This window comes from Sceloporus occidentalis, unplaced genomic scaffold (genome assembly GCF_023333645.1).
Source record: "Sceloporus occidentalis isolate IW3139 unplaced genomic scaffold, rSceOcc1.0.p SCAF_50, whole genome shotgun sequence".
NCBI classification, from domain to species: domain Eukaryota; kingdom Metazoa; phylum Chordata; class Lepidosauria; order Squamata; family Phrynosomatidae; genus Sceloporus; species Sceloporus occidentalis.
In genome coordinates this window covers 5084052-5228230 of record NW_028317030.1, presented here as the reverse complement: position 1 = coordinate 5228230, position 144179 = coordinate 5084052, and the positions used below count along the sequence as shown (strand labels likewise).

Here is a 144179-nt window from a genome sequence, read left to right as displayed (position 1 = left end):
CGGTGTGGCAACGCCTGCTACCTCCGCCAATGTAGCCAGCTTACGCTAGGGCCTTGTGTCTGAGCTCTGGAAGTCCGCTCCCAAACGCCAAGGACTGACAGTGTTTGGATGCTTTGCTCTGGGGTGAAACAGGTGAGTGGGTCGCCAATTGCCCACTCATTCGCCTTTCCCAATTCTGCTGCTGCTGCTGCTGGTGGTGGTGCCAGTGTCTCTTCGATGCCAGTTCGCTTCCTGGCTAGTCATGAATCAAATGTCCCTAATGGTAAGGGCAGTTTCTCCCCCCTGGCTGCCTCTGTCTGCGGTGTGGCAACGCCTGCTACCTCCGCCGGAGTGGCCAGCTTACGCTAGGGCCTAGTGTCTGAGCTCTGGAAGTCTGCTGCCAAACGTCTAAGACTGACAGTGTTTGGGTGCTTTGCCCTGGGGTGAAACAGGTGAGTGGGTCGCCAATTGCCCACTCATTCGCCTTTCCCATTTTTCAATGCTGCTGCTGGTGGTGGTGGTGGTGCCAGCATCTCTTCTCTACCAGTTCGCTTCCTGGCTAGAGTCATGTTCAAAATGTCCCTAGTGGTAAGGGCAGTTTCTCCCCTCTGGCTGCGTCTGTTTGCGGTGTGGCAACGCCTGCTACCTCCGCCGGAGTGGCCAGCTTACGCTAGGGCCTTGTGTCTGAGCTCTGGAAGTCTGCTGCCAAACGTCTAAGACTGACAGTGTTTGGGTGCTTTGCCCTGGGGTGAAACAGGTGAGTGGGTCGCCAATTGCCCACTCATTCGCCTTTCCCAATTCTGCTGCTGCTGCTGGTGGTGGTGCCAGTGTCTCTTCGATGCCAGTTCGCTTCCTGGCTAGTGTCATGAATCAAATGTCCCTAATGGTAAGGGCAGTTTCTCCCCCCTGGCTGCCTCTGTCTGCGGTGTGGCAACGCCTGCTACCTCCGCCGGAGTGGCCAGCTTACGCTAGGGCCTTGTGTCTGAGCTCTGGAAGTCTGCTGCCAAACGTCTAAGACTGACAGTGTTTGGGTGCTTTGCCCTGGGGTGAAACAGGTGAGTGGGTCGCCAATTGCCCACTCATTCGCCTTTTCAATGCTGCTGCTGGTGGTGGTGCCAGCATCTCTTCTCTGCCAGTTCGCTTCCTGGCTAGAGTCATGCCCAAAATGTCCCTAATTGTAAGGGCAGTTTCTCCCCCCTGGCTGCCTCTGTCTGCGGTGTGGCAACGCCTGCTACCTCCGCCGGAGTGGCCAGCTTACGCTAGGGCCTTGTGTCTGAGCTCTGGAAGTCTGCTGCCAAACGTCTAAGACTGACAGTGTTTGGGTGCTTTGCCCTGGGGTGAAACAGGTGAGTGGGTCGCCAATTGCCCACTCATTCGCCTTTTCAATGCTGCTGCTGGTGGTGGTGCCAGCATCTCTTCTCTGCCAGTTCGCTTCCTGGCTAGAGTCATGCCCAAAATGTCCCTAATGGTAAGGGCAGTTTCTCCCCCCTGGCTGCCTCTGTTTGCGGTGTGGCAACGCCTGCTACCTCCGCCGGAGTGGCCAGCTTACGCTAGGGCCTTGTGTCTGAGCTCTGGAAGTCTGCTGCCAAACGTCTAAGACTGACAGTGTTTGGGTGCTTTGCCCTGGGGTGAAACAGGTGAGCGGGTCGCCAATTGCCCACTCATTTGCCTTTCCCATTTCCTTTTCCATTTCATTATTTTCCTTCTGATACACAACCAACCAAACATAACACACACAATAACACATATAACACATATAACACACAGTGACATCACACATAACACACATACACACACACTTACAATGCACAAAACACAAGGACCTTTTCCTTGTTATTTGCCCTGGCCTTCACTCACTAATAGCATTACATTAACACTATAACTCACACTTCACCCTATAACATTTTTCCATCCACATACCTGCCAACAGACCCAACTTTTTCAGGGACAGTCCTGCTTTTTTCCAGTCCTGTCCCATCTAATTTAGCTAAACTAGGTATGCAAAATGCAAATACACATAGGTAGTTATAGCTCGGTAGGTAACGCTACTATAAACATTTAATAAATATAATCAAGTACTAAATAATAAATCTAACTTTAAAATACATTTAAATAAACCCCTATTTTTTTTTTAAAAAAAACATTAAAATTAAATTATTATTATTTAGACATAATCCATCTTTAACCAAACCAGTGCACTGCTACTAATCTTAAACATAACCGTACATTAACCCTAAGCTATTTTTTAGTTCTTGTCCAACATTTTTCCATCAGCATACCTGCCAACACACCCAAGATTTTGGTGGACAGTCCTGCTATTTTCCAGTCCTGTCCAATAAGTAAGTTGGGTTGTTGCAAAGTATGCCATTGTAAATAGGTAGCAAATGTTAGGCATGTAAAGTGGTCCAAAATCAATTTAAAAATGTAAAATATTCCCTATTCTTTTATTAAACATCTATGGACAGTACACCTCGGTATGTGTGTGCAACTCTATTGGTCGTTTCGGCAGGGGGCTCGCCTGCCATCAACGAATGAAGTGCATTCTGCAGTTCTGCAATTCACTCGTTGATGCCAGACCAGCCCCCTGCCGAAACGACCAATAGAGCTGCACACACGTACCTTCACGGCAGCTGCTGCTGCTGTGATGTGTTATTAACCCCATATTAACCCCTGCTAGGCAACCAGGAGGAAAACGAAGATTAAACGAGCACGAAGAATGTCCGCGAATATTCGCCCGAAGAGAAGACAGGAACGGGCGAATATTCGCGGAATACGAAGATTTTTTTTTCCCCCGAAGACGAGCACGAAGACGAACACGAAGAGCCCCCTGGTGCCCAAGTCTAGTAATGACACACCTGTGTCGGAGATCTTCAGGGCCTCTGCTTGCCGTTGGAGCACAGGGGAACATCGCAACCTCTCCATTTCACAATCATCCTGATTGTGAGGCTTCGGGGTTTAAATGTCCACCACCTGTTCCTGACACAGGCTTCATACAAAAACAGGAGCCCACCTCACTCCTCAAATGTTCCATCCAGGGACCCACAGGTCAAGCATTTGATATATGAAATTGCTACTAGTATAGATAACAGTTTGGTAAATTACTACAATTACAGCTACATATTGCGAATGTATCTGTCTCCTATTTTACGCACAGCACTCTTGACCTCTTTGTTTCTCAGGCTATAGATAAGAGGATTAACCATCGGAATCACCGCTGCATAGAGAATGGCTAGAACTTTGTCCTGATCCATGGAATATTTCGATTTCGGCCTCATGTACATGCCAAGGACCGTTCCGTAGAAAAGAACGACGACCGTAAGATGTGAGGAGCACGTAGAGAATGTTTTGGACCTGCCCTCCCGAGATGGAATCTTCAAGATTGTTAAGATGATACAGGTGTAAGATACCAGGGTACACATTGAGAGAAGAAAGCCACTGAAAGAACCAAAACCAAGAATGATGCCCTCTATGGTTTTAGTGTCACTGCAAGAGAGCTTGATCAAAGGTTTGAGATCACAAAACAAGTGATTGATTTCATTGGATTTACAGAACGTACAGAGTGATATCAAGACAACATATAGAACACCTTCCAGCGCTCCTATACTCCAAGACGTAGATGCCATCGCCATACACACTCTGATGCTCATTAGATACGCGTAACGTAAAGGAACGCATATAGCCACGTAACGGTCATATGCCATAGCTGCCAAAATGAAGTATTCAGCCACTATAAGTATAACAAAGAAAAAAACCTGAACGATACAACCCGTGTAAGTGATTACATTGTGTCCAGTAAGACAGATGTCCAAAAACTTGGGCAGGACCATTGTGCTGAAGGAAAGATCTATGACGGACATGTTACATAGAAGGATATACATAGGGCTGTGCAAATGTGGGTCCAGGTATATCACAGCTAGAGTGAGAAGGTTTGAAACGATAGTCGCTGCGTAGATTATCATAAACGTCACGAATAAAACCAGTTGTGCTTCCGGAATCTCGTAGAATCCGAGCAGAATGAATTCTCTTACTGTTGAATTCGCCATCACTTGATCATTTAACGTTTATGGAGTCATAATTAATGTTATAAACGCAAAATATTCCCTCAATGCACAATATTTTCTTAAAAAATAGTTTTTCAAAGGTTTCATGAGGTTCCATTCTATGATTAATATAAAGAGATACAAAGACAGAGCATTAATACAACAGGATACAATGTATCAACAGTGAAAGAGATGTCGCTCTCCCTCTCTCTCTCTCGCTCCCCCTCTCCACATATCTTAACCAGTCGTTGGTCTGGTGTTAGATTCGTATGCATGTTGAACTGCTCTCACTGTATTAGCTTCTGCTGGTAGGCTGTTCCAGTTACCTACCACCCTCTGAGTAAAAGTTACTTACATTTTAAAGACGTTGCAATATGCTTATTCGATTTACCAAGAAGTCTTACATACGATTACATATATATCCCTTTTGGTAGAAGCAAAAAGAAACGTTCTTATTTACCTTGAGTCAGTGCCGGCTGTTCCGAGATGCACTCCTTAAGGATCGACATTTAAAGGTATCATAAATCCAGGGGGCGGTTAATACATGGAGGAATCAATGCCCATAAGCCCAAAGCGACTTCACAATCCTAAATTCTCCTTAGAATTTGTGCAAGTCAATAACAACTAAATCATATTAATTAGGAAACACGGCAACGAAAATAAAACCATCTCAGAAAACTTTGATCACAATGTTATTTGCTCATATTTATGTTAAGCAGGGAGAGTTTTGAAGGACATCAGTAGCTTCAGGGATACCTTCCTGGGCAGTGCTGTATTTATCTTCAGCTCTGCCCTAAATCTAACTTGGGGCAAAACACCACTGCCAGCCCTCCTGGCCATGGTCCCTTTTAACTGGCCTGTTAAATAGAGACACCATAGGGAGCCTGATAGCCCAAAACGATTTGCTAGGTTGACTCCTTGTTATGCTGCAGTGAGCCGCCCTTGACTTGCTGCCCTCGGTCAGGATGGTGGTGGTGACCACTTCTGGGCCATTTTACTATGGGTAGATCTCTCGTTTCAAGAAATCCAAATGCTTTGTGTAAACATACAATATCTTTTTTTAAATATTAGTGCTTTATAAAATGAATAAAAATCGGCTGGGGGATGTGGTTAGAGTATTTTTGACCATTTGGTCATTGACCCAGACATCTGTTCCTCAACATGGATTAGACCTTCTTGCTCCTGGGACATCGGTGAGCGAGGAACCATGCCGCATCCCAGCTTACAGGGGATACTCCAGCCATTATGTGCACTTTAATGGACGGAATCATCGGAATCTCTGTGGCCCTGCACTCCAACTCCAACTGGATATGCAGTATACCCGCCACCAGCCATTGCTTACATTCAGTACGAGTAGACGAGGGAGTGAGTGGAGATGGAATTCATTTTACGGTTCTACATGGTACATAAATTCAAACTACGTGCCAAGGCTGTATCACTAAATGTTTGATGCCAACCAGAATGGATTGCTGGCTTTCTTGGGTTGTGCTCGTATGCCGGTGTGCTCGGTGGTGGCAAGCAGTGGCATTTTGTGCATTCTTGGCTGGCAAGATATTATTATGTTCTATATACAGTAAGCTCAGGGACATTCAAACAAAGTCCCAGCTTTTGGTGATTTTTTTTTAAAGGCCCCTCACTTGCCCTTGAGGACGATGAGTTTGTGCAGCCCACCAAGTATAAATTTTTAAGCACAGGAGAACACAACTAACTCTAACTAACTTAAAAACTAACTAACCAAGTACTCTTTTTCAGCTACACTGCTTTAACAAGCTTGATGGCATGTGTGGGAAGATATCTAACACCTTTGTTCTGGACCACCGAGCCCCCTATTACGGAAGGGAGGTAGCCGGCTGGTGATGAGGCCTCAAACTATTCTGACCAAAGAACTTTAGTATACTCCAGTAATTAAAATAGAAGGAATATTTTCTAAGTCCCTTTCCAACAAAGAATTTTAACTTGAATATTAATAAGGTTGAAAAAAGAGTCCAAAGTTTTGTTGATGCTACCCAGGGGCGGGCTGGGCCGGGGGGCAATTGCCCCCCAGGCCGCCCGAAATATAATCTAAACGGCTGCTGGGTGCTGATGCCGCCGGCCGGCGCTACTTTAATACTTTTAAAAAAAATTTAATATGGCAAGCCGGATCGGCTATTAAATGAAAAAAAAAATAGTATTAAAGCAGCGCCGGCCGGCGGCATCAGCACCCAGCGGCCGTTTAGGTAAGTTTTCCAGCAGTCTGAAAGGTGAGGGGTGAAAGGTGAGTGCGAGGGGGCGGAGCCACTTCACGTGACTTGCCCCCCAGGCCTTAGGCTGCCAGCCCTCCCCTGATGCTACCAATAGCCTAAAATGTAAATGGATAAAGATAAAGAACCGATTCTCAATGACTGGAACACGCATGATTATCGATGAAGAGATGTTTATTTCAAAATATTACTGCAATTTATATAGCAGCTCACGTCCGCTCATTACATGAAAGACAACAAGGCCACGTTCCTTCCAGTCCTTATCTTGCATTCGTTTTTGCATCTTAAAAAAAGGGACAAAAATGTAAATTAGAATTCCGGTAGAATTTTCAGAATGTTAGAATACTAAAAATTAACTCTAAAAATGTAATGGTTAAATTTCACAAACTTGTGGCAAAAGATAAATGTTAAAGTACTAATTAAATCAATTTCATCTAATTCATTAACCCCCCATGTTCTGTATGCCCCCAACTCCATATAACTTTATACACTAAACCTTCCGCAAGGCTCTGGTGCATTTCTAGTCTTTCGATGTAAGGAACATTATTATTTGTAGTAAGATAATAGTAGACATGCAGAAATGTGTAAGCCTTACCCGAGCTGCAGGGAGAGTTGTATTCTGCGATTGCAAATTCCCCTTGGATGAAAAAAAAAAGACAAAGAATGGCATTTTTTTAATATTTCCTCAATGACCAAGGTGACACTTGATATGGTAACACATTTTATTGGTGGCCATTAGCACTGTTAGCATGTCAACTACCTGTTGACTGGTGGAGCGCCCATTTCATAAATCATCAAGGTTTTCCAGTCAATTCCATTGAGCAATTATTAAGTCTTCAATGTTATAGCTGATGAGAAATTCATCAGCACCCCAGCCAACCCCAAGAATTATCATGACAATGGGGTGTTCTTCCTCCGCTGTTGGTCTTCTTGTGCAGAGTGCCTGGCTATGACATCATATCCAGACATTCTACCTTCATGGTTTTAAAGGAGATATTTAATCTTCCCAACCAGCCCACTGTACATTGTGGTGCACTAGGAAGGCCAATTGCCCAATAGGGTATCTGCCCCTGGGAAAGATGCTCAGGGGCTGCTGCCTCCCTGGGCCTACTGCCCTAGGCATAATTACCCAGAATACACCATTGTTCTCCGGAGCTTCTTACCTGTCTCATAATAATCGTAGACCTTTACTGTGGCTGGTTTCAAGTTTTTCACCTCAATATCTTGCTCCACCATGAAGGAGAGATTAACAAGATCATGTCCCAGCTACAAGGGAGAAGAAATTAGAGATAAACTGACTTTAGTATAATATGCCCTTTGCATTAGTTGCGTAATGGGATGCTATTTCATCCTGTATGGTTAGCTTAATGTTGAACAAATGATGGGCATTATTGACCCTTTGTCACTCAAGAGTCAAGTCACTGGACCAGATTTGGCTTCAATCTAGAGATGTCAGCTATCCACTAAGAAAATAACACTACCAGTATATTTATACTCATATTTTCATGGAGGCATAGGCAATAATTAGAAGGGAATGGCTACAATGAATGTGCAGTACTTGGCGCAGTGTGACCAAGAAGATAAAATCCCCCCTGAATAGTGTTTTAGGGTATAATGTTTCAAACAAAATGACTTTATTGAGGTCCATGAGCAGGTTGTATAGAGATTTAATCAGACAACCAGGAAATTATAAAAACATAATAGCAAATGGTATAGAGTATAAAAACAGAAAGAAAAGTACAGATTTCCCTGACCTCATCCAAATACAGGGTCACCATGTCGGTCTGAATGTCGCTCCTCTGTACCAGTTTGCTCTTCTCCAGCTGTGAAGACAAACGCATGATGTTGCCATCAGGAAACATCGCTAGGTTCTCAGTCAAAGCCTGAAAGCCACTAAAGCGCATGTCTCAACATCCACGGATCTCGAGATGATCTAAAATCCCAGAGTCTATAACACTGCAAAGTATGGGTTGGACTCCTGGATCTTTCACCTCCACCCAAACGCATGTATCCCCCACCATACTCCACTAAAGGGTTGAGATTCAATGTCTTACCTCCCTTACTGAGCTCTTCACCGGGATAAAGCCAGACAGCATTTTAACCTCAATAATGGCCATGTTGGATTTCTCCCGAGATCCTGTATACCTAAAGGCATAAAACACATTTTTTCTGCTGTGAGCCCCATTCACCACTGAAGAGCAGATGAACACGTTAGTCAGTGACAGCAATGGTTACGTTTGACGTCTAAGTATAAACCAGGTTGGGAGAACACAAGAAAGGGTATTGGGCTCTCAGCTATTTATTTAGCTTAAGCATTGCCTTAGCCCGATCTTACCCAACTGCCCCCTCTGAGTCCACCATTAAGATATGGAGTGCCGGGGTATGATGGATTTGCTGCCCTAGGCCCTGGCATAGGACAGAATACGTCAACGCGGGATCTGCATACATAATAGAGTAATGGCTCTAAAGTGATACACATTAAGGACCAGGAGCAGATATTGGTATGTTCTGTATAGTATGAGTACAACGATGGAATAAAATAGACAACTTACTTAGCGCTTATACGCATATTGAACTTTTTCAATGGTTCTTCGGGACACTGATCTGGTTTTATTTCTACTTTGATTTCAAATGTTTCATCACTTTTACTTGGGGGAACATTGTATCTAAGAACAGTCTGGGGGAACGAAGACAAAAATGAAATCAGACAGCGAACATAAAAAAAGTGTCCACGAGGAGGTGACGTTGGGGTAACTATCTACTCACCTGCACAAACACACAGCCACTACCTGACGTGGACACGAAGTAATCCCCGGGGATCTCTGAGAGCGGGAATTTCAGCAGGAGGAGCCGGTGGTCATGATCCACGTGGATTTGCCTTACGCCAACATGCGATCGGATGATCACAGACACATCGCCTTTATCACTGAACGTGACCTCTGCGTACTTAGCCATAGCCTGAAGGGCTACAATGGTGTCCTGTGAATAGAAGAAGAAATGACGGTGAGTTCTACCTTCTAAAAATGTGTGCATTCTAACTAGATAAGGAAAAAAATTGCAAAAAAAACATAATAACATATAATATGCCATTACATACAGCAATGAGAAATGTGGTAAATATACACTTTCAACATGGAATAGGGGATGCTTCAGTCAAATGTAAAAAACAAAAATGTTGACGATTTGACGAGTTAAATATCGGGAAGATGGCGAGAGCGTTTTTTGGGTTGTAATAAAGTAAAACAATTGGCCATATTGGGAAAATAATAAGAGACTGGTTTGGCTGTAAAGCACGTAGCAGGTGAAAGTTTCCTATTGTTTTTAATATATTATGTATTAGATAAAAACATGTAAACCTGATATCCCTAGACTGTGAAGTCCTAGCTAGAGGAACATCAAATCTGCTGGCCTTTTTCTGCATTCTACCAGCAGACAATGCTGCAGTTTTGTTGCCCCCGCTTCTGTTACCTGCGTGGAGGAAAATCCCCCGTAAGGATTCTGCTGTTTGCTCAACCAGTTCACTATCTCAGAGGCTTTGCCCACGTCCTTTGTAGGTCCGGAGAGCAGAGCCAAGAGTACATAAGAGGTCATCTCCACCTCTGCCGATGGAGCCTGGTACCAGGATGGAACATCAGAGGAGGGAGCAGGTGGTTTCCTCTCCCAATGCAGCTGCCCATCTGCAAACAAAGAGATGTATGACGTAAAACAAAGAGATGTATAACGTACAACAAAGAGATGTATAACGTACAACAAAGAGATGTATAATGTACAACAAAGAGATGTATAACGTACAACAAAGAGATGTATAACGTACAACAAAGAGATGTATAACGTACAACAAAGAGATGTATAACGTACAACAAAGAGATGTATAATGTACAACAAAGAGATGTATAACGTACAACAAAGAGATGTATCATGTACAACAGAGTAGATGGTAAAGCTTACAATGATAGTTAGACATGTGCTGAAGACTTATGTCTACTGAGAATGCAAGAAAAAAAACAGACAGGGATATCAGCGAGAGGAACAAAAGTGAAACACATAATTCTATTACTGAATATTTATATAATTTGTAATTTCAATTCATGCAAAAATGCTATACTGTAAGACTAAAAAGGAATTGGGTTCTTCATTTGTGATGTGGTTATCTACCTGAACTAAAAAGAAAGATAAAAGAAACCACATTCCATTGTGGCTTCCATCGTTTCAGAAAGAACTTTTCTACTGACAACAAAATATTTCAGGTTGTGAACCAGAGAAAGGTTTAATCGCCCGATCTCTGTCTGGGTCCAGCATCGATTTTGTTTTACCGTAAGAGACCTTTAAAGTCTAGAGGTCAAAGGAAATAGAATTCGGAAACCTCTGCTCCACAAAAGAACAGAAGTAGGTGCTCGTAAGACATTATCGTATCTCTTACCGCTTCTCACAGCCTTTTCATATAGTTTTTCCAGCAGACTTTGTCTGAGATCTGTTTCTCCGGCCAGGGTGAAGGTGTAGGCCAGCAGAGCCTGCGTGTACACGCTGGTCACATCGGTGGCTGCCTTCCTCAGGCACAATAGAGCGTCTCTAACCAGAGGGTCCTACAAGGAATTGGGGTAAATGTAACGCTGCTAACAATCTCAGAGAAGAACGTTCTCAATTTCTTACACAACCAGTGATCAAGAGTATTGTGAATAATAAACAAATAGATGTCACAAATACATTATAATATCAACCTGTAGCATAGCTTTTTTGATAACATATATTACTTAAGTCTGATTTCTTTTATCTTGTTTTTGGCAATTGGTCTTCTTTTGTAGTGAAAGTACTTTGAATTTGTGAAAACATAAAATTTGTTTCGGCCATTTTTATTTCTGTGAAATCATATTTCTTCCATTGTGTGTTAAATATGCACCTAAGAATACTGGGGTAGAAGTTCCTTTTGTTTTAAGTGATACTTTTGATTAAAGGCACCCAACCCAAGTAGGAACGGAATTACTCACCTCTGGGGGTATACCTGACTCCAACAGGGCAACTGTTACATAGGCAGACAGGGAGATTTCATCGTCCACGCCGCCCTGTAGGACAATGGTCACAAGTGAAGGCATTAATTCCGGATACTGCTGAACCATCCCTAATTTAACTTTTCTTTTTATCACTGAATTATTGCCTGCCCCTTTCCCATCTTTCGTGATCTTCCTCTTCTGTTCCTTAAAAGTTGTATTATTGGTAAACTACGTGAAGTCTTAAGTTTGGTTACGGTACCTTCATGGCATTATTGAAGAGTTTGCCCACGCTCCTGAAGCAGCCATTATCTTGGCGGTTGTTTTTTAACCAAGTGAATGAGTGGTTTAGATGACTTTCGTCAATGAAGATGTAAGGGCGGGCGTTATTGAAGGACTTCACTACGAAGGCGGTCAACCTGTAGGAAGTTGATTGGAAAGGCAATTAATGGAGATAAAATACTTTCCCAGCAATAAAAAAAACACAGGGACATGTATTCTTAGTGAAAAAAGATACCTTCATGAAGTCATACTCTAGACCATCTTATGTATCTTAAGAAACTTACCATGTGTTACCCTCTTTGTCATTCTTTCCAAAGGCGCTGTATGATCCATCATCGTGTTTGTACGTCAACTGTCTTTGGTATCCTGAATGATATCAAGTAAATTAAATGGGTACCATAAATATCTATGCCTGGAAGTGTTAGGGCCAAGGTGAGCACAAATGATATAAAGGTTTGGGAAACCAGAATTCCAGAAAGGTGCATCAGAAAGTCCTAACGTCCATAAAGAGCAAACGTATGGGTGGAGATACAAAATAAAATGAATATTAGATTTAGGACTCCTCACCGCTCTCTAAGAACTTCTTGGCTTTGGTCTGGATCTCGTCATTCAGCTGGTGAGTCTTTTCCAGATACTGAAGGATGAAGATATTGGGGGAGAAGAGGACCATGTTTTGCTCCCCACAGCCGTACGGCATGGCCAGTAACCTGTCCAGGTTCTGCATGGCCGTTCCCATCAGATCTCCTATAGACAAACAGTACAGAAATGAAGGTCACCACATAGTCTGACTCAAAACAGTCAGATTGCTTTTGTAACACATGATAGTGACAGGAAGAATAATGTTGGCTAGATTTATATTTTGCATCTTGTATGTATGTAAGATACGTTTTCCGTCACCGAATTACATTGATTGAGACTTTCACAATGTCGCTCTTACCCAACACTGACATGTAAGCCCTTTCGGAATCCTTCAAAATGTTTTCCGGCACCTTCAGGGATATCTTCTCTGACTTAGACTCCCCTAGAATATAAGAATAGGATTAAATATGTGACTAGACCATCAAAAATGATTGAATTCACATACAAATAACTAGACTTTGTCTAGTCTAGTAGACTTTGTTCTAGGTCTACGATTAACTCTCTGTTGTTCAAAAGTGTCGAACCAGTTTTGTAGTTGAATGAAGAAGAAGAATGAATGGAGTTGTCATTTGATAAAAACATTTCATGTTGCTTTTTTTTCTAGGTGTTTCTTACTTAATTTCTTACCTTCACCTTTTTGAGGGCAGATAAGATAATTGTATGTTTTTTCCTCTAACACACCCCCGGGCTGAGGATACAAATGAAAGAGGATAGGTATCAAGAAAAAGGTCTAAATCCGTTGTATTAGATGAATTACTACAACTCAGTTCTGAATATAAGCCTCTCCAATGCTTTGTGTCAAAAATGTGATCAAAATATGGGCAAAAACTGACCTGCACAAGAAGCGGTTTAATCACGGTGTCAATCTGTCCATGTTTTGGGACGATAGGATGCTCGTTATTACACAGATCTTGGGTATCCAGAGCTTCTGTGCTCACAGTTATATTCACTTCACCTAGTGAGGCAAAACGCGACATATGGAAATCATAGGAAAAAGGCAAGTTACAAGCGTAAAGTACGTAATACGTGTAGCTTTAGAGCCTTCAGTTCAGATGTAGGTTAACTGACCCAGTTTGGAGGCTTTTAGATTCCAGTAGAAGGTTTTGCTCTCGTCTGAGCACACGCAGCTGGTATACTGGCAGTCGGCACACGGTTCCTCTTCCAGCTGCTCAGACAGCTTTAAGGTGGTTTTAACCTACGTAATAACATATATCATAAAGACCCTTTGAGTATTACATAGATGATCTCTTATGGCATCTATTCCAGAAAATGAGAAATTGTGGTATAAAGTTTTAAAGGTCGATGCTATCAACGGTGGCATATATTGTATATTTGGAAACCTTCATGAGCTAATTACCTTTATACACTCTTTAAGGTAGTTAAATACGGTGGCTTTGAGGATAAAGGTCTCTCCCCGGACCACGGAGTACGGCAGAGTGACATCCACAAAGAATGACTGGAAAGTTCGGAGGGAGGCCGGGGAGGAGAGGCCAAAGCCACTGGGTCCCATACAGAAGGCTCCTGCGTTCCAGTCCGTGATGGTATCCGGGGCTTTGTGATGGAGTTCTGTGCTACCTGATTGTCTGGGGAAAAGACCACAATAATTAGATGGACCAGCTACAAGCTGCCATAGGTCGTCTTTGTCAAGAACCAATTTTTGTTCTGCAAATGATGGCGAAGAACAGAATCTTCTCAAAGGAAAGTAACAATTTCAGCGCTGCTGGAGAGGTCCCATGCATCGGCAGTGGCCGCGGGGAAACTAAGCAAGCAATGTTTCCGAAAGACTCTAGCTTAACGCTAAGAAACAAATGTACGAAACAAACATAGTTTTATCTATCCCTGAAAACACTACTGACCCTTTAAACATTCATCCACCCCACATTCATCCACCCCACATCCCACATTCATCCACCCCATTTACCCCACAGCAGCCAGCTCAAAGATCCAGGTCTCAGGGAAGTCTTTTCGGACTGTCTCAACTTTTTGTGGAGCATCAGGAATCGCGTTGGCTGGCCCGCTGTCTAGCAGGACACTCCCTAAAGATAAATGCATCATTAGGACTTTAACAGGGACGAGAAGATGGCACCAAGGAGAAGAAAATGTTCCTCTTGTAGAACAATGAGTAACATTTGGAAATGACTCTAACCTCTTGCAACTGTAGGTATTCTTGCTTCTATCCCAGGAGAACCAGGAAGCCCAGGTGATGCTAGTGTAACATAATATCTGTCACATTTCAGAGGCTTCATAATATCAGCATCGGTCATTATTTTTAATTTTAAGCTCTGTAGTTAAAAAAAATAAAAATAATAATAATCTTTGGGTTAAAACACATATATTTAACATATGTTATGTTGTGGTCATGATTTAGTGTGCAGCGTTAGCTTTTCCTGCTGTAAAGACTCAAACCTTAATCAGTCGTTGGTCTCATCTTGAATTCAGGAGCCGTATCCTTGTCCCATGCGTGTTTAAATCCCCTCACTGTATTAACCTCTACCACCTCTCCTGGGAGGCTGTTCCACTTATCTACCACCCTCTCTGTAAAGTAAAACTTTCTGACATCACATCTAAGCCTCTCACCTGAGGTTTTTAAGAATGAACTGGATTGATTTTAGAGAAGAAAGGATGTTCAGGGGTATGTATAATAATAATTCCCATTGAGATTGTTAAAGAACGTGAAACCATGTATAAGCTATACACCAAGGGGAAGGACACGATAAGTACCTTAAATAAGCTGTAGACATCCACATGTTCATTTCTAAACCACGGGTGGATGATGCTCCTGGTTGATCGTTGAGTGAGCAATGGAACTCGAGGGAATGTAGGCCAACGGCCAGGGAAACAGTGAGGTTCATCCTCTTGGATCCGATAATCGTACCCTCCATAATCGTAAAAATGAAACAGAGAGTGAACCTTTTGGAAAAGAAATGAAAAGGATAATGGTTAGGTTCAAATAAAAGACAGAAAGATCATTTTGGATATCTTTACCTCTCTGATGTTGCTATAGTCACTATTTCATTATTAGATTACAAACAGATTACATCAGGTTTTAGATGTGCTATGAAGCCGTATAACTTCGACATTTCAGAAATTAATGAATTTCTGTAGCAAACCGAACCTGGATGGTAAAACATCAAGTTTTTGGACTTGGGAACCCAACTGAGCCAGTTACTACTAACTGGTACCATTCATGGTGCCATGATAGGAGTCATACTACTGGTACAATGGGCTAATGTTGGTATGGTCTAGTGAGTCCCCGAAATAATGTGCCCTCAGGAACATAGCGGAACATAGCGTATGCTAGAATATCTCACTTTGTCTGCAGTCAGCTCCTTTTCGGGTTTCATTAGCACCACGCTTTTATCCACAACCCTCAGGCCACAGAGGGATCCAGCATCTGCCCGAACCTGCAGAGAAACATCTGATCCGGGAAGAACTTCATCGGGAGTGAACCCAACGGATACCTGAGTAGGGAGATATAGATCGCTTTAAATGTATAGAATTGTTATGAATTTCAAGCTAATATGGTGCAAGTGATCTTTATTTTCTTATTGCCCATCACTTATATATGAAAAAAATTTACATTTACAGATTACAGGGCAGCTGTATGTAACTAGGAGGATCCACTTGGGATTACTCATGACATTCATGCCACCATATGCTTTGTAGGTACGTAACCCATTTGGAGTGGGTGTTTGAATGCAAAGACTATGATGATTGCACTTTATAAATAAAAGATAATAATAATAATAATAATATCCTCATCTGGTAGCATAGCCCCCGTGGACCAGAACAGCACTTTATTCTACTGAGTATACTACTATCCGTCTCTTCTGGATTCTAAAACAATTAAGAAGATACTCAAACTCGGATCTGAGTGCTGATCTCCTACTGAGGTCAGTGATGTATGTAGAAATCCCATAAAACCTCATTTGATAGAGTTTGTCTGTAAAATGATATTAAACGGGGCGAATATCCTCTTTCTCTCTCTCTCTCAAAACTCACTTTATTCTGGAAGCATCTAGTAACAGTGTATTTGGCGGAATCCGCGATGATCTCCCCGCCTGGCAGTAGAGTGAACACAATCACTTGCAGGTTTGGAGAGGCTTCCACACTCAGAGGGAGCTTGAAGTTGGAGCTACCGCTTAGATCTAAGGGGAGAAAGACACTGGGTTACATTCACGGAAACATGACTAATAAGATTACGCGATGCATTAACAACGTTACATGACCTATGTGGTTTATTTACGTATCCGTCAGAACGGCATGAAGCAGTATTTATTTAAGGCATTACGCCTACTAAAGGCACGTATGTAGGAAAGGAGTCTTTGGGTATTGTTGTTATTGGGCCAACGTAGGAAAATATGTAAAGTTACTCAGACGTCACTTCTTCAAATAGAAGAGACCTCTGAGGTCCTAAAAAACGTATGAGATTCGATTGGTTTTTCTATGATGGCCCAATAAAAGGTATCAACTAAAAAACATTTTGTCTTGGGGCAATACCGCTCTTTCCCCTTCCTTGCCGTTACATGTTTGAAGAAGTAACAAAAACAAGATATTACGATATTTGGAAACTACGTTTATTTTGAGTTAGGGACCCTTAAACCTTTGTATATGAACTCATATTTTGAAGTTATTTATCCTGTGTGAATATCCTTCTTTCTTTCCTTCCTTTCTTTCCTTCCTTCCTTCCTTCCTTCCTTCCTTCCGTCTTCCCTTCCTTCCTTCCTCCCTTCCTTCCTTCCTTCCTTCCTTCCTCCCTCTCTTTCCTTCCTTTCTTCCTTCCTTCCGTCTTTCCTTCCTTCCTCTCCTCTATTTCATTTCCTTCCTTCCTTTCCTTCCTTCCTTTTCCTTCTTTCCTTCCTTCTCTCCTTCCTTCCCTTTGCTCCTTTTCTTTTTATTCCAGTTCACAACATTATTGGTTTATTAATGAATGGTTATATTTTACTTTATTAGGGTTGTCACATTGTTTTCAGAATGTGGCTAAATACTCTAAGGCTTTATTTATCAAACACTGAGCAGATTACAGAATTCCTTGGTGTCCACAAATCCCTGATCTACAAAACTTAATGGACAAATTGGATGAAAACTGATTTGGAAGAATTACTATTAAACCTATTTAATTTTGAACGCAGGATGATTAAACTCATGCATATAAACAGATATTTATATTTCTCCCACCTTGATCAGCATTATTTATCGGAATTTCTATAGATCCAGAATCCAATATAGATCCTCTAGAAGTCATCTGGAGAGAAAAAATATGCAAAAATGAAAAATATTTAATTTAATTGCATTAAAAACGAATAATAATGTTAACAGAACAAACATATATAAAAAAATGCTGTTCTGGCCAATTCTCAGAGGGCATCCAGGATTTGTTATATTTTATAGATAACGCACAAGCTGTTGAAGCTGGCATTAGGTCGCAGTTCTTACCAGATAGTGTAAATCCAAGTGCTTGGCCTCTTTCTCCAGCTCTGTGTGTTGAATGATATATTCCACCTGGACTTCTTGTTGCCCCTCACATGGTAGAACATTCTGCAGGGAGTGCAGCTTCAGGAAACTCTTACTCTTGGAGTAAAACGGAGAAAGTGACAGGTGTGCGTAACCGTATAGTGGCTGAATAATGCCAGGTTTGTATGGAACGTCCTCCTTGTTTGTCTTGGCCTGTAAAAAGAAAACAGATTCGATGGTTATTACGTTATACATTTTGGAATGAGACAGCTATCTTATTTAACTGCCTGCCTGGCTCCTTCTACTAAATCCAGGAGGCCTACTTAAGTATATACTCTGTAGCACTTCCATCGTAGTCAATGGCGGCTGAGTCCCCATTTGTACCAATGGAAGTTTAAATGGAAGCTCAGCTCAAACACTTTAAATCAGTTTACATCATTTGTATAGATGAAAGAAAAAAACACAAACGTTTCTCTGATCATCGGGTTTACTGGTCTAGGGTAAGGTGTTGGACACCCATCTGAACTCTGAAGTCACCTATACCATATGTCCTGCACCCTAAGCATTTTGTTAAATATCACTGCCCTTACTATGAAGAAACCCATTCTCTTATATGGCACGTTGACCTGTTATATATTATATAGGTAAACATAGAAACATAGAATTTAATGGCAGATAGGAACCATTCAGACAATTTTTCTTGCTGTTGAGACTCGAAAAAACCTTAACCTGTCCTTGGTCTTGTCTATGCCTATCCCATGCATGTAGTTTGACTTGAAAGTGATATTGTATAAGCGTGTGCACACTAATGATGTTGCCCAAGATTGGCAATGAGATTCGTATGAATTACAATCCCACACACAAGGCATTGGTTAATGGTTACCGTTATGGTAGTATGGGCTTGCCAGTTGGTGGTGTTCTCCAGCTTGAAGACCGCTTGTCCATTCTTATCGGTTATTAAAGTCAGCTCTTCAGTATGGCCGTGGTTAGAGCAGGAGAGATAGACTTCCTTGTCTACAATTGGGTTTCCAATGGCATCTTCAACTTTCAGCTAGATGGAAGAAAGGGAGAAATATATCAGATGAGGTAGGCAACTTGGGATGACAGGTACTGATTGAGAAGCTGTGTGAAGCAGGTGGTAGGATATGTCGGATTGCTGTAAGAAACCTCATAAGATAGGTCCTCTTACCTTACCACTGTATGGGAGTCCTGCCTTGTAGCTGTTGTCAGCATCAATGAAAGATACTTTGTCAAAGGTATTTGATATAGAGGTTCCACTGGATGTTGATAGCTCAACTCCTGCATGGAGCATTAAAAATAAGATTGAGAGTTTGACAGATGATAATAAAACTCAGCTAGAACATGTGTCATATATAAAGATAAACTGCTTTTTTGTAGCATGTGTCCCGTAACATAACCCCTTGGAGCATTAAACCCAGTGCTGTATACAGTAATGTAGGTCGGCATTGAAAAAAGCCTGGTTTTCTCTCATTTTGTCCAAATGACCTGGAGACCGCCATTTTTGTCAGTCAGGGACATTCTTCTTTCCTACTTCAAAAAATCCATATTAAGGGACATTTCATAAACCATGATGACCTCACCTGTCCCATCCTCGGTGACCGAAGCTGTTCCTTCTAAATTCAGTTGGAATTCATTGCTGGTTAAGTTAAAGTTATCGGATTTCAATTCGGTTGTGGAACATCCAGATTTGTCCAACTGAGAAAAGAATACACATTTTTAACGGATTCATTCTTATTTTTAACAGTACTACTAGGAAATATGGAACGTTAGGTTAAACGCACAGGAAACGATGCGCATGTCAAAAAACTAGAGGAACCTGGAGGGAGAAACATTTTAAGAAAAATCATTCATTGCGATATTTAAATAAATATATTTAACCCTTGCTAGGAATAGACATTCAGTTTTGTAATTTCCTGAATCACTTGGCCGTCCTTCTCTTTCGCTTACCCTTCCAGTGATGTTCTTACACAGCTCTAAAGGCAAACCATGGTCCTGTCTCCAGGAGTAAGTATAACGTTTTCGGCAGACACTGCCACTATATACACCTTGGACTGGCTTCCCGTAGGTATACCTGAGAGACACGGACAAACAATATGACTATCAAATATGGAGCTGGTAACTTCACATTAGTCACACTGCTAATTGAATTAATTGCACCTTAGACGGGGCTTAAGAGACATCCGACTGTCCCTGGCATCCCCACTAAAAAGAATGCATATTACAGTACTCATTGAGTAACCCTCATCTGTGAGTACGTAGATAGGCATTTTTAAGAGGTACATACAAAAAAAATAAAGCACGTACCTAAAGTAGAAGCTGCAGCTCTGCAACTGCTTTCTCTGTAGTCCTATGATTCTTGCCACTGATTGGCTGCTTGAAGCAGCCAATCAGCGGCAGGAAAGTACATTCAAGGTATGTGCATGGAGGTCTGAGCTGAATGGCGGTAAGAATATCATGTGCAAATTTCTGGGGGTCAGGCAAAGGGGCAAATGAGTAGTAACTCAAAGACAATGCGAGACTGAGGGACCCTACTCACTCATGGAAAACATTTTGAGTTTGCACTCTAACTAGTGGTCTAATAGCTTTGTGCATATTGCAGTCTACTCCTAAATTTCTGGTCTCTTTAACGGACTCACCTGCTACATACTTTAACCGTGAAATGGTCACTGTTAAACATCACAACTTTAGGGAACTCCAGACTGACCTCGAATTTCGGCAGCACTGTGAATGTAGATAATCGGGTGTTAAAAAAGATGGGGAAACACTTTAATAACTAAACACAGCATTGGTTACATCATACCTGGTGATTTTGAATGCCCAAACCCTTCCCTGATATACCAACAATCAGTTTTAGAATATCCATTAGGCATGTTGTGCCTAGGAACCCGGGCCCCTGGTGCTTTCATGGATGATCTTCCGATGTGGTGCCAGCAGCCAAATAGTCGTGTAGCCTACTGTAGCAGGTGGGTGTTAAATGTGGTCACAGAAAATGACCCAAGCACTGAAGAGGTAAGGACGAGTGTGTGTATGTATGTGTAGATGTATGTTTGTGTATGCCTACGGGCCCCAGACAGTTTGAATCTGGAACCACAAGTTGTCATGTTACATCAGTACAAGCACTTATAGGTTGTTGCCATATGGGTATAAAAAAGTGTAAAAAAAAGTCGGAAAGGAAGATACGAGTGTTCCTCACCATATTCCTCCACAGAGAAGGTATGGACATGATCTTTCACCTTGATGGAATATTCCCCCATTACGGGCTCATCTGAGAGTGGGAAGGAGAACTCAGCAATTCCCTGATTTAAATTTACATTCAGCCATTGGCCGATCCGATTCTTGCCTGGATCCTAAAAAACACCAAACCCAAAACGTGTTATTTCATTCCCGAATAAGTAGGGGCATAACTTGCTTGGAGCAAGATGGCCAACCGGCCCCTGGCACTGCAAGGTGAGGGATGCACTTGAGCTACCCAGTGGCACCAGCCACCAAGAACCCTCGTTACGGCTCTGCCACCTAGCAATCCACTCATTCACTCCATTGACCCATAGAACCGTACATTTATCTCATTCATTATATTTACCAACCTGTAATTCGATGACAGAAATCTAAAAGAAATTAAAAAAAAACACATAATGAACAATTCAAATAAAAAAACAAAACAGTAGCACAACCCTGTGGTCTGTATTTAATCGCTAGAATTATTTTCATGTCTCTGTTCGGTAGTTTGGTTGCGCATGCTGAGAGACGCACATATGACCTTAAACCCATACACTGCACGCCATCCCAGTCTATGATCCCAATACTGTTTGTGATTCAAGTGATTTCTATGTTTCCAGAATGGCGATTATGTGAAACATGCATTGTGAGAGATAGCAGCCTACTCTACTTTAATGACTTTAATTCAATCGGAATTGGTATTTGTCAACTGAACTGGGGGTTTCCAAGCATTACACAAAAAACTTGCACTTCCACTTTAAAGCCAGGTTCCCAAATCCCTTTTCCATTACTTTTGCCCCAAATATTTCTTTAAAAAATCCTATTATGCAATTACCTGATGTGTCCTTGGCTGGAGATTTTCCTTGATGGAAAGGACTCGGAATTTCACTATTAAAGAAAGAAAACATTACAGAAAGAAATCACACATCACCACTCCGAAATGATACATAAATTGATGGTACTTTGGAATTTTGCCGGCTTTTTATGTACAAATAAATATAATTCTCATTGTTATAATCACTCCCAATGCATTTTTTGTATTCCTTCTAAAATCCAGCATTAAGCTACATTCTAATACATTTGAGAAACAAAACTCCCAATAGAGTTCAAAGTTTAGGGATTCTCCAACAAACTGTATATGTGTCGTGTTCATTTCAGGAACAAAAAATAATGAGTACGTTTAATATGATGTGGGTCATTAACCACTTAATGACAAAGCCCGTACATGTACAGGCTCAAAATGCATTGTTTTCAATGGGTTTAGGGACCGCCCATTGTCCTTAAGGGGTTAAAAACGTTTTGACTCCCTCCATCCCATTACCGGTTTGTCCAGGCTTGTAAATAGGTTTGTCTGTTTGGACCAGAATCCCGTTTCTTTCCTTCTTCAGGAGAACTTTTGTTTTTTTGGAGACAGATTCAGATGAAGAATGAATAGAAACGTCCAATGTGGCAACTTCTTCATTCTCCTCGGTGGGGTTGGGGACCTGTACGGGATGCAAATCATTATTGGAAGTGTAAGTATGTTGGCCAGAGCAAAACCAAAGAAAATAGTAAGGTTCGCAATCCAAAGTGATACGAGATGTCATTCTGATTAATTTCAAATTGTATCAATTGTCTTCTGCTGTAAGGCCAATGCTTTTGTGGGAATACCTGAAATGAAACGCAGGAGAACAGAGAGTCCTTATTGAATGTCTTCTCTACCAAGGTGGAGTTTCCGTTGACCGTGCTCAGGGAGAGCTGGATGCTGCTTTCTCCCTTTGCTCCCTCAATGTCAAAACACGCGAGCTGGGGACGGAGAGCTATGATCTCGGACGGGACAACCACAGCATAATGCCTGGAGAGAAATGCCATAGCATTAGATGTTGGTGCGCTATTGACATAAAGATATAGAACACTACAGTAAATCCAACATTAACCCCTTAATGACAAAGCCCGTACATGCACGGGCTCAAAATGCATTTTCAATGGGGTTAGGGACCACCCATTGTCCTTAAGGGGTTAATACTTTGGGCATGCGGTTGAGTTAAGGGCTAGCATACTAACTCTTGCAAAAGTATATATATATATATATATATATATATATATATATATATATATATATATATATAGTGCTTGTAAATTGATCTAGGTGCAGGCAGGGCAATACAAAAAAGAAAATCTGTAGAAATTGGAAAATGCAGTAAATTAAAATTCCTTACATTAAACCTTAGCCTCTAATGGTTCAAATAACGGTCCATAACATGTTAGGAGATATAAGATATACTGAACCAAGTCACCTGTATTCAAGCAGGGAATAACGCTAAGATACAGTAGTGATAAAAAGTATGTTTAGATATCATTAAATCAGAGTAGATTATGAAGGAGTCAGCGCCAGACCATAATAATGCATCTATTCACCCTAACCCTGAGATTGGGGTAAAAACCACAAGTTATATTCATTTAACTGGTGAATCTGTGCCTTTCAGACACGCATAAAACATGCAGAGTTCATTTAACATTTAAAGGGTTACTCACAATTTGGTCTCCAGGGTCCAGGAGACCTGCATTAGGATTAACCCCGCGTACAAAACCCGGGGCAGCATCGTGTGTCAGGGCTGGGCAACTGCCTCTGGTGTGTCCTCTGCCCGAATGCGAGTCAGCCTTAAATTACACTCACACACCCACTTAAGCACAATCACACACCCACATAAGCACACTCACACACACATTGCCACATACACTCCCACTCGCGGTTACTCACATACAGTCTGGAGGCTAACTAAAATAATGCAAATATTGGTTTAGTTCTGAATAGACAGTTCAAGGTTTTTCAGAAACAAGAGCTTTTTAGACAAAAGTAAATAATTTGTGTTTGTTTTATTCTTAAGATCATCTGGGGGACAAGAGAGTCAAATATTAGGAAAGAGCTATTGGCTGGTATAGAACAAACTGTAACAAGAACATCTATTGCAAAATGAAAAAGAGATGCACGAGGACGAGATTAAAATTAATCTGCCACTTTCTCGAAATATTCGAGATTAGTTTATTCAATTATAATTTATGAGCAAATAAACTTGTGTAGTCGTATTTAACTATTAAAATTATCAATGTATCGATTAGAAATGCAGATTATGTCTGTGCCATTGTGGCGGCCACAGACCTCACCTTCCATGAGGCCAATTTCCACATTCCTCCAGTTACATTGATTCAGATCTGTCCCGGTGATGATGGTGATGATATCCAGCCCAAGAGCCACACACTACAGTACTGAGTATGAGATACTGTTGGCCGAGGTCTCCCAATGGACATTATGGGGCAGGAAATAATAAAAAAAAAAAAATAATACAAATCTCTTATTAGACCCCAAATAGAATATTGTGTGCAGTTCCGGACACCTTGTCTCAAGAAGAGCTTTGAGTAGAGGAGAGTTACTCATGCAAAGAAGTGTTACATTACTGGATGGTCCTAGATAAGTGGAACAGCTTCCCAGCAGAGTTGGTAGGTGTTACTACAGTGAAGCACGAGGCACATGGCCACCATGAATATAAGGTACTATCAAGGTCTGAGTCTTTACACGAGCATTAATGGGCAGGCTAGGTCCCTGCCATCAGATTCTATGTTTTTTACGTAAAAGCTGTGACAGCCCTCTTTAAATTACATGATCTGTGTCTAAGTAGAATAAGTAAAATAAATATAGCTGGAATGGTCCAAGAAACGCTGGAGTCTTGAGTCCAAGTCGATTCCTTTAATTGGTCCAACAACAAAAGTTACGGTGGGTAAAGGTGATGGAAAACCCTTCCACTTAAATTTAAGGGGTAGTAGAAGTATTATTAAACACTCATCCACAGACACCAGAAGGCTTGTTTTTTCCCTAAGAAATCTCATGGTGCTGCCACAACCACAAGGGATTCTGGGTAGGCGCATGCAAATAAGGTCAGCAATGATCACCTTTAATTGGTCCAACATAGAAATAGATGAGATGGGACATCTGAAAGAGACATCTGAGGTCTCGAAGGGCATATGTGACTGCATCCTTTTCTATGGTGGCTATATATAAAAACTGATTCTAGTTTGGAAAGTGGTCTCATCAGCCGGGCAACCAATGAACTGGCCATCAAGTAAGAACGTTCCATAGGTCGCTATGAAGATAAATAACTTATTTAAATGTTGCAACAGGTTTTGTAACCCACGGTTGTCTCTTGGCAATCTGAAGAGCGTGTCAGTCAGTATGATGTCATCTTTCCTGTTTTGCATTTCAATCTTGTTTGTTGTAAGACAAGACTCACATTTGAGAAAAAAAAAGTTACGTGTACAAGTATCGAGTTTCTTAATTGTGATGCCTGGACTTCTTAGAGCTTTTGGGTGGTCTTAGAAACTTACATTGTGTGTTTTATGATGTATACTTAGCTACTTTCCAGAATTCTAAGTTGGGATATTGAAAAAGATATGATGTCATGAACAGCCTGACCCATAATGTTTAATGTTTAAATTATCTTGCTGTATCAGCCTTTGCTACGTCAGCTGGGAGGCTGTTCCACTTACCTACCACCCTCTTAGTAAAGTAAAACGTCCTTACATTACATCTGAAGCCTCTGACGCTCTAGATTTCAGATTATGACCTCTCATTCTAACGCTTCGGCTCCTTTGAAATTCTTCTTCAATATATTCCAAGTAAGCGGGTGGTCCTGCCTCCAGCCCTATCTCTCGTTTCCCAATGAAGATGCCCCACTCTGGGCACCTTAGATATTGAATGGCCTGGTGCTTTGTAGTTGTCGGAGTTATCCCACAATATTTTATTTCAATATATTTTTTTATTGCACCAGATATATATTTCTCAATCTGTTTTTTTAGAACATCGCCTGGCAGCATTATGCCGTATTTGTGGGTCTGGGGTTGTGTAATCGTTTGTAAATTGCTTACTTTAAATGCTTACTTTCCCTTACAGCACGGTTAATGAAACTCAACCGTGTCTCATCTATGCTAGACATGCCATGTTGGTGGCATGAGCAAAAGGCAAGTGGTTTCTGGGGTGGGCTTAGGCAGCATAATATAGGACTTAGGGAATGGGGGCGTTTTTGGGTTAGCGTGAGCGTGGAGATTCATGGTAAACTTGTCACATTCCCTTATTGCCCTTTACCATGTACTGATTTGGCAATCTCATTAACCCTTTACAAATTATTTCTGAATGGTGGGAGTTTTTAGGCTTCCCGATTCCAGTTGCAGCTACAACCGTTTAAAACCTATTACTGCCCAGCATGTTATATTAAGCAATAAGCATCATGGGAGAGCGAGTACTCAACAACTTGAGTGTCAAAGGTTAGCTTTTATATCATTATGGATTGGTACTTCAGGTGTTTGTTGGGCATCACAGAGCTACACAACACTACACAACATTAACGTTTCTTGACGGCAGCTCCCATGGTGTTGAGCAGCAGCATTGCTAGTTGATTATTAATCGTAGCTGTAACTGTAGATTGGGCTTTGGGGGCATTACACTTCGTCTACAGTACAAACACTAACGTTTGTTGACTGTGTCTACAATCCTATTCAGCAGCCAAATTGCCTGCTGAACTTCATGGGAATTGTAGTCAGAGACTGGAAAAGGTGCCCCCCCCCTTGAAAAAGCCTGAGGACACTGAAGTTTTAGGGGGCAACCCTCGGTCACACCGGATGAGTAGAGAGAAGTGATTAAAAGTGGGAAAGGAAACGAGAGAAGGAGAAAAGCTGTATGCACAAAGAGTGCAAGCTTAATGGGGGACAGGACTCAGCAAAGCAAGAGGGGGAATAGAATGTGTGCGTGTATATATATATATATATATATGTATGTATGTATATATATGTATATATATATATATATATGTATATATATGTATGTGTGCGTGTGTGTATGTATGTGTCACAGAAGTCTCCGTGACTTGGGAGGCGGCTGGAGGCTGTGTTTCCCATGATAGACGGTGGACCCTGAAGTGCATTAAATACTTTCAGCAGGCGACAGCGGACGCTAATTACAGTGCAAGATCTGGTTCCTTTGCTTGGATTTATGTTTAAGTCACCCTGTATCTGATTAGGGGTACAGGGTGGCAACAGCGAGAGAGCTGGAGCGCTCTAAATCCCAGTTTCCCCTCTTCCTCCTGCCTGTCTGACCAATATTATGGGTTCTGATGGCAGGATTGTGTTCATGTGCTTTTTGAGTGCTGTTATAACTAATTTGCATATGATCTGCATATTGTTTTAGCTATTGTGTGATGCATGCTGGTTGTAGCTCACCACCACCTTATTGAAAAGCTCTTGGAGGCGGTTGGAGATTGCTTCCTCAATAAAGTGAGTTGTGGGTGGTAAAGCACTGTATTGTCATGCTGCTGCTGAGGTCCTGAAGAGCAATGATTCTTGCTGTATTGGTTGCTAGTATATATGTGTATGTTGCACTGTTGTGTTAAAGAGTCAGTTACAACCACATGCAAACAGGCAAAACAACCCAAATGAACAGTGTTATGAAAAGTTTGTTCAAGCTGTTATAATTTGAGAGCTCGTTACCTTGGAGTCGTGAGGGAACCTGCTGTGTGTAACGTTAGTGCTCAGCGCTGGAATAGGGTTTTTTATTTTTTCATTCATTTTTTTTTTATGTCTGCTGATTTTTGTTTATGAAAATAAAACTGCACAACTTTCTTACGATGTGGGCTGCGTGCTGTACCCTAGAGGACCGTGTGTTCTGCCCATCTTGGGACAGCCCTACTTGTAGCTTATCACAATACATAATTGCGAACTTTTGCCAGGCCTTTTTTGGGGTTCCTTTCACCTCTTCTGAGCTGGCTAAAGCTTGCATTCTCTTCGTTTTCTGGAGCAGTTGAACCCAGTAGTATAGATCTGTTGCAGGCAGTGTAATCCACACAAAGATAGCCAAGACTTAGCCAAGCGGATTACACCCAGGAACACCCTTTATTGACAGTTTAGAACAATGACACCTTGACCAGTTTTCAAATAAGGGTTAGAAATAAATAACCAATCCAGTAAACAGGGAGGGAAATAAACTGACCAACCAGTGTAAAGGGAAGGGAGAACAATATAACCAATAGCAGAACAGATCAAATAACCAATACGAGTTTGGAGATGGAGAAGAGGCGTGACTCAAGAGGGAGGGACTCCCTTTCACACTTTCCAACTGGTCACAATAATATATGACTCTAACACTATACATAATACACACACACACACACTAATACTATACAGTATATATAGTGTTAGAGTCATATAGAGCTGTGTGTGTGACATGGCATTAGCATGAGTGTGTGTGTATACACATGTAGTGTGTGTGCATTAATGTATGGGGCCAAGAGGAGTTGAGGGGGAACCTAGGGTTAGTAGAGCCTGGTAGAGGAAGAAGAGGAGCAGCAGAAAGAATGCGTATGTATGTAAGTGTACAGTGTTTGAGTGAGTTTGTGTGTTGGTATGTATGCTTGTTAGTTATAGGGGAGACCTATATGCACCTAGATGCTAAACCTAGGCTTTCCCTGTTCTCATAAGATGTGCTTCTGGGAGAATCTTCAAGTTGAGTTATGGATGGAGCAATGGATGGGACAATGGGATGGACATGGGACGATTGGGGGGACCATTAAGCATGTATTGGGCCCCAAGATTTCTGATGATGACCCTGCTTTTAATATAAGTAAGATTTATTTATTTGTTTTCCTAAGGGTGAAGAATAAATAGTGCCAGTTGAATGGAATCTGTCATCTACACACACTTCGATGACTGTATGGGTCCACCTAGACCAGCTAGAATTATGGGGAACCGCAAGGTATTTCTGTAATGGCTACTGATGTTAAATTGAAAAAAATAAGACATAAAAGAAAGTATATCTTTATTTCATAATATCACTGGAGTCCAACAAATAGGCTTTCACATTAATGCAACATTTTTTTCCGGGCCTCATTTTGAATTTTCCAGCTTTTCATCTAGAATAAAAAGGTGTAATACAGTCAGTGGAGAAACATACGGAAAATAATTAAAAACTATTAAGTGCGGGGCTACAAGAAGTGCCAAACTGGCCCTCCGAAATATTTAAGGTGCCAAAGGTTTCCTCGAAGTCTGGGTGATTTGACTATGCATTATACAGGGTCACCTTAGGCTTTCATGTAGGAGAAACCTGATGTGGTTGGGACCTCATAAACAAAATGGTGGGATGAAATTACATAGTTAGTTACATAGTTACATAGGCTGAAAAAAGACATGCGTCCATCAAGTTCAGCCTTTCCTATATCTGTTAATTTGTTGCTGTTGATCCAAAAGAAGGCAAAAAATAATAAAAAATGGTTTGGTATAGTGACGAGATGAGATTTCAAAGTTCCTACCCGAGCTGCAGGGAGAGTTGTATTCTGCAATTGCAAATTCACCTTCAAAAAAACCAAAATTGTTATAATTAGTAACCTCTTTAAGAAAATATTAATTTTTTTTGCATATTGATTTGTGTTTTTACTCGTATATTGGTTTTAGGATGTGTGTAAAGGCAGTATTTGACTACAAATAGAAAAGACATTTTAAGATTTCATGCATTTATTTTTTGAATTTTAGAGGGTTTTTTTTAATCAGATTCTGAGGGAGACATCTTACCTGTCTCATAATAATCGTAGACCTTCACTGTGGCCGGCTTTAGGTTCTTCACCTCAATGTCCTGCTCCACCATGAAGGAGAGATTTACAGGACGGTGTCCCAGCTACAGGTGGGGAGAAGATGCAAAAAGAAAATTGAGATAAAATACTCAACATTCATCTATTTAAATAATCCTTAAAATTTACTGAGGATCATTCGCTTGGTAACCTCTACTTTTGCTCTGGCCCCTTGGATTTGAAATAATATCATCATTGATTGCTGGAAGATGTCAAAGTTGATGCCTTTTATTGGGCCAACAGAGAAAAAGAGATAAAGATGCACAAGCTTTTGGGAAAGGAGAAATATATTTTTCAGATGGAGAAAACACATCTGAGATCACAGAGGTAACGTTACATATTTTTCAACATTGGCCCTATAAAAACTATAATCTTTGACAACAGATATGCCAAGTTGCATCTTAATATGGACCTTCTTTGGGCAACTAGTCTTCAAATGAGAAACGCCACAATAATAATGCTAGAACAAAGAAGAAATTGTATAATACTGTGTGCAAATACTCTCTTCAGTGTGATGATCAAAATATCCAAATATAATATACAATATTTTTTTGATCATAATGCTTGATGAAAGACAAACACGTGCCAAGAAGCATGTGATTACACAGAACAGAAGAAAGGTGATCCAATGTGAATTAATAAGCATACGTAAGAGTAAAGCCATGTTTGCAGTAAAAATTATTTGTATTGTGGCCCCTAAATTATTAGTCAGGCCATGGAAGGGCTATTTGAACTGGTATTCTCCTGGGCTGTCACCTTCCTCAACCCTGCACAAAGATAAGCTTTTAGAACTAATGCAAGAGCTGATAAATGCGCCGTATTCCCCGACCTCGTCCAGATAGAGTGTCACCATTTCCGTCTGTATCTCGCTTCTCTGTATCAGTTTGTTCTTCTCCAGCTGTGAAGACAGATACAGAACGTTGTCACCGGTACACATCACTGGGCTCCTCATAACTGGCATCCGCTAATGGAACCGTATGTAGAAGACCAAGTCTCTTGCTCTACTCATAGTACAGGATTTTTAAAGCTTAAATACCGCTTGCCTTTGTATAGAACCAACAAAAATGCATTTTCAGAAGACTTTGTGTACTTTCTAGCTTGAATACTAACAGAACTACAACTCGCTAGGTTGGTTTAGAGGCGCTCTCTTGGTCCGTACATAGCGAGAAGCTATTAAAATAATCCTTTTCTGCTATCAAGCTGTAGGTTACCAGTTTGTCTGGAACGGAGTCCTGATTCGGAGTTTCTTATATTGGATTTTATGACACCTGCCGCTTAAAACTGATGGATTTTCAGTGCTGTTGTTACTAAGCATTTCATACGTTTGATGCAATTACCCACTATATTATTATCTAAATGCCAAGAGCAAATGGCTTACCTCCCTCACCGAGGTCTTCACTGGAATGAAACCAGACAGCATCTTAACCTCAACAAGGGCCATGTTGGATTTCTCCCGGGATCCTGTATATCTGCCAGAGTAAAGGAGTGACCTTAAAGAATTCTATGTAAATGTAAAATACTATGGGGTCTAAGAGCATAAGGTATTAGAGAATACATAGACTGTGTCTCTTAACCAAATGGGAAATGTGTTATTGTACAAGACAATCATCAACCATTGGTTTTCACATCTTCAGCACCAACAAAACTTTTCTTTTCAATAGTTTATAAGATTTTCTTACTCAACAGTTATTCGGATTTGAAACTTTTTTAGTGATCCTTCGGGACATTCATCTGGTGTTCTTTCTACCGTAATTGAAAATGTGGCGTCACTTCTTGGTGGTGGGACATTGTATCTTAGAACGGTCTGCGGGATGAAGACAAATAAATACATTTGAGGGATGATGCGGGGACGAAAAAAGGATTCGTTTTAAAGGTGGGGCTTTAACGCACCTGCACATACACGCACCCTTTCCCTGAGGCGGACAGTGAGTACTCCCCAGGGATCTCTGGCAGCGGCGATCTCTGCAGAAGGAGCCGGTTGGTATGATCCACATGGAATTCCATTACCCCCGCACTGGACCTGACCGTCACAGTCACGTCCCCAATATTACTAAACGTTGCCTCTGCGTATTTAGCCAGCGCTTGAAGAGCAACAATGGTATCCTGGAAATGGAGGAAACAAAAGTAGATTTTTTAAAAAAGGGAATTGTTGCCGTATAATAGCAGGACAGGTTCAATAAGAAACCCATCGTTACCTGCGTGGAGGAAAATCCCCCGTAAGGATTTTGCTGTTTGCTCAGCCAGTTCACTATCTCAGATGCTTTGCCCAAGTCCTTTGTAGGTCCGGACAGGAGGGTCAAAAGCACATAGGAGGTCATCTCCACCTCCGCCGATGGAGCCCGGTGCCAGTATGGAACCTCAGACGGAGGTTTGGTAAGAGACCGTTCCCAGTGTAGCTGCCCGTCTGCGGAGAGCGACATGACGTATTTAAAAAGAAGCGGTGGGAATATTATGTATCATGCTACATGGATAGAAGCAGAAGAGATATAATAGGAAAATACGCTCAGGAATGATATATATATATATATATAAGATTTATATTTTTATATAAGACTAAACTTTCACTTCTGAAGATGGGCAACTTAGTTGACAAATAGTTTGTTTTGTTTTAGAGGAAAAAAAGTTATAAAAAAACCTCTGTACGCTTACCTGGTTCTATTAATATAATAATTGTTTTCTATTGCATTTCATAATGAAAAAGTTACATTTGGGGTCTTTTCAACAAATATTTTGTGTTTGCTTATTTGCCAGTACCTCTTTTCTTTTTATAGACCCTGAAACTCCCTCTGATTTTAGTGACCTTTTCATGTGAAGTGTCTTATATAAGATACAATAAGTAAAGGGTATTATATTCTGGTAGGTATTTGGAGCCAGAAGAGGGATTGCAAACCTCTCAGCCTCTTCTTCTGGCGCATCGGGATGCCAGTGGCAGCGCTACTGTGCATGCGCACAATTCTGCAGCTGCTACGTGTCTCAGAGACCCGAGAATTAACCCCTTCATGACAAAGCCTGCACATGTACACAATGCATTGTTTTTAATGGGTTTAAGGACAACCCATAAGTCCTTAAGGGCAGGGCCGGCCCGACAATGGAGCCGAGTGGGGCAACTGCCCTTTTTTTTTTTAAAGCGGAAGAAAGAGAGAGGGGCGCCGAGTGGTTTTCGCTTACCAAGTTGTCAGTACCCGCTCGGCGCCCCTCTCTCCTCTGCGAGCACTCTAGCTCGGTCTCGGTGCCGGCTTGTAATGCTGAGCGCCGAAAGATGACGTCATTTCCGGCGCTCAGCATTACAAGCCGACACCGAGACCGAGCAGGGAGACTCGCCGCAGGACTGCTGAAAGGTAAGTACAAGGGGGGGGGATAGGGTAGATAATAGAGAGGGAGAGGAAAGGTAGATAATGGGAGGGCGGCATTTTAAACTTCGCCCCAGGCCCTTGGGATTGCAGTCCCAAAACCCGCTGTCCTTCCAACCACTAACTCTGGCCAGACAAGAGGGACAGAGATAGAGCTTGGCGGGGCAGCGGGACAGAGTGGCAAAATCGGAACTGCCCCGCACAAAGCGTTGGATTGGCACAATGGGGCAGCAGATGAAGAGTGATGAGGTACGAGTATTAGCATGGCAGTAGTGTGCACATTGAATTGGAGGGATAAAAGGCAAAAAGGGGTCTGTTAATAGGTTTGGCAGGGAAATATGCAGATTTCTGCCATCAAAATACAAATATTCCTTTTCCTTTCTTCCAACAGGCCCAACATGTGGAATACTCAAGGGCTTCCAAAGTAATCTAAAGATGTGGCCAGGGGTTCAACAGGAACAGGCAATTAGGGGCAGAAAGATCTCTTCGCTTCCCTACCTGACCGTCTGTTTAACCCGTGATCCGTGTGATAATCTCCAGGAAGACAGACAGCGAAGGTGGGAGTCAGGGCCGAAAATTTCGGACATAAATTTCCCCTAACCATAGCTTTGCCGCTGAGGTATTCATGAAGGAAACTACTGAACCTTGTTTCACATGTGGATTGGGTTTGTATACTCGTCTTTAGTGCCTCTCTACTCACAAGAGACATGTATTCATACACTACAGACGCTGTACAAATATGAACATCTCTCACCACTTCTCACAGCCTTTTCCTCTAATTTTTCCAGCAGACTTTGTCTGAGATCTGTTTCTCCAGCCAGGGTGAAGGTGTAGGCCAGCAGAGCCTGTGTGTACACGCTGGTCACATCGGTGGCTGCCTTCCTCAGACACGATAGGGCGTCTCTAACCAGAGCGTTCTGGAAAAGAATAGCGCCCGGTTTAGCCTACTTTTGTGTGAAGAGCTTCCAATACACAATCATACCCCTAAACTGGGTAATTTATGTATGTAGAAACTACATAAAAATCACAGTGCTGATTGTATCTGTGCTCACACTTTACTGCCGCTTGCCCAAAACCAATTGGATGGCTGGCCTTACTTGTACTGCACATGTAATTCACAAAAAAAAAATAATTTGGCCAGTTTTCAGGTTGTTAAGTATTTATTTAACCATTTTTTACAAGGAGCAAAATATTCAGCTTGTTCACTAAACAGTGAGTTGTGGGGGAGCTATGGTAAATTGAAATGCTTTGTCTTGTTGACGAATTATGCACTACTTTGGACCAACTCAGAATGCATAATTATTAAAATGGGATTACAATTATTGTGCGAATCATTCATGAGTGGAAATAAAAAACATGTTAACCATTGGAAAACATGCTGGAGAAGAGACATGAGTTGTCTTAGAAGCTTGTACCTTAAATCCACTCAATTAGCAAATAAAAGTAACAACTTGACAGTACTTACCTCCTACTCACCCACAACCCAATGTTTAGTGAGTTTGGTAATGTCAAATTGATTGTTTCCTAATTATATATATATATATATATACATACATATATATGAAGAAAGCTCAACGGGTAATACTATTTTTCAAAACATCCTCAAGTAACAAATGTCTACTTTAAGTAGCGTGGTCTAGAGTATAACTTTTTGAATTTAAGTAAATTCTTAAGTACATTTTGCTGGCAGCCAAGCAAGATATTGGTCAGCGATGTAACAAATGGCAAGTTCGCACAAATATCACATATGAACCGGTTTACTTACCTTTGGTGGAACACCGGACTCCAACAAAGCTATTGTTACATACGCGGAAAGAGATATTTCATCATCTACTCCTCCCTAAAAAGAAGCAAAAAAACAAACAAAAACATCAAATTAATTATAGTCTAGCTACCCCAAACCTAGACCTTTAGTCTAGTTCCTTAGTGGAGAGACTTAAGATATCACCAAAAGGGCCATCTAATGGAGAAAGAGTGACCAGCATTTCAAACTTTGGCAAGTTGTTTTGAAATCCCATTGAGAGAGTTTCTGCATTGTTGAGCATTTAGAGAAAGTTTCTGTAACAACTAATGGTTTCCCCTGAGTTAAGTCTCATTGTACTTAGCAACTTAGCATTGTACTTAGCAACAACTAAACTTTGAATAAATCAAATAATCCAGAGTGCTTTCATTACCCTGCCTGTCAAATTGGGGTCGTTTTGATTAGCCCCCTGGATCAACCCATAATAGGAAAAGAAAGAATTTAAAGACAATTCAAAAATCCATTCAAAATGAAGATGCTAATCTGATTTCCCAACAACAATTCTGATGCTGTCCAACATGACCTTACTTCTTTACCATACGCTACATTCTACTTCTCTCATCTTGGGGTTCTCTACAGCCTTAATAATCCTCATCTTGTCCTTCTTTATGATGCCCCCCCCATAATATCGTATATAATTAGAACTGTGTGAAATATTGAAAGTTGCTACTGGGTCAGTTAGAGTGAAAATAATGTTTTATCATCTTCTTCCACGGTCACCCCAAATGACAAGAGCCAAAGTGGGTGGTTTATAGTCATTAAGTACCTTCATGGCATTATTAAAGAGTTTGCCAATGCTCTGGAAGCAGCCGTTATTTTGGCGGCTGTTCTTTAGCCAAGTGAACGAGTGGTTCAGATGATTTTCATCAATGAAGATGTAGGGATGAGCTTTGCTAAAAGATTTCACTACAAAGGCCGTCAACCTATAGGAATGAAGTGGATGGGAAAGGCAGTCAGTCAATAAAAGATAAATACTACATCAAGTAATATCTAAACTGGAGAGTTTAACCCCAAATGTGAACAGAAGTTATGTTATTACATTTTGACCATTTTCTAGTTAGATACTCTGTATACGCAAAATAACGTACCAAGTGTTACCCTCTTTGTCTTGATTTCCAAAAGCACTGTATGACCCGTCCTCGCGTTTGTATGTCAGCTGCCTTTGGTACCCTTAAAAAAAATAATATAAAATAAAAACTATCATTGCTTTTTACATTTCTGGTATAACAATAACAGTAGAAAAGAAAAAGTATAAACAAAACAAAAAATACAAAACACAGGAGGTGGTAAATGAGAATGTATGCGTACAACAAAAATTCAGAGAACACATTGATAAGAATAAGGCCAGAGGCCAGAAATAAAATCAGATTTAGAACCTCTTACCACTTTCAAGGAATGTCCTGGCTTTCCTCTGGATTTCATCATTCAGCTGCTGAGTCTTTTCCAGATACTGAAGGATGAAGATATTAGGGGAGAAGAGGACCATGTTTTGCTCCCCACATCCGTATGGCATGGCCAGTAACCTGTCCAGGTTCTGCATGGCCGTTCCCATCAGATCACCTATGGATAACCCATTATCCATTATTCTTTATCAACTTTAATTCATTGTAAAAGTTGTCTTTAAGATATGGCATTTGGGTACTCTGGCTCAAGAGCAATCACTAAGTTGCTATATGTAAATGGTATCTTCAAACATACTCCCCAAATAAAAAACCATGAGCATTAAGTAAATTGACCTAACACAACTATTGTGAGATCAGAGAAGGATGGACATGAGAGTAGAAGAATGTAGCAATTGTCTTAAAAAATGGTTTCATATTAAAAAGATATTAAAAATATTAACAAGAAGTTCTAATTCTCCTCTAGTATTAGTAATGCCCTTAAGCATCTCCTGATAGCAAATATAAACTCAAAAGGACACAAGCAGTGGGCCAGCTGCTTGTCTGCCATTTAATGCGTTATAAATTAATTACGAATGATTTTTAGGAAACACATTTGTCTTTGAATGGTTTAGTAATAGGAAATGTTCCTGAAAGAGCAATGTGATATATTTCTTGGAAATATCATCAGAGGTAATAGTAGAAGCATTATTAAACACTCATCTACAAGCCAGAAGGTGCCTACCCAGAATCCCTTGTGGTTGTGGCAGCACCATGAGCTTTCTGAGGGAAAACAAGCCTTCTGGCTTGTCTGATGACTATAGATGAGTGTTTAATAATACTTCTACTACCCCTTAAATTTAAGTGGAAGGGTTTTCCATCACCTTTACCCACCATGACTTATGTAATACTAAATAGATAAAATCAAACCAAAAGACGATGACTCTTACCCAACACTGTTACATGAGCTCTCTCCGAATCCTTCAAAATGTTCTCTGGCACCTTCAGGGATATCTCCTCATTCTTAGAATGTTCTAGGACATCAGTAACATGCGGTTAATATTTCAGAAATTAAACTATATTTAATTTTTTAGTAGATGCGGTTTCTATACCAAAGGAATTTAGTAAAAGTTTAGGCAGGAAGCAGTAAAAATAATAATAATAGTAATAAAAAATAAATATATATATATATATCTCTACAGAAAGCCTCAAGATCCAGACCCAACACTTGAGTTTTTGACCTGCCATAGCAGGGTTGAATGGAGTTAATATAAAAAATAATATTAAGAAAAATTATTATTAATATTGTATTATTATCATTATTAATATTATTATTATTATTATAAATTGGTTGGCGTCAACCATGTTTAGTCTCGCTAGTTTCCTACCTTCATCGTTTTGGACGCAGAGCAGTGCACTGTGTGATTTCTCTTCCAGAATACCACCTGGCTACAACGTACATACAGAAAATGTGTTAAGGACAATGAGAGCTGACTGAATACCTATGCAACATAATTGTATTTGGATAACAAAAACATCATTTGGAATATATGTAATGGCAGGTTTCTCCAATGCTGACCTGCACAAGAAGCGGTTTAATCACGGTGTCAATCTGTCCATTTTTGGGGACGATAGGATGCTCGTTATTACACAGATCTTGGGTATCCAGAGCTTCTGTGCTCACAGTTATATTCACTTCACCTAGTGAGACAAAACATGATACATAAAACCCACACCAACATTCATTTCATAGATACGAGTAGCTTTTGGTTACATGTGAGATTTAGCATTACAACTGACCCAGTTTGGAGGCTTTCAGGTTCCAGTAGAAGGTTTTACTTTCATCTTCACATAAACAGCTGGAATACTGGCAGTCGGCACACGGCTCCTCGTCCAACTCTTCGGACGGCCTTAATGTTATTTGAACCTGGTGAGAAGGAAATAGTCTACATTGGATGATTTAGAAAGAATCCATGTGGCTTGTGAAGGATGTAATATGGAGTCATGGGTTGCGATGGAGTGCATGATTTCAGTCTTTATACAAATTTATAGCACCGGGCGTTGTCACCTTTATACACTGTTTCAAGTAGTTAAATACGGTGGCTTTCAGTCTGAAGGACTCTCCGCGGACCACGGAGTACGGCAGAGTGAGCTCCACGAAGAATGGCTGGAAGGCTCGGAGGGAGGCCGGGGAGGAGAGGCCAAAGCCACTGGGTCCCATACAGAAGGCTCCGGCGCTCCAGTCTGTGATGGTGTCTGGGGCTTTGCTGTGGAGTTCAGCGCTCCCCAAATCCCTGGTATAAAGACCACAAAAATTCAGCGTATTAACGACCAGGTTTTGGGAATGAATATGGAACATTTTATATTAACCTACGCCTCCCCTTTTACCGCATTGCTTCTTCCTTGCCGCCTAGAGAAAACCTTTTGAAGACGTACGGCTCCCATCTGCCCCTCTGCCCTCTCAGAAAGGTCGTGTTACTTACCCTACCGGGGTCAGCTCCCATATCCAGGTCTCAGGGAAATGTTTACGAATAATTTCAACCTTTTCTTGCACGTCTGGAATGAAATTCGATGCTCCTGAAATATCCACGGCGCTTTCCATCATGGGTGGGGATATTTCATCTGTGTCTAAACGGTGCGAATTGGGGTTTAGAATGCTATTTACATATTTCACATAACCTCGTCTTAACCTCACACAGAACATTTTTTGGGGGGGGGACACAAAAAGTACAGTTTGTGCACTTTTTACAAAACAATCCACTGGACACCAGTATGCAAACGTTGCATGATGACATCATAGCACAAGAACAGCTCTTCATTTGCGGTGGCGAGAGTTGTGACATAAACCTTATTTATGTGACGTGAAGTGGGTTTTGCACATACACAATGGCCAAAAGTGCAGTTTTTTTCTGTGTTAAAATTTTTTATTTTGCGTTCTTTTATGAGCAAAAGCTTCTCTTACCAAAAAGGAATGTTTTAATGAACCCTTTTCTTCTCAACGTTACGGTTGCCAATTGATCGCAGTACGAAGGCTTCTTAACGTCAGCGCTTGTTATAATCTTCAAACCCATGTCCTTTAATTACAAAAAAGGATTTGGTCATTAGAAGGTTAAAAATGCAATTCACTATACAGTACATTAATGCATACATTGTAGCTCTACAGAATTGTTAATGCCTTCATTGGGCTGCTAACATTATTGCTAACACGGCTTAGTTCATCCGCACACGTGAGATGTTGTTTCTTAAGGGCGAGTAGGGTTTTTGTACATATTGCTTAAGAGTTATGAGCATAAAAAATGGGTGAAAAATGTACAAATTGCTATTTTCTTGTGTTCCATGAACAGTTTATCAACATTCCCCAAGTATAGCACATGAGGTTTGAGACAAAACAAATATGTGAAGACTTTTTAGGTGTGTTAAACAATTTACAATGTAGAAGATGTTACTGGTGAATAGTATTTGGATAAAAATAACAATTTAATTAAAAAAAAAAATACATTACGCAAAACCTATACTCCAGATGTAATAAAATTTATTTTCAATACAGAATTTCTTCAACGTATGACTATAACTTCTGTTTGTGGTTGAACTGATGCGTTTCGCCCAATGACTTCCACAAAAAAAAAGAAAACAATTGTAAAAATGTTAAATAATAATTTAAATAATTTGTGGAATGGAAGGGTTAAAATGAATTTTTCTTTCTTTTTTTTTTTTTTTTTTAAATAAATACGATTTTTAGGGATATCAGCCGGAAAAAGTAAAAAGTATCAATTGAACTAACCATCAATTGTAGTGAGGCAAAACAGGTTAAGTCAACTACAAACAGACGTCATATACACAAGTTGAATGTCATCTTCCTTACTCAATTACAAATATTGTTTGCTGTAAGGATTTTATAAAAACATTTTGCATTGTATGGGGTATTTGGGTTGTATAACCAGTGGAAGTCATTTTTTAAAAAAAAAAACGATGATAAAATTGGTAACATAATTACCTTTAACAAGCTGTAAACATCAATGTTTATATCTGGGGAAAATGCGTGCCTCTTTTTTGATCGATTTGGAAATCTTTGAGGCTTGAAAGGATAAAACCCTTGGCTCATATAACAGGGATATGTTTCATCTTCATACCCTCCAAAATCTCCAAAGGGAAACAGAGCGTGAACCTGGGCATAGAGATAAAAAGCAGGTCTTAAATGAAAACGTTAAAGTGAATGTTTCCCCTTCAGCATAACCCCCAGCGCTGTATACAGTAATATAACCCCCAGCGCTGTATACAGTAATATAACCCCCAGCGCTGTATACAGTAATAACCCCCAGCGCTGTATACAGTAATATAACCCCCAGCACTGTATACAGTAATATAACCCCCCAGCGCTGTATACAGTAATATACCCCAGTGCTGTATACAGTAATTATAACCCACAGCGCTGTATACAGTAATAACCCCCCAGCGCTGTATACAGTAATAACCTCCAGCGCTGTATACAGTAATATAACCCCCAGTGCTGTATACAGTAATATAACCCCCCAGCGCTGTATACAGTAATATAACCCCCAGCACTGTATACAGTAATATAACCCCCAGCGCTGTATACAGTAATATAACCCCCCAGCGCTGTATACAGTAATATAACCCCCAGCACTGTATACGGTAATATAACCCCCAGCGCTGTATACAGTAATATAACCCCCAGCACTGTATACAGTAATATAACCCCCAGCGCTGTATACAGTAATATAACCCCCACCGCTGTGTACAGTAATAACCCCCAGCACTGTATACAGTAATATAACCCCCAGCGCTGTATACAGTAATATAACCCCCAGCGCTGTATACAGTAATAACCCCCCAGCGCTGTATACAGTAATAACCCCCAGTGCTGTATACAGTAATATAACCCCCCAGCGCTGTATACAGTAATATAACCCCCAGCACTGTATACAGTAATATAACCCCCAGCGCTGTATACAGTAATATAACCCCCAGCGCTGTATACAGTAATATAACCCCCCGGCGCTGTATACAGTAATATAACCCCCCAGCGCTGTATACAGTAATATACCCCAGCGCTGTATACAGTAATTATAACCCACAGCGCTGTATACAGTAATATAACCCCCAGCGCTGTATACAGTAATAATCCCCCCAGCGCTGTATACAGTAATAACCCCCAGCGCTGTATACAGTAATATAACCCCCAGCGCTGTATATGTTAGATGGCTTTGGCCAAAACCTGGTGTTATCTCCTTTTGTTCTAGATTTTTATTATGTGACAATAAGTCTCACTTTGTCGGCAGTCAGTTCCTTTTCGGGTTTCAGTAACACGACACTCTGATCCACGACCCTCAGGCCACAGAGGGATCCGGCCTCGGCCCGAACCTTCAGAGATACATCTGATCCGGGAAGAACTTCATCGGGAGAGAACCCAACCGATACCTGAACAGAGAAAGAGCGATCACAACAACACCAAATGCATGTACATTACGACAGATCTTCTATCTCCAATCGATTTCTTTCTAATACATACTGCAGGTATAATGTCATTAAACAGAAGAGTCTGTCCATATAATGAATTTATTGTGCATTAAGAGGGGTCACCCCAGGCAAAATGTCCAGGAAGAAGGGGTGTAGTCCCTATATAATGTAAAGTTTAACCTATATGTTGACTTTTAGGACATGTAATAATTTTACTATACATTACACAGGGCCAGTCAAGCTCTTGTTGAAGGAGAAGCTCATAATATGCAGTAAATTTAGGTCTAATGAATAAAGGTTATCTTCTCTATACAAGGGCGCTGCATTTGCCCCAAAGTTTGTAGGAATCAAATAAAAGGGTAACGTAGGGGGTGAATAGGTTTGAAGGATAACTGTATATCTCGCCTTTCCAAACTTACTTTGTTCTGGAAGCATCTCTGAATGGTGAATTTGGCTGTGTCTGCAACCATCTCCCCGTCCGGTAATAAGATATATGCAAGGACTTGGAGATTTGGAGACAAATTGGCACTCAGTGGGATCTTAAAATGTGCAGTTCCGTTCAAGTCTGTAAGAAAAAAAATCTCTGAAATTTACCCTTTTTTTTTTAATTAAATACCAATATTGTCTTTTTTGAATATGAAAAATATGAAAAAAAACATCATATAAAAATATACCAAATGATACCAAATAAATGCATTATTTTTCATGGAATGCTTAACTGTCACTGCCTGAATTTAATATATTGCAGGAAGATGACTCCAACCACATTACGCTCACCTTCATTCACAGTTATTGGGATTTCTATACTGCCAGAGTCCCATATAGATCCTTTAGATGCCAACTAATATGGGAAGAAGAAAACATAAAGGGTTAATTTCACGAAGCAGAAAACAGAAACATTCTATGCATGGTATACATTATATGAATACATCTCCTGAATCTAAGACGAGACCTGGGGCATAAATAGAAGTTACTGGACCCTGGTGCGAGAATTGCCCTGAAGCCCCGTTCTATTTTATAAGCAACATGTCCCACGGTGCCACCTTTGACCAGCAAACAGTTTATCAGTGCTATCTTAGCCCCGAATAGTGTATCTGTGCCATCTTTGCCCGGAACAGCATGTATATGCCCCCAAATAGCCATATTTTCCTCCAAACAGCATGGACCATCTTTACCCCCAAATATTTTGTGTGCTCCCCTAAACAGCTCACCTATGCCATATTTGTCCCCCAAACAACTTTTCTGGGCCATCTTTTTTTAAATGGCATAATTAAGTTATTACCAAATAGTGTAAATCCAAGTGCTTGGCCTCTTTCTCCAGCTCTGTGTGTTGAATGATATATTCCACCTGGACCTCTTGTTGCCCCTCACATGGTAGAACATTCTGCGGGGAGTGCAGCTTCAGGAAACTCTTACTCTTGGAGTAAAACGGCAAAAGTGACAGGTGCGCCTCGCCATATTGTGGCCGAGCTATGCCTAAAAAGTATGGTGGAGTCTCGCCGTTTGTCTTGGCCTGTTGAAAAAGAAAAGGGGGCTCTACTTTATTAAAACATTGATAACAATATTAGCATCTAGGGTAAAAGCTTAAGCTGTTAACCCCACAGTAAATTACAAAAAAACTGTTATTTTTAATACAAACTAAATCACAACTTATATCTCCAAGTGCTGATATAGTTACTGTATGTCGCATGAATGTGAATGTATTATACCGTCATGGAAACACGTCCTTCCCATTTGCTTGTTTCCTCCAGCTTAAAGACTGCTTGCCCGTTTTTATCCGTAAGTAAAGTTATCTTGTGTACATTATTGTGATTTCTGTAGGTGAGATGGACCTCCTTGTCAGCAATTGGGGTTCCAATGGCATCTTCCAGTTTCAGCTACACGAAGGGAGAAAGGCCAATACATCAGCTACACGAGGACCATGATGTGGGTTAGGGAAGGGAGGACCGTGTTAAGGAGCAATTGCAGGAAATGTTACTGTATGATGATCAAAAGAAGCCTCTCTTACCAAACCACTGTAGGGAATCCCAGATTTGTAGCTCGCATCAGCATCAACAAAAGACAATTTGGACAACACAGTCGATATGGAAGTCTTACCGAACGTCGATAATTCAATGCCTGCAGGGTGGGGGGGGAAGCAAAAAACAGCAAGTGATCTAATTTGTAAATAGATGATATCAATGGATTGGGGCTCGTTTTGGGAGTCTGGCTAATTTTGCACACTTTGAACCTGAGCTTATAGCGTTTGATGTTAATAAGATTGATTGAGCTCACATTGGCCCTTTGGGCCTTATGTTCAGCATTCATTACCTTCTCTTGTTTAGATTTCCTTATTGTATTAACCCCTACCACTCTCCTTATCCTTCACCCGTTGAAGATTAAACTGAAGCCTTGTTACTTCTCTTTTATGCTTGTTACTTCTTTCAGATTTTTATTTTTTAGTGTTACATAAGTTATGGTGGGTAAAGGCGAGGGAAAACCCTTCCACTAAAATTAATGGAGTAAAGGCGAGGGAAAACCCTTCCACTAAAATTAAGGACGTAGTAGAAGCATTATCAAACACTCATCTACAGACACCAGAAGGCTTGTTTTTACCTCAGAAATCTTATGGTGCTGCCACAACCACAAGGGATTCTGGGTAGGCGCATACAAGTAAGGTTAACAATTATCACCTCTTGCTTATACATGGATCCTTAAAAGTAATTGCCTGCTGTGCAGGACAGCCTTTAGACAAAACTCTGGTAAGAGATACAATAGCCAGACCACCATGAACAGCTTTTTATTTTTGTGAGGGACCATCTGGATCCTGCCAGAAAGCCAGGGCCCAGCGGTCCCCCTTGAACATCTGTGGGGGACCTTCCAGATCATGCCAGAAGGCCAGGGCCCAGCGGCCCCCCTTGAACATCTGTGGGGGAACCATCTGGTTCCTGCCAAAAGGCCAGGGCCCAGCGGTCCCCCTTGAGCATCTGTGGGAGATCTTCCAGACCCTGCCAAAAGGCCAGGGCCCAGCAGTCCCCCTTAAACATCTGTGGGGGGATCTTCTGGACCCTGCCAGAAGGCCAGGGCCCAGCAGTCCCCCTTGAACTTCTGTGGGGGACCAGCCAGAAGGCCAGGGCCCAACAGTCCCCCTTGAATCACTAGATCTCACCAGCACAAGGTTGGGGCTGTTGTTGGTTGGGGCTGTTGGGATAGCCAAGAAATACCATTACATAAGTTATGGTGGGTAAAGGTGATGGAAAACCCTTCCACTAAAATGAAGGGGTAGTAGAAGCATTATTAAACACTCATCTACAGACAACAGACAATCCGGAAGGCTTGTTTTTACCTCAGAAATCTCATGGTGCTGCCACAACCACAAGGGATTCTTGGTAGGCGCATGCAAATTAGGTCAACAATTATCACCTTTTGCCTCTATATCCATTAAGGACGAAACAGCCGTCCACGAGTGGTGACCTGGCTACTGCATCTCTTCCTGAGTTTTGTCTAAAGGCTGTCCTGTACAGCGGGCAATTACTTTCAAGGGATCCAAGTATAAAGTGGATATAGAGGCAAAAGGTGATAATTATTGACCTTATTTACATGCGCCTACCCAGAATCCCTTGTGGTTGTGGCAGCGCCAGGAGATTTCTAAGGGGAAAAACTAGCCTTCTGGCTTGTCTGGTGTCTGTAGATGAGGGTTTAATAATACTTCTACTACCCCCTTATTTTTTAGCGGAAAGATTATTTTTTTTCCTCTCCATTATTTGAAGTTGTGTCAAAACCATTACAATTTGCATAGCACGGGGAAAGGTATCTTAATAATTATGAATATATAAATCTTAATGGTAAACAGAAAAACAGATTCTGCGGATACATAACATGCAACATAAATGGAAAAAAAATTATTTTCATGTGTGTAGAATTCTCGGAATATCCTCACCTGTTCCAGTTTCAGTGATTGAAGCTTTTCCTTCCAAACTCATTTGAAAGCCAATTTTAGTCAGTTCAAACTTATCCGATTCAAGTTCAACGGTGGAGCAGCCCGATCTGTCCAACTAAGTGAAAGATAAAATAATATCAATAATTAAACGGGAACAAATATATTTTTTTTGAGAATAAAATGCAATGCTGTGTTTCAGTAATGTAGGTTTTCATTGAAGAAAACTTCATGTCATTTTATTCTTTTACCAACAAACAAATGTTGTCAGTCATGGGTGACTTTCTCGGCTCAAACACCACACTGAGCTGATGCTTTATGGCGATGCTAATGAAGTCCGTTCCTCTGCAGACTTCCATTAGTCAGAGAGTCCAGCTGGGCGATTAAGACTGAGCCATTCTATTGTTTCCCACAGGCAGTATGATAAGGAGTCAGAGTGCTGTCCAGTAAATGGAGCTAAGATATCAGAGCTAGAACATATAAAACACTAAGCGCAACTGAAAATATAGTAATCTCTAAATAATTAGAACAACTTTTAAATGGAATATTTTCCAGAACTCGTTTTAATCTGATACTAGCAATAAAGCATTTTGGTGGGAGATCCCAGGAGTAAAATTGTGCCTTGAAATGTATTTTCACCTCCTTGTCTCATTTACAATTTCCAGAATCATTCTACGATTCATCTCCTCGGTTTACCTGTCCAGCGATGTCGAGGCAAAGATCCGCTGGCATCTCGAAAGAATATCTCCAGAAATACTTAAAGCTTTTCCGACACACCGAACCCTGATAAGTTCCTTGTACAGGTTTCCCGTACGTATACCTGATGGTTAGCAGATATGAACAATGCAAATCATGTAAAAATACATAAAGGATATAAACTATATGAGTAACAATAAGGACTTTGGAACCGTGATTCCCAAATAGCCGCAGCTCGTTGATCCTGCATCTTCAACTGTGGTGCTGCTGATGGAACTGACATCTCACGTAACACCATGTATATTATTTTGGAAACACAAATTTAATAATTTAGATCTATCCACAGAACCGTGAGAGGTCATAAGTACAGAAAAGTAAAACCAAGTAGACACTCCATTGAAATTTCATGAAGTCAACTCATCCAGTTGGGACCATCCCTAAATTAAAGCCTACGGAGGATATCAGGATTCTGACCACTAACAGGTTCTCCTCTATATTAACATGGGGGAGTCAGGCATAGTTTGTCTATGGAGCTAGAACTTATCGTGAGTTCGGTAAAAAAATGTCAACAATCAATAGCATTGGCAATTTCAGATTTTTCCTTTTTATCATTTAGTAAATCTGCCCTCCACTCCATCGGCTGTAAACGTATAAAGAATATCTAATATGTTCTCAATATATGTTATACCTACAACAAATCAGACTTTAAACAAGACATGGACTTTAAACAAGACATGAAAAAAAAAACATTAAAAACCAATAAAAATTATTGTTTTGAAATATTTGTTCGGCTTTCCAGCAGCAGATCAGGTGCTAAAGTTTGCCCCCGCTGGCTCGATATGCCTTGCCGCATGGTGCGTGAACATACAAATCCGCTAATCCTGCCATGATCCCGCAATCGACTCTGCTAATAAGTCCTGTTTTATTGCACTCATTAGACGATATTCTACGAAGACTTAAACAGATACATATCAACAAGATAAAGAGGCTTTGTGCATTCTGGTTCGTATATCAAAACTATAAATCACTATTTTGGGTCGCTATTGTATCAACTTGTGCTTTTTTTTATGTCTTCTTTCTTTGTATGTTATTTTGACTCACCTGCCGCATACGGTAACTGTGAAATTTTCACTGTTAAACATGACCACTTTGGGGAACTCAAGAGTGACCTCGAATTTTGGGAGCACTGTGGATATAAAAAAAAAAAAAATCAAAGATGACAACCGGAAAACAACTTAAAGTAAAGGAGATGTTTAAGAATGTTCCTCACCATATTCTTCCACATTGAAGGTATGGACGGTCTCTTTCACCTTGATGGAGTATTCTCCCAGAGTGGGCTCTGGTGACAGAGGGAGAGAGAACTCTGCGATTCCTTGATTAGGGCTCACATTCAGCCATTGGCCAATCCGATTCTTGCCAGGGTCCTAACAATGAGATAACTTAAAATAATTACGCCCATATCTATCGATAATGATAGTGAAAATGAATCCCAACACTCCCAAATACTTTCAAAGGTCAATTTAAAATGAAGAAAAAGAGACCCCCAAGGTCCCTCTTCTATCTTCTTCTATGTTGGCCCAATAAAAGCTACGAACGTCGACTAAAGACTGCTTTCCCCTTTGGCTAATACAACTATATCTGCTTTTTTCTTATAAATATGCCTTATTTATTTAAAATTATGGGGTTCACAAGAAGCTTTTATGACACCAAGTTTATATATCTAGACTCATTCTTTACCGACATTGTTCATTGCCACACACAGCAAACATGACTATCTCATTCGCTTCTGAATGAATATTGTATTAAGCATACCTTTAACTCTATGACTGGTATCTGAAAAAAACAAACAAACAACAAATAAGACAAAATAATATTTTTCATTCCAATAACTGCATACAAATGAATGGTTGACCACCCACCACCCACCATTGACGTGTATCTGCTGATCTGCTTTGAGTGCCTTTCTACATCTTTGTAATAGAAAAGCATTCTATTTTTTGTTAGTTTTGGTTTGCAACCCACCAGACTTTCATCATACCCCAACATATTTTTTTGTAATGTTACATAGCACCCTTCTTAACCCTTTTTTCAGTCTCCTGATCATAAGATCTTTCGCCAGTCTGCATACAATCACATCTTCTCCCCTGTCTATCCCATTTAGAATGAATCATCCCGTCCCCATTTGGCAGTGCTAACAACATGTCCCTTTTGGCCAAATAAAAAATAGTAATACTAATGATGTCCTTGTAAGATCGAACATAGTGTTTTGAACATTTGACTGCAAGCCAATAAAGGTCAATTTCATGGGAAAGTTCTACGTTTGGAGCGATCAATACTAACCTGAAGTGGCTCTGGCCGAAGATCTTCTTTTAGGGACACAACTCGAAATTTCACTGTTGAGAAAAAAAAAGTAATAATTAAAAAGGTTAGGTTCTGGTTATAAAATAATATAATAACAATGTTTCTTTGGACCGGAATGACAGAGCATTAATGACCAACAGCTGTAGAAAAACATTGTAACTAACTAACATTGTTCCCTATATAGGAAGTAGGATGAGGGCATGGATACTTAAACTTTGGTCTCCAAGTATAACAGCTTAGTGACTTAGACTTAGAAGAGTGTCCAGAAAGAGGTGTTTTTACTAAATTGTCCTTTCAACTCACACTCTTAATTATGTATTATGAAGAACCAAACACAGATACCTTCTTATTTAATACGGGCAGAGTTCCTGTGAGTTGCTTTATTGTTGCACTCACAATATATAATGCTGGCCAACTAAGTAATTTGTTGCAGGAAAAGCTTACCTTGGTTGGACCCTCATAATGTTTAGTAATATCAGGAAGGGTGAATGTTCAGCTCACGTAAGAACTCCCAGTTTGTTGAACACAACTCAATGAATCTAAACATTGCTGTTACTGTTTGTTGAAGAACACCTAGTGTCTGGATCTTCATATCCAGGGCTGGTCCTACCATTTGTGCCATCTAGGCAGCTTCCAACGAGGTAGGTAGACCACCATTCTATATTACGTCATAGGTGGTTCTAGAGACATGGTTCTGCAAAGCCACCTAGAACCATTGGGGCCATCACAGATCATGTCTCAGATTGCTCAGGTTCCTCATATAAAACACCAAAAGACAGTATCTCAAATACAAGGCTCCTTCTCAGTCCATCAATCTATTCTCGAATTTTATAAATGTGCACTTTCATCGCCACAAAAGAAATGGATATTTATAAGTCTAAGTACAGATATTTTAAATATACATATACACATATCACTTTTTATACTGTTTAAATGTAGGAAATGGTGATGTTACACTGCAGAAAAGCCCAGAAAATATTAACAATCAGAATCTATCATTTATGATTTTTTTTTTTACCAGTTTGTCCCGGTTTATACACAGCTTTGTCGGTTTGGACCAGAATATTGGATCTTTCTTTCTTCAAAAGAACTTTAGTGTCTTTGGATATGGTCTCTGATAAAGTCTCAATTATAAGATTCACTGTAGCAGCCTCATCGTTTCCTTCAGTGGGACCGGGAACCTGGAAAGTACAAACACAATGTTTCTGGCTTGGCAGAATCGCTCTCTATATTGTGTCCAGAATGTGGAAGATTTTTGTAGCTAAGTTTATTTCATGTAACTAAAAAACCAGTTTCTATAAACGTCTTATGCTTCTTTTGGAAGTACCTTAAATGAAACGCAGGAGAACAGAGATTCCTGATTGAATTTTTTCTCTATCAGGGTTGTGTTTCCATCGGCCAAATTAAGGGAGAGCTGGATACGACTTTCTCCTTCCGCTCCTTCAACATGCAAACAAGCGAGCTGAGGACGGAGACTTTTCATCTCCGAAGGGATGAGCACAGCATAATGCCTGTATAAAAAATGACTATTATCAGATGTTGTCTTTCTATAGACGGTTTAAAAACATAAATGTTGTTATATAAAGACTCACAACTTTGCCGTCGGTGTCCAGATAAGCTGAAGTAGGATTAGCCCAACACACAAAACACGGGGTAGCATTTTGCTGGAGCTCGGTGTAGCTTCTGCCTGCGTATCGGCAGTTCCTGATGGGTCAACAAAGCCACTTACTTAGAACTGCACACCCATTGTGTATGATTGGACCACGGCACGACAAATATTTGTTCAGTCCTAAATGGCCAGCTCAAAGGTTGTCAGCGAGGAAGGGAGAGAGTTAGAGGCTCAAAAGTTGACAACTGTGTGTTTGCTTTTTATTTGTTAGAGTCAACAGGATTCTTACAAAACATGTGAGTGAAGGAGGATAATGTGGGCAGGAGCGATCAGGAAATTTTGGCTTTTTTGTGTACTTGTAGTTCATCGCAAACTATATTAACAGAAACCTTATACACCAATTCTGGATCCTTTCATGATTCTATTAGGGGGCATACCTATTTGGGAGCTCCCTTTTGATGGTTTTATATCTGAAATATATTCCAATCGTCTCTGTTAATGGTCCACCTGGCCGGCTTTTCCCTTGGGCCAGATGATTACAAGAACGTAAGATGCAAATACAGAGTCTACAAAGTGAAACAGTATCAAGGATAATTGTAGCTTTCCAGGGTTACTGATGGTGCAGAGCGGTTACTGTGTTGTGTTGTTTAAATACATTTCTTGCTAATGAATTCCCTGGTTCTGTTACTCTGTTACTCGTTTCATTGTTTTAAATTGTTTAACTTGCTTTGCAGCGTCACCCCACAAAGAAAAACAGTAGGGATACATATTTTTTATTAAATGCCCGGTTCCTGACATCTTGATAACCCATGGGACCAATCACACTTACGATGGTGGCCACCAGTGAGGAAAGTAGAGACGACGGCTGGATATGAGAGGCCTCATGCTATAGTTATTATGCTCATGTAGCGAAAGGCCAGGTGTCTCCCGCCGGTGGCCACCAGATCTGCCACTGGAGCGACGTTGACCAGCAGACAACCGGACTTTTGCCAGATGGGAAGTCAAGGCCTGAATGCACCATCGCACGCATAGTTCCTACTAAATGCCCAAACTCTTTCAAGAAATAACTGTTTAAGGTATTATTTGGTAAAAAAAAAAAATGTCAAGTGACATAATCTTTCTAGATCTCAGGGGTCTCTTCTAGAAACTCCAGATAATTTAGCTAATAATGACCTCCATTGTCTGACATCATGTAATTCGAGTGCATTATAAAAAATATGCATTTACCGTAGCTGTTATTAAAAAACGAAATTGTTATTATAGAAATACACGACGAGAGATGATATCAACACATTTTATTTGAAGACATTAGATTTATTTATGTGACTTGGTAACACAGGATTGGTTCTCGTGTAACTGGAGTAATGTTACTGTGAGCCTTATCTTCAGTTCTTTGTCTCGTCATCTAAGGAAAAAAAAAGATTGTAAAAGAATATGTAAGAAAAAGTTTGCAAAACAGACTGTATTTGAGAAGCTCTCATATACGAAACTGGAAGAAAATAAATAATAGAAAGAATTTGGTGTAATAAGAGGCAATTTTGGCTTATATAGGAGATCAAACATGAATTTCCAATTAGTTAAGCCTTTAACCAAGAGTCTCTGATACCAGATGGAGGTAGCTACCTACCTACTCTACAAATAAAACATACCAATCACCCTAGATATTAAGCTAATAGAGTATTTGTAATAGAAACATAAAGTTTGATAGCAGATTGGCCCCATCCGGCCCCATCCGGCCCCCGTTTAGTCACCCGTTTCTCCTGCTGTAAAGACTCAAACCTTAATCAGTCGTTGTTATGGTCTTAGATTCAGGAGCCGTATGCCTACCCCATGTGTGTTAAAATTCCCTTAATCTATTATACTCTACCACTTCCGCTGAGAGGCTTTTCTACTTATCTACCACCCGGTCAGTAAGTAAAAATACAGTGTTTACGGAGCCAATTGTCATTCCTTGGAACACTAAACGGTAATGGAAAGAAAAAAGTTAAATGTGATACAGCATCTGGACATTATCATTTCTGTTTCCAATTTTAAAAATATTTGAAAGTCAGCCATTGGAGATAATTTGTAAAGAATCTGGAGAAATCGAGAACTTGACAGGAAGCCACTGGAGTATAGTTTTAAAAAAAAAAACAGATTGTAGAGTGAAAAAAATAAAAAAATACATCCTCTGAATCCATCTCATACAAACGAGGGCTCCATAATACCAATATTTTACAGTCCATCAGACTTATTTGGGTTGAAACATTGCCTGCTTTGTCTTAACGATTGGACAACAGAGTGAGAGAGAGTACGGTAAAGTACGATGAGAAGGATGGAAGTTGGGAATGTCAGTTGGAATAATGTCTTACCCCAGCGGCAGGGAGAGTTATATTCTGCAACCGCCGATTCTCCTTGGAACAAAAAGATCGGGACAAACACTGTATCATTCTTTGTGATAATCACCGGTAATGTATCAACAACACATGAACATTCTCTATCTAATAAGTGAGCCACAGGATGGGTCATCAATCTCAGCAATATAAGGTTGGGTATTTGTGCATTTATTTGTGAATTTGTGTAGCTGTATCTTAATTAGATGTGAAGTATAGCAGACAATGGAGTCAGATAACAACTTTGGTGAAGCTTCAAAGGAATCATCAGGACATAGCCCTGGTGAGAAGGCAATTATTAGGAGACAAAGGACCGGACGGCCAAGGTAAAGTAATGTCATTGAAAGGATGTTGTAAAAAGGGACAAGGACTTAACAGAAGGACATTCGGAATAGACCGGAAATCATTAAGAGAGGAAGTTAGTAATAAAAGTTAGTATTATCATCATCATCATCATACTATTCCTTTGTTAAGCTGTCTGCTGTACAACATTCTATGCTAAGGTTCTACAGAGCATACGATAACATTGTTATTATCTGCCGAAGAGCTACTCCTGAAGGAAATTCGTATTACAATATTCAATTATTTCAATAAGCACAATAAGTCGGATTGCACAGGGAATCAGTGCATTAAGTGCATAAAAACAGTGGTTAACGGTATAGAGTAAACTATGTACTCATCATATCTGTCCACAGAAGACCATCTTACCTGTCTCATAATAATCGTAGACCTTCACTGTTGCCGGCTTGAGGTTCTTCACCTCAATGTCCTGCTCCACCGCGAAGGAGAGGTGGATGGGGTCATGCCCCAGCTACGAAAGGGTAAAGATAACAGCCTAGTAAATCCATGTTACTATTGTTCTTTTTTCCTTTTTTCTTTAATTCTGCGCATTTTTGGAGACATGAGGTTGGCATTTTATTAAATTCTGGTTACGACGTTCCCAAAACGCATAACATTTTAAGTATACAATACGTTGTAGCTAGATTATTAACTTCCCTGTTTTTTTTTTAAATTTCTGAATGGGGATCAACAGAGATCAGTCAGCACTTGTGGTATGGAATGTAGCAAATAATGAAAAAAAAAGTGAGGATGAAACATTTTCACCCAACCCCATACCCCCCCCAAAAAAGCATAACAAGCACAGATTTATCTGACCTCATCCAGATACAATGTCACCATGTCAGTCTGAATGTCACTCCTCTGTATCAGTTTGCTCTTTTCCATCTGTGAACAGAAACACAAGGATAAGGTGTAACAATAATGAAGTGTGATGTCATCTAAATGTAGGTACCCATGAAACCCACAGACGATTCCATTAAGCAGCTTAATTGCCATAAAGTATTACCTCCCTCACTGAGCTCTTCACTGGGATAAATCCAGACAGCATCTTGACCTCAATAAGGGCCATGTTGGATTTCTCTCTGGGTCCTGTGTATCTAAAGGCATAAAAATACTGAGTTCTGCTGCAGTGGATAATTATCCTCATAACCACAATATATAATTATCCATATAACCACAATTACATTTAGGTGCAATTGAACAAAGTCAATTAACAACTCTAGGTTCATAGTTAAAAATATATTAATGGCATTTATTAAAAAATAATAATTACATTAATATTCAGACCTACTCATTGTTCTCAAGCAAAGAGAAGATTTGGTATTTTACTATATTTGACTTAATAAGTAATTTCTACCTGTAGCAAATTAGGTATATTTATCTGGATTAAAAGGTCCCCAAGTAATAATTTAAACGTTGTTTGTTTTTATGTGCCAAAAGTCAACATGAAAACTCCAATTGGAACTGTTCATCTAAGAAGATGATCTCCTTGTTGATGAATGGAATAATAACTGATGAGTCCTATCACATGGAGGTCCACCTGGGGTATATTCATGCAAGCATAGCTTCTAGGGATCAATTAATGTAAAGATTGATAGCACTTTAGTAAAAAATACCTTAACTAACTTACTTAGCAATAATGTGGATATTGAAATGTGTTACTGTCCCTTCTGGACAATGACCCGGTTTTATCTCCACCGTCACTGAAAACGAGGCATCACTTCTAGGTGGGGGGACATTGTATCTCAGAACTGCCTGTTGGGCAATGTCAAAAGAAATACATTAGAGTGGAACTATAAAAGAGGCTGAACGAGAAGGTAAGGGTTCTACTCACTTGTACAAACACACATCCGCTCCCTGAGGCAGACACTGAGTATTCGCCAGGAATCTCTGGCAGCGGCGACCTCTGCAGCAGGAGCCGGTTGGTATGATCCACATGGAATTCCGTTACAGACGCCTTGGATCTGACCGTCACAGTCACATCCCCAATATTACTGAATGTGGCCTCTGCATACTTGGCCAGAGCCTGAAGAGCTACAATGGTATCCTGTGGACGAAGAACAACACATGTTCTAACCAAAACAAGGAGTATTTGCTCTAAAAAGGTTGGAACAAGTATAAGAAAGTGTAAATGTGAACATATACACATAAGAGGTGTGCTTAGCTAAAGAATTTACATTTTTTTCACGCAATTACACATAAAACAGTTTACTATCTAATGTTACCTGAGTAGACGAAAATCCCCCGTAAGGATTTTGCTGTTTGCTTAACCAGTTCACTATCTCGGAGGCTTTGCCCAAGTCCTTGGTAGGTCCAGAAAGCAGAGTGAGGAGTAGATAGGAAGTCATCTCCACTTCTGCAGATGGCGCGCGATACCAATAAGGAACATCATGTGGGGGTGAGGCAGATGTCCTTTCCCAGTGGAGCTGTCCATCTGCGGGCAGATATGTCATACAAAAAAATTGTGATTGACAGTGATATTGGAAATAGATGGAAAATAGAAGATGAGTGAATGAGAGTGAGGGAAAGCATGTGAGAGTGAGTGAATGAATGAGAGTAAAAAAAACAAAAAGCAAACAAAAATTCGGAACTCTCTTCTCATTAATTTCTTTTGTTTAGTTTTTGTACAATCTTATGAATTGACAAATTTAACAAAATTTAACAGAATCTGCAAGTCTAGTAAACACTATATGCACTGCATGACAAAAATCCTCTCTCACCACTTCTCACAGCCTTTTCCTCTAATTTTTCCAGCAGACTTTGTCTGAGATCTGTTTCTCCGGCCAGGGTGAAGGTGTAGGCCAGCAGAGCCTGCGTGTACACGCTGGTCACATCGGTGGCTGCCTTCCTCAGGCACAATAGAGCGTCTCTAACCAGAGGGTCCTAGAGGGAAATATGGTGTGTGCAGGATAATTTTTAACATGTTTCAAAAACAATGTTAATTTCGGTTACACGTCATCTGAAAAATATACCAGGCACCTTAGAATTCCTTTAATACATGTAGCTCAATAAAATAGTCACATCTGTTGTATAGTAATTTCACCGACATGAAAAGACCCCTTTAAACACGCTCCCTTTGTACAATATTCTGACCCCCAGGATCTGACAGACAGCTTTTGTGATTTTAATTAGAATATTGTCAATATCAGTATTTTAAATGCATTTAGTCCAGAAATAGTTACCTCTGTGGATACATCAGACTCCAATAGGGCTATGGTTACATAAGCAGAGAGAGAGAATTCATCATCTACTCCACCCTGGAACACAAAAGCATGACATAGCTTCACATATTCAGACGTCCATTCAGACGTTGCAGGCAGCACAAGCCTGGACGTTACCTTCATGGCATTATTGAAGAGTTTGCCCACACTCCGGAAGCAGCCATTATCTTGACGATTGTTTCTCAGCCAGTTGAAGGACTGGTTCAGATGACTTTCATCAACAAAGATATAAGGACTGGCCTTATTGAAAGATCTCACTACGAAGGCCGTCAACCTGTACAGATGTTGGTTGATCAGGAAAGGCAGAAACTTGTGTTTAGTAGAAAATTAATAAATATCAGTGCAAAGGGCTACATGTTCTATTTATACTTTGCTATTAGAACTTTGAAAACTAGCGCTGGTTTGAATCACTTAGATCAAAGGCAGGTGGGGAGCAAATATTTCACTCATTGAAATTGAAGAATTATTGGGGGATGAGCATTAAATCAACAATTAAATCCAGTATTGTACATGGGTATGGTAAAGTAACACTTGAACGAGATATTAATGTATCACACAAGCATCTCGTTCATACTATAACTCACCATGTGTTCCCCTCCTGGTCATTCTTACCAAAGGCGCTGTATGAGCCATCATCATGTTTGTATGTTAGCTGCCTTTGGTAACCTGAATAAACGGACACCGACAAAATGCTTATAGCTACATATAGCAATTGAGCTGAAGATCCTTCTTTTAGGCTTCAAGGTCTGGAAAATATATCCTTACTTCTTCGTTTCATCTCTTGTTTCTAAATATGTTCTCACAAAACAAGTGCACCTCTCAGCTTGTTTGAGTGTATGGCTCTTAAGAACTACTACTAATAAATTAAATTACTTAATTAAATTATTACAATAATAATAGTAAATTCAGGAGTATAAAACAAAATATCAGATGGAGGACTCCTCACCGCTCTCTAGAAACTTCTTGGCTTTGGTCTGGATCTCGTCATTCAGCTGCTGAGTCTTTTCCAGATACTGAAGGATGAAGATATTGGGGGAGAAGAGGACCATGTTTTGCTCCCCACAGCCGTACGGCATGGCCAGTAACCTGTCCAGGTTCTGCATGGCCGTTCCCATCAGATCGCCTACAGCAAACAAGAGGATTACCAGTCCAGAATTAAAAAGCAAAAAAGAATCTACGTTAAAGAAGGGGTCCATTGGTAGTTTTGGCTTCAATAATGCATCTGAACAAGAGTATCCATTATTTTTGGCTTTAATAAATCCTCAATGGAACAGTTTAAGGTTTTGTGTATGCTATTTGAATAATAATCCAGTTACCTTGAGCTTGATATTTCTAACTATTTGGTGATAGATGGAGGATGTTTTTGTGTATGATACATACTAGGTTCTAAAGCTGCTTAGAATGTCACTCTGTATCTGCCTCAATAAATAAGAGCTTTGGCTACACAAAAGGCTTATTATCATATGAATTAGGTTATACATTTACAAATGTCACTATGAGAATGACCGTTTGCTTACTCTTTCTCGACTAATAGAGCGAATGTATTAAAAGCGTGATGTGTTGTGAGCCTGAGGATAATGAGTTATTACCCAACACGGTTATATAAGCTCTCTCGGAATCCTTTACAATGTTCTCAGGGACCTTCAGGGATATCGTTTCTGTGTCAGATTGGCCTAGAATAAATAAAAAAACAATTTAATTCAAATTTGGAACTGGATGTCAAAGCAGTTCAAACTCACCATGCAAAAGTTGATACCCTTTTTATGGTCAACATAGTTACATTTGTAAAACCACGTAAGCTTTTGGTTCTTCAGATGGAAGAAGAAATCTCATTGGTACCCAAAGCTACTTTTTAAATATCACCTTCAACTAAAGACTCCATATTCTTTTTGGGTAAGGCTAGATCTATTTTCCCATTATATGGTCTATATAACATCTAAAAAGAGAAGTGGGGTCACTATAATATTACTTGGCTGCAACTGGACGGATTTCTTACCATCTCCTTTTTGCATACAGAACAGTGAGCTGTGAGATTTTTCTTCTAACACCCCACCAGGCTAATAAATCCAATAAAGAAGAAAAAAATAATAATATTGTAAATATTAATAAAAACAACCAAAAGATTTCATATGCAAGAGTTGATTCTTTACATAACATCCTACAATATACTGACCTGTACAAGAAGCGGTTTAATAAGAGTGTCAGTACTTCCCTGCTTGGGGACAATGGTATACTCGTTATTACACAATTCTAGAGTGTCCAGAGCTTCTGTGATCACGGTAATATTGACTTCACCTAATGGATGAAAAATACACGGAAACATTGTATCTGTACTCCAGTTAAATCATGGTAAGGTCAAGCATAGGCTGGGTCTAATCAAGGTGAGTATGGGTTGAGTCCCAACGCACCCAGTCTGGTGGCTTTTAGGTTCCAGTAGAAGGTTTTGCTTTCATCTTCACACAGACAGCTGGAATACTGGTAGTCAGCAGACGGTTCCTCTTCTAACTCTTCAGACGGCTTTAAGGTGGCTTGAACCTATTAAAAAAACAGATCGATTTTTTTTTAATAAGATTCGTGTGGCGTTAAATGCCAAATCTGGGCTTTAGCAGAAGGCAGAACACATCCGTCTAAGGAAACATATATGGAAAACGACTTCATGTGGACTTCATGGAGATGTTGGTAGGTGTCACCTTTATACACTGTTTCAGGTAGTTAAATACGGTGGCTTTGAGGGTGAAGGACTCTCCTCGGACCACGGAGTACGGCAGAGTGAGATCCACAAAAAATGGCTGGAAAGTGCGGAGAGAGGATGGTGAGGAGAGGCCAAAGCCACTGGGTCCCATACAGTAGGCTCCTGCGTTCCAGTCTGTGATGGTGTCTGGGGCTGTATGATGGAGTTCGATACTCCCAGATTCTCTGGAAACCAGACCAGAATAATTAGACGGACCAGCAGCCTGAGGTTGCCTGACATGAGATAGTATTTAGTTCTACATCTGTTAATGAACAAATAAGAACGAACCAACACCAGAAATCATCATTTTTAATGGTACCAATGAAAAGAAAAATGAAGTTGTAAAAATGTCATTATTAACAATACTAAAGGTTGTTAAAGTAAGAAAATGAGACTATATTATACATTTCTCACCCTACGTCCCTTAGTTCCCATAACCACGTCTCGGGAAAAAAAGTTCGAATCTTGTTTTCTTCTGTTCTTGAATCCTCAGTTTTTCCAACTACTTGAAATTTCACTTTACGTTTGCGAGTTATAACTAATTCCTCTTCTTCAGATGAGCTGCTATAATCACAATCTGCAGGCTTTTTAGTTTCAGCGCTGGTGAGAATTTTCAGGCCGATGCCCTTTCATTATAAAGAACAGAAGAATAGGCATAATAGGAATACGTATGCGGCTTTATACGTTGTATACTATTTCAAAATCCTGCATATTTTAGCCAGTGGGGATATGCGGGGCTTTTGGGATGGACATTTGGGCTTTTTTGGATAATAAAACTGAATGATGATTACAGTTAAGGTGTGTTTCATGGCAACAGCACGGCCCATGGCCTAAAAATGTTGAGTCCATCAGCTTGTAGGCAATTTTTTGGTTCACCACTATCCTATCTTTAAAAATTGAGGCAGAGAAGGGGTTAAAGAGTCCAATGACAACATTTCCATTCCTATTGACTCAGTATGGGCACGGGAATCTGTGCTTCTGCTGGCATAAATGGCTGTCCTTATGACATCATAACATGAAATGCTTCCCTTGTCTCTGCCAAACTTTGAGGAGCAGAAAAAAAGAGATCTGTGATAGGAAGATCCACATAAATCCATAAGGAACTATAGGGGACAGAGGTCACAAAGGCTGCTGGACCTCTTGGGACTTGGCGTCCTATCGTAGTTGCATGAGGTTACAGTACAAGAGGTTAAAATGAAAAGTTACGCAGCAACCTGGATTGTTAAACTCGGCAAACTCGACTATGGGCACCAGAAGTCCTTAAGGAGATATAAACATTAAACAATTATTACTAGAAATTCCTAAATTTTCTTCATGATGTTCGACACAATAGGGTAAAAATGGCGATGACATTGTTTGATCTTCATGGCGATATTAAAAGTGATAAATACCTTTAACGTGCTGTATACGTCAACATCTTTGCGTGTGAACCGTCTAGCTGTTCGTCTCCTAGTACGTCTTCCATAGTTACGGGGATAAAAACTGCGTCTAGCGACTTCGCTAGAGAAACAATACAGCTCAACCGGCCAAATGCGAAAATCGGGCCACCGTTCATCATTAGAGGGGAAGAGAGAATGGACCTTTGACAAGAGAAAAATAAAATTTGCCTTATTTATTAATAATACAAGTATTTCCATATGTCATGCAATTCTCGGATAATGCGAGTTTTAGTATAATGTAGCACATATTTAATGGTAGCGAGTCCAAAAAGCTGGTAATGTGGTGGCCACATCAAGTCTATCAAGAGAAGGTTGGTCTAAAATGTATTAAAAGGGTAATCTGTATGAAACTGAACTATCTCACTTTATCGGCAGTCAGCTCCGCTTCAGGTTTCAGTAACACGACACTCTGATCCACGACCCTCAGGCCACAGAGGGATCCGGCCTCTGCCCGAACCTTCAGAGATACATCTGATCCGGGAAGAACTTCTTTAGGAGAAAACCCAACCGATACCTGAGTTGGAGGGAGATTTCAAAAGAATTACCGGACTTAACCCATCTATTATACACCTTCGGAACTGTAGATCTTACATATGGCTCTTATTCAACAATCATAACCTTAACTCTTACTCAACTTCGTGTTATCATAATAACTTCTATTCTATATTATGAGATGGCAGAGGAGGGTGTTATGTTCGGACATTCAGGCATTTTCTGCAGGTTTTTTTCAACTCACTTTATTCTTGAAGCACCTCTGAACTTTGAATCTGGCCGAGTCCGCGATAATGTCTCCTTGGAGCGGGAGAAATATATACACGAGCGCATGGAGACTTGGAGAGACATCCGCATTTAGAGGAAGGTTAAACGTGGTGGTGCCATTCAGATCTGACAAAAAAAAAAAACAGGTGATTGGTGATGGGATGCAGCTGTTTTTGTTAACAGTTTTATGTTATGGCTAAACTTAGAATTTTATACATTTTATAAATTTGTGCGAAATATGATATCTTTGTTTGTGCATGTTGTGGATAGAAAAGAAGGATACAGTATACGCCAGAGGTCTATATAAGCACTCTTGGGAACTCTCCCGGTTCCGCTCGGAGACTCCAGGTGAAGCGCTGTTCCCCGCCTACTTTCCCTTCTGCAATTTTTAATTCAACATTAGCGGTCCTGTCCATTGATGTCAACCGTCCCCCCACTGACGTCAGCAGTCCTGCCCATTAATGTCAACCATCCCCCTAATGACGTACGCATTCGTGTCCATTGACGTCAACTGTCCTCCCACTGAGGTTATCGGTCCACTCACCCACAACCTAAAGTAAGAGGGCTTCGGGTAGCCTGAGCCAGGGTGCTCCCAGATACGTATACAAGCAGGTCAAGACATTTTTCAATAAAAGACTAGTTTGGGATTAGTACAGATATTTTTTTTAGGATTAAAAATGTATTTGAAATACCTTCATTGTGACTTTCTACAGAAATTCTTATGCTCCCAGAGTTCCATATAGATCCTTTAGACATCAGCTGGATAACATTTTAATAAAAGGTGAGCAGTTAGAAGGCGTTTGAGAAAAAGATAATTCTTAAAACTGAGCTGCAAATTAGGTCTTTAAGTAGGACAAACAGTGAAATCGGTCACAGTTTAAACAGAACAAATGAAGAAATGAAGTCAGATTCGAGAAAAATTAATAATAATTCAGTTGTTAGCGCTAAAATAATTCTGCAAAGGTTCATAAGAGTTACAAATTGTGGTATAAGTTGCCGGAGGTGAGGAATTCTGCTACCGTACCTGGCTACCAGAACCAGAGCCAGAACCCCCCACGTAGATGGCTGTAGCTACCCTCAGTAGATTTGTTACAGCAGAAGATTTGTTAAGATTTTAATGCAGGCTAATAAAGGTAGAAGGAATCCCCTACCAGATAATGTAAATCCAAGTGCTTGGTGTCTCTGTCCAGCACTGCGTGCCGAATGATATATTCCACGTTGACTTTCTGCTGCCCTTCGCATGGTAGAACCTCGCTCAGCGGGTGCAGCTTCAGGAAGCTTCTGCTTTTGGAGTAGTCTGCTGAAAGGGTCAGACTGGCAAAGCCATATCGAGGGGTAATAATACTAAGATTATATTCCAGTCTCTCCGCTTCTGTATTGACCTGTGAGAAAGAAATAGATTGCTTCTGTACAAAGTAGGCAGTAAGTATCCAAGGAAATAAGGATACATTTTTATATTGAAATTCTACTTGGGCGTTCCGGTTTTGTAACATTGTAGAAGTGGTAGAGGGTAATACAGTGAAGGGATTAAACATGCATGGGATCGGCATATGGCTCCTGAATCTAAGACGAGACCAACGACTGTGTGTAGAAAACATGTATCATTCGAAAAACACACAATTATTTACTTTTATGACGGTAGGTCCCTGCCAGTTTGTCGTATTATCAAGTTGAAAAGAAGCGTGACCGTTCCTATCAGTGGCTAATTTTAGATGTTCCACTTGCTCTCTGTTTGTGCTGGTGAGATGGACCAATCTGTCTGGCACTGGGTTGCCGTAAGTATCTTCAACTTTCAGCTGCATAGAAAGAGTGGAAAAGAAGTTTGTCAAGACTGCGATTAAATTAACATTCAAATAAATTACCAGGGTTAGGAAAACACAAGCTCTGTGATGTTTGTTTGGCCTAATGTGCCACAAGCATTGTTACCAATATTGGTGAATGTCATGAACAGGAATGCATAGAGGGAACAGATGATGGTTCTACCCAAAATCCAAAGAATGACTATCAAGGTATCAAGCTTTGAAGGGTTAATTTCTCCTGAGTGTCTGACAAATGTGATTATATCCAGAGTTAGCTGTCTAGTTTTTTTAGTTAGAATCATTGGCATTAAATATAAGGATTATTTAGAATGTAATATCTCTTTAATCAGTGTAAATTACATTTGATGTCATCTTCTACCCGCTCCTGTTGAATTTATAAGACCTGAATCGGGTGACTTGCCTTCCCAGCGTATGGAATTCCAGATCTGTAGCTATCTTCAGGATCCACAAACGATATTTTGTCCATCACATTGGAGATTTTGCTTTTCCCGGTTGTGAATAACTGAATCCCTGTATTGAGAGAGATAATAAGACTTTTTGGACCACAGAGGACTTCAAAAAAGTAAATATTCGTTGTAAAAGAGTGATGTGAAAATGTCAATCATTGTTAACTGACCTTCGATTTTCTGTACCGTTCTATAATTCAAAGTAAAGTCTTGACATGGTGCCATAGGGCTTGATCCATAAAGATATACATAGCTTTACATAACTATCACACATCCACAACAAGTCAAAGGCACTGCCAGGGCCCGGCTGGCTTCTAGGGATGGGCAGACTAAAATACTTCAAAAAGGGCTGGTCTGGCTTGAACAGGCACACTTGCAGCTTAAAAGCTTAAAAGGGGACGCTCTGCTAAATGGATAAAATATTAGGAACGCCATTCCAAATAATATTAAATACCCAAACTCCTCCTGGAAGTAATTAGTGGATAATTGCTTCATCGTCGTGAGGTTCTGGAAAGACAGAAGGAATGTCCTCACCTGTCCCGTCCTCTGTTATAGACGCTGTTCCTTCCAGGGATCTCGATAAGACGGTGCTATTAAGTTTTAAGTTTTCAGTTTGCACTTCTGTTATGGAGCATCCACTAGCGTCCAGCTGAGAGAAAGAGATGTGCACATAACATAACATAACAATAACAGCGTGTCACTGCTCCAAGGTTTATGGACTATGGTCCAAATTACCCCAAAACTACCTAAATTACCCAAAAAGATCTGAAATTAACCCCAGATTAGATAAGCATAACACCAAAAAGCAAACATGACTCTTAGCACCCATGAAATTCTCCTTCTCTGTCTGCGAACAAGGCTCATGCCATCAATCCGCCAATGATGTCCCACGCCGTTGGCATCCCGGACTGGGTGCGCGAGCATATATCACGTGACCTGCTCAAATTAAGACGACCCCTGATAAAATTTGACCTGTCTCTTCCTCCTTGCTAAATTGTAGTGATCATTGAGTGTGATCTTGAGTTTATTCTGATGTTGACCCTGAATGTCTATCGTTGGTGACCCTTGCTACTTGCCCCAGCCTATTGCCTTTCCCACCACGATTCCTTCGTTACTGAATATCCGGCCTTTTTGCGTTTTGTACTCCACATCGCAAAAGTCCTCACAATATCTCTTTAAAGGTGCTGTTCCACCTAGTGTGCAGAAGTCAATAATACACTAGTTTTAACTAAATCCAAAATTTTAAAATCCAAGCCATTCTCAAAACATTCTTTATTCATGGAAAATAATTCCTTGTTGATGATTTCCCAGGGAATTCTTACTTGCCACGAGACAAAGGCTCATAGAAATTGCAATATAGATCCAAATATCATTCTCACGTCACTCCGATTTCCTTACCCGACCAGAGATCTCGATGCACTCATAGGAATATTTTGATTTGTAGAACCCCTTTCTACACAAAGTACAATTGTACACACCTTGCACTGGCTTCCCATATGTATACCTGACGGCAAAACAAAACAAAGAGACTCGTCAGTTTAGGAGTAGATAGACAGAGTCATGAGACAGAGAAAAAAATTTGTTCCTGGCAAAATGTAACTAATTTCCATTGCGACCATTAATTTTATTTTGCTAGACATACCTTCCACATATCTTAATAGGGAACTGTTCTCTGTTAAACAGAACCACCTCAGGAAGCTCAAGAATCACCTCGAATTTTGGGAGCACTATGGATAGAGGTGAGAAAGCGTTCAAAGACGGCACAAAGAATGGATTGGAAGTATGGAATGATTCACAAATGTCCCTCACCATATTCTTCCACATTAAAGGTATGGACTACATCGTTCAATTTGATGGAATATTCCCCCAGAATGGGCTCTGGAGAGAGAGGAAGAGAGAACTCTGCGATGCCTCGGATCAGGGTTACGTTCTGCCATTGCCCAATCCGATTCTTTTGTGGATCCTAAGAAACAGAATTAAGCACTCAATTTTAAAAATAAGCAATTTTTTTCCCTATCCGTATATATGTATTTCTGCTCTATTGACTCTAAACGCAACACACAGCATTATTTTTAAGGGAAATTATGAATTTTCTCCATTTTACAAACAAGCTTTATGAACAGGGCCCTAAATTGCTTTGCTTAAGTCTTCAATTTCAGTTTTCTGAGATGTGTGTTTTCCTGATTTTATTTTACACATATTTTATGTGTGTGTTAGCGTAAGTGTATATATGTGTATGTATATGTGTGTTAGTGTGTGTTAGCGTGAGCTTGTGAGTTTGTATAAGTGTGTGTGTGTGTATATTAGTTAGTGGGGGAGGGGAGTAAGGGGCCACTCTTGGCTTTGTCTGCCCCCCCCCCCAGGCCAGAAGGTGCCTGATATATGCTCATGTATTGTCTTTTTCTTATGCGTCCTAAATAATTTTTACCTGTAATTCGATAGTTGCAATCTGGAAAGAAAGAGAAAAACAAATATTTATAAAATTGTTCCCTGTATTCATATATCATCCAACTATGTTTGCTTAATGACCACATTAGTGTCTGTATCGCTTTAAGGAGCTTCTTCCGCGTAGGAAGTTCGATTTTTTGGTTCATTTCCAACCAGAATTTGTTTTATTTATTATCCCACCTCTGACATTGGGTTAGCTTTGATGAGAGTAAAGCTCTTTATCTGGAGGTGGCCACCGCATCACAAAGGAGGCTGAAAAGACTGGTCCTCATATTTTTCAATGAAAATAATTTATCAGTATGAGTCTTAATTTAATAAATTGGCCCAGGTGCATGTGATCCTGTCTTAATTTATAGACAACATTTGTGTTTTTAGCAAAAAAAAAAAATATGGTGACCAATGTGAATTTCTCCCGGCAGTGAACATGCATTGACTGAATGCCAGGTATTAACATGATTATTATTATTATTATTAATATTATTATTATTATTATGCCCTGATAAAGATTTGTTTATTATAGGGACACAAGTTTTTTTGGTAAGATTTTATTTTTGAATAAACGTATTTTTACAGTTTTGAAAATTAATTATTATTATTATTTTTTTTTATCATTTTGTCCATCTATATGCATCTCATTGACAATATCTTACCTGATGTCTGTTTGGTTGAAGATTTTCTTTCAGGGAGATAACTCTGAATTTCACTGATAGAAAAACATATTTTTACAATAAAAATAATGAAAACTTGTTGCTGGCACGTTAAGGAAACACAGTTATAAGATATCTAGAAACACAGGAAATGTGCGTTTTGCAAACAAGCAAATTGCTGACTGTAACATAATTGCAAAAGGGTTTTCTAACAATTAGCCTTTTAAAATTAAACTTGGATCAGCGAACACAACGTGCCATTGGAACACAGGAGTGATGGGAGTGATAAAGGGCCATTGGAACACAGGAGTGATGGGAGTGATAAAGGGCCATTGGAACACAGGAGTGATGGGAGTGATAAAGGGCCATTGGAACACAGGAGTGATGGGAGTGATAAAGGGCCACTGGAACACGGGAGTGATGGGAGTGATAAAGGGCCATTGGAACACAGGAGTGATGGGAGTGATAAAGGGCCATTGGAACACAGGAGTGATGGGAGTGATAAAGGGCCACTGGAACACGGGAGTGATGGGAGTCATAAAGGGCCATTGGAACACAGGAGTGATGGGAGTGATAAAGGGCCTCTGTACGCCTATGAAAAGATTCCATTAAAAATCACCCGTTTTCAGCTACAATAGTCATTTACAACATTAACCCCGTCTGCGCTGGATTTCTGATCCATTTCATGTTATTTTAATGGACAAAACTTGTATTTCTTTTAAAAACAAGGACACTTCTAAGTGACCCCAAACTTTTGAATGGAAGTGTGTATATATAATGTAGTTATAGTAGATATTAACCATTTAATTAAATTACTATATACAGTTAAAACAAATCTTTAGGTAGAATACTTGTCTCTAGCCCATTAATACCGGTTTGTCCTGGTTTATATACTGGTTTGTCAGTCTGGATCAGAATAGCAGATCTTTCCTTCTTCAAGACAACTTTAGTGTTTTCATTTATATTCTCATCTAAACTTTGAATGGAAACATAGACTGTAGCGACCTCTTCCGAAGAGTCAGAAAGATCGGGAACCTGTGGAGAACACCAAATTATATGATTGATACAGGAACCTTGAGCAAAAATTGCCAAGACTCTGCTCTGGAACCATGTAGAGCACGAACCACATGCTCCATTTTTATCATACATTGAACATAGAATCATGTAGAGTTTGGCGGTCCATTCACTAAATGGAAAATGAATGTGAGTTAGTAGGTGAGGCAGGTTGACAGATACACGGATAGGGTGACATGCCAAACATGTATGTTCACAAACGCCAGGTGAGCCGCCGGTCCGACAGCTGTCCGAGCGCTGTAGCGTGTGGCCAGAGGCAGATATGCCCCGCTGCACAATATGTCATCACCATCCCAGCCCCGAGGTTATCTACTGCCAACCAGCTTTTACTCTTGCCTAGATATGATACCAAGGTCAAACTGGTCATTTATGAACATTTAGGATCTGCTTGCCCATGCTGGGCCACCTATCCCAGCACAACAAGCGCTGTGTTCCTGCAGCAAGCGGGGTATATAGATATCAGGGGCAGTTGGGTAGACGGCCAGTTGTCCCCAGTAGTGGGCGTACCTGAAATGTAACACAGGAGAACAGAGAGTCCCGATTGAGGTTTTTCTCTATGAAGGTCGTATTTCCACTTCTTGTGCTCAGAGACAGCTGGATATCAACTTCTCTCTCTGCTCCCTCAATGTGAAAGCAAGCAAGCTGGGGACGGAGACAGCGTAATTCTGAAGGGAATATCACAGCATAATGCCTAAGGAAAAAAAGCATTAGGAATGAATTATGGGCAATATACATATATATATACACACATATATAAACTTAAACCTGGATCAGCAAACACAACGTGCCATTGGAACACAGGAGTGATGGGAGCGATAAAGGGCCATTGGAACACAGGAGTGATGGGAGTGATAAAGGGCCATTGGAACACAGGAGTGATGGGAGTGATAAAGGGCCATTGGAACACAGGAGTGATGGGAGTGATAAAGGGCCATTGGAACACAGGAGTGATGGGAGTGATAAAGGGCCTCTGTGCGCCTATGAAGATAGTCCATTAAAAATCAACCGTTTCCAGCTACAATATTCATTTACAACATTAACCCTGTCTGCGCTGGATTTCTGATCCATTTTGTGTTATTTTAATGGACAAAATTAGCTTTTGTTTCAAAACAAGGACATGTCTAAGTGACCCCAAACGTTTAAATGGTAGTATATATATATATATATATATATATATATATACACGTAGATAGATATTATATATATATATATATATATATATATATATATAGGTATGGAGATCTAAATAAGGTATGAAAGTTCTTATATACAGTACACCTCTGATCAAGATGTATATATATATATGGTTACAGTGCACCTCTTCTTCTAGATTCTTCCAAGCTTTATGTTTTTATAATGAACTCTCCTTCGAAGTAATGATTACGCCTTTAAGTGAAACATTTACTGCCACTTACACAACAAACACTCACAGTTTTGTCTCCGCTGTCCAGGAGATCTGCAGTACGAGGAGCCCCACATACAGAACTCGGGGCCACATAATGTATCCCTCCGTACAGCTCCGGCCGCTCTGTGTTGGTTGAAACCGAATAGCTCAGGTTTAAATAGATTGTGGGAGAATAAATATTTGTTAAGCACAGATATCTGAATGGTTCAAGGTTTGTGACAAGAAAAAAGGATGTATCCAACAGGGCGAGTTAATGTTTATTTGTTGCATTTATTATTAGGGTCACAATGTTTTACACACACATATACAGTATAAATACGGTATATATATATAGAACTCTTTACAATAACTGAGACATTTTGAGTCATCATTATGTTGCTGGAAGGAACAGCTATTTCTCCACAAGAGCTTCTTGAATCTGGCATTGTCCACCATTTGTGGGATATGGGTGAAGGTTTTCACCCATTCCTAGGTTAGAACCTATACTTCTATACTATACTTCTTTTCTCTCACCCCCACAACTTTCTTCCTCTTCTCTATCTCTCTTTCATCTTTTTCATTTCATTCCTTCCTTCTCCCTCCTTTCTATATCATTTCTCTCCCCTTCTTCCTTCTCTACTTTAGATCCTCCTACACAAACACTATGTAGCCGCACTCTACTCCACAACACTATCCACCAAACACTCCCTAAACCCACACAGTCTGGCACCCCCTCCCCTACACTGAAAAGAACACACTGTCCACCATCCCCTTCCCCACACTAGAAACAAAATACTGTCCAGCATACCCTCCCCCACACTAAAAACAAAATGCTGTCCCCCACTATAGAAAGAAAGAATTGTCCAGCAATATACCCCCCATAATGGTAACAAAACACTGTCCAGCATCGCCTTCCCCACAATGGAAGCCACACTCTCAGCAGTCTTTCTCTCACTCTTTCTCGCTTTCTCTTCTTCTTTCTTTTTCTCTTTTCCACTCTCTATTTCTCTCTCTATTTCTCACTCTCTCTTTCTCCCTCTCTCTCTCTCTCTCTCTCTCTCTCTCTCTCATACAATGTTCTGTGACTTCCATCACGTTCTTCACATTCATCTCACATAAACAAGTAAAATGTCTGATGTTTGTGCTGAAATCCCGCAGTTCCGGCCAAAACTTTCCCCTTAGAGGGACCTTTGAATTGTGAACTTATTTGGAATTAGCCAAGAAAAAAAAAAAAAATCACGCTCCTCCTATGTTCCCAATGTTATAAACTGGAGAATAGTTACAAAACTAGGACTGAACCATGAAGTTTGTCCTATTATCGATCTGTCTGTCTGTCTTGGACTACACATTCACCGAGGCTTCGGAACCGTAAGGGAATCAACAAATGCCTAAATTTAACTAAATGATACAAAAAAACGTACTGAAGCCGCTTGCTGGGGATATAGCGCAGGGCTAGGCAAAGGGCTGTCGTCCGGTTGCTTATTGACCAGAAATCCATGTGGCCGGCTGAGTGTTGCAGGATTTGTAGCTGGATGACAAGGCTCTGGTTGATATTTGAAACTGTAGGGAGACTATTAAGTGATAAAGAAACGGAACAGAATCAACATTGTATTTTTAACACTTTTATATATATATATATAAAGGTATTAGCCTTTCTATATTGTATATCCCCTTAAGCGGGAGATACGAACATGTTATTATGTTATGTTATTAAGAGCTTCCAGGGGGGGTGAAGAAGTTAGAAGAAAAGCCTCAATCTCACTGCATGCCCAATTTTGTTATGGATAGCTTATTATGTTATATTGATTTTGTGGGATGTGAAGTACGTCATCACTTTTCCTGCTTCTTACAGTTATTATGTCATCACCGTACCATCTCAGATGCATCATCCATCCGTAGAAACAGCCTGCGCCACTTTTCTCTACCTAAAGGAGGAAATAAATATTAAACTGGAGCTGTACAGGGATGAACATTCTTACCTGCTGGCTGAAGATAAAAGTAGACTCCCCAACTACTTTCGTTGTTTCCTTTTTGAGGTGAGTTGAAGGTCTACGATTTGAATGCCAAGAAGATAACTACAACACACTGGTTTTTGCTTCTTAAACTACCGGTATATTTAATTTTACAGACTGCACATTATCTGCTACAATGTTATATTTCACTACATGTACAAGAAGAAATTATATTCTCAATGTGGTTCTATGGTAATCTTAGAATTCTTTCACCTGATGACCTGAAAACCTAGACCATGTTCTCCAAACCGGCTTGTGAATGGATGTATGGAAACACACATGGCATTCGTGATTTCTTCTATGTCTTATAGGATCGTTCTTATGTCCCTCTTCAGGTTCCTTTTGTGAAAGAAGGGGAAAAGCAAGTCTGGTTTTTCCACATCTCAGCGCAAGGAGAGAACATCAACATCAACCAAACCAAGAAGGTTCTACTGGTCAAAGGAAAGCCTATGACCATCATCCAAACCGATAAACCCCTCTACAAACCCGGGCAGACAGGTAGAGTTTCATAATTTTGTAAATGTTTCATCCTCCGTATCCATGCCATGGTCCACGTGATATCTTCGTCCGGCTAGTGACTCTATTCAGTGGAACTTTAAAACCAGAGTTAGTATCTTCATGGACTGCAGCGTCCGGGACACATCAGCGGCTCGCAATGCATAGAAGTCAGCGGTCAGAATTATATAGTGGGAAAAATACCTGCACTATTAAGAATAATCTATATATAATTTATATATATATATATCTTTTTTTATTCTAGTGAAGTTCCGGGTGGTTACTGTGGACAAAGATTTCTATGCTCGCGATGATAAGGTAAAGTAATTACCAAAAAAAGTGGCATTGAATACAGTTATAAGGACTCATAAGGACTTAATTTTTTCCGATAGATTGTTGCGCAAGACTAACTGTGTATCCGATAATATTAGAATTTTGCATGACCCTTCTTTCTTTCTTTCTTATTTTTTTTTCTAGTACCCGCTGGTGGAGCTCCGGGTAAGTACAGAAACACTGCTTGACATTTTTTTAAAGAAAAAAAAAAATTAAAATCGGTCACTTGAAGGAAGGCTGTGCTTTTTTTGTTTTTATTAAACAATAAATGTTGTCACGTGTAACAAAGTGTCAGTAGAATTCTACTCTTGATAAGAGATGTTGGATAAATATCTTGTGTTATATGTTTAAAATGAACGCAAAAACTAAAAAAAGTAAAAAAATTAATTTGTGCATGCAGAATTAAAACATTTATGGGCTTACATAAATGTCAAATATCCCCTCAATAACTTCTGCAATCTCAGGTTTTGGTGTAAAGATATCATAATGTTGTTAGTCCTGAAACGTCAAGATAACCCACTCAGTAGAAAATAAAATAAGACGTGAGAAAAACATCTCTTTTCTGCCAATTTAAATGGGCTACTACACTATATATAAAATAAAAACATTAAAGCAACAGCAACATGGTTCTTTTAATGTCTTTAAACAGGACCCAAATGGAAACCGTATTGGTCAGTGGTTGGATGTCTCACCTGTACAAGGAATTGCAGACTTCACCTTTCCCTTGGCAGAGGAGCTAACACTTGGAGAATATACGATTACAATTCCCAATCATTGTGTGAAATCTTTTTCAGTTTCTGAGTATGGTAAGTGTGCCGTGTGATAGAGAATGGACCTTCTAATTCATCTGTGCCATCAGACCAAAGAAGTAGGAAAGTCTATAGAGAAGGAGAGTTGAGTATGTGTAGTATTCTATATCATCCTTTTTAGTTGTTCTCTTATTGTAACTTACAGCCTTCGGGAATTATTTAGAAGGACAATAAATACACGTAGTTTGATCCTATTAGTCCGTTTTGTACTCTTGGGTTATTCATAAGGTAAGAGAAAGGGCAATTGGAAGAGCTGCAGGGAACCTGAAGTCAACCTTCAAGAATCAGGTTTGACGTCAATAAGGGAATGGAACACATGGGCAAGATGTAACAATAAGGATTGTAATTAGAAGTTCCGAGGGATAACCATGGAAGAAAAAGGGAGAAAAAGAGAGTAATTAGAAATAGTTACAATGACTCACAAGGCGCAGGTTATGACACCTGGCAACCAAATATAGAACATTATCAATTTTTATTGTCCGTGTGGCTATTAAATGCTATGATACAAATATTTTCATACTTGTGGGTACATTCCTAGTTATCGTTCTGTTTTTCATGTGATTTAAATGAAGGTTACGCTTGAACCTCTCTGGCGACTATTCTCGTTACTCTCTTTGTTGGTTTAGGGAACAAAATAGTTTATTAGAGTATATGTGACAATTAGAAATGGCTAGGAATAAAAAAAAATGCATCAGGGTTGGGAATAAGGCTATGGAACGGAACATGTTTATATTATATAAAATATCTTGTTATCACTTCCATTCCCTATAGTACCAAAGAGGTTTGAGGTCAATATTTTTCTGCCATCAAGAGATGCCCTGACAGATGACATTTTTACAGTAAAAGCTTGTGGAAGGTAAGACAACCTTCTCCTCTTACATACCCACAGTCATGCTACCATTATCCAACCTGCACATGACTGGCAGAACCATGCCGGACCACCGACATCAGCCATCTCAAAAGACTTTTAACGAGTAGCAGCATTCTCGCTACCATTCACTCTAACACTAACATTATGTGTATCCCAGACTAATTCGCACACAACTATGAAGCAATGTGTACAATAATAAACAAAACAAAACTTTAGAAACCCCAAAACTTTAGAAACTACCACATTCTGATGATCTTCTTCAGATATAACTATGGGAAGCCAGTCCTGGGCTCCATTACCATCTCTATCTGTCTGCAAACGAACAACCCATGGGAGGTTTTATTTGAAGATGTTGAAGAAGATGATATGAAGGCAGGGAACAGTGAAATGTGTCAAAAGATATCAGATGAACAGGTGGGCATGCAGCTGATGTGTAATGTGTAATGAAATGTTGGCCGTACATGGATAAAGCATGGAGGGGTGACCATCTAGCTATACGTGTTAACGTAAATATAAACTATCGCCGTCAGTTCTCATTCCGTAACTACATTTATTTATTAAAACTTGTCCTTTAGCTTTTTTTTGCCAATCGGTGTAAATGTTTTGGAGACATTTCATTTATTTAAATTATATCCCAGGGAACAAATGATCTTTGTGACAGATCCAGTTTAATCTGACCTTTAAATCTGGTGAGTCGTGAAAGGTTGAAAATTTCAAGGTTTCAGATAAAACAGACAGTAGTTTCATTGTTGAATACTAAGAACTTACTTTTGCTGTGAGAAGATAACAAAAATTAAGTGGTTGTTACATCTAGTATTTTTCTTCACTCTCTCCTATTTTTCTTTTCCTTTGCAGACTGATAGCAGAGGCTGCGTTTCCAAAAACATCGACCTTCGCCTATTCAATTTCTCAAACTCAGATTCTGAACAACACTTAAATATCTCATGCTTTCTAACAGAAGACAGCACTGGTGAGTACCCCACGATAAAGGAATCATCAAAACGTGGATTTATTACATGTTGAAGTATTTCATTTTTTAAAGCTATAATATCAAATACATTATGATGGTAAAATTTCCTATTCTTTATTTAATTCTTCACAGGTCACATGGAGACCGCATCAACCAAGATCTCCATAGATAACCTTCAACAAATGTATTTTGTAGATGTTGAAAGCTATTACCAAAAGGGAATTCCTTACAGTGGAATGGTGAGCATGACCAAGACTATCGATCAGTCGACAAGAGGGTATCTGTAAGAGGGTATGAAATAATATTGAGGTGCACAAGAAAGTCAGATTAAAGTGTCATAAAACAACAACCCAGGTCTGGTATTATGTCACAAAAAAACCGAATGTCCGCTGGTAAAACGCCTATGTTTCATCCACCTGAACAGTTTACTGGCAAACATGAACCTTCCAGGGGACATTACAAGACATTGATTAATTCAATAGACCAATTTAGACAAACTTCAAGATCAACACTTTTGCGTATATTAATGTTTCAGAGACGTACGTTTCCTCCTGGTAACACACAAATAGAATTATTTACACCATCAGTCTTAGAATCAAAGCAAAATCATATAGTCAAAGCTGCGGAAAACAAAACAGACGGTAAATGGTAGTGCCGATAAGAATGCGTGTGCATGAGGGAGCAGGGTCATAGCAACAATGTATCAAAATCATTTGAACTACTTAAGCTTTTTGTGAAAAAAAAAAAAGAGACTAAATACAAGAAAAAAAGTAAGAATGTATGAACACAGAAAGGGAATGGGTAAACAGTTAATGGAGAAGCGCATCATTCTGCACTTTCTTTTGACCCCCCTTTAGGTGCACGTCAAGGGCAGAGAAGGACGTCCTAAACGAAACACCACTGTTTTCCTGGAAGTGAATGTTGATGACATTGAATTAAACATGTTTTTTTTGACCAATGACAAAGGAATTGCACATTTTGAACTCGACACATCAGAATGGAATGACTTAGTGTCACTCAGGGTGAGGGGGCTTATATGAACCTTGAGTCATAATCTCATGTATATTATGTATTGTATCTTATTATTATTTTATCTTTAGACACTTGAAAATTAGGTTTCAGTATGTTTAAAAGGACATACCTATGCTTTTTTTCCTACGTATTTTAGTCTACTTTATGTATGTTCATTTTACTCAAATTTAGAGGCGGGTTGGTTATTTTATAAACATATTTCATCTCTTATATTTAAGCTCCATCCTTGACCTGGCTGAATAGAGTTGGGACATATACTGTTTTCAGATTTCACTTTATGCTTGTTATCACTTATTTTTCAGCTATTAATGTACATACTGTAACTATGAGTACTACCGCATAAATATAAACCGTATCTTTTTTGTTTCAATCGACTGAAATGAATACGCATTGCATTTGGTATCTCCAGGCTAAGTTTTCATTGGATGAGGATGAAAATATTTTTTCGGAAGCATTCATGTGGTTGTACCCCTTTTACTCTGAGAGTAACAGTTTCCTAAAGGTAGAGAAAATTGCATATCCGCTATCTTGTGACACTGAGCAACCAATCAGAGTGGAATATGTCATCAACATGAAGGATCTTGGTCCCAATTTTGACCATCTTTCCTTCTTCTACATGGTAAATCTTTTTTTTTTTCTTCTGGTTTTCACCATTTTATTGGCAGTAATGTGAATCAATAATGTGAAAAATACATGTTATGGAACAATAAATCCACTGAGATATATAAATTAAAAGTGACACCTTGAAAGTCCGAAAGGTGGGACTTCGTCCAAAATAGAGCATTTATGTTCTAACATAACAGCTTATTAGTCGATGCTTCTATTGATGAATTAGATTCATGGCTGGAAAATGAAATCCTGATTTTAAGGGAAAATCGGTCAGTGACTAAAGTTGGAGAAATATTATATCAGCCTTGAAAGATGTGAATTGCTTTATTATTTTAGTTGAAACATTGTAGTTCATATTCAAATTCTGCCCTAGTAGACCCCACATCTATGAACATGAAATACATTTCTATCATTGCGTTGCTTTTAATATTTTATTTTTAATGTATTTTTTTGTTCAACTTTCCATGATGTAATACATATTTCGGTCACATTTTGTTATTTCTGCAGATACTTGCTAAAGGTGGAATCAATGCTCATGGGGAATACAAATTAAATGTTGCAGGACAGTGGAATGGCGCACGTGAGTAAAAACACAGATCAAGTTACTTGGTACAAAGGTGCTGCTTTTGCCAATTATTTCATAAGAGGAGCCGCATTTTGTTTGCTTATGTTATAGAGGGCAACTTCTAATTTTGGTAAGTGAACAATTTACATTTCTAACTGTTCTATGAAGATATATTATTGCACAAATGCAGAAAAAGTGAGTATTGCATTTACTTAATGGTTAATCCATAGATTGTATTATTCACAAAGTCTCTGAGAGCCCTGAGCACCTTAGTTGAATATGAAATAGGCTCTCAACATGGCAAGGGATGTCCTCTGGCCGTGTGCTTACTCTGTACGCCTATCGTTTGCAGCGCTGCGAGGCTCATTTATACTGAAGATCCCTGTCGCCATGGATCTGATTCCTGAAGCCACACTTATGGTTTTCACCGTATTACCTAACGGAGACGTGGCGGCTGACCGGACAAAATACGCAATCCCAACGTGTTTCAGAAACAAGGTTAGAGATGGCAAAAAGATGGAGGCAACTGGAAAAAAAAATCAGAAACTGTAAATAATATTACAGTTATAATATATATTCTTAAACTGATAGTTTTAAAAAGTATAGGAATCCATAAATAGTATATTTAATACAAAATACATTATAATATATACTTCGGGTAATCACGGAGCCTCATTATGCATTCCTCTACCATTAATCCTTGTATTATCTTTCCGTGTGGACCACAATATTGTGGAAACAGGTGGGAATTGAGTTCTCTGAGAAGAAAGTGCGACCCGGGAGAAAGGTGAACTTGGGAATCAGAGCCGAAGCCGGATCGATATGTTCCATCCGCTCTGTGGATAAAGGACTTTTGCTCCACCAGACTCATGAAAAAAGCACACTGTCCTCCACTTTGGTGAGATAAAAATCCACACAATGTCCACATTAATGGTGAGATTCGTAAACACGGTCTACATACGCATGTAGTTCGTAACAACTAGAAATGAATGCATTGCTGCTCTCATTTATGTATTAAGTATAAATGTTGGGTTTCCTGATTAATGTTTTCAGATGCTCCACTAATCACCACACAACTAGGTTTGTCATCTTTTAAAACATATCCTTAAAAATAGAGAACTGGAAAGAACCTCATTAGATGATTTTTTTCATGTAGACTTTTGGTAACCAAACGTTTCGTTTGTTAACAAAATTACAAATAAATTAATAGCTGAAAGAGCGAAAAAAAGGTTGACCGTCTCCTGAATATTGTATTGTCATCGAGCGGTGTTAAAGGGGAAGCCTCATGGAAAAAATAGTTTTCCCCTTGAGCACAAACTCAGCGCTGTATACAGTAATATAACCCCCAGCGCTGTATACAGTAATATAACCCCCAGCACTGTCTACAGTAATATAACCCCCCAGCACTGTATACAGTAATATAACCCCCAGCGCTGTATACAGTAATATAACCCCCAGCGCTGTATACAGTAATATAACCCCCAGCACTGTCTACAGTAATATAACCCCCCAGCACTGTATACAGTAATATAATCCCCAGCGCTGTATACAGTAATATAACCCCCAGCGCTGTATACAGTAATATAACCCCCAGCGCTGTATACAGTATTATAACCCCCAGCGCTGTATACAGTATTATAACCCCCAGCGCTGTATACAGTATTATAACCCCCATCGCTGTATACAGTAATATAACCCCCAGCGCTGCATACAGTAATAACCCCCCAGCGCTGTATACAGTATTATAACCCCCAGCGCTGTATACAGTATTATAACCCCCAGCGCTGTATACAGTAATATAACCCCCAGCGCTGTATACAGTATTATAACCCCCATCGCTGTATACAGTAATATAACCCCCAGCACTGTCTACAGTAATATAATCCCCAGCACTGCATACAGTAATATAACCCCCAGCGCTGCATACAGTAATATAACCCCCAGCGCTGTATACAGTAATATAACCCCCAGCGCTGTATACAGTAATATAACCCCCAGCGCTGTATACAGTAATAACCACCAGTGCTGAATTGCCCTTAAACTTTTTTGTATGTGATGTCACTCTTTAGTGGTCGCTTGGGGTTCACCCCCAAAAAAACAGAATGTCTTCAAAAACGTATTTGTTATCTGATTGTAATCATATTTTTTCTGGTAGGAGTTTAAATGAAAATAAATGAATCGCATTTCTATTAGTAAATTTCTGTCTGGTGCTATAGCTAGGTTACTAATCTGTATATTAGTTAACTTATTATTACCTAAATTAGTCATTTTTTCTCTTGGTCACTACGCTTTACACTATATATACACTATATACATATATATGTTACCATATATGCAGCCATTTCACAACATTAACCCGGTCTGCGCTGGATTTCTGATCCATTTCACGTTATTATTACCTAAATTAGTCATTTTTTCTCTTGGTCACTACGCTTTACACTATATATATACACTATATACATATATATGTCACCATATATGCAGCCATTTCACAACATTAACCCCGTCTGCGCTGGATTTCTGATCCATTTCATGTTATTTGAATGGACAGCATAAGTTTTCATTGTCGCCCCAATGTTTTAAATGGTAGTATATATATATATATATATATATATATATATATATAACAATTACCTTGAAATCATGGACTGATTCTGGTCCTGGAAAGCGTGAATTTGAGGCTCTGATACAGACTGTTTAAGTCTCCCTATTAAGTTAATTTATAGATTACATGGTTAGGTGACACCAACCCTTTCAATCTCACCTTAAATTTCATAAAGATATCATACAGTGTGATTAAAAAAAATATATATATATAAATACAGTTTATTTTATTTTCTCTTTGGTTTGATTAGTTGTGTTAGGACTCAATTACTGTTATTTTTATTGTGATTTTTTTTTTTACGTAAAAATTATGATTTTATAGTTAACGTAAAAGACTTCTGTGTCTTTTTTTTTACGCAAAGGTTAAAATAATGTCAAGGATGTTTCAGATGGACAAAAATGGCTTCTTGTATGCGACAGAAGACTTTGAGAAGTATCCGTGCCTGGAGAGGGAATCCCAGTCAACGTCAGAAGGCGTCAAGATGGAGGCTCCATGGTTCCAGAGTGAACCCGACGTATATAACTTGTTTAAGGTACGAATTATATTTGCCAGCTAAACTAAATAATGTATTTAAATCCACTGATGAAATTAAACATTAACCTCGAACTTCTCACACCATTCGCGCTCTCTGTAATTTAAATTTTTTTTTTTATATTTTAACTATAATTTTATAAAGCTCGGTCAAAAAAACACACAATCTTATTTGCATGAAATTACCCCAATTCTTTATCCCCTCACTTTTCTTATACTCATTTTAAAACAGGGAAGTGGTCTCAAAATATTCACCAACACGAAGATCCGTAAGCCGGTGTCATGTTTGGTTTCGAAGTTCACTTTACGAATGTTTAATAAAAAACAGTCGATCGTTGAGGATACAGATCCCCCTGTTAGTAAGTAATCTATTATTATTATTAATATTGTTATTATTTTTTTTTATTGTTTTATATAGCACCATCAAATGATGTCAATTACATTGTCGTTATCACATTCTTCAAGGTGTATTTAAATGGCATGGCATGCACGGTTTCCCCTGTTGGGATATGTACCCGTCTACCCCGTCTACATGGTTTATTTTCCATTAGTTCTTATTTTTTTTACTTATTTTGATGTCTCCTTTCCACAGATTCAAGTGAAGAGAATCCAGAGGATTTTCAGACGAGGACATCCTTCCCAGACACGTGGTTATATGACCTGGTGGTTGTAGGGTAAGGGTCAATGATTTGTGATCTCTACAGTATGGAATGTAGGGTGATCTAGAACAGCTAAGCATGTAGAATAAACAAGATGACATCCAGAACCTAGAACTAGTACAGGATGTTGATGAATAATGTTATCTGTTATAAATTACGTTTCTTTATGATTGGCGTCACCTAAACCGTATGTATAAGGAGGTTATAAAGCACATGGGAAAAATAGTTCTCAAAAACACAGTTTTGGCAATTTTTTTAATGAAAATTGAAGGAAGTGATATAAAATATACATTTTATGTGGTTACTTAGGTTGAAACAAGTGCAGAATGCTTGGTATTTTTGCAATATGTTTTAGTCCCTCATGGATAATGTTCATTAGCAAAATGAAGTGAAATGTTCTTTCACTTACTTTTATCTCTTGCAGACGACTGGGCCATTCCCTATTAAACGTGACAGCACCCGATAGTATCACCAAGTGGGTGACGGATGCCTTCTGCCTCGGGAAGTCAGGCTTTGGAGAGATAAATGATGTGGAACTCACCACTTTCAAGCCTTACTTCATTGACTTGACCCTACCCTACTCCGTGGTCTTGGGAGAGGAGTTTCCGCTCACCGCCCTGGTCTTCAGCTATCTAAAGCGGTGCATGGTGGTAAATAACCAGCATGGCAGAGTAATGGTTTTATGCCCCAGAGTCCCAACTGGCATAGAAATTAGACAACACATAGTCATTTATATGGCTCACCCCCTGGAACAGCATTTGAGTTGAGAAGAATTTTAGAATGTAGCCTACCCGTTGAGCTATATAATTAGAACAGATAGAAGTAATTTGACTGGTCAGATGTCTTTTTCTGTTCATATACAGTTTTGCCCCTATGGAGTTTCTTGGACCATCCACTCTCTGTATGTAGTCTGTAGATAAATCATGGTTTGAAGGGACACGGTGATTTTCGCTTAAACTACAACTTGGTCGTTGATAACTCACAGCCAGATGTAGGTTAGCGTTAAAGAGTAAAGGACTTTCTTTAAGTGCACTCATTACCATTTTTCCTCACCAATTCCTAGGATATTGTTTAACCAAGAGGACATTAGAGAATTCCTGTTTACCTAACAGGATTAGTGCCTCCTCTGTCAAAATTATTAATAGTCAGACTCACAATAATGTTGACTCATAACTAAGTTATTCTGTATTGTTCAATGTATGACATCACTATGAAGTCACGGAACATACTACAATGACATCATTATATTTTACGAACATTATAATAAATGTGAACAAATAACCAATCTACCCTACTGCACAAAAATGTTAATTTCATGCTGCTATATACGTATCTTGCCCATTTCTCGTTATTGCACTGGTAATCACAGCATTATTGTCTTTCGGCAATAGGTGATGGCGTCCCTTCCTGATTCGATGGAGTATACTATTGTCCATGGTACAAAGAAGCAGTACAGCTGCCTCTGTGCAGATCAGTCTACCAGCTTTACCTGGAACGTAACTGCGACAAAAATAGGTAAAGCAGAATTAACTCAACAAAGCATTTTATAGATTGAGAACAAGTAATTAAAATACTGTCGGACAGACAGTATGCCTTCTTTTAGGCCGCTTAATGGTGTAGGTTGACCAGGCGACCAGACCAGACCTCTGTGTAAAACATCTGATGAGCTGTAGCTTTGAGCAGATAGAAAGGAGACTCTTATTTATGACCATATGTACAAATGTAACAATAATTCCGTAGGTAGGAATATAGAAAACAGAGAAGATGACACAGATCTTAATGGTGTTAAATACACGGAGGCTTGTAAATGAGTTTAAAATTCCATTTTTTAATATATGTAGCCGACACGTTTGTACAAATAGCTTTAAAACATAATTTAAAACATATTTAAAAATAGCCATTACTACCAGAATTATACGTAAGTGTTGCTGTTTTCATGTCTAAGGGACCATCAAAGTCCAGGTGAGAAGTACCACCTGGAAGCAAGAGGGAGGCTGCGTCGGAATGGACTTTGAGCAAAAAAAGAAATATCGTTCTGACTCAGTGGGAAAAAACATCAAAGTGAAGGTGAGATGAGAAATGTCACTAGATTACATCACTAGAGGAGCTGCAAAACCATAAAAAACCACAAATCTGCCCTAAATCTGCCCTATATCTACCAGTGGCAAAGGGTATTGTGTTCATACAGATTGATATATGTTGTGTTGTGCTTTATTTATTTAAGTTGTGCTTTTGTTAATTGTTTTATGATTAATATATGTTTTTATTATAGCCCAGGGGGGTCCTAGAAGAACACACAGAGACATTTCTGCTTTGTCCATCAGGTATGTCAGATATGCTTAATAAAATTCTGTAAATCAAAATTGTTATGTTATATACTACTTGTTATGTCCGGTCTACCCATTGTACAGCGCTAGGGAATATGATGGCGCTATATAAAACAATAAATAATAAAAATTCCCCATACTTTCTATTAAATTTTTTATTTATTTTTTTACTTTTTCACTTACACTTTTTTTATTACCCATTCTTCTCTGCCATGTTGGTTAGTAGACATGGGCAAAACTTTCAACATTTTAAATTTAATGGGAGAAAATGGGATTTTTATTCGTGTGGAAAAAAAACTGTGTTTCTATCCAGAGTTTTTAGAGGTTTCACTCCATCTTCTTTTTTAGATCTGTATTGAAAGTATTACGTTGGTTATGATAGTAGAGTAGCATTTAGAAACAGATAGAAAAGTAGCTAATTAACATTTTAAAAGCCACTCTAGTGCTAAAAGTCATCAAATAATGAACTTATGTTGAATATTTTTTATATTAAAATGAACTGTCATATGTTTTTCCAAACTAATTGTGTCCTTCTTGACCCTCCAACAGATATCAGCATTCAAGAAGAAATTTCATTAACGCTTCCGTATAATCTGGTGCCGGGCTCCGAGTATGCGCAGATCACGGTACTAGGTGAGGACAGTCTGGAATATATTGGTTTAACGTGAGTGAGGAAGAGTGATTGGGAGTTTTATGTGTTCACACTCATAAAGCCTTTAGAACTAAGGTGAAAATAAATGAGGGTCCATCTATTATATTTACTTTATTTTACATGAAAAGAAACAATGTAATAAAATAAAAAACAATACAATAAATCACAAAATAAAAATAGCAAAAAAAATAAAAAGATAATCTTTTATGTATAAGAATTTTGGGTTAAAAATCATGTTTTTCTAAAGTTTATATTTTTGGCTAAACTATGTTTCTATATTCCATCCCAAATTCAGATATTTGGTTTACCTCTATTTTTTTTTAATATTAAACAGAATGGCTTAAAATGTATATATTGTTCAGATATTTCAATCCCATATTTTTGGCAGGTGATGTCATGGGAGGTGCCATTAATAATGTGGGGCAGTCCCTAAAATTGCCTTTTGGATGTGGTGAGCAGAATATGGTAAATTTTGCTCCAAATATTCATATCATGCAATATCTGCAGCGCACCAAGCAACTAACACCCCAACTAAGAGACACGGCTCTGGGATATCTAATCACAGGTTGGTGAGAAAATTAACAACAGACCTACAAGCATATGTGGGAATGCATTGGGGGGTGATGCCCTCTTCTGGAGAAGTGAAGTAGTATAATTATTTTAGAAACCCATTTCCATGAGGACAAGCCTTAACTGATCAGAGAGATGAACCAGAGGCAGCTGATTAGGGCCCTAAAAACAGCACCGACAATGCATAAGAGGAAGGATAAGTGGGGGATGTAAACTTGTTCATCATTTATGTATTTTTCATAAAAATTAGGTAGCATTATGGAGACCTGCAGAATGTGCAACTTTGTATGTATACGGAAAGTGTTAATAAAAAGATTTTGGGATATTTACTATGAACTTTGTATAGTTATGCATGTATATTTACACCATATATAAAAGTGATGGTGGGTAAATGTGATGGTAAACCCTTCCACTAAAATTAAGGGGGTAAAAGAAGTATTATTGAACACTCATCTGTCCAGGACAGCCTTTAGACAAAACTTGGGTGAAAGGTACAACAAACAGATTATCACGCCCTAGTAACTATTTCACCCTTAATGACACTCATCAGCATGAGGCTGCAATACTGGCTTAATAATTGAGGCTTGGGGTAGCCAAGAAATACCATTACATAAGTTATGGTGGGTAAAGGTGATGGAAACCCTTCCACTAAAATTTAAGAGGGTGGCAGAAGTATTATTAAACACTCATCTACAGACACCAGACAAGCCAGAAGGCTTGTTTTCCCTCAGAAATCTTATGGTGCTGCCACAACCACAAGGGATTCTGGGTAGGCACCTTGCAAATAAGGTCAACAATTATCACCTTTTGCCCAAGCCTCAAGAATTAAGCCAGTATCTCAACCTCATGCTGACGAGTCCCATTAAGGATGAAACAGCTGTCCATGAGCAGTGATCTGGCTATTGGATCTCTTACCCGAGTTTTGTTTAAAGGCCGGGACCAGCGGGCAATTACTTTCAAGGGTTCCATGTTAAAGTGGATATAGAGGCAAAAGGTGATAATTGTTGGCCTTATTTGCATGCGCTTACCCAGAATTCCTTGCAATTGCAGCACCAGGAGATTTCTGTGGGACAAAAAAGCCTTCTGGCTTATCTGGTGTCTGTAGACGAGTGTTTAATAATACTTCTACTACCCCTGCAAAATATATTTTTTTTGTTTGATATATAGAACACTTTTTTTTTTCTTTTAGGGTACCAAAGACAGTTGCTGTTCAAACATGACGATGGCTCATATAGTGCATTTGGCAAAAAAGACATTGAGGGTAACACATGGTATGTGCCAGAAATTATAACCCTGATTTATTAGCAGAGAAAAGTTAGAGAGAGGTGATTGTTACTAATCTTATTTTGGATGCATTGTGGGTAATCAGCGATCCCTGAGTTGCTCTCTGTAGTTAAACCTTGACTCTCAGCCACCAACCGTATTATTTCTTTTCAGCTTAAGTCTTTTCGATAAGGATGTATTGGATGTTTAGGCAGATTAATATAACTATCTCTACTACTTTTAGATCTCTTGGCTAACTAGAGTCTGTGTCAACACAAAACTCCAAACTGTGCTCTTTTTGTAGGCTCACGGCGTTTGTGGTGAGATCTTTCAGTCAAGCGCGAGAGCTCGTCTACATAGAGGAAAAACCCATTCAAGAAGCCGTGAAGTGGTTGAGCAGCCAACAGTTGCCCAATGGCTGCTTCCAAAGTGTTGGGACTTTGTTCAACAATCAACTGAAGGTGTCTATGATTACACTTATAAAACATGGGAGTAACGAGAGTTGTCTTGATGGTTAGCCATCCCGCTAATCATCATAAGACATGCTAGCGCTGGCTACATACATAATGGCAGAACACATGATCCTAAATACTGGGCATAAGCCAATGATAGTACAATAATAAAATTTGTAACATTCCAGATTATCTTTTAAGATAATAAAATTTTACATTACTACATTTTGGATGAATATGGTAAATAACTAAAGAAAACAATCAAACTCACTGTCTAAATTTGCATATTTAATGAATCTAATCTTAATAGCCTACCCTATGGTGAGTCCCTGCTGAAGAATGTCTAAAGTTTTAGTTGATTTGTGCCATTACAGAAGAAAAATGGACCAGGACCAAAACGTGAGGCCAATGAAATCAAAGCACCCAAGACTCATGAGCTTAATCAAGTGAGCTCAAACTTGTTCCAGTGTCGGCAATTTAGCCTTTAAACCTTTTTTTTTTGTTTGTGGTTCACCCCAAGTGTAAAGGGGGTTCAGATATGGATTTCCTTGCTCACTTGCATTTGGCTAAATACCAGCTGGACTCTGTTAGTAAAGCCCTTAAAGGCTGAGTATGCAGTAAGATTGTTGGTTCCTTCTATGCAGAGAAAGTTTATCTTGGGTCATGTGACTGCCTCAATGGGTAGGGTCAGACTGATATGCTATAGGAGGTTTTTTTTTTCTGTAATTGCACAAATGAGTTAAAAACATTAAATGTTTCCAAGCGGGGATGTGCCATAGGCTAGGATATTAAGCAGCTGCCCATTCTCAGTTGCGTTGCTCTTAAGCCTTTTTGTGTTTAATGCGTTTTTTTTGTGCGACCAAGATAATTATTGTAAGAAAAATAAAAAATATTCCCTTTAAGGGTACACTTCACCAAAATAATTGAATACTTTATTAACCTATTAAGTTTGAGCGCTATTTCAGCCTACATACTATATAATAAACCTCATATATTATAGGTTTACTTTTTAGACCATTGCGAAGACCAAGTGAAAGATATGTTATTTAAATTAGTTTTTTCTTAATTTATTCTTAATTTATTATTAAGAATCTTAATTTATTATATATTGATTATATATTGATAAAAAACACATATTGTAAAACCAGAGTATCCCAGTATGGACACTTCTTGATCACAAATTTATATATATATAATAAAAATGATCTTTTTCCAGAGTGGAGTGGATGATGAAGTCACATTTGCTGCCTACATAACTATCGCTTTGCTGGAAAGTGGAATTGTGTGTAATGTGAGTTCTTTCTATTCTTTTATGAAATAACATACTGGGTTGATAATGACAATCTCATAATACACTGTATATAATCATTCTGTAATTGGGAAATGTTGGAGGTTCATGGAAGAACTGAGTATATTTACACTACTTTAGAATTAATATAAAACACATAACATAACCACTTGGTAATATGCTTTTTTAGTTGTATGACGATTAATTAAATCTGTTGAACAGAGAGGTAGAACTTTGTGAAATGTTAACAGGTTCTTGAGATGTTTTACATCTCACCTGCGATGGAGATTGGATAATACTGTCTGTTTCTAGAGTAGCATTGTGGAGAACACCTTGAAGTGCTTGAAGAATGCAACAAACAATGTAAGCAACACCTATAGCCAAGCTCTTCTGGCCTATGCCTTTACGTTGACGGGAGACAGTAGTCTCAGACATCATATGTTGGGTCTCTTGGAGAAGAAAGCAATATGGAAAGGTATCATAACTATGTGATCATGTAACAGTGACTCATGGTATCTAAGCTTCTCTCACTTTTCTAATTTATTTTCAAATTTTGTTTAGATGGAAGCAAGCACTGGACTGTGGAGTCCAGCGACAGTGGAGGGATTGAGGTGTCCTCGTATGTTCTTCTGGCTTTACTCTCAGATAAAACAGTTTCCCACAAAGATATTGAGGAGGGTTCACATATTGTCAGCTGGGTTGTCAAACAACAAAATCCATGGGGAGGATTTGCTTCCACCCAGGTAAGACCTTTTGTTGTTTTATTATTTTTTAGTACTGTATGTATGGTATAATAATTACAACTACACAACTAGCTATGTTAATTCAGTTGTGCAAGGATTTACCATATAATTCCAAAGAATTTAGATGATGGTACCATAAAAGGCCAGTAGACGTCACTCAAGAATACACAATGTTTACAACTGCAGACCCTGTAAATGATATCCATCGGAACTGGCATTACATAAGTTATGGTGGATAAAAATGATGGAAAACCATTTCACTTAAATTTAAGGGGTAGTAGAAGTATTATTAAACACTCATCTACAGACACCAGACAAGCCAGAAGGCTTGTTTTTACCTGAAAAATCCCATGGTGCTGCCACAGCTGCAAGGGATTCTGGGTAGGCGCATGCAAATAAGGCTAACAATTATCACCTTTGCCTCTATATTCACTTTATACATGTTTTCAAAGGTGATAATTGTTAACCTTATTTGAAGAATAAATCCCTGGATCAACGTTCTGTCCCTATTAATCTAATATCCATAACTTGTAATATTATTTATTTCGAGAAACACGTCCAGGCTCCTTTTGAACTCTTTTATTGAGTTTACCGTTACCACTTCCTCTGGCAGAGAGTTCCATAATCTCACCGCTCTTACTGTAAAGAACCCCCGTCTGTGCTGGTGTTGAAACCTTCTTTCCTCCAGCCGTAGAGGATGTCCCCTTGTTATAGATACAGTCCTGGGTATAAATAGGTCCTGGGAGTGATCTCTGTACTGCCCCCTTATATATTTATACATAGTTATTAAGTCCCCCCTAAGCCGTCTTTTTTCCAAACTAAATAACCCCAATTCTGATAATCTTTCTGGGTACTGTAGTCCTCCTATTCCCCTTATTACTCTGGTTGCCCGTCTTTGAACCCTCTCCAGCTCCACTATATCTTTCTTGTACACTGGTGCCCAGTACTGTACACAGTATTCCATGTGTGGTCTGACTAGTGACTTGTACAGTGGTAGAATTATTTCCTTGTCGTGGGCATCTATGCCCCTTTTGATGCACCCCATGATTTTATTTGCCTTAGCAGCAGCTGCCTGACACTGGTCACTACAGGTAAATTTACTGTTAACTAAAACTCCTAAGTCCTTTTCCATGTCAGTCGTCCCCAGTGTTTTCCCATTTAATACATATTCCCAGCCTGGATTTTTCTTCCCCATGTGCATAACCTTACATTTATCTGTGTTGAACCTCATCTGCCACATCCCAGCCCAAGCCTCCAACCTATGCAGATCCATTTGTAACCGTGCACTGTCCTCTATTGTGTTAACCACGTTACAGAGCTTAGTATCATCTGCAAAGATTGATACTTTACTATACAATCCCTCTACAAGGTCATTAATAAATATATTAAAAAGAATAGGACCCAAAACTGACCCCTGTGGTACCCCACTAGCAACAGTAACCCACTTAGAGTATGTACCATTAATAACCACCCTCTGTTTCCTATCACTGAGCCAGTTACTTACCCACATACACACATTCTCCCCCAGCCCAAGCATTCTCATTTCATGTACCAGCCTTTTATGTGGCACCGCATCAAATGCTTTGGAAAAATCAAGATATACGACATCCAGCGATTCACCCCGATCCAGTCTTGAGCTCACCTCCTCATAAAAGCTGATCAGGTTAGTTTGACAGGACCGATCCCTTGTAAACCCAATGCTGATATGGAGTCATACACTTATTGTCATTGAGATTCTCCAAAATAGCATCTCTTAGGAAACCCTCAAACAGTTTACACACAACAGAAGTTAAACTAACAGGCCTATAATTCCCCGGGTCACTTTTTGTCCCCTTTTTGAATATTGGCACAACATTTGCTATGCGCCAGTCCTGGGGAACAGACCCTGTCACTATAGAGTCCTTGAATATTAGAAATAGGGGTCTGTCTATTACATTACTTAACTCCCTTAGAACGCGGGGATGAATGCCATCTGGACCTGGTGATTTGTCTATTTTGATTTTTTTTAGGCGGCACTGCACTTCTTCCTGGGTTAGACAGGCGACATGTACTGGGGCAGTTATCTCATCCTGCTGTATATTACCTGGCATTTCATTTTCCTCTGTGAATACAGCAGATAAGAATATATTTAATAGATTAGCTTTTTCCTGATCCCCGTCTATAACTTCTCCCTCATTACTTTTTAAGGGGCCAACGCTTTCATTTTTAACCTTTTTACTATTTATATAGTTAAAGAACATTTTGGGGTTTGTTTTACTCTCTTTGGCAAGGAGTCTCTCTGTCTCCAATTTTGCTGCTTTTATCTGATTTTTACATATTTTATTTTTTCCCCGATAGCTTTTTAGTGCTTCCTCACTGCCTTCCTGTTTTAGTAGCTTAAATGCCTTTTTTATTGCCATTTATTGCCCCCTTTATATTTTTATTTATCCACATTGGTTTTCTCTTGTTCCTGTATTTCAACAATAAGCTTTACCTAGTGATAAAGGGCTATTGGAACACAGGAGTGATGGGAGTGATAAAAGGCCTCTGTATACCTATGAAGAGATTCCATTAAAAATCATTTACAACATTAACCCCGCCTGTGCTGAATTTCTGATCCATTTTTATGTTATTGTAATGAACAAAATTTGCATTTTTCCCAAAAACAAGGAAATTTCATAGTGACCCCAAACTTTAGATTGGTAGTGTATAAACATGTATAGAATTCAGTCTGCATCTTTAATAAGATTAGAGTTGAGAATCTGTGTTACTGTGTGATACTCAATGTATCAATAGCTAACCTGAGTTTAATTCATGAGAGGACATTTTTATTTATGTTATTAAGAGGAACATTTAGAAAAAGATTATTACTATAACTCTTACCACGTGACCAACAATAAATCACTTATAAAAATGTAATGTAAGCTTTTGAAAATGTGTGTGAATTCTTGTTCTTTTCTTGTTTTTTTTTTTTAATTTCTGTTACTTTTTTGGTTTCTGTTTGGAGAATTCAAAATAATATATGAGATAATTTCCACCATTGTTTTGAAGGCAGCAATTCCCTTGAATTTCAATGGAATTGTAGAAATAAAACATGTTAAAAGTTGAAAACAAAATATGTTCACTTTCTTTGATACCGGATACCGGAAAACAAGACCTGTGATTAGAATTGTTCTTATACTTGAATGTGTGATTATTTTGAGTATAAACATTATTGATATTAATACAACATTTTTTAAAAACATTTATTTTTCTTTTAGGACACTGTTGTGGCTCTTCATGCTCTGTCTAAATATGCAAAGGCTACGTTTACTGAGAACAGGGATGTAAAAGTCAAAGTCCGTTCAAGTTCAGGGTTTCAAAAGCATTTTGTCGTGGACAAGTACAGAAGTTTACTTCTTCAACAAGAACCACTGCCCGATATCCCGGGGACGTATACAGTGGCAGCCACCGGGAGAGGCTGTGTGTATGTACAGGTAAGCGATACCATATTCTATATATAACATATGTGCTACGGCAAGTTTTTGTTTTTAGCTTTGATATAATTCACTGTTTAGTGAATAAATCATTTTGTGTGTCACTCTTCAGGCTCATCTGAAATACCATGTCCTCCTTGCTAAATCTGTTACTTATTTCACTCTGAGTGTGAGGACGCAGCCCACAGCCTGTATCCTCGCAGCACAGAAGAGCTTTGAGATACTCGTGGAGGTCAGGTGAGAAAAAAAAAAAGGGTCTTGGGTGCAACTAATATCATAGAAAACTCAATAGAAGGCATGCATTTATTATAAGCTGTCCTAGATTTATATCCTGCATGCATCTAGACACAAAGAGAAGGGGTTAACATTGATGGTGTAAAAATACCCCACCTAGATGTGTCAAATATGCTTAAATTTGGACTATGCTTAAAGTTTGGGGTCACTATGAAATTACCTTGTTTTTGAAAGAAAATTTTGTCCATTAAAAAAACATAAAAATGGATCAGAAATTCAGCACAGGCAGGGTTAATGTTGTAAATGATTTTTAATTGAATCTCTTCATAGGCACACAGAGGCCTTTTTTCACTCCCATCACTCCTGTGTTCCAATAGCCCTTTATCACTAGGTAGAGCTTGTTGTTGGAACTCATCCCTTGTTACATGATAACTTCTACAACTGCCATAACAATCCCAGAAGCGGCCATCCTACGCTTGTTTTGTCCATTATTCATTTTTTCTTTTTAGTTACTGTGGGAATCGAATTTCATCCAACATGGCGATTATGGAGGTAGAACTTCTATCAGGATTTATATCATCTAAGGAAAGCATTGAAAAGGTGAGCACTAGGTATGACAATGTTGCATGTTCTTTAAAGTTATTGATTTGCACATATTTGGGTTAGTTTTGAATGATCTTACTTACTTACAGGTGCTTAAAATCGCCTGCAACATAGTATCTTCTATTATTCTGTGATCAGAATTTACATATGCAAAATATTCTATCACATACACAACATATGTTCAAGACATTGGCGTATGATCTGTGTTATTACTTTGTTACATTCTTAGCTAACAAATTAATGGGTTTCAGTTACATGAAGTATACTTGGCTTTGTTTAAATAAATTAACTTTTAAATGTTGGTGGAATTCAGCCATTCCAGTATCTCGTCAATCGTCCAACATGATGTTCTTTGTTTTGTTCTTCACATCTTTCCTGGAGTTTTGTGACGCTCTCCTCGGTTTCCTTGCTCAATTCTTCCTTTTTGGCTCAGTTATTTTATTAGAGACGTTATTAAATTGTCTAATTTACTGTTTCTCCAGTTAGAGAAGAATCCACTTGTGAAGAGAACCGAGGTGACTGCAGAAAAAGTCACAATGTACTTGGAAGAGGTGATATATGGTTTATTTGGTGATATTTAAGTTGTATTCTTATAGATCTGGAGACTTTCTTCTTACCTACAAGTTTTGCTTCCTTATGAGCCTTCTAACTCATCAAACATCCAATCTCTACTCCCTATCTCCAGTTCTAGATCAAATACGGTTTATTAAATCCCCTTTGATGGGGTTGAAGTTGCTCTTGGAAAAAATATTTAAATATAACATGATTAAAATAAAGAAAATATCACGATCCCCGAAAGAGGACCAACAATGACATTATAAGCCAGCAGTGATAATCGGTAGCCCTTCCACCACCAAGTCCCCAGTTCATTAAGACATGAAGTAACAAGGCAAACTTTATACCCCCCCCCCAAAATTAGGAACTTTAAATCACTTTTGTCTCTTCTCTGGCAGCTGAAGCATGAAACAGAGCAGTTTTCCTTTTTTGTTGAGCAAGAAACACCAGTGAAAAACCTGCAGCCAGCAAATGTTCTGGTTTATGATTATTATGATCCAGGTACGTGAGGGCAGCTGTATATCCAAACATATCCTCCCTTACTCTGTTCAGTTTCCATGAGGAGCGGTGTTAGAGCCATTTGGGTAACACATTTGGAATCTTCACGATGGGGGATTAAAGGGTTAATATTTCTAGAGACTCATGGTCAGCTCATTTAAAAAGTTGATATATATATATATATATATACGCTATTTATTTTTCAAAGAAAATTGTTATTAACCAATACAGTGTTCCGTCCTGTTTCAGGTGAGCATGCCGAGGCAGAGTATAACTCTCCCTGCAGGTAAGGAACATGGCCGCTGATTGTTGTTTTTTTTTTGTTTTTTTGTTTGTTTGTTTTTTGTTGTTTTTTTTTTGTTTTTAGTTTATCAAAACCCTTTTGGGTTATGTGTTTATGCATTTAACCGTCCGAGGAACATAAACGGTGATTTGTAGCTGTGGAAAATTACTTTATATTTTCGTCTCGGGCACCTTATTTCTTTTCTGCTGATAGATGCCCCATTGAGGTATCTGCTTTGGGGGATTTAGGGTATTTTGGGATTACCCAGGTACATTGCCTGCATTGTTAATCAATCAAAGTGTTTCTTCCAAAGTCATACAGTAAACTTTATTCATCAGAACTTTTTTTTTTCCATTTCTTGGTTTTATTATTTTTTATATTATTTGCTCTGAGATTTTGTTCTCTTTTTTTTTTTTACAGTAAAACACAAGATCTGGTAATGTTACTTTAGAGATGACGCCAATAAAAGTGAAACAATCCAACTTTGGGGTCCGTTTGTAAGCTGCATATGTCTTCTTTGTTTCTTTCTGAAATAAGAGCAATAAAAAGCACAAAATATCGTTTGCAGTTCTTTGTTATTGTTGAGCTTCACCAAGTAACGTTTTATAGGAAGATGTTCATACTTGGCACACTTAATAGCAGACTTGGGCGCCGGCCAACTCTTCGTGTTCATCTTCGTGGGGGAAAAAATCTTCATATTCCATGAATATTCGCCCATTCCTGTGTTCCGTTCGGGTGAATATTTGTGTACATTCTTCGTGTTCGTTTTTTTTTTCTGCTTCTTCGTTTTTTGCCGTTTTTTGTAGAAGGATTTTTTTAATATTGGGTTAACATGGTACGCACTACGCAGCAGCTTTGGCACCAGGATTTTAAATGTCCGTACGAGCAACTCTATTGGTCACCGGCAGGGGCCTCCTCTGCCATCAACCAATGAAATTCACCTGCACTTTTTGTCCAAATAGTATATGTTTCCCTAGGGCCCAAAATCCAAACATTATACTATTTATCCTCCAGCAAGCTTGGTTAAACCACCACCTCTTTAACGCTCCTCTAGTCAGTGACTGACAGCTCCAGCTGCTGTAGGATCCCCACTATCCACCACCTTTAACACCTGCAACAGCTCCTGGGCATTAGACCTCAGTGACATAGACACCATCTGGAGGAGATATGGAAAGCCCTGAGGACGTCTCCTTTTTCCATCATCTTCTGAGGTTCTCACTTCTCCACTTGGGGCAGCCAGTGGTGTATTCTTGCCTAAGCTGCCTAAGCCTGTGGTCGCATTCAATGTGCTCCATTATCAGGGGCGTCTGGGGCTCCCAGTATGCTGCTGCTCAATCGACCAGTTTAGTTTGTAATTGACCCATTTACATCATAGAAGTCTGACCTTAGCCTCTCTGTAATATGAGTGATTCTATTGCTGGAAATGCAAAAAATGGGTTAAAAATAAATGTAAATGATTTACCTTAAAACATAAATACAAATTATGAAAAAAAAATTCGAATTCTGTTTAAATACCTTCACTGATACTCTAAACCTTTACACAATACATCTGCATCCTTGTAAATAAGGCTTCACAAACCTATACTGTCTAAAAAACCTAAAATCTCAGAAATTGTATGTATGTTTTTCCTAGGAACAATTAATTTAACATTGGGGCATGCCAAATATAAAATATTAGGATAATTGTTATAGTCCTTGTTTAATTATTACACATGGGACCTTATGACGCAGATTAATAGACTAGGTGCCGGTTAACAGCTCTATTCTTCAAGGGCTGGAAGAAAGCTCTTATAAGGAGCAAACCGGTGATAACATTCCGGTTATACATTCGTGCTTTTGTCTCCTGAAACAGGTTAGTTTATTAAAATCTGCCTTTTTAAAGAAACTTTTGTGGATGCTTTTGCTTTTCTACTGTATCTACACAGGGACCAGAGAACTAGATTAAACATTAAAACTTAATGTAAAAATATTTATTATTGAACATCGTCAGTCTATTTTTTTATTTGTAAAATCGGTATTTTGCAAAATTCTGTAATACAGTATAAGAGAAAAATATGCAAAGACAGGATAGATTATTTATCAAGGTCATCTAAGATTCTATTTAGAAACATTTATACCAGGTAAACGCAAAAAACAAGGAGATTATGGGGAAAAAAAAGAGAACCAATAATACCAAATTAACTATTAACGTCCTAATTAATGGATAAGATTTTTTTTTTATTTAGTTACCATTAAAATTTTACATTAAACTATGAAAAAGAACACACAAGACTATGTTATCTTAAAACAATATATAAGAATGATAAATCAATCAATAGGTTTACTAACGAGCTAAGATGCAACATAAAGTAATCTGTCATGATGTTACAGTATATGGATCATTTAGAACCAAAAAACCCCCAGTGCTTTAATATATTTTGGGACCAAACTTTAATTAGTGCTAATTTGGAAGATAGTTAATGTTCATGCTATAATTGGGGGGCAGTGAATATTTTACAAAAACATTAACACTAACAATATATATATAATTTGACAATAAGGTTAACGCATGATAAGACATACTGGTAGAAACACAGAAGAAGGTTGTGATCTTGTGAGCTGTCAATCTATTAGGTGGTGGAGAGGGCATGAGACAGAAGGAGACTTGTTCGTGGGTGATGTGGAGAAGTCAGTGGTGTGGAAATCTCCTAGGTGGGATCTCTAAGACGGAGTTTGACGGCATTATGCAGGTAGGTCGCATTCTTCTTTGAGTAAATGGGTTTTCAGAGAGTGTTTAACATTTGTAACAATTTTATTTCCCTGTAAATTTCTCCAAAAACACTAGAAGCCATAACCTTGGTCTACAAAACATAGCTGTTTTTTTTTTATTATTTTAAGCTATTTTGTTACACAGATCTTGACATCTATGGTTTCATCCTAATGCCGTCATAAAGTAGAAAAAAAAAACATTTACTAGACAATAATATTTTTTTTTTTACATAAGAGCCCTCAATTTAAAATTATACAAAACTGTTTTAATGTAAATTATTCTGTTTTAATCTAAGTGTAAACTCTCTTGATGAATGTATCATACACCTATGGTCCAGATGTTGACCAAAAGACCAAGTGTTTCTTTAATTTAAAATGAAATTGTAGTGTTTTGCATCAACCATATTAAATTATTAATATAACAGTCACCTGCCCTTTAGGTCTACAAGTTTACTTAAGAGATGTATCGTGAAATCATATAATTCAGGGGTTAATCTCAATGTTCAACGGTCCTGTAATCCAGAAATAATGATGTTTATTACCGAAATGACCAGAATAGATTGTTTGATTTAAAAATCCCCAAATTAACAAAAAAATTTGATACAATACACAGTTTATTTTAGAAAGCTAAAAATCTTATATTTTTAGTAAAGAAAATTCTGCCTTAGTTAACACTGGGTTGTGGATATGTGATAATAGGTGGAAATATTGTGATGTTTTGCGATCCTTTATTATGATATCACCAATTTTTACTTTTTATTATTTTTCTATAAGAAGCAGAATGGTGCCAGTAAACCAGACGTTTAAAGAAGGATTCATCCTGTTGGGATTTTATGAATACCTGCACACTCAGACTCTTCTGTTCTACTTGTTCCTGACTGTGTATCTCCTCTGTCTACTAGGAAACATGTTCCTGATCATATTAATTATTACTGATTCTCACCTCCATACCCCGATGTACTTATTACTGTCCAATTTATCCATTGCGGACATCTGTATTACCTCCCTTATTTTCCCAAGATTTCTACTAACATTCCTAAGCATGAAGTCAATATCCTTTTTTGAGTGCATGCTGCAAGTCTATCTGTTTATTGGCTTTGAGAGTACGGAATATCTCCTGTTGACGGTCATGTCGTATGACCGGTACGTGGCGATCTGTCACCCTCTTCATTACTACCTCATCCTCAATAGAAAGCTCTGTGCTCTACTAGTAGCTACGACATGGATTATTGGTATGTTGGACCCGGCAGCTGTTATTATTTTGCTGTCCACGTTGTCTTTCTGCGCGTCCCATGAGATCAATCATATTTTTTGTGATCTGGTGCCCCTGCTCCAGTGCTCGTGCGGAGACACTTTCAAAGTTGAAGTTACTATATTTATGGAAGGAATACTCTTGGGTTTCCCCTCTTTTGGTCTCACGGTGTCCTCATACATATCCATCATCTCTGTCATCATGAAGACAAATTCACTAGAAGGAAGACGCAAAGCCTTCTCCACCTGCTCCTCGCACATCACGGTGATCACCCTGCTATACTTGTCTCTCTTATGTGTTTATTTCCAGCCTTCTAACAATATTCTCCGCAGTACTAAGGCTGTATCTCTCTTAAACGTCATGGTAATCCCAATATTAAACCCAGTCCTTTACAGTCTGCGGAATAAAGAAGTCAAAATTGCTTTTCAGAAACTTTTACGAATGAGGACAAAACAGAAAATCAATTTCAGATTCCCTAAATAATATCCGGTGCGTCTTCAAATAATTGTGATTTTCTTAAATTTGACAACCAACTACCAAACAATAAAACAATCGATTCATAAATATAATGATAATAAATGAATAACTACTTCTTATTCACATACTGAATTTCATGAATATACTCAACTCAATAAAAAAGTATCAAGAATGGTTCAAGATCTCGAAAGTCTCACTCTAATGAAGCGTTTCTTTATATTTACAAATGTTTTCTATGCTGAATAGTGCAGAATTGGCATTGACAAAATATTTATTATATCGCAATAAAAATGCAAATTCTAAATGCTTCAATATCCAAATGTCGTTTACAAGAGCCTTAACTCAAACTTAACGTCTGCCTAACGTGATATTGACATTGGGTTGGCTCACTAAACATTGCGTAAACACAAATTGTCAGTTGTGAGACTTGGGATAGGAAATCGCAATTACTCCAACACACACAAAAAATGGGTGAATTCGCTGATTTCCAAGGACTTGATTCGAAATGCAGTTGACTGCATCCTACTTGAAATGAAGTGTTCAACAACAGTGACTTGACTTAAAAAAACTGGCTTATTGCTTTGAAATAGGTTTTTTTTTAATCAAATAAATGATGCCTGCTAATTGGTTATAAATTATATGCCACACTCAATTAAAAACAATAAAAGTCAGGGGAAAGACCATGTTAGGTCCCTTCAAATTAAGATTGTAGTAAGTCAACACTTGGGAAACATTTTCATGTTGAAAACTGCAACATTTACATTTATTACTATAATATTCATGAATAATGACCCTTAGGCACTCTCATGGCCACACATGGGAAAATTGCATAGGGGTTCAGATTTTTCCTAATTGTAAGCTCTCAGTAACTCGTTTTTCAGTGAATTTATGCCACTATATGGGTTGGTATTTATTATAAGGCATAACCTCAGTGAAGTTACCCTTTGACTTGACTGATGGCTGCGGGTTGGGCCCTAACAGTGGCAAGGACAAAAAAATAGCTGAAAAAAAGTTTATCCAAAGCATTTCGCTAGGGTAATTTTAACACTTTTCATTTAGTCAGTTTAGCAACAATCGGTCCAAAAAAATGTTTTTCCCCATTTTTAACACATTTTGTACAAACGCAGTACTAAACCAACAGCACCCCCCGGTGCAGCATACCCCACATGTATGGGTATGTTTTTTTGATGTTGCAGGGTAAAAATTGGGAAATACACATTCGTTTTGGAATTTTGACAGATTACTTTGTAGAGGCCCCATATTTCAACATCACTCAATAAAACGACATATTTTCAAGAACTAGTCAGCCCGTTAAATATGATTAGGGGCATATTCCCATATTTCATGTAGCTTTCAGAATTGGTGTAACAAACAAAAAAGAAAGCTTTTTTTTTCACATCCACTTTCACCATGTTTCTTGTAACTATGTGAAAGAACACAGGGAATTTTTTCTTCTCGATTTTTATCACAGTACTAAAACTGTAACTCTTTTAAACCTCGTAGTAATCCCAATGCTAAACCCAATTCTTTACAGTCCACGGAACAAAGAAGTAAAATTAGCTTTTCGAAACCTGCCGTGGGTAACAATTAAACCCAACCTGATTAGTTATTACACATGGGGCTCTATGACACAGATTAACACATTGTGTGCTCCATTCTTCAAGGGTTGAAAGAAAGCATTTATAAGGAACGAACCGGTGATAACATTTCAGCTGTTAATATCTGCTTCCGTCTCCAGGACAGGTCAGTTCATTGAAATCTACATTTTATAAAGATACGTTTATAACCATATTTGCATGTAATCTATAACTAATATTTATTATGCAGCATTTATTACTAAATATTGTAATACTTTACTCCTATCTCACTAATTATGTTGGAAAATTACTCGGCTAAATTGGCTTACGTTCCATGATATACAGTTTAAAGGAATACCGTATTTGCTCGATTATAAGACGAGGTTTTTTTCAGAGCAAATGCTCTGAAAAATACCCCTCGTCTTCTAATCGGGGTCGTCTTCTAATCAGACCTCAAATAGAGGTCTGATTAGGAGACTAAGATCCAGATCCCCCCACCGCTGCAGGGGACCTGGATCCTCCTGTCTCACCCCCCCCCCCATCATACACACACTTACCGGTGCTTCCTGCTGTACTGCCGGGGCAGCGGGTTGACGTCTACGCGATTCGCGTAGACAACGTCCGCTGCAGCCGGAAGGAGGTGTGGCTAGCAGCGGGGGTTGTCTGCGTCCGTCGCGTAGACCTTCCCCGACTGTCAGAGATCAGAGTTCCCCGCACTGGAACCGCACCGGTGCGGGGAACTCTGATCTCTGACAGCCGGGGAAAGTATACGCGACGGACGCATACAAACCCCCCCTGCCAACTCCACCTCCTTCCGGCTGCAGCGGAAGGCGACGTCAACCTGCTGCCCCGGCTGGAAGCACCGGTAAGAGAGGGCTGAGAGGGGAGAGAGGGAAGAGAGGGGTGAGAGGGGTGAGAGGGGGGGGGAGAGAGTGTGTGTGTGTGTGTGTTAGTTAAATGGGGGTATAGGGTGTGTGTGTGTGTGTGTTAAATGGGGGCATAGGGCATTTCTGGAGTGGCGTTAAGGGGGCATTTAATAGAGCACTCTGCCTCCTGAAATGCCTTATACCTCCCTATATGCCACTCTGCCCCATAATATGCCTTTTAACCCCCTAAATGCCAGAGTGGCATATAGGGGTATAAGGCATTTCTGGAGGCAGAGTGCTCTATACAATGCCTTTTAACTCCCTTAATGCCACTCTGCCTCCTGGAATGCCTTATACCTCCCTATATGCCACTCTGCCCCATAATATGCATTTTAACCCCCTAAATGCCAGAATGGGATATAGGGGTATAAGGCATTTCTGGAGGCAGAGTGGCACATAGGGGGTCAAAAGGCATACCATGGGGCACAGTGGCATATAGAGGGTTAAAAGGCATATCATGGGCCACAGTGCCATATTGGTGTGGCAAGCCTGGGGGCAGATGTGCGTAACTGGGGGACAGGTTGGAAAATACAAGGAAATAAAAACAAAAAAAATATTTTTCTCAATCATAGCTTTTATTTAAAAAAATAGTTTACATGAATTAACATTTACTGGTAAAACTTTTTTCCTTTAGGGTCGTCTTATATTCAGGCTTTTTCTTTTTTTCCTAAGTTAATATTCAGATTTTGGGGGGTCGTCTTATAATCAGGGTCGTCTTATAATCGAGCAAATACAGTAATATGGAACGATAGGCAGTGATGTTTATTAAGTGATAGATTTATTTACAGTATATTATTTTCTCCAATCTGTCCATGAAATTCCCTATTTCAATTTAAGATAATAAAGACAGAAAAAACCTACTATGAGGCTATGAAGCAACACAAGACTTTGAGACTAAAATGTAGTGCTAACAATAACAACATGAGCATCTTCTCTCTATCCTATATATCATTGAGAATCAAAAATGAATTTCGCTTTAATATATGTAGGAGTTTAATTTCATTTTTCCTCTTCAGGTTCAAGGGACATTTATCCCTACCAGTTCTAATTATATTTTTCTGTAGCCTCAGGTAGAGAACCTACAATTCTTCGCAGCTTCTTCACAGCTTCTTGATTCTGCAGTTTTGACGTTATATATTTCATCATATACTATTTATTATTAACATATATATATATATAATTTAATAATATATATAATTTAATAATATATATATATATAATTTAATTATATATATATATATATATATATTATTAAATTGTATACTGTATATATATATATTTATACAGTTAAAGTGCACAGTCTTTGAATTCTATGGTTTTACATATCAGGACATAATAACAATCATCTGTTCCTTAGCAGGTCTAAAAGTTAGATAAATACAACCTCAGATGAACAACAACATACGGCATATTACACCGTGTCATGATTTATTCAACAAAAATAAAGCCAAGTCCATCATTCTACTATAAGAAGGTTTATTAAAAACATTGAAGACCGTCGCCAATCTGCCCAGGAGTGAACGTCCCAGCAAATTCACCCAAAGATCAGACCGTGCAACTCTCAAGAGAAATTACAAAAAACCCAAGAGTTTCATCTCAGATTCTACAGGCCTCAGCATGTTAAATGTTAACGTTCATGTACAATTGGACGGAAGACTGAACAAGTATGGTTTGTTTTGAAAGCTCGCCAGGAGAAAGCCTGCTTCTCTAAAAAAAAACAACATGGCAGCATGGCTTAGGTTAGCCAAGTTGCATCAAAACACACAAGACTTCTGGAACATTGCCCTTTGGACAGACAAGACCATTGTGGAGATGTTTGGCCATAATGCACAGCTCAACGTTTGGCAAAAACACCTCATAACAACAGTGGTGGAGGAGTGGTGACCTGGGAACCTTGCAGTAACCATGAACTCATCTGTATACCAAAGTATTCTAGAGTCAACTGTAAGGCCATCTGTCTGACAGCTAAAGCTTGACCGAAATTGGGTCATGCAATAGGACAATGATCCCAAGCACACTAGCAAATCTACAACAGAATGGCTGAAAAAAGAGAAGAATCAAGGTGTTGTAATGGCCCAGTCAAAGTCTGGACCTCAACCCGATTGAAATGCTGTGGCAGGACCTTAAGAAAGCTTTGCATAAACAAATAATAGCAAACCTCCATGAACTGAAGCAACATTGTAAAGAAAAGTGGGCAAAAATTCCTCCACAACGATGTAATAGATTGATAAAGTCAGAGTCAAATGATTACTTCAAGTTATTGCTGCTAAAGGTGGTTCTAAAAACTATTGAATCATAAGGTGCACTTTTTCACACATGGTTTCTCCATTTTGGCTTTATTTTTGTTGAAAAAATCATGACCCAGTGTAATATGTCATGTGTTGTTGTTTATCTAAAGTTGTGTTTATCTAATTTTAGGACCTGCTAAGGAACAGATGATTGTTATTATGTCCTGATATATAAAGTAATAAAATTCAAACAGGGTGTACTTTCTTTTTCACATGACTGTACATAATTTAGATTTTATAAACTGTATTAAATGTATAAAAATTATAAAACATTATCAAAAATAAAGTATATGTAAAAGAAACCACATTTTTATCTAGGTGCTGTAGACTCTCCAATGCATTACATTATTGGCTATTTGTCCAACAATTGCCCAGCAGGGGAATGATATTTATATCATATTACCCTGCCCTCTAGATGAACATTTTTTATTAAGCTTTAAGCTTAATTAAGACTTCAGATAAACAAAGTTCTTTGCAACAAAATGAAATAAAAATACTTTTTGTCAATGATGACCACATAGAGTGCTTTTTGTATTCTATAGTATTTTGTACTTTGTGATTAAAGAGAAAAATTATTATCCATAATTAACTTTTAGACAGATATTACTTTTATCTGGTTCTGGCCACCCAGAATGATTCTGTGATAATTACAAATATAGAAGCTGATATCTTGATTTATTTATCCAAGCATTTTCAGTAAGTTTTACTAGAGAGTTGACATTATCATTAAACAAAATTACTTTGTCTCAATTATGCACATGTGATGAAAGGTAGAATGTTAGGATGTTGAGCAAATATCAATTATAATATTACCGATGTCTATAAAATGTACGCATTTTGGCTTTTTATTAATAGTTTTTGTTTATGAAACAGAATGGTGCCAGTGAACCACACATTTAAAGATGGATTTATCCTGTTGGGATTTAATGAATACATCCATGGGCAAACACTCCTGTTCTTCATGTTCCTGACTGTGTATCTTCTCTGTCTACTAGAAAACCTGTTCCTGATAATATTAATTATTATTGATTCTCGTCTGCATACCCCAATGTACTTATTACTGTCCAATTTATCTGTTGTAGACATTTGTTTAACCTCCCTTGTTTTCCCAAGATTTCTACTAACATTCCTAAGCATGAAATCAATATCTTTGATTGAGTGCCTACTGCAAGCCTATCTGTTCATTGGCTTTGAATGTACTGAGGGTCTTACTTTGACGGTCATGTCCTATGACCGGTATGTGGCGATCTGTCAACCCCTACATTACTATTTCATTCTTAATAAAACGTTCTGTGCTCTACTACTAGCCATGACCTGGATAATTTGTATGCTAATCCCAGTAGCTATTATTAGTTTGCTGTCCACTTTGCCTTTCTGCGCGTCCCATGAGATTAATCATATTTTTTGTGATCTGGTGCCCCTGCTCCAGTGCTCCTGCGGAGATCCCTTAAAAGTCATAATGGCCGTAGTTATAGAAGGAATACCCATTGGTTTATCTTGCTTTGGTCTCACGGTAGTTTCATATATATTCATCATATCTGTCATCTTGAAGATAAAATCGCTAGAAGGAAAATGCAAAGTCTTCTCCACCTGCTCCTCCCACCTTACGGTTATTACCCTCCTCTATGCATCAATCTGGTGTGTTTATTTCAGGCCTCCTTCTAATGATCCTCGCCGCAGTACTAAAATTGTATCTCTCTTAAACCTCTTAGTGATCCCAATGCTAAACCCAATTCTTTACAGTCTACGGAACAAAGAAGTAAAATTAGCTTTTCAAAAACTTCTGCGAGTGACAATGAATCCCAGCCTGTTTGTAGAACATATGTGAAAGGGAACCTATTGCATGAGATAGGCACAGTGCTGGAAACTAGAGTTAGCTTGGTGTGAGCTTCTCTTCTCACTTGTGAGGACCAAAAACAGCTAATTAATGAGGAGAGACTTGTGTAGCCCTATTCGGAGAACGTAGGAATTTAGGGTGATATATGAGTTGTGTCACAAATGATACCACCTCAAACACACCTAAAGTTAACATTACAGTATGTGGTGAAGATAGAAAATATTCTGAAGTACGGCAAGGTTCCTTTCATGGTAAAAAATAGTAAGGGGGCTGTTTCACAGAAAAGATGGGCAAGTATGTCAAGAGGAAAGTGATACAGTGAATAAAATGGCTTCAGTAAATAGAACCAGATAGGTGATCACAGGTGGTAGAGGTGGCACAACATCTAAGAGCCAACAGTGGATGACAACCAAGTCAAGTGGACTTTAATGTCTGGGGCGAGATGCTGAGGAGGCAGCTATGCTCAGTTCTATGACTGGAGTACCTGGTGTCATAGACACTGGTGATACCAGCACCCTCCATGGCGCACGTAAGGCATTACCCTTGTGTAAATTTATTAGCTGCAAACACATTAGTTGAGTCATATTAAAACCAATTGGATTTCAGAAAGTAACCATTATACTCGTAAAGCCATCTCATTGCAGGAGGAGAGTGAGATGGAACCATAATTATTTCCCCTCTGCTGTAGTGCTATTTTGCTATGGACATCATCTCCCCAACTATCTGCACCACAATGAAAAAATGCCCCATGGACAGACTAACATCACTACCCATTCTGCCACCAATACCCATGGGAGTTAGGCTTTATCTTTATTGACACCTCCACCATCAACTCCATTTGTTATGGGATGCCCACCAAGACCTCCCTCAACACTTCCTGCAGCTCCTGGACACCAGTCCTCATCAACGGAGACCTCATCAACGGAGACCTCATCAACGGAGACCTCATCAACCTGGTGGAGATATGAAGAGCCCAGTGGACTGTGGTGTATTCTGTCTTAGGCTACCTAGGCCCTGGGAAGCATGACTCTACTACATTGGCTGGGGCATATTGCCCTCTTGAGCAGCCGGTCTCCCCAGTACACGGATATTCAATTGGTTGGCTGGGTATGTAAACGATCAGATCAGCCAGTCAACATCAATGTATTGGTTAAAGAGATTCAGATTATTGAACTAAAAATATTTATATAATTACTGTGATGAGATGGCATTTTTATGCGACAGTGGTAATGTTATTTGTTGGTATATAAAACTTTTCATTAACTAGATAATGTGTTTGTTCATCTTATTTATTGTCAGAATGGCAGACAGGTAACAGGTAGTTGTTGTGAAGAGGAAAGCACTGAATAAAGACTCTCTTGGTTATGCCCATCAACAGATTGATGGCAATTAATGAAATGCTTGCAATTCGTGACAATTTATGGGTTTGAAAAAGCCGGAGCGATTCTATTCTCCATATTGAATGTAGCGGAGCCGATCTGCTGTAACGAGTCAAATTTTAAATATAAGGAAAAAATCTTGAAGGATCTGATTAGTTATTACACATGGGACACTAAGACAGATCAACACACTGGGTGCTCCATTCTCTAAGGGTTGAAAGAAAGCATTTATAAGGAACGAACCGGTAATAACATTTCAGCTGTTACTATCTGCTTCCGTCTCCAGGACAGGTCAGTTTATTGAAATTTACATTTTTTAAAGATACCTTTATAAGCATATTTGCTTTTACACTGTAACAGTAAAGGAACCATTGACCTCTAGTCAATTATGCATTAAAACTAACACTTAATATGCAGCATTTCAGCTTAAGATAATAAAGAAAAAATGAAAGAGCACTCCATCAAAAAATCAGTCATAAACCTACTATGAGGCTAGGAAGCAACATAAGACCCCAGGCTTAAAATTTGTGCTAATAATAGTTTATGAGAATCTTCTCTCTATCCTATATATCATTGAGAATCAAAAATAAATAAATAATTTCATTTTTCCTCTCGACTCGTTTTCCCGTGTCCAAGTTGTGTAAATCAGAGCTCTGGTACCACAAATTCAAGACACATTTATCCCTCTCAGTTCTAACTATAACAATTTCTCTGTGACTTCATGTTATCAGAAGTCATGGGTTTTTCCATGACATCTAGGACTGCCAAGGACCCATGCTGCAGACCATCCCGTAGGAAACCCACAACAAATACCAAACTCTCATCTTCTCAAAATGCCCCCTTTAAAGAATGGCACAGGGCACCCCCTGCATAAATGAATATACCAAACATGTCCCTGGGAACCCCAAAACCTCACCACACCACCAGCCGCAAATCACCAGCTCGATGGTAGACCCCCCATATACCAACAAATCAAAGAAGCTCTTGTCTAAATAAGCTTCTTAGAACCACGAACACAATGATCCCTAAGGATCCATAACTGAGATTGAAAGAATTGTAAAGGACATCCACCGTGCCGGCTCTCTGTAAGTACCCCATAGCCGCTACCCTACACAACAATGTTTCTAAGCTGACCCTGTGTCCTTCTTGGCCCCTGTCATGCTGCCCCTTCGTCTAGCTTTGCTGCTTTTTATTTCTTATAAATGTCAGATATTTCAATACATTTTAGACATCTGACCACTATAAATTATATGTTTACATACCATATACATATATTTATGCATACATATTTAGATATTATAAAATATATCACATTATAACAATAATCACATACAAAATATATTATATAAATATATTATAAAATTGTGCATTTTATTTCGTATATATATATATATATATATATATATATATATATATATATATGTATATATATATATATGTATATATATATATATGCTATAGATTAATTACATGGCTATTTGTCTCACTGTTGCCCAACAGGTCAACACTATTATCCTGCCCTCTCAATGTAAATGTTTTTAATTAAGCTCTAAGCTTTAAGAATATATGTTTCAAAAATGTTGCTATTTTTTATTTTTAAAACAGTTGTGTTTTTTGCATAATATCATGTTTTCAGGCAGCTGCATATTAGCCACTCGTATGAGTTCTCACTCTGTTACTTTAGCTGATTTTAGATAAATGCCCTGACTCCAAATCATACTGCCTGTGGTAAGCAGCAGAATGGCTCAGTCTTAATCACTCAGCCTGACACTCTGACTGATGAAAGCCTATGGAGGACAGGACTTCATTAGCATTGCCATAAAGAATCAGCTCGGTGTGGTATTTGAGCTGGCAATCTTAATGGCAAGAATGGTACCCTCTAGACTTCAGATATAGGAGGTCCATTGCAACAAAACTGAATAAAAAAACATTTTTTTTGTCGATGATTGCCACATAGAGTATTTTGTACTTTGTGATTAAAGAGAAATAATTCCATAATAATTTGTATTAACTTTTATCCAGAATAATTATGTTATAATTAAGAATATAAAAGCTGATATCTTGATTTATTAAGTTCAAAACTGACAACATTTTCAATGAGTATTACCGTAGTTAGACTACTAAAAAGTTGCAATTATTATCATTGAACTAAATTACCTTGTCTTGTTTGTGCCCACGTGATGAAAGGTGGAATGTTATGGTGTTTTGCAAATTTCAATTAAAATGTTACTAATATCTCTAAAATGTACTCATTTTTGCTTCTTAGCTATAGTTTTTGTAGACGAAACAGAATGGTGCCAGAAAACCAGACATTTAAAGAATTCATCCTGTTGGGATTTAATGAATACATACATGTGCAAACTCTTTTGTTCCTCATGTTCCTGACTGTGTATCTCCTCTGTCTACTAGGAAACACGTTCCTGATCATATTAATTATTACTGATTCTCGCCTCCATACCCCGATGTACTTATTACTGTCCAATTTATCTGTTGCGGACATCTGTATTACCTCCCTTATTTTCCCAAGATTTCTACTAACATTCCTACGCATGAAGTCAATATCCTTTTTTGAGTGTATGCTGCAAGTCTATCTGTTTATTGGCTTCGAGAGTACAGAATGTTTCTTTTTGACGGTCATGTCGTATGACCGGTACGTGGCCATCTGTCACCCTCTGCATTACTACCTCATCCTCAATAAAAAGGTTTGTGCTCTACTAGTAGCTACGACATGGATTATTGGTATGTTGGACCCGGCAGCTGTTATTATTTTGCTGTCCACATTGTCTTTCTGCGCGTCCCATGAGATTAATCATATTTTTTGTGATCTGGTGCCCCTGCTCCAGTGCTCGTGCGGAGACACTTTCAAAGTTGAACTAACTATACTTATAGAAGGAATATTTTTTGGTTTCTCCTGTTTTGGACTCACGGTGTCCTCATACATATCCATCATCTCTGTCATCATGAAGATAAATTCACTAGAAGGAAGACGCAAAGCCTTCTCCACCTGCTCCTCGCACATCACGGTGATCACCCTGCTATATTTGACCCTAATATGTGTTTATTTCCCACCTGCTTCTAGTAACACTCTTCCGAGCTCTAAGACTGTGTCTCTGTTGAACGTCATGGTAATCCCAATACTAAACCCAGTCCTTTACAGTCTGCGGAATAAAGAAGTAAAAATAGCTTTTCAGAAACTTTTATGAATAACAATAAAACAGATAATCAAGACAGTTGGATTTTCACAATGTATATTCTGTGATGTTATTACTGCCTGCGCCTAGTCCTATAACCTACTTCTGATATATATATATATGTAATTATACCTAGGAGCTTCCCAGGTCAGGCTACACTCCATCCTCCCTCTTTAGGGGACTGGTTTAGTGAGGGGGCATAATTATCCATGTGCAGAGTGGGGTTAGCTGTCTGTAAGACTGGGGTTAGCTCCAACAAAACTGATGAAAACGAATTGCAAAAGTACCGTAAATTTGGCATGATTCGTTCATTTATCACCACATGTAGCCGCCATTACAAGCTGTTTTCAAGACGTTTGGGCGCTCCTTGAAGGGGTAAAGTGGGCGGGACTGTGCGGTATGACTGTCAATGACTGATAGGTAGAAGTAGCCAAAAAACAGGGGGAGGTTTCATTGATTGTTATGGCTGTGATTGATGGGTCCAACAACCTGTGGGAGTTTTCCCTTACTTTTGTCACTCTGGCCAATCAGCATTTACAAGGGGAGGGACAAGCATTAAATATGGAAGTGTGAGGAGGCCATTTTGACTCGTCAGTTACAGACTGATGGGAGTTGGAGTGTGAGACAGTGACAGCTTAGCAGAGGCTGAGATTGATGCTCATTACTCATATACAATACTGCGAGTTAATAAATAGTTTATTTTAGTGCAGAAAATGTGCTGTTGTGGGGTGGATTGGAGAAGCTGTAGTGACTGTAGTAGTGATTACAGGGACTGCGGCAGACATTTTTCCCTGTTCCTGAGTAGAGTTTAGTTGATTAACACAGATGGCCATTAATGCTACGAGCCAAACCTGTAATTTGTGGAGAAGTTATTTTTTTTAATCTTTCTATCAGATCTATTATTCTTCAAAACCAGGCACTATAATATATAATAATGAGGGAAATTCAGTCCTGTCCCACGGGGCTACACATGCCTATCATCTGCCAGTGTCTGCCTGCCCAGGCCCAATGCCCTACTACTACTACTGCTGCTGCTGCACCTCTTTGACTTACTCTGTCAGCGATCTCCCTCTTTGGGAATGTCGCCTGGATGTCGTTCCGAATCAAAAAAGGCCCTTGAATTTTGTCCGGCCAGGAAATTAAATACATTGCCCCTAAACGAACGAAAATGTAATCTGAATCAAAATATTGTTTGGCATGTCACCCTGATGATGGACAAAAATGCTAGTTGTATAATAAAACTGAATTTTACATCTGGTACCTACATTAAAATAAAACAAATAAGTGGGTAAGTCTTCGCTTGAAGATACTTTTTTTACGCACTCAAACTGGCTCTGTTGGGGTGATTATACAATGGAATACTGTTACCACATGTCACCATTTATCTTGGAAAAACTAAATAAAGTAAAACACAAAATGGGCAGGGACGTATCCAGGCCTAGGCTGACTATCAGGCCCCTGATGTCCAGGAGCTCATTTGGCCGGTTACAGGGGAGATCTTTGACCAGCCATTGTGCGTAAACAATGACATATACAAACGTAGACATGGATTTCCGCCAGGATATTGATTAACATATAGTGAAAAAAACTCCCTATCCCATGATGATAATCCACAAAACCCTAAATCCTCAATTGTTGACCCTAAGAAAACCAAACATAAAAAAAGAAGAAACTTCAAACCCCTTCAAAAAACAAATGAATCCCTCTTTACTCAATGACCACAGATGGCTATTGGCTGCGGGCAAGGATGTATGTCATGGCAGGACACGGGATAGTGAGGCAGCCTAATAGCCTTATGATGTAATGACATAAGCACAACCAATCACTGGATGTTATATGGCCGCACGATGCCGATCAGGAGTGATATGCCTAGTGAGCCAAATGGCCAGTCCAGGACTAGGAAGCTGAATGGTGTCCACAGACAAACACTGGGAGCCACTAATACACATTGCATGAGTGAATTTGCGAGTTGGACTTTCCATTTTTTGACACATAGAAGTCCTAAAGCAAAAAATATTTGACTTAAATGGTGCTTCTGTGCGGCATCCATGGATACGTTTTTATGCATTAAAATGTTGCAAAATGTATAGATTTTAAAAAATCTATTTTAAATACAACACAACATAGAAACCCTGAAAAGGTCAAATACCTTTGAAATCAATGTTCATATTAATAATTTAAAACGAATCCAAATTTTAAACAAATAACCCCTTAAATATATTATAGAAAAAACACAACTAAAAAACAAAAGAGATAGCAAAGAGTTTTTTTCATACGCACCAACATACTCCCCAGCAGTAGAAGAACGCTGATTCTCCTTCGTTTCATAACTTATATATTATAAATTAAATATCTCAGAACTACATTAAAAAATGCATCAACAAAATATCTAAGAAACAGAATAGAATTTTAGTTATAATCTGCCCTTTAGGACTCAATTAAGTAAAACGCATGGGATATGTCATGCAGGCAAAAAGGCTGGGTGCTTATTATTTCTTATTTATTTCTCCAGGGGTTAGTATCTAGTGTTTATATACAACTCACCAGGATAGACATTGTGGTTTTTGTTTTTTTTATGTTCATTGGTTTCTACTGGAAAGGTCAGTATTTCAAAATCACCGCTTTACAGACATATTTCTCTATTTATTTCTAATCTGAGCTACAGGAATAATTGTAATGAAATAAGTAAAATGAATATGAGTTTGTATTGGATTATGAGGTTACTACATATAGAAATATATGCTTGGAAAAAAACATTTTCAGGCAGAATTTACTATTGTTATTTAGTCCATTCAGTCTGCCCATTTCTCCTGCTGTAAAGACTCAAACCTGAATCAGTCGTTGGTCTCGTCTTAGATTCAGGAGCCGTATGTCTATCCCATGTTTAACCCCTTAAGGACAATGGGCGGTCCCTAAATCCATTGAAAACAATGCATTTTGAGGCCGTACATGTACGGGCTTTGTCATTAAGGGGTTAATATTTATTAAATAACATTTACAATGTTGGTGCTAACTTTAAAAATACCTATTAATTTCTCTATACAGAAAAAATGCATAATTGCATAATTTTACCACATTATCATGATAGAAACTGTATGAGTAAATGAAAAAAATATGTTGACACTGGTTACTAGCTTCACAAAGGAAGGAGACCAAAAAAAAACCCAATCAATAAACTAAAACAGAGAAACACAGGATCTGATGACAAGTATGAACCATTCAGCTCATCTTATTCTTTGTTTCTTGCGTTTTAGTTAATCTATTTTTGTCCAGTTTATTTATGATGTTGGTGACCGTTACAGATCATATGTTTTTTTCTTATCTGTTTTATTCCTGTTTTTTTTCTCGGTTCTCGGTGAGAGAGACGGGGGAAACAGAGGACTGGGTACTCACTGGATACTAATGTATCACCCTCAATCACAAATGAGGAGAAAGTAGAAACATCAGCCAGAACATGTTTCACCTTGAAAGGGCGTTGGTTCACGCCGAAACCGGTCGGTGTTTTCAGAAATAATGAAAAGAACTGCTTTGACTATTATCCTGACTGATGTTTCTACTTTCGTCCTCATTTATGATTGATTGTAATACATTTGTATCCAGTGAGTACTTACTCCTCTGTTTGAGAGCCTTTTTGTAAATAATATGAATGTAAAATGTTATTGTTATTTTCTGTAACAAAGTTATTCATCCTAAATAGTAATAGTCATTCTAAGAGTAATTTTTGGTAGGTAAAAATATCTAAGTTGGTTTATTAAAGGATTGCTTTTCAAAGCACAACATTGATAATATACTAAAAAGTACACAATAAAGAATGATGTTAAAGGGGAAGCTGCCTGTCTTAGCAGAATGATGTTTAACAATAAAATTCTAACATATAATTAAAACTGGAAAAAATAAGTTTCTGTACTTCTTTTGGAAATAACCTTTTTTCATAATTCTATACATCCTTATAAAAAATATGCATTTAGAGTGATTTCTCCATTGCTGCATTTTTTTCACAAATAAATTGTTTTTTTTTCCGTAAATAAAATGCACCAATGTATAAATACTGAAAGAATGAATCCTTGCTTACTCAAGGCTTTCATATTAACCGCTGCTAATGCTTTACAAAGTTAATATGTTCAATATAAATTGATCTTTGTTTTTCTTATTTTAACATAGAGCAGAATGGTGCAAGTAAACCAGACATTAAAAGGAGGGTTTATCCTGCTCGGATTTTTTGAGTATGTACACTTGCAAACTCTAATGTTCTTCTTTTTCATGGCTTCGTATCTCATCTGTCTGTCATGGAACACGTTCCTGATCGTATTAATTATCGTTGACTCCCGTCTCCATACCCCGATGTACTTATTACTGTCCAATTTGTCTTTTGTGGACATCTGTTTTACCTCCCTGATTTTCCCAAGATTTCTACTGACATTCCAGAATATAAGGTCAATATCTTTTTTGGAGTGCATGCTGCAAGCCTATCTCTTTATTGGCTTTGAGAGTACGGAATATCTCCTGTTGACTGTCATGTCCTATGACCGGTATGTGGCGATCTGTCACCCTCTTCATTACTATTTTATTCTTAATAAAAAGCTCTGTGCTCTACTACTAGCCATGGCATGGATTATTAGCATGTTAGACCCGGCAGCTGTTATTATTTTGCTATCTGCTTTACCTTTTTGCAAGTCTCATGAGATCAATCATATTTTTTGTGATCTGATACCTTTGCTTCAGTGCTCCTGCGGAGACAATTTAAAAGTAGAACTTACTATACTTTTTGAAGGAATCATACTAGCCTTCCCAGCTTTTGGTCTCACGGTATCCTCATACTTTTCCATCATCTCGGTCATAATGAGAATTCGCTCAACAGAAGGACGATGGAAAGCCTTCTCTACCTGCTCCTCTCATGTCACGGTGATTACCCTGCTCTATCTTTCGCTCTTCTGTGTCTATTTCCAGCCTACATCTGGTAGCGTCCTCCACAGCACTAAGATCATATCTCTTCTAAATGTTTTGGTAATTCCAATACTAAACCCAGTTCTTTACAGCCTGAGGAACAAAGAAGTGAAATTAGCTTTTTATAAACTGCTATCTGTACAGTCTTTGGAATAAGAAGTAAAATTAGGTGCTCAAAAATTCTATCTATGCTCTCATCAAATAAATTGCATGTGCAAAAAAGAAATGCCAAGTCAGCAGTTATTTATTGGAGTTACTCAGATCCTTGATTAAATACAAAAGTCCAACAAGGTTTGGGAGTGTGTGTTTCTTTATAAAAAAAAATTAAAACTTTCTAAAATATTTTTTTTCATTTTTATTGGTATTTCTGATGTATTGTTCAGAAATGATTTGCTCGTGACCCATTGTAAAACGCTTCCATATCTGTATCACATGACTTTCTATGCTGACTCTATTGCTATCTATCATTTGGTTCTGTATTTAAAAAATGTAATATTAGAAATGTTAGTTTTTTGAAAACTAAAAATATTTAAAGCTTTACATTTCTGTCATATTAATAAAGTTTGATCACTTGTCCTGGAGTAGCTGTCAGATTGTCTTTAGTAAATAAGGGCACTAATTAATTATGAATATTCTGGATAATTCAAGTCCTATGTTAAAATATCACCAGCATTGCTTGAAGAGGCATCAAAGCATGAATGTGATGGGAGGCTAGAAGATGAAAAATCATTTAATGTTCCCCAAACCTGCATCAGGGCCAAACTGCGGAAAGAAAAGCAGCACTGCCACTTTAAGGTCAATGGGCCACTAAGTTATGTATGTGCGGCTGTTGGCTGGATCCATCCTCTCAGTTTGCAGCTATGAATATGTTCTGTTGACTGTCATGTCGCATGACCGGTACGTGGCGATCTGTCACCCTCTACATTACTATCTCATCCTCAATAAAAAGGTCTGCGTTTTACTCGTAGCCATGACATGGCGTATAAGTATGTTATCCCCAGCACCTGTAATTGCTAATGTTTCCAAGCTCCGGTTCTGTGAGTGTCATGAGATAAATCATATTTTCTGTGACCTGGTGCCTCGGTTACAGTGCTCTTGTGGGGACATTTCTGAACTAGAAGCTTTTGTATTCACTGAAGTCATTCTTGTGGGTTTCCCCTCTTTCGGTCTCACTGCCTCCACCATCATCGGGGTCAACATGAAGATCCGTTCAGTAGAAGGAAAATGCGAAGCCTTCTGAACTTATCACGTCACCGTGATTACCCTACTTTATCTTTCTCTCGCCAGTATTTACTTCCAGCCGCCTTCTAATACTTTTCTCAGCACATCAAATGCTGTATTATGGTCATGGGGATTCTAATGCTAAACCCGCCGATATACCGTTTACAGACTAAAGAAGTGAAACTAGCCATTATGAAACTTGGCAAATCGGCCCGGACTATAGTTATATTTCTTGTGACTGTATGTCTCTATAGTTCCAGACGAAACATATTTAAAAATAAAAATGTATATTCCCTTATCTTGCGCAATTAGGCTTTATAAATGTTTGAAAAAGAAGAATAACAAACAGGGAACAAAGACCATTAAGATTACTCAGAAATAATATTCATTTAACCAATGTTCTTTAAATTATTTGAGCTAAAGGAGTCTGGGTGGTAAAGCATTGTGAGGTTGGGGGTTCTATGTTTTCTTCCCATGCTATCATGTATCTGTTTTACTTACATTCCCATACCTCACCTAGTTCATGTGCAGATCATTTAATTGCATTAGAACACGTTCATTCATTATTATTTTTTAAGAGAGTGAATGAGCTCAATTGCAACTCATAAAATTTAAAGTTGCGATTGTTCACATGAACTCAAGAGCAACTTGAATGTTGATCGATATTTGAATTGTTTTTCAAGTTGGTTGCAACCTGTCCATGTTCTATAATATTGTTTGAAATTATATAAAGCTTAAGCATTCTAAAAAATAAACTACTTATGTTTTGATGTATATCTTGTTCATGTTTGGTTATAGGTAACAAATGAGTCTTCAGCAATACACTGAGATACGCTCAAAAGAGAAGATCCCATTGCCTGGTGCTAAGATCCATAGAAATAAAGGAGAGAAAAAAAAAATATGGAGTACATCAGTAGTAAATGTGCCACCAACAATAATCAGCAATGATGCGTTCACAGATGTATTTTTGTTATGTTATATATAAAAAAATTATAATGATAATATATATATATATATATATATATATATATATATATATATAAACTATATATTATTTAATTATTAAATTACTCATTTTATTTATGGCGCACCCATGACCAGAGGCAACTGGGATTTTAATAATGTCCTCTATGCTTAAGAGGTTAAAGTGCCAGGTAACAGGGTTGGAACAGGTGTGTGCAGCAAACTATTGCTCTGACTAGCTTACCATTCTTGGATTTTGCTTTCTAAGGCTACCCACTATTGAATAAGAGCAAGTTCCATCTATTTCAGCTGCCTAGTCCTGCTATTGTGTAATTTAACTCCCTTTCTCTTCTGTTCTTTGTCTTTTGTATTCCTATTTGGTTTTATGTGCAAGGTATTCTGGCACGTTGTAGATGGAATTTCAGATGTTCAAGTCAAATATAATGCACTTTTCTACCACATATCCAAAGCATCTGACCAGATCCCACAGAACACATTGTAAGACGCATTTAATTGGTTTATAATACATGTAAACAATAGAATAGATAAGTCTTATTCACCCATTGGACACCCTGATTAATTAAAGTCTATGGAGGAACAGACTTCATTAGCATTGCCATAAAGCATCAGCTCAGTGTGGTGATTGAGCCAGGAAAGTCACCCAAAATACCACATGACTGACAACAATGGCGGCTCCAGGTCTGCAAATAAAGGGTGTTTATCGGAAAAAAATTAGACAAAACCAAATTTTTCTCAAAGCTGTCCGACATTACTGTATACAGTGCTGGGGGGGGGGGTTATGATCTTGTTGAAAAATATTATTTCCATGTAACTTTCCTTTAAAAGCATTAAATAAAAAATATGTAATTATGCTAAACATAAACACTCTTTTTTCATATATAATTTACTTGTCGGTTTAAGAAAATTCCAGAATTATATCTTTATGATGCATAGTTTAGTCCATTGATAGTCGCCCCTCGAAGATTAGTGAACACTATAAAGAAGACAAATATATAAGAATATGGCACTTGGTGGAAATCAGGGTTCCACCAATAACACGAGCTTTGGGTGTAATTATACACAAATTCAGGAATATGATGCAAAATTCCAAATAATCACAAATACACAGGTGTCTGCATCTCATATTCTTTAATGGTGCTTTCAGTTTTGACCCGAAATTGCTTCCTTTGGCTTTGTGACGGCACACCGGAAAAGATAATTATGTAGATTTACATCGAGAACAATCAGCAACCGTTTTTATTCTTTATAACCAGGAATTTTGAGACTGAGCAATGGTAACGTTCATTGTACAGCTTTCCTTCGACCTTTAATAAAACCAGAGTGAGTGGGGATCACTGAAGATCTTGGGCCGATAGTTACATCAGATATAATTCCAGTTTTTCTCGTGAAAAATGTCCTCACCGCCTTTTTGACTTCTTTGTTACGCAGACTATATATGAGCGGGTTAAGCGTAGGGATGAGGGCGATATACAACACAGCAAAGAACTTGTCTTTCTCCAGAGATGACGCAGACGCGGGTCGAACGTAAACGGATATCATACTTCCGTAAAAAAGGATAACAGATGTAAGGTGCGATGTGCAGGTAGAAAAGGCTTTACTCCTCCCAAACGCTGAATTTATTTGGAAAATCGCACTTACGATGCGCACGTATGAAACTAAAGTCAACATGAAGGAGCTCATGCCGATGAGTAGGCACTCGATGAGTACGACCGTTTCAATGGTCTTTGTGCTGCTGCAGGAAAGAGTGAAGAGAGCGCGGAGATCGCACGAAAAGTGGTTAATGACATTCGATTTGCAAAAATCGAACAAGGATATGAAATGAGAAAACACGGCGTCTACAAATCCAAGTATCCAGGAGGTCGCAGAAAGCAAAAGGCAAACCTCTCTGTTCATGATCTGCGAATACCGCAGGGGTTTACATATAGCGACGTATCGGTCGTAAGCCATCGCCGTGAGCAACAGGAATTCCGTACTAGCAAAGGCAACAAACAAATAAAGTTGCATGAAACACCCGACGAATGATATTGACGGGTCTCCCGATAAATAGTTGGATAGCGCTTTTGGAATGGTCACCGAGGTGTACGTGATATCGACGAAGGACAGATTACTTAGCAAGAAGTACATAGAATTGTGGAGGTTGGGTTCAGAGAGAATCACGGTGATGATGAGGAGGTTACCTACGATGGTAATAAGATACATGACAAAAAATGCGGTAATCATAGGGACCTGTAGATGCGGGATGTTTGAGAACCCTACGAGAATGAAATCAGATGGTGAACTGAAGCTTCCATTGGTTTTCATTTTATACATTTATAGCAATTGGCCTTTTTTCAATATATCATCAAATATTTATGCCTTGTTCATTTATTTTTTTGGCCGAATTAATAAAAAAAAGAATTCATAATCATCGTATTTAATGGTAAATGCTCAATGTCTCTCTAGACACCTGCGTAGACGACTTGTAGGTGATACATTTCATCCTCAAGGACGTTATTTGGTAGACTGGAAAAAAAAAAGTTCATAAATTTCAAATAATATTTTCAGTGTATATTGACAACTTTAACAATGATTACATAGCGTTATGGGAAATACTAAGGTTGTTTGATATATGGAACCCACATAAATGATTTGATGATCTATTCATGTTCGAAGTCTGTTTTGAAGAGTGGGGTCAATGGGGCAGCCATCACCCCACCACGCAAGATTGCTCATTGACACCATTGACTCCAACCTCTCATTCAAGTGTATTTCTTTTAAGACCACCTTTTAGGGAATCCTATCGCCGTCTACTGTTGCCTACTCCTAGCTCCACTACCGCTTACTCTACTCCACCGTCAGTCTGTATATTTATTCAAACAATCTTTACACTGGGATAGAGTTGTGTAGCTGGCCCACCGCAATATGAAACGCAGTATATCACTAAAAATACACCAGCATTGTGATGCCCAGAAACAAATACTTATTTTCATGAATTGAAGAATTTAAAACAACCAACAATATAGGACTTCTTGCTGTATTTAGAAGACAAAAGTGTTGTATATGGGGGGAAAAAGAAATTCTAGAAATAGAATGGAAATTTGAGACAACATGATGACAGCGTTAGCAAAGAAACCTAAGACCAAGGATCACATCATTTACTTAGTTTCAATATTTAAGGCTGCATAATGGAAAAGTACGGCAAGTGAAGATTAGATAAAGATTGGAAAGAGCAGAAAGCGGTCTAATTAAACCACCGCACCTAGCAATTCGAGATTTGTTTGCATTCTGCATTCAGCCGTTTGTACATATTCTGTCCATTTTTAATACACAGAATACACAGAAGTGACATGTAGTTCCTATATGTGCAATAGCTAAAAACATATATTTAACAGTAAAAATTGAATAATAATATAAACAAACACGAACATATATTTCGCTAAACCACATATGCTTCTACATACTGTATGTGACCTTTAGTGTAATACATATATGACCTTTAGTGTAATATATATATATATGACCTTAAGCGTAATATATATGACCTTTAGTGTAATACATATATATATGACCTTTAGCGTAATACATATATGACCTTTAGTGTAATACATATATGACCTTTAGTGTAATACATATATATATGACCTTTAGCATAATATATATATGACCTTTAGTGTAATACATATATATATGACCTTTAGCGTAATACATATATGACCTTTAGCGTAATACATATATGACCTTTTCTTCTGTTCGGTTCTGTTCATTTTTTAAAAAGCACATCTTTGACTGTTCTATGCACCATATAAACCTTTGGGCTAGTGTCCGAATATTCAAATATAAAATATTCAGTATATGTATGAAAAACCAACCTTATGCAAATGCCATGGGATTGTGGTGGAACGGCATCTTTACTCCCTTATTCTGGATAAGCAAGGTTATTCCTCCCCGTTAACTTGTCCCAGATTTAAGTTTCGGTTTGAGGGCAGCCTTTGTAAGGGGCGAGGCAAGCAGAAGGTAGAGAACTTCAGTGAAGGAAATTGATCAGATTTTGCTAATTCTTCCACCATAGGACATGAATATGAACTTTTATAAGGTGACTTTTTAAGCAATTACTCTGATCGCCAAACCACAAGCTATAGATATTTTCAACAAATTTCTAAAAATTCGGACCTTGACTTAAATAGTGACTACGAGAGGGCCTGGGGTAGCCTACTAATTAAGTTGAAAACTTAGTTTTTATTATAGGCAAATAAAATAGGGAAAGACAAAAGTAGAAATGGTATAGGTTAGGTATAGCTACTATCTTAGTAGATCAGGCTTTTGTGCAATTTTGGTGTATATATATATACACACTTGCATTATTATTTAATTTCTGAAATTAAGGATTCTTTGCTCAGTAACTGATCTCCAGGAGCCTAAAGTGTGATGATAATCGGATCAATGGCCCCCATTGAGAAACAAGAAATGGTGCCTCTTTAAGCCTTTAATTGTATGACCTGGTTAAGGCTATAAGATTCCAGAGGCTAAGCCGACGATCTTCCCTCCCAAGCCCTGCTTAGTTTGACCTTCTAATGGCGTGACCTTGGCTAAAAGTACTGTACCTTGCAGCGAACAAAATTCAGCTTCGATGAAGAAGACTGCTCAGATATAACCAACAAAGTCCACTTGCGTCGCCTCTTATTAGTACATTTTGTCGTCCCTACAAATCCTCAAGATACCCTCTCCACTCTTGAGAAAATATCACCAAAGGATAAACATAATTTTAATGATAAAAATATGCCCGTAGTGTGAATGAAAACAATTTTTTCTTCCTTTATCATTTTGTATCAACATACTTTACTTTTTTGAATATATTTTTATTTCTTTATTATGAAATGGAAACCATTGCAATAAACGTCATAATAGGTAACTTTATCGTGAACCACAGCAACGATGAAATCTGTTTTTGGTGCATGTTGTATGGATAAATATTTTATATTTTTATATATTTTCTATATTTTTCCTCTACACAGGTTCCACATGCTAGGTTGATTGGAAATATCCCAAATAGTCTACCCCACCTACTCCTTATTTACCACTTTATCACTGGAAGAAAAAGAAATAATAATAATAATAATAATGATAATAGTAATAATAATAATAATATTTTTTCATTATCACCCACATTAAACCAGAATCTTTATAGTTTGAATTTAAAGTTGATTACAACACAATTGCAAACCCATTGTGCTATGAGTTCTGCTTTGTGACTAAGCACATTCTTATGCTTTGAAAATGTCAACGCTTTACCACTTGAATTGCTTTTAAAAAAATAACACACATTTTTATAAACTTAAATCAACAGTAGTGTAACTTATAGATTCTTTCCATTATCACTGAATATTCTGTATTTTTCTTTGCCTTTTCAGCATTATAACATTGAAGAAAAGCGTGACTAGGTGACCCGCAATGGGCCAACCTGCCATTATGGCTGTCTCCTTCACACTGGACAGCAGCATAGATATTACAAGCACCGGGCTCTCTATTGCCAAAGCAGCAACAATGTTTGTCTGCTGGAAAATGTATCTGGATAGCAACACCCCCTATCCTAAAGAGTGTCATGTAATGCATTTATTTGTGTATTGTGTGTTAAAATCATGTAAGTACAAATTGACCACTGTTCGGTTTACACTTATTAATGCCCATGGACTTCAGTTGATGTTGATACCTCTTATTGGGCAAATCAAATAAGCTTTTAGGAACACAGAGGTCTCTCCCTCGGAGGAAGAGCCCATTGCGTTTCTGAAAGCTGAGGTCTCTCTCTCCCAGGGAATTTGCCAGGTGGGCCACTGGCCATACGCACCTAATACTCACTCAGTCTGCCGCTCCGGTGGTAGGTCAGGTGGTGCAGTACGTGGCTGCCGGGGGGATATGCCTGGCGTGAGTACAAAAACTATAACAAGCATGCGTGGATATCCTGCCAACAGGTGCACTTACATGATTTGATAGCTGCTGGCCTTAAAGAGCCAGGGACACCTAATTCTCCCCAGACCAGCCCTGCTGTCCATATTACCACAAGGGTTCCTGTAGTAGTTCTCACTCATCCTTTACCCAACATCAAAGTAGCTTTACACAATTCACTCAAAGTATAATAGTCTGGGCATTCTAAGATCGGTCGTATGACCTCATAGCTGTGTACAAAGAATGATGTTAGAACTTTTGTAATGTAAAACTCCTCACTACGTCAAATCCCATTTTTAGAAGCAGGTACAGAGTTCAGAATGCCCTGGAAAAAGTGGAATTAACAATAGTTTCTACAAATGGCTTTTTAGTCTTTTTCACTATGTGGGAAAAAAAACATTTGTTATTGTTTTTGGGAGCCTCAGCTTAATTTGAGAAACCGGCTTTGCGGCATATTTGCCCCGGAGCTTCACATTAGTTATAGGGTTACTTTAACACACAGAAAAGGTTTGAATGCACTTTTGTCCTATAATTCCTAGAAATCGCATATGGATATGAATTGTGAATAGCTTTGTCCTGATCGAGATCAGCATTCCACCACAGGTACAGTATAGGCCGAAGGGAACATAAACTCTTTTTCCATTAACAATTCTATTTGTTTTTCCTTTGTTTTCAGAATTCTAAAAGCTTTATATTATTAGACAAAAGAAAATGTACCTCTGAGGATGAACCGTCCCCTGTGAGAACTTTACATGTATCAGTAAAGCGCAGAAAATTGTGCATTTTTGTATTAAGATTTAAAAAAAAAAAAAAAAAAAACATTTTTAAAGATTTTTCACTTAAAAATTACGGTAGATATATTTCATATTACAGATAAAGATACAGCAAAACTCCGCTTTCTCTGTTTTTTGTCACCGAAATTACATCTAGCCAGAGGTGAGCTGGTCTGGGAAGTAATTGCCCCAGGGCCGGTTCTGTTCTCCAAACAGTGTCGGCCCGCTTGCGGTGGTGCGGTTCAGTGGGGGTCACATAACGCAATGTTACATGACCGCTTGGTAGTAATGTGGCAGATCACACAGTGTGCAAACTATTCTGAAGGCAGGTTGTGCGCATTGGTGAATGAATGAGAGTTAGAGTGAGTGAGTGTGTAACGCGGTAGTCATACTTGTTTGTACGTAAGTGTGCTTGCATGTGTGTGACATTTACAGCTTGAAGGTGCCTTTAGCCTCCAACTTCTTTTATATTTACTTAAATACCAAAATACTTTATGTGTGAGATACGGGATACTAGATAAAAGTATAATTATTATATTTACAGAACTCTTAATGTTTTTATGTATATCACATAGCATCACACACAATTGATACAATTATTAATATATACAGTATTCTATATATATCATGGGCACTATATGAAATATATAGAAAAATTAAAGTGGAATAAAATAGCCTGTCATCCAATCACCTTTTACAATACATAACGAATTGTGTATTCATATTCCATATCCTGTTTCCTTAACAATACCACATGGGTATTCAACCATTCACGTTATCCTAGCTCCATTACTTTTTGTAGTCTGAAACCTGTAATTTCTTCAGTTCTCATTCTGTAATTCTACCTCATTTTACCATTAATAAGATTTAATGTCGGGGGTGGGGGGGGTCCTTTAATGGTATATAAATACAGCCCCTGACTGCCTCCAACCCAGCGTACCTTATAAGATCATTTCATTGACTCTGCTCCTTGAAGAAAGTGTCTGAAGAAATGAAGTATCTTATTCTGTTTGCCCTGGTGGCTCAGAGCTTTGCTCAACTGCCATTGAGACCCGGTAAGTTTCTCTAATAGTTTGTGGGATATACTGAAATATACTGATCTGTTATCAGACCACAGGACATAGGACACATGCATAGCTACCAACTGTCCTGAATATTCCAGAACATGTCCTTCCTGTTGGCTTTCCTGACAAATTTGCATGCATAGTGTCTGAAACATGGACGCAAACATGGGTTGGAAGTGGGACGTTTTGTAGGCAACACTAGAGACATGAAATGGTTGTCATCTACAGGTTGAAAGGATTGGTTAAGTGATTCTTACATTCATCCAGGGCTAGCTTCAGTTGCCATACCCCCAGGTCCTTGTAAGCGGAGTAGTGGTTTGGTATTTTTGCAAAACCCTTAAACCTTCTTTTTTTCTCCATAGGTCCTGGTAATGGCCCGCTTCCACTTGGTTTTCCAAATGCACCACTTGGCCAGCCTTCATTCAGCATCCCAGAGGGGCCGCTACCCCCATGCAATATCTCTAGAATCCTGCCACTTTTATTCAATGTTTCAGGGGTCCCCCGACTACCCTTAAATATCTCAGGAATCCTGCCACTTTTATTCAATGCTTCAGGGGTCCCACAACCTCTATTAAATCATATCTCTGGAATCCTGCCACTTTTATTCAATGCTTCAGGGGTCCCCCGACCTCCATTAAATATCTCAGGAATCCTGCCACTTTTATTCAATGTTTCGGGGGTCCCACAACCTCTATTAAATCAAATTTCTGGAATCCTGCCACTTTTATTCAATGTTTCGGGGGTCCCACAACCTCTATTAAATCATATCGCTGGATTCCTGCCACTTTTATTCAATGTTTCAGGGGTCTCCCGACCCCCATTAAATATCTCAGGAATCCTGCCACTCTTATCCAGTGCCTCAGGTGTGCCCAGACCTCCTTTTAATATCTCTGAAATCCTCTCAGTGTTACAAAAAGTCTCAGGGGTTCTTAAACCTCCATTTAATGTCTCGGAAATCATGGCGCGTTTATTTAATGCCTCAGCTATGCCCCGAGTTCCCTGCGATATCTCTGGAATGGCCCTACCTCTACTCAATGCCTTATCAGCAGACCACTCACGCGATACCTCGACCCGTGTGCAGGACACTAAGTCATCTTTAGTAAATGAGTTTATGAACTTATTAAAGGGACTACAAAGTCCCCAACGTAGATCTGTTAGAGCTGCTTTTGGTCCCTCACCACCAAGATCAAGCAACCCCCCACCACTTAAGGACAGACAAAGCAACCCACACCCTTCTGGAGGAAAACCTCATGGACCTGCCAGACCCAATCTGGAGAACAATGTAATTGCGGTAAGTTTATCTATATCTATCTATCGATCTATCTATCTATCTATCTATCTACCTATCTATCTGTCCATCCGTCCAGCCGTCCATCCGTCTGTCCATCCATCCATCCGTCTGTCCATCCATCCATCCATCCATCCATCAAATCACTGTTTCCATGGTCGACTCATCTTCCTAAATAAAAAAAACACTGTTAGATAAAAAGGTACAAATTATTCAATGATTTATTTTCGGCACATTAAAATATAGCTGTTTTATATTTTCCAACGAAATATTTTGTCAATACTACTTTTTATAAGTATGTAACATGTATTTGACATATACTTTGTGCATCTAGAATAGGGAAGCAGAAACAAGATAGAAAACAAGTACAAAAGAAAGAAATAAACTGTTAATATAAAATATAGCCTTTAAATAGACACTTTACAGTATACTTTACATTGAATATTTGTGGCTTTGAATGCATGGGATATATATATATATATATAAGTTATGGTGAGTAAAGGTGATGGAAACCCTTCCGCTTAAAATAAAGGGGTAGTAGAAGTATTATTATACACTCATTTACAGACACCAGACAAGCCAGAAGGCTTGTTTTTCCCTCAGAAATCTCATGGTGCTGCCACAAGGGATTCTGGGTAGGCGCATGCAAATAAGGTTAACAATTATCACCTTTGCCTCTATATCCACTTTATACTTGGATCCCTTGAAAGTAATTTCCCCGCTGTACAGGACAGCCTTTAGACAAAACTCAGGAAGAGATGCAATACCCAGATCACCGCTCATGGACAGCTGTTTCATCCTTAATGGGACTCATCAGCATGAGGCTGTGATACTGGCTTAATACCTGAGGCTTGGGCAAAAGGTGATAATTATTGACCTTATTTGCGTGTGCCTACCCAGAATCCCTTGCGGTTGTGGCCAGAGCCGGCCTTAGGCGTTGTGGCGCCCTGTGCGGACTACTCCTCTGGCGCCCCCCTCACTGCCCCTTCAAACTACCCCCCCATGCCCCTCAAACTACCCCTCCCCTCTGCCCCTTCAAACTACCCCCCCTGTCCATTCAAACTACACCCCCCCTGTCCCTTCAAACTACACCCCCCCTGCCCCTTCAAACTACACCCCCCCCTCTGCCCCTTCAAACTACACCCCCCCCTCTGCCCCTTCAAACTACACCCTTCAAACTACACCCCCCCCCACTTACCTTGTTGCCGGAGTCCTGCGGTGAGAGCGGGAGGCATCCGTCTTCTCTCTCTGCCGCGGTGCCGGCATTTCATGTTGAGAGCCGGAATAGTCCGGCGCTCAACATGAGATGCCGGCACAGCGACGGAGTCACGGAGAGTAAGGGGCGCCGAGCGGTTGCCGAGAACTTCACGAGCAACCGCTCGGCGCCCCTGACCGGGACTTAGATTTAAGCATCATTTTTTTTTTAAACTTTATTTAACATGAATGATGTTAAATAAAGTTTTAAAAAAAACACAAAAAAAAACAAAACGATGCTTTAATCTAAGTCCCAGTCAGGCGCCCCTGCAACCATGGCGCCCTGTGCGGTCGCACAGGTCGCACACCCCTAAGGCCGGCCCTGGTTGTGGCAGCACCATGAGGTTTCTGAGGGAAAAACAAGGCTTCTTGCTTGTCTGGTGTCTGTAGATGAGTGTTTTATAATACTTCTACTACCCCTTAAATTTTAGTGGAAGGGTTTTCCATCACCTTTACTCACCATAACTTATGTAATGGTATTTCTTGGCTACCCCAAGCCTCGCGTATTAGGTGACTATCCCAATCTCATGCTGATGAGTTCTGTTAAGGACAAAACAGTTGTTTATGGTTATAGAGGTAAAGGTGATTGTTATTAACCCTGCATGTACCTACCCAGAGTCCCTTCTGGCTGTGGTAGCACCATGGGATTTCTGACTTGTCTGCAGATGAGTGTTTAAGGATACATCTACTATATATATATATATATATATATATATATATATATGTGAAAATGCAGCATATTGTCAACTCGCAATGCTTTGTTATGTCAATAATGCCAATCGTCAGGGACACCTGACGATTTGTTACCCTGGAATGCAATAACAATTAAAATGTCTTAATGATAATGAAATAAAAAGCAGATCATTTTAAATATTTTCAGCAAGGAGAGAAGCCTAAGCGTTTTTCCAGGGAGATTCCTGCTAAGGTCGGTGTCAGAGCAATGCCCACTGGTCTACCGAAAAATTCACTAAAACTTCTGCGACAGGAAAATGTTCAGCCGATAAACCGTCAAGAGAAACCTAAGGGCATTTTAAGAGAGATCCCTGTCAATGGCGGTGCCAAAGTAATACCTGCTGGTTTAGCTGAAGATGGCGTAAAGGACATTCCACCTAAAGGAAGGCAAAGGCAGTAATGGTATGTTATAACTTGTACTGTGAATAAATTCCCGATATTTTCTTCATTCATCCACTTTCCATACTTGTTCAATGCTATGTATGAGATTTAACACATTGAAAAAAAAAAGGAAAGAACCTAGTGTGAGATTTATGGAAATCTTGAAATTCACCATGGTCAAGTCCCAGTACACTTGTAATATTTAGTCAAGAATGCTTGCAGATTCTATGGCGCATATCAAGCTCTTCCATAGTTACGTGTACAGTCATGCTGTCACAGGGCATTCAGTTGGCCGAAAACTCCAGTTCCTTCCTTTTTTCCAGCAACCACAGAGCCCAATTAACGCATTGGTGGGATTCAAATGGGGCAAGCAGTCCCAATTAATGAGACATTAACAAACAGAAGGGACAAATCCCTGCTTGTCCTAATGAAATTTAGTAGAGTTCTCAGCTTTGCTGCATGGAGGACAGCACAGCCCTTTATATATACATAATAAGGGCACGTCATCCAATTGAATACGTTAGTAAGCAATATTAATGCATAGCTGTGCACCTAATTATACTTACCTTCTATTCCACACTACAACGTAGTACTAAAAAATTAATGACGTATTTTACATGAGCGGAAAGGCAGGTTTCTCATTTTCCGCTACAATGTGCATTGTTTAGCTACTGTTTCTGGAACTGGGGCTTTCGATAATATCAAAGTTCTTTGCTTTTAGAAAGAAGAGAAGTAAAGCATGAAGATACTTATGTGGATTTTTGCGTGGGCTGCAAAATTACCTGTTTAGTAGGAAATGCAAATAAAGTAGTTATGAAAATGCAATTGTCTTGAAGATTTATTCAAATATTTTGATATTATGAGGTTTAAAGGGGGTGAGGACAAGTAGACTGAACATAATAATATTAATACCTTAAGACAAGTGGGAACAAGAAGCATTATATCACAAGAAAGCATCAGGTTTGAGGTTGTCGGTTGAGGTGGGAATACAGATGCAAGGATAAGAGCATTGAGATTAAGTACCCCTCTTTAAGAGAAATACATTACATAAGTTATGGTGGGTAAAGGTGATGGAAAAACCCTTCCACCTTCCATTAAGGGGGTAGTAGAAGAATTATTAAACACTCATCTACAGACACCAGACAAGTGTTGGTTTTCCCTCAGAAATCTCATGGTGCTGTCACAACCGCAAGGGACTCTGGGTAGGCACATGCAAATAAGGTTAACAATTATCATCTTTTGCCTCTATATCCACTTTATACATGGATGAATAAAGGCTGTACAAGACAGTCTTAAAACAAAACATGGGTAAGAGGTGCAAAAGCCAAACCACCACTCACTGTCAGCAGATTCCTCCTTAACGGGACTCATCAGCATGAGGTTACAACACTAGCTTGATACTTGAGGCTTGGGGTAGCCAAAAAATACCATTACATAAGTTATGGAGGGTAAAGGTGATGGAAAACCCTTCTACTTAAAATTATGGGGGTAGTAGAAGTATTATTAAACACTCATCTACAGACACCAGACAAGCCAGAAGGCTTGTTTTTCCCTCAGACGTCTCATATTGTTGGCCTTATTTGCATGCACCTACCCAGAATCCCTTGTGGTTGTGGCAGCACCATGAGGGTTCTGAGGAAAAAACAAGGCTTCTGGCTTGTCTGGTGTCTGTAGATGAGTGTTTAATAATACTTCTACTACCCTCTTTAAGAGAGAAAGCCCCTCTTTGGGACCAAAATCCTTCTGTCCCTCTTTCCTCCCCTGATGCCTCATTTTTTTTAGGAGCTCACAGCCCTAAGGGGCAAAATAATGTGTATATGAACATCAAAAAACCTTTGCTTGCTCAGCTACACAAATAGCTAATACTACACAGTTCACAACATAGTCTTGATAAAGTTGTAATACATATAGAGCTAGCTGCTGTAGTTTGTACAGTTTATAGTATAATATGACTGCATTAGAAAAAGAGGTCTCTGCCCTCTAGAGCCTTCCGGATTTCCTTAATTGATAAACATTACGCAGGGGCAGCGTTTCTTGCAGGAGACACTTGCCAATTCTGGCTCTTCATAATCAGTAATGAGCATACCTGGGAACTTCTTAGCTGCTGCTACGTGGACCCTACCCTTGTGGGACGCGGCCAGGACTGCCCACCGACATCAGCTGGTGGTCCCACTTACGTCGGTGAACGACGGTGGGCTGGAAGGGAAAAATGGGCACTGGGAGAGAGTGGGGCGTGATTTTGGGCCATGAACCAGATACAGGGTGAATCGGAGACACGTCTTGGAACTGGTTTAGTTATTTATAGTAGCTACAATGATTACACTGAATATCTTTCAGTTATCTGCAGTGTACACACGGCATTTAAAATGCATAGCCGGTGAACGAGGCTCCCAAGCACATTATTTTTGGTCTAGTTCATCTTTTGATGATGGAATCACACGTGGTTGTAAAGTTCACGAAATTCATTCAATATAATTACACACACCCTTGCAAAATGTATATATAGTATATGTTATAAATCTCTAGCAATTGCTCCACATTCTGCACATAAGAAACGTCCCTTGTTCTCCTAGGGCAAGAAGGAGCCCGGATAGAAGAATCCCTGAGCCAAGGGTGGCACTCGCTGCCTGGACCAGTGAGTGCGTGTTGTCTCGGTATTCCAGAGCCTGGCCCAGCGGAGTCTGCCATGTGTACGTGGACCTGGTCAGTCAGTCTGGATCAGAAAAGTGTAGCCAGAGAAAGCCCTAACTGAAAGCTTTGTTTTTATTTTATGATTATTTTTTTTATCTGTAAATAAAAATCACAGTTCACCAGAATATCATTTTTTTCTGAGCCTTATTGCCCTAGAATACAGTCCTTTAAGGTTCAAAATGTGTCTTAGTGGTGCATTATGTGCACACAATCTACTATGTATATATTAAAACCCACAAATAGGATATGGATATTACCGACACAGTACAAGAAACACGTTGCGTGTGTCATGAGCAGCTAATGCAGACTTTATCTGTTACCCAGAGCTGATCATCTGCCTGTTCTTTAGACGTATTGATGGATTGTATCCTGTGTATCCAGTTTCTTTAACAAAACCATACAGAGACTCACGTGACCCTGCCCTCACTTTTCGCTCTGTCATTCTCACCTTTCCACCCTCCTCACCTGCTCCGGTAAATCGTAAGACGTTCTGTCACTGGAGGAGTGTCCCTTTAAAGGGATTTAAAAGTAGATGGCCACATCCTAGAGCAGACCAGACCAGCGATTGAAAGGACACCTTGGGGGGAAAAAAAACATTTAAAGGACATGAAGTATCTTATTTTTCTTGCTCTGGTGGTCCAGGGCTTTGCGCATTTAGAAAACCGACCTGGTAAGTTCCTGGTTAACAAAGCAAGGGGATCACCTACGGTAAAAAATTACTTTTTTTAAAAAAATAATTTTTTTTATTAATATTGTTTAATTTTGTTTGTACCCAACTTCTTTTTTTTCTGTTTGTTCATAGGACAACATGGTCCTGGAAAAGGCCATGAGAATCGGCCACCACCCGGTGCCCTTCCAAGTTCTCTCCCTAGCCGACCCCCATTCAATATCTCGGAGGTGCCCTCATCTCCACTTAACATCTCGGAAATGTCCCCATCTCCACTCAATATCTCAGGAGTACCTCCATTTAAGAATTCATCTCACGAACGTGATGAGCACCATATAAATGATTCTAAGCCACCTAAGGAAGGTGGTTTTAATAACAATAAGAAGGGACAACATCCTCCCCGTAGGCCCATTAGGGCAGTCTTTGGTCCCGTGCCCCCTAAATCAAGCAACCCCCCACCCCTTAAACAAGGGCAAAGTAACCCACCACCCCTCAGAGAAAAACCCGAAGGAACCGCCAGACCAAACTTTCAGAGCAATTTCGTTGCCGTGAGTATAATAGCCAATATGTGTTAATTCTGGATTTTTCAGATCTATTAATATGAAGTTTAATATAATTTTATGCCATAATCTTATATATAAAACTGCTGTGGGTGTAGCTATTAGTAATCTTTATAAAATGTGTTATAAAGTCAGATGTACTCTCTTAAGACATCTTTTTATTGAGTTAAATTCATTTTTAGATGTAATGTAACGACATTTTACTGAGAGGTTAATAGAGTGAGGGGATTTAAACATGCATGGGATAGGCATATGGATCCTGAATCAAGACAGGGACTGAGTCCTTACAGCAGGAAAAACACGCAGACTAGATGGGGCCATATGGGGCCGATCTGTGAGGGGATCCCCAATATTTATGCCCCAGTTTTTTGGCAAACTTTTTAGAAAGACAAAGCTTTTTAGTACGCATGGAAAGTTAAGCGCTGCTAATGTGCATGTCTGCCATTCGTTAATTTTTCTGGAACCTTAGAGTTAACAAAGAAAAATCACGTCTTTCATACTTATTTAGGGCAACCGAGGGGAGAAACCTAAACGGTTTTCTAGAGGAATTCCTTCCGATAATGGTGGTCGAGTATCGCCCACTGGTTTACCGAACAATTCTGGAAAGCCTCTAAAAGAGAATGGAAGCAGACCACCGAAACCAGAAGACATTCCACCCAGAGGAAGGCAACCTGGTGTCTCTCGTGGTCCACCTCAAGGAAAGCCAAGAAAATGGTATGTTTGGATTTTTTTCTCCAAATATTTTGCTCGCCTACCATCCCTATATGGGTTTACTGTTAATATATGTATTTATAGAAGCATGATATATTTTTGCTTGTACTAATGCTGGACTTATGACTGTTACAGAAATTAATCCTGATGTTCCTTTACTTTTTAGAGTGAAGATCAGTAGACAAGAAGCCATACTGATTTTTGGAATTCCCGTAACCACTCCTTGGTTGGTGAAGTTATAGTGTCAAGTACAAAATACAAACATAAAATCAAATACAAAATAAACTGATGAAAGAAAAAAATTGCTGTCTTTCATTTTTATGCCATTACTTTAATGAACACCGGTTGGTATGGTAGTCAATGAAGCTTTCATGATGGGATTTCTCCTTTAACCAGGGGTGTCTATTGAGAATCTATATGGTGGGCTCGAGTTAGGTTAAAGGAGGCTGGCAGGATTAATGGAACCAGTTTGATATACAGCGCTACAGAATCTGCTGGCGCTATATAAATACATGTAATGTAGTTTACCCAAATCATTTGATATTTGGCTGATCCCTCCAGGAACATCAACCCAGTTGCAAACCTTTGTGTCATCTTCTCATCCTACAGAGAAGGGCTAACTGCCGATATGCTTCCCGACAGGACTGGACAGTTGAAATGGTCCAATTATCTTTTTTACCGAGCTGAGATAACCTATTCTTTTTTAATGGGCACATGAACCTACAGCACAAAAAATAAAAACATGGGGAGCGCACAACTTAAAAAGCATAAATGGCGTAAAAATTCAGATTCCCTGTGCGCTACTAGAATAATAATGACCAATAAGTACACAAAACAAAGCTCAAAGAAGTTGGCGGCTGCCATTCAAGAAACACCTAATTAAGGCATTAATATTGGGGATTCCGTCACACTATATGGCGATTTATTGCTTAGCCAGCCACTACGTGGAAGTACTACGTCCACACAGGAACCTCATTAATGGTGTCCAGAGAAGGCTTTCTGCTTGGGAGTCTTAGTGTGTTAAGGTGTAGTGCAGTCCCATTGATTCTGCTCCTTTGCAAGCAATCTAGTCTTGAAAGATCATCTCCTCGCCCTACAGTGAAGGGCTTACTGCTGATATGCTTCCCGACAGGACTTTTTTGTTGCCTTAGGACTGAGCAATGCATTGGTAACTGAAGGGTTAAGGGTTATTGTGGCTAAATGCCCCAGGGTCAGGACTGAATATTCCTGGAAACCCGTGTTTATGCTGAATGCAAATATAGACGTTGGAGATTTTGCTCGCAAATCAGCCGTCGCTTTACCGTGGTTCAGTGTGTTTAAGCAAAATACCAGCGCTCGTGTAATTTGTACAGTAGATTGTTAGACAAATATACTTAAAAAAATATAAATGACACCTTGCACGGGCAGGAGTTGTGCAAACCAGGGGAGATTTGCATTATACTATTGAATCAAGAAAAAAAAAAAGGTATTCCAGAATATTTTTACTGGTAAAAACATTTACAGAGATCTAAAATACTGTTTCCATAATAAAGAGGAAGTGCCTTGAGATACACGATTGCAATCTACTTACTACATACATTGGTGGCATTTTTGTTATTTTGCCAAGTTTTGTAAGTAAGGAAATGTCAAAATATTGAGATTTGCGAACGTGAGTTAGTACTACTTACAATGCGAAGCCAAATACATTAAGAAACACATATAGCTTAAAAAAGGCTTACATTACTACACATAGCATATATATACGCTATATGGACAAAAGTATTGGGACACCTGACCATTACACCAACAGGGACATTGATGACATCATAGTCTAAATACACAGACATTAGTATGAAGTTGGTCCCCCCTTTGCAGCTATAACGGCTTCCACTCTTCTGGGAAGAATTGTGGAGGATTAATGTGGGAATTTTTCTCCATTCATCCAGTAGAGCGTTTGCGAGGCGTTGGTGTTGGACGAGACGCCCACCTCGCAATCTCTGCTCCAGTTCATCCCAAAGGTGTTGGACGGGGTTGAGGTCAGGGCTCTGTGCGGCCGGTCAAGTTCTTCCACCCCAAACTCATCCAACCATGTCTTTATGGAGCTTGCTTTGTCCACCACTACGTGGACAAAAGTATTGGGACACACCTGTTAATTATTGAAATTAGGTTTTGGGCCCCTTATTAATGCTTCAGCATACCAAGACATTTTGGACAATGTTATGGTTAAATTGTGGGAACAGTTTGGGGAAGACCCTTTTCTATTAAAGCATGACTGCGCCCCAGTGTTAGGGTCCAAAAGGAGCTTGGTGTTTAAAGAGATTTGGGCAGCAGGTCTATATTACCCTATGAAATTCCAGAGGCATTCAAGAGTCTACCAGCCCCATGCAAATTCTGAATATCATAATACCGAGATAAACATTAACATATCCAAAGCTTTCTTTTCACAGATGAATAAAAATTGTTGATCGCAGTTTTCCGAATAAGGAGTATTCAGTCTGTATAGTTGAGCGCACTTGGACGTTCTGCTTTCACCTAAATTAAAGCTAGAAATACAGAGAAAAATGAAAGATAATGAAAACTAAATAAACCCCCATCATAACCCTAAACACAGTTTATTAGAAAGTAAAATAAGTAGAGCACATTCTAATATTCTTAAAGAAGACTAAAGCAACGTAAAGGTCGGTTAATTTAAAGGAACCTCCTAGTAAAAGACTATTAAAAGGACAAACTGCTATACACCTGCAGTGTCGTCACAGTGCCTCTAGAGGCAGGGAAGGGAAATGCAAGAAGAACAACAGATTGAAAAAGAATAATATTAAACAGGAACGGCTTTTACTGAAAGCAACCTCATAGAACAAGAAGAGGAACACAAGCGAGATATTTACAAATGTAATTATGTATGTATGTAATTATATCTGAGATATTGAAAACCAGGAAAATGTATATATATTTGATTTACGTGGAATTAACATAGTTTCTAACTTACAAACTATTATAGACCAACATTTAGGAGCAATATTCCGGTAAAACTCTCACCATTAAATTATACAAAAAAAGACTTACAACCCACATTATAACACCTGATTGATTAGCAGCAAAGGGAAAGAATTACACAAATAAATCATACTTACATAGTGTCTATGGTATTATCTATCCATATCCATTTCTTTCCATCTTTAAATTCCAGTCCAATCCAAACATAATCAAGAAGATAATGTTTCTTAAAAAGATTTGAGAGATCTTCCTAAATACAAATACGAGACATACAAAACATTGTAACGCAGTCATATCATGGTGTACGAAGCGGAGCATTCTTCATATATGCATCCATGGTCCAGCGGCTGGCGAGGGGTCTGTTCCCTTGCCCCTTTATGTTCCTCACACACAGCCTGGGTGCTCCCCACTCCTCACACACTTTGTCCCAGGGGCAAAGCCCTCTCCATCGGTGTGCTCTGCCAACTGACCATACCATTGATTTGGGCATATTTACTGTAGAATCTCAGGCACCATAGCATACGTGCTTAAATTCCCTTGCTGTATTAACCTCTAATCTGCAGGAAGGCTTTCTCTATCATACTTTCAGTGAAGTAAAACGTCATCACTTACCACGTTGTACAGCGCTGCGGAATATGAAGGCGCTTTATAAATAAATAAATAAATAAAACATTATATCTAAGCCTCTTAATTGTATCGAGACCGCCTGTTGGTTCCAATGACAGATTTCCATTATAAGATATATTTTTCACTGTACCATCTCTTCCTTTCGGTTAATCACCAATAGCGTCAAATTGCGATCCGCACAAAATCGTCTTGACGGTTCCCATGATAATTTCTCATCTGAGAGATAATAGCAGGTTCCATTTATATAAAACCAGTTTACCGGGCAGAGCATGCAGGACGCTAAAAGGAAACACATGGAAACAATTCGATATAAACCAAATATACTATAGAATCATACTAAAACAATTGAATCAGTCCTCAGTAAACCACAATGACATTTGGAAATGTCAGTTTAGGGAAATAAGAAAAATCTAGAAAAATATGTGACAGTATAAAAACCACTTTTAATAAAATCACAACTGTCAGTCTAAGAAACCACAGGGCCCAAAGTTTTTAGTTGGATCCAATTTTTTATAGGTTTTTCTTATATGGGACTTTATGCTTATTAAGCCTGAACCGTGTACCAATATTGATTAGGAGTGTTATATTATTATATTTTTTATTATATATATTTTTTGGTAATTCCTTTTTTCTGGTCAATTAAGCCACAAGGGCCCCTGTGGTTTCTTAGACTGACAGTTGTGATTTTATTAAAAGTGGTTTTTATACTGTCACATAAATTTCTAGATTTTTCTTATTTCCCTAAACTGCCATTTACAAAGGTCATTGTGGTTTACTGAGGACTGATACAATTGCTTTAGTATTTTTCCATATGTTGATTCCACTTGAGGTATAGGTGGTGTTTCAGTTAACCTCGTTATCTTGATCATGAGCTGCACTGTGTTGTGTGTTTTTTTCGTGTGGCATACTATAGAATCATACAATATACATAAAGGATGGAGAGCTTTAAAGCTAGGACGAAGTGAAAAACAAATCACGTGTACTGAATAAAATAATGTAAAAAATTCTATTATGGATTAAGAAAAACGTTACCATTTTGTGAATCTTTGCTTGTTAAACAAAGGCTATTTTTGATGTTCTTTAAGGCATTTGTCAAGTTTTCATTTTTAGCCAGGGTGTCTTCTTGTTCCTGATAGACCTGAATGACTGAATAAAAGGCCCAAACAGTAAAAAAAATCATAAAAACAAGAAATAGATCCCTTCCCATCTAGTCTGAAGTCATATAGTAATTTTTTTAATACCACCGACGATAATTTGCACTACTTACGTAAAACAGACATAGCAACTAGGCCCCCCAAGAAGACAAAGCCCATAACACCTAGTATGATGGTGAGAACTCGCTGGCATAATGGTCTCTCCACTTGATGATCAGTAGAAACTATAATAAAAATATTATTAACTATACCAGGCATCAAATTCAGAAAATAAAACCAAGTTTTAAGAATACTTTCTACCTGTAAAATGCCACAAGTAGCATTGAATTACAAAAAATATAAATTTCATGAAATTGGGCAAAAAAAAAATGTTTTTAAGGAACAACTGCCCAGAAGATTTTCTAACCTCGTTTAGTACTTTTAGTACTTTTAGATGGGCTAGATCAGATACTTTCTGTCCAGAAAAAATATGTATCAACTGAATTAATTAATTTGTACTAGTAAAAGAACATAGGAGCTCCTCAACATGTAGACCTTAAAGATGTCTACTCTTCAAAGGACACAATGGCAAAATAGTTTGTTGAGCTTCCACAGACACGGATATGCCTTGGCGCCGTCTCCTTACCTTCTGAGTCCTTGTTCTCTGGTTTTAATATGTTTAACGTGTGCCCTGTTTCATGATGAAACCTTAGGTCAGCGTACGTTATTTCCTCGGTCATCGTCGCAAACAAAAACAATGATGTTTTGTGGGTATGAGCTTCGGCTCTTCGGCGTTCAGATATCACATTCTGAAATAAATAAAAAAATCTTGTATGTTATAATTGTATGATCCCTGTGATTGACCAATCTGGTTCCTGTTTCGAAAGCGTCGGAATCTAAGCGTCAAGGTTTGTGTTTCAACACAGAAGCCAGGCATTTCATAAAAGTGACAAATACTCTTATGAACGTATAAAGTCAGATAAATGTGTAATGCCTTCGGTGAGTCTGCTTGAACATTACAATATGTTATAACGTTTATAAACCTTCCTGCTAGAAGGCTTTGGTTGTTGCTATACAACGTATAACGAGATCAATAAGATTCTTGCAGGAGAAGTTCCACTGAAATTTGTCTTTATTATCATTTTTAAAAGTTAAGAGGTATTACTATGTATTGAATGTTTTGCACTTAGTTGATACTTAGTTATTATGGCGTATGTCTGCATGCCAAGAAAAAGTTCGACTTTACCCCAGGAGACATTAATATAAAATTCGCCACCTGAACTTGGTTTTATAAAATGTGCTTTCGTACAGAGAGCTCGCTTCAGCTGCCAGACTGAAATGTGCGAAGGTAACGTGACTCTGTTTAGTGAAACTTCATTCATACGTTTATTGAATTAAATAATTGTGTTAATTGTAGGAACACTACAGAATATTTACTTACAAATGCTTTGGTTATATATTCTGCATGCATTCTATTTATTATATATATATATATATATATATATATATGTATTGTACAGTGCTATGGAATTTGATGGCGCTATATAAAACAATAAATAATACTAATAATATATTAATTGTGAATTTTATGTCTCCTTTCTCCATAATTATGAACTACTTGGTGAGCTGTGAGATGATACCATTTTGTTGGGATCTGTAATGCCATTTTTAGACAAAGTGTAACTTTATTCCCATTGAACGGTATCTAATTTTTTACATTACATATATATATATATATATATATATATAATTATATAAATATTATTATTATTATATTATTATTATATTATTATTAATGGAGTAATTGCTATTTACTGAATATAAACTCAACTGGCTGCCAGTGAATAAAGGTGTGTGCTGATAGACACAATGATTGTTCAATCGTTTGATAGTTTAGCATGTGAACGGCTATTCAAGCGCTTTCAGCAAAATGCACATTGGCATGATCTGTTTTTGGGGCGGAATATGGGAGCGTCTTAATTGGGACTTTTATGTCTCCATTCTCCATAATTATAAACTACTTAGGAAACGATACCATTTTGTTGATATTTGGAATGCCGTGTTTTAAATAATGCAACAAGTGTAACTTTATTCATGCAGGAGATATAGGGTTAAACTTCATGTTTGTAGTGTATGTAACTGCCCCAATATTCTTGAAACTAGCCCCAAGATGCTTGACCTTTTTAAGATAAAGATATAACAGGTTCGAGAAAATGTTTCTCTTCAGAGCTTGCATATGACTGCTATGTAACCGGCATGTTCTCTCCGCAAATACATTTTCTTCCTGTTTTACCAAAAGTTTACTCATCGCCTGTTGCACTTTATTACGGAACGAGGAGTCAGACAGTTTTGCAAACATTCCCATATAAAAGTATCTCATTCGTAGCTGAATTAAAATATGTTTTGTCTTTATTTTTTTAACAGGCAAACAGAATCTAGACTTGCACAATGGAAGCAATAATTGTGCCGCATATATGTATATTTTGGGCTTCCATCATTATTATGGATATCAGGTGTTTCTCTCGGTTGTGTTCTCAGCTGCCTATGTACAGGTCATCGTGGTAAACCTGTTTATAATCACTCTTGGATGTTCTGACCCTCACCTTCAGAAGCCAATGTTCTTTTTCCTCTCTAATCTCTCCTTTGTTGACCTCTGCTTCAGCTCCGTCACTATGCCATGGACCACATACTCTTTCTTAACCAACAACAGAATTGTATCTCTCCAAGCTTGCGTTGCCCAAATGTATGGCTTTTTGTCTTTCACGAGTACGGAGTTTCTTCTTTTATCGGCCATGGCTTATGACCGTTACGTTGCTGTCTGCGACCCTTTGCACTACCTACTTTCCATGAATCGCCGCATTTGTGTCCTCCTGGTCGTATCCTCGTGGTTGGTCGGCTTCCTAGATACGGCTCCACATGCGTGGTTCGCGCTTGTCGCTTGTTATTGTGGATCCAACCAGATTAATCACTTTTTCTGCGATCTAACAGCTCTTTGGAAGCTTTCGTGTTCTGAGACTGAACTTATAGAAACCATCACATACGTAGAAGGAATATTTTTGGGCTTTGGTCCTTTTCTGTTGACCTTGACATCTTATGTTTTTATTGTAAACACTATCTTAAAAATTCAGTCTTTAAAAGGAAGACTGAAGGCCTTTTCCACTTGCTCCTCACACCTTATTGTCGTGATAATATTTTACGGAACCACACTGAGCATGTACATGCGACCAACCTCTATGTTTTCCTTGGAAGATAACAAAATGATCACTCTTACATACGTAATGGTCATTCCCTTGCTTAATCCTATCATATATAGTTTAAGAAGTAAAGATCTAAAGGAGGCTCTTTGGAGGACCTTCCAAGCAAGCATTTGTAGGCAATAAAATAGTACCACATAAACGCAAGTAAATTGTGAATATGTTTGAACATGAAAATTTCCCATGAGACTAAAATGGAGTTTTTCATCCTCCATCTGGTTCCCCCTCAGTTTGAACCCTTAGGCTCAGCAAACACTATAGCTCAGACAGAGTAGAACAAACTCAGACAAACTAAGTTCAGGACTAGAGAGATACAGATTGTCAGGAATCAAGACAAAAGTTGGTACAGACAGCGATCAGTCGAAAATAGTCTGAGATTAGGATTGGAGAAGTCAATACAACTAACCGGGGCACAACCAGAGACACTGCAACTAGTAAACCCATTTGCTAGACCAGGGGTCTGCTACAATAGGCTGCTAGCTTGAATCCAAGGTCACTCCTAGTTGCCACTAGGGTAAAAGCATATTCTGGAACAGGGTCCTAACACAGGGCAAATCTTTCATCTCCACAATCAGCCCATTGAGAGCTATGGTGCTATAGGGAAGCCTATCGTGCAATACGTGATCAGTGGTCTAAGAATTGGTCTTACATGGCAATGTGTTCATCTTCAGTGCTATCCTAGGTCTGACCCCAGTCAGAGATCTCCTTTGTAATGGCCCAATTATTACAAGAGAGCCTGATTGCCCACAGTCTTCCCCTGACCTAGTGGCAAAGGGGCTGCTACCTCCCAGGACCTGCCACCCTAGTCCTAAACTTAGGCCAGCATATGTAACTGGGCCTACGCCAGAATATCCCATTGTGCAGTACCACCTTTAAAACAGGCAAATGGGGCATAGGCGCATAGGAGGAAGCCCGTGTGCCCAGTTTAGGTGTATACGTGGGATGGCAAAAGCTACTGAAATGGAAGAAGAAGGTTCGTCAGAAGGTGCTAAGAGGAATAAAGGGAGCCTAGAGGTGATGTGTTTGGGCATCCAGCAGAAGACCCAAAACCAGGGCCATGCTCAAGGCCAAAATAATTTAAAGCCACACCTGCTTTAGGATAATAATAATAATAATAATGGCTTGATTACAATAGTCTGTTTTCTAATAATACTATTAAGGTATTAGGAATGTTCTAATATAATTTGTAGTAGAAGTGTTTGTGACATAAATCGATTTAAGTCTGTATTAACCGTATTAACTGTATTTACTAATTTAATCAAATGGATTTGTGATAGCTTAACACAGAAACAATGTAGAAATCCTATAGAAATGTCACAGCATTTAAAAACATTGCATAGATCAAGTAAACTTGGATATATTTATTAACTCATCAGTGTAAACCAATCAGTGATATTTGTATCTCAGCCAGCCTTGGTGATAGTTGCAGACATTTACACAGCAAGCAAGTATCTAAAAATACAATTGCATATATATATATATATATATATATATATATATATATATATATATATATATATATATATATATATATATAGTAAACTTGAAAATCTAGTTTACACTACTCTATATAGAATAGGAAGGTTAGGTAGAAGGGTTGAACTTGATGGTCTTAGGTCTTTTTTCAATCTTATGAACTATGTAACTATGTATATGACCAAAAGTATGCTGGCAACTGACCATCATGATTATATGAGTTTTTTGGCGTTGTGCATAGTGATCTTTGGCTTGCGTGCAGCAGTTCATTTCATGAAGCTTGTTGTGCTTGTGCTGATATATCCATATACATATTTGCTCAATTATAAGATGACCCTGATTATAAGACAACCCCCTAAAATTTGAATATTAATTTAGGAAAAGAAGAAAAAGCCTGAATATAAGACTACCCTATAGGAAAAAAGTAGTCAATATTAATTCACATGTAAACTATTTTTTCATATTTAATAAAAACTATGATTGAGAAAAATGCATTTCTTGTTTTTATTTCCTTTTATTTGCCAACCTACCTCCCCAGTTATGCACATCTGCCCCCAGGCCTGCCACTCTGCTCTCCTCTGTGTGCGCAGACAATCTCCGCTGCTACTCGGCTCTTCCGCCGGGGTTCTTATATCTCGTCTTATTTTCGAGCAAAAACAGTAATTTAATCTACATTGCCCTAGGAATAGACTTTTTGTTATCCTCCTTCGACTCTATCTACTGAATAAAGTGATTTTTGCTTACTGTTAAATCTTTTTTCCGTAGTCCCGTAGTCAGTGCTGTCAAAGGAAGACAGTCACCAAATAGCAGAGCCCACAGAGAAACTAAAGAGAAAAGGGGACTTGAGAGGACTACTGGCCTATGTGAAAAAATCCCTTTTTTTCTCTATGGTCCTAGTCAATGCGGTAAAACAGAGTGGGAAGAGTGGGACCAACGTTCAGATCGAGCTGCCGCTTGGAGAACTATGTGGCCAAAATGAGCTTTCTCTGGAGAAAACAAATTCAACTTGTAAAACTTGATAAAGGTGTAAAAAATAATACCAGGTAGCAGCCTTACAAGCGATACCCGGAGAGGCCGCATTTTAAGCTGCTCGGGATTTGAGTCGAATGAGCCCAAGGGGGAAACTGACGTGTCTTTTGCTGATGGAAGAGTAAATGTCATTGATTGTGGGCACCAACTAACAGTTGTCCATCAAAAGAATTAAGCAGGGAGTCTGACCTCCTAAACTTGACAGATTGTTGAAATAATAACGCAAAGCTCTAACAAGATCTAACTTCAGAAAACACCATTCCATTACATTTTTTGTGGAAGGACATGATGATACAGAAACCACCTCAGGAAGCAAAGAGGATTCTGTCTCAACACAGTCTTATCTTCTTTAAAAATGAGAAAATTGACTTTTAGGAGAGTCCCCAGTTTTGAAACTCTCTGGGCAGGCGCCCAAAGGAAAGCCACCCTCCATGTCAACCTTGAATAGATTATTAATTAGATTAGAAAAAGTGCTACTTAAATTTCTGGGATGATTTAGGGGCTGAAGTTGAAGAAGTTAAAACCTCCATTGCCCTGCTAGCTAAGGGTGGGGGGCATCTGGAACACTAGAAAAAGACTTGTCCAGCACTGACTAGGGCCATGAAAGAAAATTATAGCCAGATATTTATTGTCCAGTAAAGTAATATTAAATGTGTGCGCATAAACACTTATCTAAATGTATTCCTTACAAGACTTATTTCAGCGTAAAAGTATATGAAATTTAAAAAAAAAACACATAAAAATGTCTGAATCTGTATATAGTACTTGGATATGGAGTTACAAAGCTCAGTTGGAATTGCACTCACATTTAATAGAGTCATTAAAGAAAGGGCCCCCAGGACTGACCTTGGGGCCTGACATTTATTTTTTATAAGTACTAGTTGAAAAAGAGTTTCCTTTACTGGATGCAGGTTCGTGTTGAACATCTAGTTGTGTTGGTATGAGTGTCTGTGTGCATGTGTGCTAGCGTGCATGTCTGGATGTGTGTGTCTGGGTGTGCGTTAGTGCAAGTGCCCCTCGGCCCCTGAGGCTCTTGATCGGCCCTTATTTGAGAGCAGAAACACAACATTGCAAAGAGCAACTAAGCACAGACTTTTTCTTCCATGAAATATTTATTAATTTGTCAGTGTAAAGCAATCAAGATTTTTGTACTTCAGCATTGGCAATAATTGTCAACATTTATGCAGTAAGCAAGTACACAAACACATCACAGCTTATATTCCTTTTAGACTACATATTCTCTAAACTACCCCCATATTATGTAAAATGCCTAAAACTGTACAAAACATAAAGCAGCAATCATGCAACCCTATGAACCGAGCGCAGACCATTTAATAACTGGCGGTAAATTGTTGTCTTAATATTTAGTGTACATTTAAGAATACCAATTATAATTTAGGAGAACATAGACTTTTGGCATAAATGACTTAACACCATATCTTCCGAAATGCGTGTTTCACATCATTATTTCTGAGACTGTATATAAGGGGATTCAGCGTCGGTATCAAGGCTACGTTAAACAGTGAAATCACTTTGCCATCATTTAATAGCTTCAGGGAAGGTGGCCGCAAATACAAACAGAAGAGAATCCCATACAATAAAGTAACAACAGTGAGATGCGAGGAACAAGTAGAGAAAGCC

General features: G+C 38.9%; 5 protein-coding genes across 5 annotated transcripts; 2 read left to right on the top strand and 3 right to left on the bottom strand.

Moving 5' to 3' along the window:
• Positions 1–3092: 3092 nt before the first annotated feature.
• On the bottom strand, positions 3093–23438 carry LOC149288719 (alpha-2-macroglobulin-like protein 1). The gene is made up of 36 exons (XM_089491428.1): positions 23371–23438; positions 22507–22690; positions 22178–22340; positions 21692–21744; positions 21225–21245; positions 20834–20987; positions 20277–20361; positions 19588–19711; positions 19221–19335; positions 18809–18918; positions 18503–18670; positions 17602–17832; positions 17344–17410; positions 16168–16313; positions 15477–15626; positions 14887–15075; positions 14312–14447; positions 14087–14201; positions 13523–13748; positions 13234–13360; positions 12999–13120; positions 12793–12853; positions 12464–12547; positions 12094–12270; positions 11811–11892; positions 11507–11663; positions 11245–11319; positions 10680–10842; positions 9728–9936; positions 9026–9238; positions 8812–8936; positions 8314–8404; positions 8014–8082; positions 7423–7525; positions 6855–6896; positions 3093–3706 (listed from the first exon to the last, which is right to left on the bottom strand). The coding sequence occupies exons 1-36, from the start codon at positions 23436–23438 to the stop codon at positions 3093–3095; spliced, it is 5019 nt and encodes a 1672-aa protein (XP_089347554.1).
• Positions 23439–28761: 5323 nt separating this feature from the next.
• LOC149288718 (alpha-2-macroglobulin-like) lies at positions 28762–50139 on the bottom strand. The gene is made up of 36 exons (XM_089491427.1): positions 50072–50139; positions 49807–49990; positions 49498–49660; positions 48459–48511; positions 47931–47951; positions 47389–47542; positions 47220–47304; positions 46119–46242; positions 45426–45540; positions 43515–43624; positions 43216–43383; positions 42789–43019; positions 42278–42347; positions 41926–42071; positions 41318–41467; positions 40023–40193; positions 38991–39102; positions 38512–38656; positions 38097–38322; positions 37829–37955; positions 37608–37729; positions 37417–37477; positions 36979–37062; positions 36033–36209; positions 35738–35819; positions 35416–35572; positions 34614–34688; positions 33603–33765; positions 31694–31902; positions 31389–31601; positions 31178–31302; positions 30877–30967; positions 30328–30396; positions 29443–29545; positions 29184–29225; positions 28762–28787 (listed from the first exon to the last, which is right to left on the bottom strand). Exons 1-36 carry the CDS (start codon positions 50137–50139, stop codon positions 28762–28764), a joined length of 4422 nt encoding a protein of 1473 aa, XP_089347553.1.
• Positions 50140–51473: 1334 nt separating this feature from the next.
• LOC149288717 (alpha-2-macroglobulin-like) lies at positions 51474–68882 on the bottom strand. Its single transcript, XM_089491426.1, has 35 exons — positions 68815–68882; positions 67892–68075; positions 67183–67345; positions 66314–66366; positions 65644–65664; positions 65025–65178; positions 64858–64942; positions 64614–64719; positions 63750–63864; positions 63170–63279; positions 62578–62745; positions 62101–62331; positions 61639–61708; positions 60927–61081; positions 60555–60704; positions 60143–60331; positions 59166–59377; positions 58711–58936; positions 58429–58555; positions 58194–58315; positions 58017–58077; positions 57610–57693; positions 56967–57143; positions 56605–56686; positions 56138–56294; positions 55982–56056; positions 55520–55682; positions 55025–55233; positions 54634–54846; positions 54430–54554; positions 53806–53896; positions 53616–53684; positions 53169–53271; positions 52440–52481; positions 51474–51493 (listed from the first exon to the last, which is right to left on the bottom strand). Exons 1-35 carry the CDS (start codon positions 68880–68882, stop codon positions 51474–51476), a joined length of 4380 nt encoding a protein of 1459 aa, XP_089347552.1.
• A 1186-nt stretch (positions 68883–70068) lies between these two features.
• On the top strand, positions 70069–93337 carry LOC149288716 (alpha-2-macroglobulin-like protein 1). The gene is made up of 32 exons (XM_089491425.1): positions 70069–70136; positions 70621–70804; positions 71092–71278; positions 71541–71593; positions 71753–71773; positions 72258–72414; positions 73189–73273; positions 73552–73702; positions 74144–74258; positions 74391–74497; positions 75116–75280; positions 76407–76479; positions 76817–76962; positions 79431–79601; positions 79833–79959; positions 80193–80274; positions 80684–80909; positions 81651–81774; positions 82205–82326; positions 82532–82583; positions 83136–83219; positions 83627–83803; positions 84998–85079; positions 85376–85532; positions 86740–86814; positions 87124–87286; positions 87373–87554; positions 90794–91009; positions 91122–91246; positions 91753–91843; positions 92800–92902; positions 93267–93337. Exons 1-32 carry the CDS (start codon positions 70069–70071, stop codon positions 93335–93337), a joined length of 3942 nt encoding a protein of 1313 aa, XP_089347551.1.
• A 3722-nt stretch (positions 93338–97059) lies between these two features.
• Positions 97060–104278, top strand: LOC149288715 (olfactory receptor 2K2-like). Its single transcript, XM_089491423.1, has 4 exons — positions 97060–97162; positions 99324–99402; positions 103564–103686; positions 104104–104278. Exons 1-4 carry the CDS (start codon positions 97060–97062, stop codon positions 104276–104278), a joined length of 480 nt encoding a protein of 159 aa, XP_089347549.1.
• The last annotated feature ends 39901 nt before the right edge of the window (positions 104279–144179 follow it).

Excerpts from the sequence above, each read along its gene's own strand:
- LOC149288715 (XM_089491423.1), top strand. The coding sequence starts at position 97,060 with ATGTCGTATGACCGGTACGTGGCGATCTGTCACCCTCTTCATTACTAC. Across the intron at positions 97,163-99,323 it reads AGCTACGACATGGATTATTG|GGTTGAAAGAAAGCATTTAT; the intron begins GTATGTTGGACC and ends CCATTCTTCAAG. Across the intron at positions 99,403-103,563 it reads TGCTTCCGTCTCCAGGACAG|ATTTCTACTAACATTCCTAA; the intron begins GTCAGTTCATTG and ends TGTTTTCCCAAG.
- LOC149288718 (XM_089491427.1), bottom strand. The coding sequence starts at position 50,139 with ATGCTACCCCGTGTTTTGTGTGTTGGGCTAATCCTACTTCAGCTTATC. Across the intron at positions 49,661-49,806 it reads TCTCCTGCGTTTCATTTAAG|GTTCCCGGTCCCACTGAAGG; the intron begins GTACTTCCAAAA and ends TGTACTTTCCAG. Across the intron at positions 41,468-41,925 it reads AGAGATGCTTCCAGAACAAA|GTATCGGTTGGGTTCTCTCC; the intron begins GTAAGTTTGGAA and ends TTCTCTGTTCAG.
- LOC149288717 (XM_089491426.1), bottom strand. The coding sequence starts at position 68,882 with ATGTGGCCCCGAGTTCTGTATGTGGGGCTCCTCGTACTGCAGATCTCC. Across the intron at positions 65,665-66,313 it reads TTCAACCAAACAGACATCAG|ATTGCAACTATCGAATTACA; the intron begins GTAAGATATTGT and ends CTTTCTTTCCAG. Across the intron at positions 53,685-53,805 it reads TGAAGAGCTCAGTGAGGGAG|ATGGAAAAGAGCAAACTGAT; the intron begins GTAATACTTTAT and ends TTCTGTTCACAG.
- LOC149288719 (XM_089491428.1), bottom strand. The coding sequence starts at position 23,438 with ATGCTGCCCCGGGTTTTGTACGCGGGGTTAATCCTAATGCAGGTCTCC. Across the intron at positions 20,988-21,224 it reads TTTCTGTCATCGAATTACAG|GATCCAGGCAAGAATCGGAT; the intron begins GTTGGTAAATAT and ends GGTGTTTTTTAG. Across the intron at positions 18,671-18,808 it reads GACTCCCATACAGTGGTAAG|CTGAAAGTTGAAGATGCCAT; the intron begins GTAAGAGGACCT and ends TCTTCCATCTAG.
- LOC149288716 (XM_089491425.1), top strand. The coding sequence starts at position 70,069 with ATGAAGTTTGTCCTATTATCGATCTGTCTGTCTGTCTTGGACTACACA. Across the intron at positions 71,594-71,752 it reads TCTATGCTCGCGATGATAAG|TACCCGCTGGTGGAGCTCCG; the intron begins GTAAAGTAATTA and ends TTTTTTTTCTAG. Across the intron at positions 80,910-81,650 it reads ATCTAAAGCGGTGCATGGTG|GTGATGGCGTCCCTTCCTGA; the intron begins GTAAATAACCAG and ends TTTCGGCAATAG.